This window comes from Manis javanica, chromosome 6, assembly GCF_040802235.1.
Source record: "Manis javanica isolate MJ-LG chromosome 6, MJ_LKY, whole genome shotgun sequence".
In the NCBI taxonomy this organism is placed as follows: Eukaryota; Metazoa; Chordata; class Mammalia; order Pholidota; family Manidae; genus Manis; species Manis javanica.
Window position 1 is genome coordinate 139803862 of NC_133161.1, and position 138406 is coordinate 139942267.

General features: G+C 48.2%; 6 protein-coding genes and 1 long non-coding RNA gene across 31 annotated transcripts; 5 read left to right on the forward strand and 2 right to left on the reverse strand.

The window, feature by feature from the left end:
* Positions 1-1008: 1008 nt before the first annotated feature.
* On the forward strand, positions 1009-13976 carry ROBO4 (roundabout guidance receptor 4). 6 transcript variants are annotated; one of them, XM_073239554.1, is made up of 18 exons: positions 1009-1156; positions 1489-1818; positions 2063-2220; positions 2392-2512; positions 2793-2911; positions 3006-3234; positions 3502-3614; positions 4296-4464; positions 4586-4771; positions 4907-4949; positions 6867-7003; positions 7121-7384; positions 10725-10832; positions 10989-11142; positions 11287-11532; positions 11680-12038; positions 12969-13220; positions 13325-13976. In XM_073239554.1, the coding sequence occupies exons 1-18, from the start codon at positions 1087-1089 to the stop codon at positions 13333-13335; spliced, it is 3069 nt and encodes a 1022-aa protein (XP_073095655.1). In that variant the 5' UTR covers positions 1009-1086; the 3' UTR covers positions 13336-13976. The 6 variants fall into 6 exon arrangements, with proteins under 6 accessions (XP_073095655.1, XP_073095657.1, XP_073095659.1 ...); XM_073239556.1 differs by having other exon boundaries at positions 13014-13220; XM_073239558.1 differs by having other exon boundaries at positions 11362-11532.
* A 1482-nt stretch (positions 13977-15458) lies between these two features.
* Positions 15459-30786, reverse strand: ROBO3 (roundabout guidance receptor 3). 3 transcript variants are annotated; one of them, XM_017679474.3, is made up of 28 exons: positions 30627-30786; positions 27553-27879; positions 27071-27228; positions 26494-26614; positions 26259-26397; positions 25836-25963; positions 25432-25556; positions 24044-24215; positions 23520-23728; positions 23222-23303; positions 22759-22924; positions 22383-22549; positions 21755-21876; positions 21384-21609; positions 21056-21177; positions 20645-20816; positions 20314-20499; positions 19483-19506; positions 19356-19398; positions 19012-19151; positions 18518-18712; positions 18228-18366; positions 17845-18057; positions 17314-17469; positions 17078-17184; positions 16713-16880; positions 16032-16207; positions 15459-15712 (listed from the first exon to the last, which is right to left on the reverse strand). In XM_017679474.3, the coding sequence occupies exons 1-28, from the start codon at positions 30784-30786 to the stop codon at positions 15701-15703; spliced, it is 4155 nt and encodes a 1384-aa protein (XP_017534963.3). In that variant the 3' UTR covers positions 15459-15700. The 3 variants fall into 3 exon arrangements, with proteins under 3 accessions (XP_017534963.3, XP_036856848.2, XP_036856850.2); XM_037000953.2 differs by lacking the exons at positions 19356-19398; positions 19483-19506; positions 20314-20499; ... (14 more) ...; positions 27553-27879; positions 30627-30786 and having other exon boundaries at positions 17078-17188; positions 17318-17469; positions 19012-19327; XM_037000955.2 differs by lacking the exons at positions 18518-18712; positions 19356-19398; positions 19483-19506; ... (15 more) ...; positions 27553-27879; positions 30627-30786 and having other exon boundaries at positions 17078-17188; positions 17318-17469; positions 19012-19328.
* An 8446-nt stretch (positions 30787-39232) lies between these two features.
* On the forward strand, positions 39233-56473 carry LOC140850225 (uncharacterized). Of its 2 annotated transcripts, none has more exons than XR_012132919.1 (4): positions 39233-39323; positions 43046-43190; positions 48749-48858; positions 56265-56473. It is a non-coding gene; the product is annotated as an uncharacterized lncRNA (long non-coding RNA). The 2 variants fall into 2 exon arrangements; XR_012132920.1 differs by having other exon boundaries at positions 56285-56473.
* Positions 56474-67544: 11071 nt separating this feature from the next.
* MSANTD2 (Myb/SANT DNA binding domain containing 2) lies at positions 67545-97107 on the forward strand. 12 transcript variants are annotated; one of them, XM_037000788.2, is made up of 5 exons: positions 68523-69350; positions 91202-91285; positions 91358-91457; positions 93010-93070; positions 95575-97107. In XM_037000788.2, the coding sequence occupies exons 1-5, from the start codon at positions 68592-68594 to the stop codon at positions 96425-96427; spliced, it is 1857 nt and encodes a 618-aa protein (XP_036856683.1). In that variant the 5' UTR covers positions 68523-68591; the 3' UTR covers positions 96428-97107. The 12 variants fall into 12 exon arrangements, 11 of the variants coding, with proteins under 11 accessions (XP_036856689.1, XP_036856687.1, XP_036856686.1 ...); XM_017679483.3 differs by lacking the exon at positions 91202-91285 and adding an exon at positions 87391-87480 and having other exon boundaries at positions 69281-69350; XM_037000790.2 differs by lacking the exon at positions 68523-69350 and adding an exon at positions 87459-88383.
* A 3894-nt stretch (positions 97108-101001) lies between these two features.
* On the forward strand, positions 101002-109253 carry ESAM (endothelial cell adhesion molecule). 3 transcript variants are annotated; one of them, XM_037000797.2, is made up of 8 exons: positions 101085-101219; positions 101388-101451; positions 104717-104904; positions 105930-106134; positions 106313-106468; positions 107667-107789; positions 108076-108202; positions 108428-109253. In XM_037000797.2, exons 3-8 carry the CDS (start codon positions 104797-104799, stop codon positions 108741-108743), a joined length of 1035 nt encoding a protein of 344 aa, XP_036856692.1. In that variant the 5' UTR covers positions 101085-101219; positions 101388-101451; positions 104717-104796; the 3' UTR covers positions 108744-109253. The 3 variants fall into 3 exon arrangements, with proteins under 3 accessions (XP_036856691.2, XP_036856692.1, XP_073095661.1); XM_037000796.2 differs by lacking the exon at positions 101388-101451 and having other exon boundaries at positions 101002-101219; XM_073239560.1 differs by lacking the exons at positions 101085-101219; positions 101388-101451 and adding an exon at positions 103660-103878.
* A 747-nt stretch (positions 109254-110000) lies between these two features.
* Positions 110001-114647, forward strand: VSIG2 (V-set and immunoglobulin domain containing 2). Of its 3 annotated transcripts, none has more exons than XM_017679494.3 (7): positions 110003-110176; positions 110631-110794; positions 111386-111593; positions 112403-112561; positions 113511-113630; positions 113752-113896; positions 114461-114647. In XM_017679494.3, exons 1-7 carry the CDS (start codon positions 110116-110118, stop codon positions 114591-114593), a joined length of 990 nt encoding a protein of 329 aa, XP_017534983.1. In that variant the 5' UTR covers positions 110003-110115; the 3' UTR covers positions 114594-114647. The 3 variants fall into 3 exon arrangements, with proteins under 3 accessions (XP_017534985.1, XP_017534983.1, XP_017534984.1); XM_017679495.3 differs by having other exon boundaries at positions 113511-113606; XM_017679496.3 differs by lacking the exon at positions 113511-113630 and having other exon boundaries at positions 110001-110176.
* A 265-nt stretch (positions 114648-114912) lies between these two features.
* Positions 114913-122073, reverse strand: NRGN (neurogranin). 2 transcript variants are annotated; one of them, XM_037000798.2, is made up of 4 exons: positions 121884-122069; positions 116412-116638; positions 116121-116138; positions 114913-115719 (listed from the first exon to the last, which is right to left on the reverse strand). In XM_037000798.2, the coding sequence occupies exons 1-2, from the start codon at positions 121896-121898 to the stop codon at positions 116417-116419; spliced, it is 237 nt and encodes a 78-aa protein (XP_036856693.1). In that variant the 5' UTR covers positions 121899-122069; the 3' UTR covers positions 114913-115719; positions 116121-116138; positions 116412-116416. The 2 variants fall into 2 exon arrangements, with proteins under 2 accessions (XP_036856693.1, XP_017534986.1); XM_017679497.3 differs by lacking the exon at positions 116121-116138 and having other exon boundaries at positions 121884-122073.
* Between the last annotated feature and the right edge of the window lie 16333 nt (positions 122074-138406).

Genomic DNA, 138406 nt, shown 5'->3' on the forward strand with positions numbered 1-138406 from the left:
GTAGCTCCAGGAAATGGCTGAGATTCCAGATTTGGAAGGAAGAGACCTGTAAACAGGAGCTGGGCTCGGAGCAGGAGAGCAGTCTGTCTCTCTCTCTAAGGGAGGGGGTGGAACTGACACTGCAGGCTCAGAAGCTGAAAGGCCTGTCTGCTGCAGACACCAGGTTCTAGGGCAGGAAAGAGTCTGAAAATCATTTACTCCAACCGTATTTCTAGGGCCTGAGAAATATCTCTGCCAAGGGTGCTTGAATACTTCCAGTGAAGGGTATGCATAAAAATAAACAGGTCACGACATCGGCTAACCCCCGCCGATCACTTTGAATGCAGTAGACACTCTACTGAGTGACTTTATGCTCTACCTCATCTCATTCTTACTTCAGCCCTCAAAGTAGGCAATATCAGTTTTATTCCCACTCTAGCCAAGGCAACTGACTTGCAGGGGTTAAGTGACTTGCCCAGAAATTATTTCATGTGTCCCTGAGCTGAATAGGAGCCCACGGTGGGCATCAGCCAGCTTATATCAGTGCCTCTGAATCCTTCCTGTCTTCTGTCCAGAGCCTCATCCATCCCTGGGGAAATGGACTAAGGAATGCTCCTGTCCACTGAGCCCCCGGGGCCCGCTTTCCTCTCTCCTCAGCTTCTCAGTCTGTGCCCTGGGATTCCACCTCTGGGTTTCCAGTGCATTCTACCAGGGAGTCACTTGGAAGCAGAGGGATAGGATTGGGATTCAGGATTTGAACAGAGGCTGAGGGTTCAAGCATCAAGGCTGAGGGTAGAGATACAGTTAGCATGAGGATCACCTTTAAGAAATCCCAGACTGGATCACAAGGTAAACCTTAGGGCTGGGGTGGGAGTCAGGGATTATGGCTTAAGGGTCAAGGTCAGAGAATTTCTCTCCTCAGGTCCCCTCCCAGTTCTCCAAGGCACTGAGGGCCAGGCAGGAAGCATCGGTTTCCTCAAAGCTGCTTCCCTCCTGGGGCAGAAAACAACCAACCCCCCCCCACCGCCCCGCCCCTCCTTCCCTCCCTGTGAGCTCAGAGCAGTGGGACAAAGTGCCTGGGACAAGGACAGAGGCCTGAGAGCAGCCATGGGCTCTGGAAGAGCGGGCCTCCTGGGGGCCTGGGGGCCCCTGCCCGTCCTGCTTCTGTTCATCTCCGGTGAGTGTGGCGCCGCCCTCTCCTAGCCCCTGCTCCCTGGTCCAGGGGAGAAGCCCCTCGCTCCTGGCTTCCCTTGTGAAGTAGGTAGCAGAGATGATGATAACGGTGATGGTGATGGTGGTGGTAGTGGTGGTGATGGTGTGTGTGTGTGAGACAAACAGATTGAAAGCTCTGCAGGCCCTCACTGGGATGCTGTGCGTGCTGGTCCTGTCCCCTCCCAGCCAGCTTGTTACTGGACATCGATCTTCAGACAAGAGAAGGCAAATGAGGTAGGCGGGGATATGGGGGCCTGTTGGTAGTCACACTGGGCTCCACCTCTCTTACTCTCCCAGGAGGCATGGCTCAGGACTCCCCACCCCGGATCCTAGTCCACCCCCAGGACCAGCTGTTCCAGGGCCCTGGCCCTGCCAGGATGAGCTGCCAGGCCTCAGGCCAGCCACCTCCCACCATCCGCTGGCTGCTGAATGGGCAGCCCCTCAGTATGGTGCCTCCAGACATCCACCACCTCCTCCCTGATGGAACCCTCCTGCTGCTGCGGCCCCCTGCCCAGGGACATGCCCACAATGACCAGGTCCTATCCACAGACCTGGGTGTCTACACGTGTGAGGCCAGCAACCGGCTGGGCACGGCAGTCAGCCGAGGTGCTCTGCTGTCTGTGGCTGGTGAGGCCTGGGAGGGGAGGACTGGGCGGGGGGCTCACCTGGGGTGTGATGGCCAAGGTGAGGGAGGCATGAGGGAAGGTCAGTGGAGAGGCCTGGGATGGGAGGTGCGGCTCTGAAGAGTGAGCAGAGGCAGTGAAAAGGCAGGTAAAGCAGAATGAGGTGTGGAAGGGGATGCTAAAGCAGGGCCCCCGGGAGAGGAGGGGTAGGTGTGCTCCCCACTGACACCCCCACATCTTCCCCACAGTCCTTTGGGAGGATTTCCAGATTCAGCCTCGGGACACAGTGGCCACCGTGGGCGAGCAGGTGATTCTGAAGTGCGGGCCCCCCAGGGGCCAGCCAGAGCCCACGGTCTCATGGTGGAAGGATGGGAAACCCCTGGTCCCTCAGCCAGGGCGGCACACGGTGAGTATAGCCCCCTTCCCCATATTTCAGCCTGTCCTGGGTACTGGGCATGACCTGAGGGACTGACCTGCCCTCCAGCCCCACATTCCCTGCAGAATTTGAGGAAGGGGAGGCAGCAAGGCCTCGAGCCTCCCCACATGGGAAGCTCCACAATCCACCTGGCCCTCACAGGTGTCCAGGGGCTCCCTGATGCTGGCAAGAGCAGAGAAGAGCGACGCAGGGACGTACCTGTGTGTGGCCACCAACAGTGCAGGACGACGAGAGAGCCGGGCAGCAAGGGTGTCTGTCCAGGGTAAAGGGAGGCGGCCAGCGAATTCAGGGCGAGGGCGGGGGCCACAGCCATGGGGCGTGGTCTGCTTTGTCTGCAGTTAATACGTGTGGGGCTCAACCTGCATCAGGGTCAGAGTGACGGGGATCCCATTTAGTGGGAGGCTCCCCCATCCTAGAGTCGAGGAGAGCTCTGGACCTGGGAAATCTGGGGGTTTTGCTTTCTCCAAGTCTGGGGGGTGTTCTATGCCTCAGTTCCATCTCTCTGGCCTGTGGGCCCCAGCTGAGCCTTATGCTCCCCACAGAGCCCCAGGACCACAAGGAGCTTCTGGCTGTGCACATTCAGCTGGAAAACGTGACCTTGCTGAACCCAGAAGCCACAAAGGGCACCGAGCCTGGACCTGTTGTATGGCTCAGCTGGAAGGTGAGGCCCAGGACGCAGGGGTGGCTCCAGAGCTCAAGAAAGGGCTGGTCACAGGCTCCCTGACCCCTTGGCCTTCCTCTGGACTCTTTGCCAGGTCAGTGGCCCTGCCGCACCCGCTCAGTCCTACACAGCCTTGTTCAGGACCCAGACTGCCCCAGGAGGGCAGGGAGCTCCGTGGGCAGAGGCCCTGCTGGCTGGCTGGCAGAGTGCAGAGCTTGGGGGCCTCCACTGGGGCCAAGACTACGAGTTCAAAGTGAGACCATCCTCTGGCCGGGCTCAAGGCCCTGACAGCAACGTGCTACTCCTGAGGCTGCCCGAACGAGGTCAGGGACAGGTGCCCCCAGGACCTGACAGTATACCCTCTGGCCCCTTCTTGTCTGGGGGTCCCTGGACTGTCCCACCCCAGTCTAGGGGGATGGTAGGTCCTACTCCTGGACTCCCTACTGTTCTGCGCAGGCAAACTTCCTGGGCGCTGCGGGAAGCTCTTATTTTCTCATTAGTGTGTCCCCACCTGTGTCCCCACCCCAGCCCTTTCCCTTAGAGGTTTCTCCTTGGCTCCCTTAGAGCACAGCCTCACTCCCTCCCTACAGTGCCCAGCGCCCCTCCCCAGGGAGTGACCCTAAAACCTGGCAATGGCAGCGTCCTTGTGAGCTGGGTTCCGCCACCTGCTGAAAACCACAATGGCATCATCCGCAGCTACCAGGTACCCCCACAAGCTGGCACACCGCTTTCCAGTAGCACCAGGGCACCCCTCTCCCCTGGTGTCCTGAATACCCTTGTTCCAGGCACTGAGAAACAGTATCTCTACAGAGGAACAGGGGAAACTTACTACTGCTGAGCAAGTGGCTGCCAAACACTGCCAAGCAATTCCCTGTGATGTCGTTTTGTCTCACAGTCTGCTCTGCATCATTAGCCCCGACTTACAGCCATAAAACAGGAGGCGAAGGTCACAGGTGTAGGAAAAAGAATGGGAATCAGACTAGGCTGTGTGTGACTCTCAGCTTCTAAGGTAGTGGCGTCCAAGTGTCATTCCTGGACTAACAGCCTCTATATCACCTGAGAACTTGTTAGAAATGCAGATTCCTGGGTTCTTCTCCAGGCTTTACAAATCAGAAACTCAGGGGCAGGCCCTGGACTTTTACAAACCCTCCAAGTGACCCTGAAGCCTGTGGTTGGAGATCCTCTCTCCTAACAGGGAGTTTAGCAGACTACTTTACCCCTCTCCTATCAGTCTAGAGAGAAGACTCTCTCACTTGTAGGGGAGACAGGACTGGGAAATGTGGGTGCATGTTGGGGGGGTGTCCTTAGGTGAATGGCAGAGCAGGCTGGCCTCATGCCCAGAGTCTGATCTGCTGGGCAAGTGCTCACCGCTGCTGTGCCTCAGGTCTGGAGCCTGGGCAACACCTCCTTGCCTCCGACCAACTGGACCGTGGCTGGTGAACAAACCCAGCTGGAGATCGCCACCCAAATGCCAGGTTCCTACTGCGTACAAGTGGCTGCCGTCACTAGTGCTGGGGCCGGGCAGCCCAGCAGCCCCGTCTGCCTCCTGTTAGGTGAGGGTAGTGCCCACTGGTCCCTACCCCATTCCCACCTTCCTTCCTCCCTCCTCCCTCCTCACACTTCCAGCAACTCCACCTCACCTGCCCCTCCCCCTGAGCTCAGATTCCCTTACAGAGCAGACCATGGAGCGAGCCACCCGAGAACCCAGTGACCGTGGTCCATGGACTGCTGAGCAGCTGAAGACTGCCTTGAGGCGGCCCGAAATCATTGCCAGCGGAGGTGTTATGTTCTGGCTGCTGCTGGTGGGCACCGCTGTGTGTATCCGCCGCCGGCGCCGAGCTGGGGTGCACCTAGGCCCAGGTAAGAGGATGAAGAGACCATGGGGTGCACTCCCACGTGGTCAGACCCTCCCTGGGTCCAGTCAGAAGGCTCCAGGCGTTTAGATGTCTGGCCAGGTGCTGGAGACTGCATTTAGCCTTCTTCCTGCCCTCCCAGGTCTGTACAGATACACCAGTGAGGACGCCATCCTAAAACACAGGTGAGACAGGAAAGGGGAGGGGCCGGCAGGTGGGGGCCGGGGCAGAGGGCCAAGGGACATGGACAGAGACTTGGAGGGAGTGCTGTGCTAGTCTCCCCTACTGCCGGGCCGTTCAGGATCCTAGTACCCGAATCTCTCCCGAACTTCCATTGAAAATTAATTTCTCTTTCATTAGTGTTCCTATCACACCACTTGATAAGTAATTAAATCAAGATTAAATTTACATGACCTTTCCCCAGGCTACACAGCTAGTAGCTGGCCTCCTAAACTCCTAGTCCAGTGCTCTTGTCACCAACCTCTCACTAACACTTCCTATATTTTCTTGCTGATTCGTTCTGCTAGGTGGGGAACAACTAGCATGGGAGGACTGGAATAATTTCTGATTTTCTCTGCACACACAGTGTCCTTTGCAATCTGAAAGTCCCAGAGACCTACTGAGCCATCCTTCCTTCACAACAATCCACCCCCAGTCCCAGCAGAGGGCGCTCTGCCCCTACATCACAGAGCGTTGCTCATTGTTCTCAATAACAGGGCTGGCTTGCTGGTACATCTGCTCCAAGTGGGTCTGGCTCCCAGAGCAAGCTGTGGTTATGAGACAAGATGCTAAGAAAGAAAACATCCTTTTTTCTCCTATAAGCTGAGTGTTACATTAAATTGCATCCCCTCTCTCTGCCTACCTTCTCCTGCTCTTAATCATATTAGATTTCCTCTGGGAGGCTTCACATTCCAGGTCTGCATCTTTCAGCTGAAGTTCCTCAAGCACTTACTATGTGCCAGACACATTCCGCCCTTGGGCTGCCGTCTTGCTGTTGGTTTCTGAGTCCAGAGCCAGGCTCCAAGCTGGCTGGTGCAGTGTTCCTGCATTCTGCCCTCTCTGGCTCTTCTCTTCCACCTGCCTCCTGGGCTTTGTCTGCTCTGCCCTGAACTTCTTCTGACTCCCTTGTCCTTCAGGGAGATTCCATTCTGATGGTTTTGTTCATTCATTCCTTTAGTCTCTGTGTGCCAGGAACTCTCAGTCTAGGGAGAGACAGCCGTGCTAGCACATGAATGTGATCCAGTGTTGGAAGTGTAGAAAGATGTACGAGATACATACAGCAGGTTGGGGTGGCTGGGGAAACATGGGAGAAAGAAGAGTCACACTTACCCTGCCAGTGAGAAGGGAAAGGCGATAGGAGCAGCACAAACTAGCCTGCTGTGCTCACACGAACAGGCCAGCCCTTAGGGCTGGCTGGGGCATAGGGTGTGAGATTGGGTCAGAGCAAAGGATAAGGTTAGAGAGCTGGAAGTCTCTCAGCCAGGAGAAACATTTGGGCTCTATTTTGGTAAATGGGGGGCCACTGAAGGTTTTAGGCAGAGAAGTGTTTTGGTCTGACCCTGTTCTTGAAAGATCAGTCAGGCAGCCAGCATGGCACTCGTTCAAAGGGAGCCAGTCTAGAGGAAGAGGAGCTAAGATCCACTTAGCAAACTCCTGCACTGAGAGGTCTCACACTTCAGCTCCTGGCATCAGCCCTGTATGAAGGGCCTTACTGTTGCCATTTTATGGATGAGAAACCTGGGGCTTAGAGAAGCGGCTAAACTCAGTTGCTCAGGGTTGCACAGATAGGCTGTGGTGGATGGGCATTTTCAAACTGGGCTTGTCTGGCTCCAGATCTGTGTTCTTTTAGTCTCAGCAAGTAGGTACCTCTCTTTAATGCCTCAGTTTGGGGCAACATGGACTTGCCCTGATCCCGTGATAGGAAAGGGGTGCTGAGTTTGGGATACAGGTCAGAGATCTTAAGGAGTCTGTGAAGGGCGGAAAAGTGGTGAGAAGGAAGGTGATACCATCACTGACTCAATCCCTTCTTGAATGTCTGAGCTGGAGGTCTTGGCCAAGTTATGTTCTCACATATCCCTGTTTCTCCCACCCCATTGCCCCAGGATGGATCACAGTGACTCCCCCTGGCTGGCAGACACCTGGCGCTGCGCCGCTGGCTCCCGCGACCTGAGCAGTAGCAGCAGCCTCAGCAGCCGGCTGGGAGCAGACCCCCGGGACCCCCTAGACTGTCGTCGCTCCTGTGAGCTTGCACCACTTAACTGTGGGGGCCTCGCGGTGGAGCAGGGATCCCAGGCTCAAGTCAGGGTTGTGGGGCGGGATGCACTCACCATAATTCTTCCTGTTGTTTTTACTGCAGTGATCTCCTGGGATCCCCGAAGCCCTGGTGTGCCCCTGCTTCCCGACACTAGCACCTTTTATGGCTCCCTCATTGCTGAGATGCCTTCCAGCCCCCCAGCCCGGCCAAGTCCCCGAGTCCCAGCTGTCAGGCGCCTCCCACCCCAGCTGGCCCAGCTCTCCAGCCCCTGGACCAGCTCAGACAGCCTCTGCAGCCACAGGGGACTCTCTTCCCCTCGCTTGTCTCTGGCCCCTGCAGAGGTTTGGAAAGCCAAAAAGAAGCAGGGTAAGGATGGGGAGGCTAAACACAGCCTGAAGTGGGTTGTAGGAGGGACCAGGAGTGGGATTGTGGTGGGCATGTGGTCTGCTGGCCTCGAAGCCAGGTGTGGGCTGCACCCCACCCACAGCTTCGACTCTCCTGTCCTGGTGGGCACAAGGCCTCTTTGCCTAATCACCAAAGCACTCAGGTTAGAGCACTGTCCTCAGCTTCTCTTTACACCGTGCTCTGTTTGGGCTTGGCCACACCAGTTCTGAGCCCTGTTGCTGGAGAAAACTCAGCTCAACAAACACTTAATTAGCACCACTGTATGCCAGACATGGGACACAAGAGATACCAGTTGCAAGGTATCCTCCAAGGGCTCAAAGTCTAATGAAAGTGCCTGACCAGCATATAAGTAATTCTAGACCCTGGCAGAATGTGACCAGCACCAGCATGAACCTCAAGCTCTCATGAGCTCATGCCCTTATGCACCGTGGAGGGGTCTGCCTGCTGACTCCCAGCTTGCTTCCCAGAGAAGAATGGATATTTCCTTTCTGTCCAGATTTCTTTCCTGACTTGTGGCTACCTGCTTTAGCTTTCCAGAGGGAAATAAGGATGGTTCTGTTTGTTTAGTCAACTACCATATGTTACGTGCTTTACTTGTATTTATTTCACTTCATCCTCAAAACATATTAGCTAGGTATTAGTTCTCTCATTCTACAGCTAGGGAAAGTGAAAATTCCACAAGCAATAAGCTGCAGAACACATGTTTGAAGCCCGAATGATCTGCTTCCAAAGGCTGTTCTCCGGGGGCTCTCTTGGGAAATTCTGTTCTCTCGCTGACCATTTTCTCCTGTCTCTGACCATTGACCCACACTCTATTCCTGCCTTCATGAGCCTTCTGCACTGATGAGCAAGACTTGCAAATGTATATAGCTACTTCTTTCTTTTTTTAATAGATATAATCCAACTCTTACTATGATAAAGATGGATTCACAGTAATTAAGAGGTGGCCCAATATCCAGAATATTCTAACTCTAAATATTACCATAGCTGGCATTCTTTCCAGCTTCATCTCAGATCTATTGCCTTGAAAAAATCCTTGGTAGTAATAAAATACCAGCTAAAATGAGGTTGAGTAACTCTTGTAGAAACCAGCCTTCCCGTGGTTGAATGTAACATACAGCCCCTCTTAGAACACATATACTAGCAGGGAAAGGTGAGCAGTCTTCTCCAGCCAGTTCTTATGAAAGGTTCCATTTCCTGACCACTCAGAGGTTTAGGTCCTCACTGCACCCCCATTTGTCCTCACCCCACTCCCACCCTACCACTGTCCCAGGACAGGTTGGCCACAGTGATTCCCCTGGCCTAGTGGACACTCCGTGGCCCACCTGTGGCTCTCAGGGCCTCAGCAGCAGCAAGACAATGCTATGATTTTGTTATATCCATGGAGTTGGCTCATCTGTAGTCAGTCCAAAAGACTGATGATTCTTTGTCTTCTAAAACTGGCAGGCTCTTTTGTGGCCCCTGCTCTCCTTGACCCATTTATTCCTTTTTCTTTTTCTTACTATTTGACTTTAGATATTTTTTTCCATGACTGATATTCTCATCAATGCCCTTGCCTGTATCTCATCCATTATATCAGGTTCTTAGTTCCATTCACTTGGCCGGATACATATGTTGACTGTCCTCATTTGTTAATAACTTCAAACAAACATTTATTGCCATTCAAGTATACCCAGTGAGATTCAGCCTAACCTTGACAACATTTTTAATGTATGGTTTTTTCACATAACATTGAAACTAAAACCCAAGTCACTCCAAGCAAGTGGGAGGAGGCTTTTTGTTACCAGAATCTTTGAGAGGAAATGAAATGGCCAGGGATAAACATGGCCTTTTCCCTCCCCTTTCCACACCAACCAACTAGCCAACCTGTGTCCCCATTCCTGAGCTTAGCCAGGAAGCCAGGCACCAGGAAGACAAAGCTGACAGCAGAGTTGGAGCACCTGAAGTTAGCCTCCAGGACTCCTTAGGTCATACAGTGGTTAAAGGAATTGAAAAAAAAAAACCCAACCCCACCAAAGTAGAAAAGGGAATTTCAATGGAGAAGCCTACCCATTGTGTGGGGTTTCATCCCAGTGACTCAGGAAGTCTGGCTACTGTGCATGGATTCCCAGGGCTTAAAGAGGGTCTTGGTGAATGCCGTAGCCTCCGTCTTGTCCCTTTTCTGAACCTGGTGGCCACCAGATCTTTGAGATCAGACTGTCTAGACAGCTCTGCCTTGGGGGTTCTGCTGGGTCTCTAGTTGGCCAATGAAAGAAGCCCTTTGCCACTGTGGCATTAATCTAAAACTTTTCTTCTTTTTTCTTTTCTCCTCTGATGTTCTCCTGGTACTTGGTCTTGGGTAAATCTCTCCCCTCTATTACCTTGCTCCACTCTGGCTTAAACTGAGATCTTTTTGGGCTTTGGCGCAACCAAGAAGCATGCTCACGGGTCATTGTGCATGGCTGGGTTTGTTCCTTCAGTCACCTCAGCATCTGTATTCAGAGTTCCTGCAGAGCCCTGACTCTTAAGTGGGCATGTGGGCCAGATGACAGCTGCCATCTGATTCTTCTCACTTTGTGTTTATACCTGCATCTCGGATATCATCCATCCACTCATTCATTCAACAAACATCATTGAATGTCTATGGGCAGGGAATTGCCCCTCTGGGTTGGACCAACACATCCTCCTATTCTAAAGTTCCTCTTCCTCTCACCTGACTCTCCATCACACCTGGCAGGTCTGGGGTTTCTTGTTTGTGTTTTACTCAGTCAGCTCTACTTCCAACCCCTCTCCCCCAGTGGAAGACACTCCAGTTTCTCAGGACAGGGGTATCCAGAACCATGTGAGATATTTGCAGTGTGAAAAATGGAAATGAACAGATTCTTTCCAAGAAAAGAAGAGGTACTTGTCTTCACAGAACCAAAATTCATGAAAAGAGTAGCAATGTGAGCCTATAGCAATGAGGAATAAAGGAAAAGTTTCTTAGAGAATTTATTAGGTACTAGAACTTTCCAGTTTGTTTTTATTGAACCGGCAAACATCATTTGAAGTGAAACTGAGGCTCAGAAAGGTTAGTGGATCCACCAGAGGTCACACAGTGACTATGTGGCTGAGCTGGGCTATAGTAGTCCTTTGACCCCAAGCCTAGGGCTCCTTCCACCCTATCACAGCTGCCTGGGTGAAGGGGTGGTTCTTCCCTCTTCTCTCTGGGTTCAGGGACCCTAAAGCTAAACTGAGTGACAAGGCTGAAGATAGGGCCAGTGGTTGGGGTCCCAAAGGCTCACCTAGCTTGTCCCCCAGCCACTGAGTCTTTCCTTTGCAGAGCTGCACCAGGCCAACAGCTCCCCACTGCTCCAGGCCAGCCCCCCAATGGAGCTCTGGGCCTGGGAATTGGGGAATCGAGGATCCAAGAACACTTCCCAAAGCCCAGGTGAGAGGAGGGCCCTGAGCACAGGTCTGGAGGGTAAGGGGGACAGGGGCCCACCTGCTGGCTTTTGTCCCTGAGGAGGCTGGGTGGGCAGGGTGTGGGGACTAGGAGGAGCTGGGGGCAAGTGGGCAGGCTGGCAGCTGACATTCTCACACACAGGCTGTTGTTTCCCAGGAGCTGGGCCCCGGGCTCTGGTTGCCTGGAGGGCCCTGGGACCGCAGCTCCTCGGCTCCTCCAATGAGCTGGTTATGCACCTTCTGCCTCCAGCAGCCACTGCTCCATGTGGAGCCCCCACTCCGAATCAACAAACCCAGTAAGGGGCATGGGGTCAGGAAGCAGAGCCGGGGCTGGGGGCTAGGGGTGAGAGGCTTGCTGAACTTGCATGGAACCGGGGAGGGGTGGACAGGGGCTTGAAGAACTGCACTGACTATCCTGTCATCACGGTCTTACCCCATAGGCCCTCGGTGGAGCCACAAGCTCCCCCCTCCCCTCCACTACCAGCAGCCCCTCTCTCCATCTGTGTCGCCTCCAGTCCCCCCAGCCCCTCCAGCCCCCAGGCCTCTTCCCTCTCTGGTCCCAGCCCAGCTTCCAGTCGCCTGTCCAGCTCCTCATTGTCATCCCTGGGGGAGGATCAAGACAGTGTGCTGACTCCCGAGGAGGTGGCTCTGTGCCTGGAGCTCAGCGAGGGGGAGGAGACCCCCAGGTGAGTAGCCTGAGGGATGCCCAAAGGACTGCAGACATGCGTGCTTGCTACAGGAGTGCCTCACCCCTCCCTGTTCCACCCTTCCTCAGCGGAATGCCTCTGCTCCTCTGCCTCCCCACCCACCTCAGCCATTCTGCCCCTTCCTAGGAACAGCGTCTCTCCTGTGCCAAGGGTCCCTTCTCCCCCCATCACCTATGGGTACATCAGCATCCCGACAGCCTCGGAGCTAGCGGACGTGGGCAGGGCTGGAGGATGTGTGGGGTCCGAGGTGAGGGGCTTGTTGTGCCCCCCTCGATCCTGCCCCACCCCCACCCCCAGCGAGGGCTCCTTGGCCAATGGCTGGGGCTCAGCCTCCGAGGACAACGCCCCCAGTGCCAGAGCCAGCCTCGTCAGCTCCTCTGACGGTTCCTTCCTCGCTGACGCCCACTTCGCCCGGGCCCTGGCAATGGCCGTGGACAGCTTTGGCTTGGGTCTGGAGCCCCGGGAGGCAGACTGCGTCTTCACAGGTACATGAGATCAGCCCGTCTTACTCCTCATGCCCACCCCTTGGAGTGGGCACAGCTCCTGTAAGAACCCTTTTTCCAAGAGGCGAGGCTTCCTAATCACTGTCTGCTGTCGTCCTTAAGGCAACTAGCTTTTATCGAATGATTACTATGTTCCAGCACTATGACAAGCGCTTGAGGTACAATCAGTATTAACAACTCTATGAGGAATATGCTTTATCTGTCTTTTCAAACGAGGAACCTGTAAGTCAAACATGTTGAATAACTTGCCCAAGGTCACCCATGGGAACAAGGATAAATTGTTCAAGTCTACAGCCCAGAGGCAGCCAATCATACGGCCCATTCCCTGCCTCCAGGACACACCTTGTACCCAGGCATGGGTCTCTCCCCAGCCTCTTCTATTTATTCCAACCCTGTGTCTTAGAGTCTCCTTGCTGTGGAAAGTTCTGTTCTCTCTCTTACCTCCCACTGTGCTTCCAAGCCCTTCCTCTTGCCCTGTAGCTGGCGTGAGGAGCTACCCAGATCAGCCCTTTCATGTCTAGCAGAAGAGGGCCATTATCTCCATGTCCGCAGAAAATAGCTCAGGGTTCCCCGTACCCTTTGTGTTCCCTTTCCATACACTCCATCAGATGCCCTAGACCCATCTTACAGACAAACCCTAACTCTTATCCTGAACAAGGTGCCCACACGGAGGGAGGAGAAGGACGCCTGGGGGTGGGGAGGTGAAGGGAGTGTGGATAGGGGCCAGCGCTGGGCTAGGAGGGAACAGTGCAGAGTATTCTCTCTACAGAAACCGGTGGATTGTCTTCCTTTCCCTGGGGCTTGGACTCCTAGGGATATGGCCACAGGGATTCAGGGCACGTTGGCTAGGCTCAAGGGTTGTGGGTATGCCTTAAGCAGCCTCTAAGCTTTCTGCCTCACCCTGATCCCTAGGGGTGCAGGCCAGCCCTCCGCAGATATCTCTACCCTCCCTGACAGATGCCTCCTCACCTCCCTCACCCCGGGATGACCTCTTCCTGACCCCCACCTTCTCCCTGCCTCTGTGGGAGTGGAGGTCAGGCTGGTTGGAGGACATGGAGAACAATCACACCCAGCGGCTGGGGAGGGGGCTGCCTCCCTGGCCCCCCGACTCTCAGATCTCTTCCCAGAGAAGTCAGCACAGCTGTCCTGGGCCCAAGGCTGGCAGTAAGTGTCTGGGGGTGTCCTGGGAAGGAGCCCAGAGGGAGCCTTGGGTCAGGCAGGAGAGATGAGGAGCAGGGGGTAACTCCACTCTCCTTCACCTTCTCCAGACTCCTCCTGAAGTGTGCCTGAGACTGCCAACCGGGACACTCGGAAGCCCCTCCCATCAGCCACCAGCCTGGAGTGTGGGTCTTGGCCCACACTGCTCTGAAGTGGAGGCCACCTTGCTGGCCTCCAGGGACCTCTCCCTCCGGGATTGTGAAAACAAATGAAAGCAAAAAACAAAAAAGAGCAAAGAAGACCCGGAGCACTCAGGGAGCAAGAGCCATCACCTGACTCCGAGCCTGGCTGTGTCCTCTGTCCCACCCACTCCCACCACCAGGTCCTCTTGGCCTAAAGTAGCCCTCTGCCCTGAGCTCCCTGCCCCCTGGATCACAGGAAGTGGGGGAGCCAGCGGGCTTCCTGGAGGACAAAAGCGGCTAGTGGGAGAGGGCGGTGGGCGAAGGGGCCTCACAGCGCCTCCTCTGAGGAGGGAACCGTTCCTACAGAGGCGGCTCAGCTCTCTCCACAGGCAGATCGCCAGGGAAAAGGACATAAAGAGGACAGCCAGGCCGTGAGGCCCCACCTCCAGGGCAAGGCTTCTAGACCCATCTAGGGAGGATGCTGAAGGCAGGGAGGTGTGAAAATGTGGGACAAAACACCCTCCCACCTGTTGTCTCTATGAGCTTAAGGAATGGATGCTATAAAACTGTGTTAACTCAAGTTCTGTGAGATCATTCCCCAGAGCCTGGTTCTGGGAAGGGCATGTGGAGATTAGGGGAGAATGACCCAAGTTAGGAAGGAATCAAGCCTGTATGGACACTCAGGGAGTGTTGCTTATTTCTGTTTTGTAGCTGAGGAGAGCATTATGTGGAATCTAGAATCTAGGAATCTAGGAAAGGGAGGGGTCTGGGATTTGGGGGTCCTACTGGTCTTAGCAACTTGTCCTGAGAAGACAACTCCTGATTTCAGTGGCCCCAGCCCCCTCCCTAAGGACCAGGACCAGGTGGTCTCTTAAAAGAGACAAAATAGCTAAATTCCACAAAACGTAGAACCACTCAGACAGAACAGCAGAACAGAGGACTGAGGCACAGGCCTGCCGGGGCCTGGGCCCCAGAAAGCGATGGGAGGCAGGAAGCCTGAGAATTTCTTACTTGGCAGGAATGACAAGGCAGAACCCGTAAGTTGGGGGCTGCTCCCAAACTGCCCAGGGCTGATGGGGAAGCAGGCCCTGAGAAGGGGTGACAGCCCCCCAAATCCACACAGCTTGACCTGGCAGCTCTGGGTTCAGAGGTTGAGTGAGGCAGGGCCTTGGGGCTCTGCTACCTGAACTGCCTGAATCAGGCCAGGCTGGGCTGGAGTGCTGTGATCTCGGGGTGAAGAATCAGTACTTGGACACACATCCGTTCCTCCCTATTTGCTTTTCCTTTTATGGATTTTGTTTTTCTTTTAGCTTCCTGGTAAAATTCCTTCTGAAAACATTCCAACCCTGTTTGCCAGACTAAAGGAGAAAAAGGGATTTGTACAGGCCTTAGGTCAAAGTGGTGGGTGAGGTCAGAGCCTGGGCTTGGGGGCAGCAGAGGTCCCCTGAGAGCTCAGGGCAGTTACTGAGCCTGGGGTGGAGCAAAGAGGAGGAAACCACCTCTGGAAAGAAGTGAGGGGCATGGGCTGTAGGTAAGGGAAGAAGGGCACTGTGGCATTTGTGGCCAGAAGCTTTAAAAATTGCATGCCAGCCAAACCAATCACACCTGGGCTGAAGCAGGCCACAAGGTAACCGGCTGCACACTCCCTCTGTGAGGGGTCAGGGGTCTGATAAAACCTCTTTTTCCTTCTTGGCTGGGGTGTCCCCCATCGGCTCCTTTCTTTGAGGTTTTAAAATTATTATTATTGCAAGGGGCATATTTCCTTAAAGGAGAGTAGATATTCTCCAGCAAGGGTGCCCAGGGAGGGCCAGGCTTGGTTCTCTGAGGGCAGAACAGGGCTGGGCATTTGGAAAGTCTGTCTCATTTTAACCGGAGAGGCAGTGGGCTCAGCCCCTTCAGAAGGCAGGACAGTCGGGGTCTCTCAGTTCCTGACCTCACCTCGTGCTTTTGATAGAAGTTCAAAAGGAGGTGGAAGCCACTCATGGGCACTTAAATACACCGCCTTGCAGCTCTCCTCTTCCTCCCACGTCCTGCACAGAACCAGACGAACAGGGCCCAGGGCTCTGGACAGACTGCTTTTATTGTCTCTTTGACAAATGGCTCTCAGGTGGAAAGAGATGGGAAGGGGAGAGCTGGCTCTGGACTTTCTGATCCAGTTCTGCAGGGAGCCCACGCATCACTGCCAGGAGGGAGAGAGCCCCCCGCTCCTCTTGCTCACCCTCATTTATGGGGACTGGGGCTCCTGCCCAGACTCCTGGCCCAGGACAAGCCCTTTGCTGGAACTCATGCTTGTTTCATCGAGGGTCATCTCGGTTCCTAGGGAGAGAAAGGCTAGTTTGCAAGGCCCCTGGCTCAGGGCAAACAGGCCACAGGAGCGGACAGGCCTCCTTCCTAGACAGCGCCCCTGACCCTACTCCCAGTAGTCCTATGGGGAGGCCAGGCTGCTGTCCTGTGTGTCGTCTTGTCTTTACCCTTTGTCTCTTGTTTGCCAGGATTCCTCGATTCTCCTTCACTTGCTGGGGCCCCTCCTCTAGACATGGCCCACGAAAGCCCTCCTCTACTTCTCTATTTTCAGTCACCTTGGCCCACCCTCCCTAGCCCCATAATCTCATGTTTTGTGATCCCTAGCCCCCACCTCTCGAAGTTTCTGTCCTGGCCTCTGGCTATGGCTCCGGCTCCGACTCCGTCCAGGGCCCCGGGAGCCCCGAGAGCTGCTGGAGCCCCTGGAGGAGTTGCTGCCAGCTGAGCAGGTGCTGGTGCCCTGGCCCCGGGAAAGGAGGCTGGGTCGGCTGTAAGGGAGCCAGGCCTCATCTGCAGTGGGAGAGAGAAGGGCAGGGGTGCCCAAGCAGGGCCAGAGCATCACTGCCCACCCACTGTGCCACTCTGACCACAGTCCTGGCTCTTGGGGAGAGAGCCGAGGGCAGGCACAGGGTTCAGGCCATCCTGGGGCCAAAAGGAAGCAGAATGCCCAGCACATGGCCTTGATGTGTATGACACCTGCTCAGAGACCCATAGGGAACTGCGGAGCAGGCGAGCCCGGGGGAAGGATGCGCAGAGCGGCCAGCCCCACCCTTCTCTCATTTGGGCTTCAGGTTCTGGGAAACTATATGACCGGGAACACCAGGGGCCTCTGCCCAGAGAGAACTAGAGAGACAAGTGTTGATCAAATACATGAACCCGTACATGTGGTGAGGGGTGAGCTAGGTTGCAAATTAGCCCCTCGATGGCACTGGCTGCGTTACACTATTAGGCTCCAGTCCTAAAGCCCAGCTCCTGGTGTAGCAGTGGCCCTCCAGCCTGCCCTGGTCTGCCTTACCGTCCAGGTGGTGGCCCCGCTGCACCGCCAGGGGCCCCGCTGGCCCCATTCTCCTCTCTCCACTGCGCTCCCTCTCCTGTTCCAAGGAGGACATGCTGCCTGCTGCTCTCAGCCCTGAAGCCCAGCTTGCCCCTTCCTCTGGTGGTGGCAAGGGCGGTGGGGGCAAGTCTGGGGAGAGATCTGCTTTCAGAAGAGTGTCCTGCTTCTCCTGACACCAATCTTCCCCCCATCCCCTTTCCTGGGCACCATGAGGCTGTGAATGAACAGCCCCAGATCTGGGTCCTGCTCCCTCCGCCAGCCCCCAGAGCTCACCCTTGGTTTCCCACCGGTCCCCCATATGGGTATCATCTCCCTGTTCCCCTTACCCCCAGGACTATGTTCCCGCCTGTAGGGAACAGCCTTGGGTTTCTTCCGGATGCAGGCACGGGACCCCTGAAGTGAAGGAGTCATCTCCCCCGGCACCTGCCGGGCTCTCTCTGCAGCATCGTGAGACGGAGAGAGGAGGAGGCAAGAGAGAGCATCAGGAGAGGGGCTTGAGGGTGAAGGCGAAACAAGACTGGGGGCTATGGGGAGGTGGGGGTGCACTGAGAGTTCTACAGACTCACCTGGGGTGTTGCTGGCTGCACTGAGGCCAGGGCTGGGGCTGAGGGGGTAGGAGGCTGTGGGGCCAGCACCTGGGCCAGGAGGCCTCCCTTCATGGCTGCTCAGAGTGGGCTGGGACACGCTGAGAGGGGAATGTGGCCCAAGGGGCACCCTCCTGCAAGATATGAGGCCTCAGCATTTGTTAACAAACGCGAAGTGCCAACTATGTGCCAGGCACCATACTAGACATTCAGCCCATCCCCCACAAGTCTCCCAAGCTAGTGAAGCATGAAGACAGGTGCCTTTGAAATGTCGCAGGAAGCTCACAGTCACTCCGATGGAAAAACAGCCCAAAGGGAGTGAGAGACCTTGTCAGTCTCCACATTCCTCCCCAGATCACCCTTCCACCCTGAGATCTCTGTGCCTCCATACCCCAGACTCATCCATGCATCCATCCATTTGTGCATCCATGCATCCACGCATCCAATCATCCACGCAATAGATACGGACTGAGGGGTTATAAAGTGCACAGCACTATATACCTCCCTACCTGGGCATCTGGTGGAGATGGGGGATGTCAGTGGGGGGCTGTGGAGGGTCAGGAGGTGAGGGGGTAAGAGTGGCTGTGGACTGATGTCCATAGGAAGATGTGGGAGAGGGGGTTTCCCCTTGGCGTGGAGGGACCAAGCACCCTCCGCTGGAGCTGGGCTCTGCCAGGTGGCTCCTCTCAGGCATCGGTGGGCACCATTCTTCTGGCTCTGAGCTGCAGTCAAAGAGGCAGGAGGGTAGGGTACTGCTTAGCTTCCATACCTTACCCCTGGCCTTCCTGTTGCTACATCCGCTCCCTTCCCAGCGTCACCCCCTTCTTCCCAGCAGAAGGCCCTGCGCTGCGGGTACCACAGGTACAGAGCATCTGCTGCAACCCATCCTTACCTGCCCTCCAGCTCCTCCTCAGGCCCATCTAGGCAGCTCAGTTCACAGGAAGGGGGAGGTGGTGGCAGGGTTTCTGGCCAGTTAAGAGAGGGCATCTGCACAGGTTTTCCCAGAAGCTTGATTTTGCCTCCCCTGGCTCCTGAGGGCAAGAAGATGGGGACACACCAACATAAGAGGCAGTGACGAGACATGTCAGAAGGACATGCTGGTGAGGTCCTGGAGGCGGGGGTGGAGGATGCCCTTTGGAGATACGCTGCTCAGGGCTAAAATGGGGGTGTTAGGAGTCATACCACCGTCCTCCTGGCTCCATTCTGGGGGAGCATACTGGCTCCAGGTGCCTGGCTCCCCTGAGGGGTTGGGGGGGAACCCCCCGTGGAAGGTCTGCAGCTCCTCCCCAGCTGAGTCAATGGTGCTGTAGAGAGGACCCTCCACAGGGGCGGCAGTGCCCCTGGCCGTCTGAGCCAGGTAGAGGGATATACCTGCTTCTGAGGAGGAGAAAGAGGGAGGCCAGGGGAGGAGGCCGGGGTAGAGATAGAAAATAGAGGACAAGATGAGAATGGAGGGAAAAAGGAGGTCCCTCCAGATCAGCTTCTCCCACCTGAGACCTGACTTCCCAAATCAGGGTAAAGGTAAGGCAGGAAAGAGGCTCCTGAAACTCACATCCTCCCCAAGAACTAACCAGCCCCAGGAAGGCTGGGACTCCTCAGCTCCCTTCGGTTTGCCCCCATAGGTTGAGAGGAAAGAAGGATGCTGGGGTGCCCCTGAGGGAATCAGAACTCCTCACCATTGTAGTATCTGTCGTCTGGGTCGGGGTTGCTGGGGCAGCAGCTTCCCCTGGGTTCTTGGGCTGAGGGGCTTCGAGATGGGTGGGGCCACGAGTCCGCCAGCCATGGATAGGGAACCGGGCCAAGGCCCACGGGTGGCCTGAGGGAGAGCATGTGAACACTGGGAGTGGAGAGCGGAGAGCCTGAAGAGGCCAGTGAAGGTAACGAGGTAAGGGCAACCAGGAGCTGCAGGACAGGAGCGGGGAGTGGGGGGTGGGAGGTGGGGGGCCATCGGCATGGGGAGGCAGGGGAGTGTTCTATCCGTGCGGGGGATCATCCTTGGGAGATGAGGTAAGAGAAGTACCTGGAACTGGCTCCAGAGAGGCCCTCTGAGTGTGGAAAGGACACTGGGAAAAAGGGGGTGGGGGAGACTGAATGAGAGAAGGGCCCATACTTGGGGTCTGAGCCCCACTGGAGCAGAGATGGCTTACCTGCAGGCGTGTACGCAAAGGAGGCTTCCGAAAAGGAACCCGTGGGAGAAAGAGGGGAAATGGAGAAAAGGGTCAGAAATATCCGGATCCTTCTCCACTTCTTGGCCCTGGGCCCAATTCCACCACTCAGGCTGCACCCTGGATCAATTTCATCAGAATTTCTAGGGGTGGGACTCAGGCATCAGTAGTTTTCTAAAGTTCCCCCAAGCGATTCTTAGGCGTAGCCAAGATTGGGAACCACGGATCTGAGAGACTTCAGAACCTCTCCAGACACACCCCTTGCCAGCCCTGGTAGGAGCAAAACTCAAGTCGTCCCATTTCAGCGGGCCGCACCTTTCCACCCAGAACCGCCTCACAGTTTAATGCCTGGGGTCCTGGCCACATCCGTCCTGCCGGGCCCCGCCCCCATGAAGTGAGTTTTCATGCACCAGACCCGGCACCTTCTTTACTGGCCGCAAAGCCAGATCTCTTCCGAGGCGCCTCAGAGACAAATCTTAACGGTCTCTCCTGATGCAGGTCCAGCCCCCTCTTGTCCCCGCCCCCCCGGCCCCGCCTTCCCTGGGCCCCGCCCCTTCCCCTCGTTACAGACAGGTGCTCCCTCCTCCGCGCGTACCCTGCATCTCTACACGGGGCTGTGCTCCTGGTCCGACCCCTTCCCCTGACCCCGCACCCACTCACCGAGTAGTTGAGCCCCTCCCACTCCGTCTCTCCGTCCGGCCCGCCCCCTCCCTGTGGGCCGGGATCTCCAAGCTCCGCCCACTCCAGAGACCTTTCGCACTCCCGCAGCCCGGGCGCGTCCGCAGCCCTGCTGCCCCCAGGCCAGGCTCTCACCCGTGTAGTGACTGAGCTCCTTGCGCTGCCTCCGGCGCCGGTAGAGGGCGGCGCAGAGCCCGAGGAGCAGCGCCCCGCAGGCGGCGCCGCTGCCCGCCAGGAAGGCCGGCTCCCGCAGCACCCTCGCCAGCCGCTCTGCCAGCCCCGGGCCCACCTCCGGCCCAGGCTCCAGTTCTGGCGGGGAGGCTGCAGGGGTCAGAGAGTTGAGGAGAGTAGGGGCCTGAAAACCCAGGGACGAGGAAGGAGCCATCCCTAACCCCGGAGGCCCAGCTACCCCAGGACCCCCCTTTAGTTCCCAGCCCGGCCCTCCCACCCCCACCTTCAGACTCACGTAGTTGCACCGACACCGGGGCACTGGTCACGCCCACGCCAGCGCTGGTGGCAGCCGCGACCTGGGTGCGGTAGAGAAGACCCGGCAGCAGCCCCCGGAGCACCGCGGAGCGTGCCCAGCCTGCTGCAGACAGGTTAAGGTGGAAGCGGCTCTCATTGCCCAGGCACCAGATCTAGGAGGCCGAGACCCGGCTTTAGAGAGTGTGAGAAAGGATTCTGGCCTCACGTGGAAACTTGAAGCTCTGAATGGTACAGGTGGCCTAGCCCCCATCATTCAGCCTATGGAGGACACGGAAACCTCTCTTCCCCCACAACCTCATCCCCAGCCCCACGGCCTCCCAGATCTTTGTCCCAAAGTCCTCCCTCTCTCCACTCCCCAGTGCTCCCAGGCAGTCCCTCTCAAACCCTGTACCTGGTATTCCTGGATGACCCCGTTTTGCTGGGAGGGGAGTGGAGGTTCCCAGGACACAGTGAGACTTCGGTTGCCTTCACCCCCCAAGGCCACTGCCACTCCCTGGGGAGGGCCACTGGGGGCTGGCCAGGGTGGAACACGGTGAGTGCACAGTCATGGCAAGCTGCCTCTCAGGGGCCCAACCTGCCCCCTCCCAGTTCTAAGGTGTCAGGCAGTTGAGAGGCATCCCTCCTCCCACCCACTTGCCTTGCTTCCCCTTGCAAACTTTCATCCTCCCCAACTCCCTTTTCCCTCTTATCCATCTATTACCTCCGTGCCCCCACCTTACCCTCCTCAGGAATGCTCCTGGTCACAAAGGGACTTTCAGCCCCCAGTCCCTCCTGGCCTTGGGCTTGCACCTTGATCTGAATTTGGGCCCCTGGGGGTAGGTCTCTTAGCACAGTACTTTGCTGGCTTGGGGACTGTAGGTCCAATACTGTCCAGCTTCCCCCATGAGGTCCTGCTACCCTCCAGGACACCCGGAAACCTAGCACCAGCTGGACGGGCCCATCTGCCTGTAGGAGATAGAACAGAGCACACCAGAGGGAGGGGCTCAGCCCTGCCTCCACCCGTCACTCACCTCCCACTCTCTGGTACCCATTACTGGAGGTCCCTGTGGCCCCCATCATCATCCCTGCCTCATCCTTATATCACACTCACAGTCCAGGACACCTGCAAGGTCCGGGGCCCAAGGACTATGGGCTCCTGCATGCGCACAGCCACTTCAGCCAGTCCCCGCTGGCCTCTCCACGGGTCCTCTGCTGGCCTGGATGGGCTGCTGTCTGCTGACCGAAGAGCGCACTCAGCAGGAGCCACAGCAACAGGGACTTAGGCCTGAGTGCGCTTGCGTCCTGCCTTTGCCCTGCCCGCACACTGTACCAAGCACTCCAGAGCAAAGCCCAGGGTCATCAGGGGGCTGGTCAGGGCAGTAGCTTCCAGAGGTATCTAGCTAATATGAGGCCTCCTCTCCTCCTTTCTGCATAACTACATGTGCACTCTTTTAAAAAACCCTGTTCCTCGTCTCTAATATGAAAATGACCCCTCCTAGGTCCCTTCTAGTCCTAAAAATCTACCTTATCAGTGGGCAAAAGGCTCAGACATGAGGAGCTACCAGGATTACCTCTTGTTCCCTCAATGAGAGGGAAACATGACCTCGTATTCCAGGCCAGGCCACCAGAATAGACATAGTACAGCAGAAAACAGCTGCTGTGTTGCCACGGTTTTGGGGAGGGGTGCTCTGCCGTGTTATATGTCATATCTGTGGGCCAGGGACTCTGATCTTACTCACCCTGAGTGCGGACGGGCTCAGAGACAGGGCTAGGCTCACTGAGGCCCCAGGCCCCCATGGCTCGCACCAGGAACAGGTAGATGGTATTGGGCTGCAGACCTCTGACGGTGTGTGTCTCCAGCTGCACGCCATCTGCCACTGTCCGCCACCTGTTGCCAGCCGCTTGGCTGCAACAGGAATGAGGTGACAGAATTGTCTGAGCCAGACACCCCCAAACTGCCTACTCCATCTCATCCATTCTCTATGGCCCCCTATACTTCCTCCTCACCCTGGAGAGGGAATTGGCAAGCCTCTCCCCACAAGAGCAGTGACCCTAAGGACACCAGGGCCCCCTCCTTTCAACTTTCCTGATTTGCATCTAAAACTTTCTCCATACCTGAACGCCTCTATCACGTAAGAGGTGACTGTGGCCCCAGCCTGCGGGTTGGGCTTCCATGTTAGGGTAATGCTGTTCTTGGTGATTTCAGTGACCACCGGCTGAGAGGGAGGCCCTGGAGGGGTGCTGGGTTCTGTAGGGGGGTCTGGTGATTCTCCCCAGTCTTCTGCAGTGAGGACACAACCTTTCAGTGGGAGGATGGGAAAGGATGGCTCCAGTGCAGCCCGCCTCCTTCCCAGAGGAGTGGTGGGACCACGACCGTGGTGAAAGTGGAGAGGGTCATAGTGAATGAACCCTCACTCACACCTGCCTCCCAAGGGCACCACTGCTGTCCTCCTTGTCCCCACTACCAGAGCCACAGCATTTGAAAAATAAAACCAGTGCTGGGATTTGGGGAGGTATTGACTACCTTTGAAGTAGGGCTGGAGAAAGGTGCTGGCAAAACAAGGGAACAAGAACTCACCCCGCCTCCTGAGCCAGCCACTCCATGTGGCCTCCCCTGCAGAGCTCTTGGCCACACAGCTGTAGAAACCCATGTCTGTCTCCTGTAGAAAAGGGTGGAGGGCTGGCAAACTGGGAGTTGAGCAAGGTAAGGTAAGGGGGTGAGGTGGGTATACAGGAGGTTGGGGAGAATGTACATTTCAGGTGAAGAGAGTGGAAGGGTGGAAACGGAGTTAGAGTCCCAGTAGGTACTTACTGGAGCTGGGCATGTGGACTGCGTGGCCATTCTCGGTTACTCGGACCCCAAGGGTGAGACTCACCTGCACGTTGGTGATGTACAGGGTACCGTTGGCCAGTTGGTGGAACTGAAACTCATCCCCTTGAAGCCACTGCTCATCCTTCTTCCACTGGACACTAGGTGGAGGGTTTCCAGTCACTCTGCATGGCAGCCACACAGAGGAGCCAAGTGCCAGCGTCTGATTGGCTGGTCCCTGGAGGATGATGGGAGGAAGCCCATCCAAGAAGGAGGCTGAGGGAGGAAGAACTCGGGCACCTCAGAGAGGATCCTGGGCTCAGGCATCCAGCCCCTTTGTCCTCATACTCTGCTCCTTCACTCCCCTTCCCCTAGAGATTGGCGGGGCTCCGGAGGGATCTCTATGCTCTGCCTGGGACCAGACATCTATTAGTGGCTTCTGCACGTGATTTCCATACTTCAAGGACATGATTCAAGAACACATCCCTCCCCTTGCAGACATATTGTATAGAATCCAAGAAAAACAGATCTCTTTAAGCCATTATGTCCTTCTAGGCTATGGGTCCAGCCTCTACCTCCATGGGCACGTACCTCCTTTTACCTCCAACAGGGCCTTAGCCAGGATGCTGCCGGCCACACTGACAGCCTGGCACACGTAGTAGCCAGCATCCCCACTCTGCACCTCAGTGATGTTGAGCTGGCCTCTGGGGGATACTGAGAAACGCCCTGTGAGCTGAAGTGACTGGCTGGGAAAAAGCAGGACCTAGGAACACAGCAAGGAACCAAGAAAGGTAGTGAATGAACCAGCAGCTGGCAGAGAGGCCTCCCCATTCCCATGAGCCCCAGAATTCAGAGATTTCTGTTCATACTCTGTCCCCAGCCAGTTATGTGACCTTGGGAAAACTAGATAAACCTATGCACAAAAATGAGGGAATGTTATTAGATGATTTTGGAGTGCATTTCCCACCTTTCTGATTTACCAGTTGGGAGACTCTGAGCAAGCTATTTAACCTTTCTGAGCCCCCATTTTCCCAAATTTGACTCTTAGGACATAGTTATGAAGATTAAATGAAGTAATCAGACAAAAACATTTAATACATTGCATGATAAATGTTAAATACTTTCCGCTTCTTTCTGGCTTTGACATTTTACATCAAATACATACAGGAAGAAAGGGAAGGAAGTTTGGGTCACAGGATAAATGGCACCATACTGAGCTCCTGACTGATACATACTCCCACCCTCTACTACCATCAGCATTTTCATTCATTTAGAAATCTAATTAAAATGCAGCAGTCCCAGTTACTAGACAAGATGTTGGGAAATTGTGGCTATGGATTTGCAATGAGGCAGTGAGTGTGGTTTCATTCCCCAGTGTGGTAGGGTTAATCAGACTTATTTTATTATACTGACCTTGCTTCCTAGTAGCAAAATTCCTACCTTTTCCTTCATGAAAGGTACTTATATTGAAACTTCAGTTTCTATTCATTCCAGTTGTGTATCCTGGGATTTTTTTTTTCGGCTAAAGTTGGGGAGGGGGTGACCGTGCGCTCCCCCTGGTGGAAGTACCTTATAAATAGAAGAGCAAATAATGCTCTACCCTGAGCAGCTTTGGAGACTATATTTGCTTTCCAGGGCAGTATGTTAAAGCCCAGGCCACAGGGGTCTGGAAGAGGAGGGATCTAATTGGATTTGCTATGTCTTTAGGACAACCTTGACTGTAATAGGAAGATTCTCCAAAGAATTACCGAACAGGACTGTTCCCTACCACCTAAACATACTACCATTTATTTTAAAAGTGTTCAATATGTTCTGGGCCTTTTATGTTTATTATTTTATTTAATCCTCCCAAATAATCTGCAAGATTTTCTGGGACCAAAGGCAAACCAGAGCCCCAGAGAGAAGTTTACAGAATGTAGAAGGGGGGAGGCTAAGACCCCAGGGCAGAAGCTGGTGGGGACCTGGAGCTGGCCACCTACTTGACTTCCCTCCTTCTGCCAGAAGATGGCAGGTGGGGGGTTTCCTTTGGTCTCGCATTGGAAAGTCACGCTCTCCCCAGGAGCGGCCTTCTGGTCCTGGGGCTGTGTCACCAGCTGGGGCGGGACTGGGAAGGGGAGGGGAGATAAAGGAACAGGGAGTCACGGATACTAAGAAGGGAGGCAGGCAACAGGAGAGAGAAGCCCAAGCTTGGCTGAAGATAGAGCAGATGCCCATCTCTCGCTCAAGCTTGTTTTGCTTTTTCCTCTTCTCTCTCCTTATAGAAGTCTCAGGTGACCCACCCATGTCTCCCGCTCTGTCCTTTCTCCCTCATTTTCCACTTTGACACATCCTGCATCTTGTGCCATCTCATCGCTGCTGCAGGGGATCCCCGCGGGGCCCTCACCGTGAACACTGAGGGAGCCAGATGCTTCCGCGCGGCCCACGCTGTTCTCCGCCACACAGGTGTAAGTCCCCTCGTCCTCAGCACTCACACTCCCGATCCATAGGCTGTGGTCACTCCGGATCTCATACCTGCTCCACTCCCCACCCCAGGCTGGGTTGGCCACAGCTATAGACCCTTACTCTCTTCCCCAGGAGAGAGATCAGGGTACATGAAGACGAGGCAGGCCTCAACAGGGACAGAAGCTGGTACGCACAGACCAGTCAATGGAGGTGGGGACTGGGTAGGGCAGGGGCCATAGGCTCTGGGGAACAGACTTCTCTGGGCCATTCAAGTGAAAGGGCGTCTGCCTTCTAATTTTCTAGGGCACAGTAAACTCTTGGGCTAGTTGGATCTCTTTACAGGCAGGAGGAAGGAGCATCTCACCTGCCTGTGGGCAGTTCTCCATCTTCCTTGCGCCAGCGTAGACGAGGTGGGGGATCGCCCTGCACCTCACATGGGAAATCCACTGGGGCGTCAGCCAAGACCACCTGATTCACTGGTCTACGCAGGAATGAAGGGCGCTCTAGGGCGTGGGAGTGAGTGAACTGTCAGGTGGTCTGCACAGCTACACAGTCCAGGGGCTGCGCACTCCCGAAACTCCCCAGCTCCACGTGCCTACCCAGCACCACAAGTTCAGCTGCCCCACTCTCCCGCTCTCCTGCCATGTTGGAGGCCACGCACACATACATCCCTGCATCACTTTTGAGTGTATGTGACATCATCAGCCTCCCTCCACGGATCTGCGGAGGAATAATAGTAACTTTGGTCGTTTATAGTCACGGAAACATATTTATTTATTTGATCCTCACAGCAAGCCAATGAAGAATCCCAGTGACTCACTTATCAAATAAGGAATCCTTAAATGATTTGCCCAAGGTGGGGCTGGGGCTATCTTTTGCCCACAGCCCAGGCCGCCTCCCACCAGCCTGAGGCATCATGTCTTGTACCAGCTCCAACCTACCCATCCCTGCCCATCTCTCACTCAATAGCTGACTCAGCCTCCGGTCAGCTAATGCCCTCATCTCAAAGTTCCTGCCTTATCATCTCCAACACATTATTCCCCTCCCCTCCAAGGTCCTTAGATTCAGGCCTTCCTCCTTTGAGAAGTGTCCCAGATCCCTAGCCTATGGCGCTGCCCCTCACGCTATCCCTGGCCTTGGCCCCCAGTCAGAGCCCACCACTGCACCAACCCTCACCGTGATCCTTCCCTCCTCTTCCTTGAGTCTTGCACTGTCCCTCTTCCAGGACACGGAAGGCTCCGGGTGGCCGCGAGGGGGCACGCATTCCATTACTGCTGGCTCCCCCACTGCCACCACCACGTTTCCAGGAGACTGTCGGAAATCATCTCGGAGGACTGGAGAGAGAGAAAGGGAGAATGACCAGGGGAATGAACAGGTGGGGGCGTGGGGGGGGGTGACAAAACTGGGTGAGAACACTAGGAAAGTGTTTTGGGAAGGGGTGTATCGCGGTGGATCCTTAACTCTTCTTCAGGTGTGAAAAATACCAAGCGCACTTCCTCCTCTGGCTAAGTCGTGGGCATTAGAACCAAAGGTAGCCATCCCAATTAGGGAAGATGCTGAATGAGCTGAGATTGTGCTTGGCTCAGGGTCAGATTAGCCGGTGCCCTTCCGCCTCCCCGCAGGCGCTGGAAGCACCCAGATGACAACGGGTCTCTCACCTGCCACTTCTAGCGAGGCGTTTCTACTAGCCGCTGCCCCGAGGTAGTTGCGCGCCACGCAAGTGTAGACACCCTCGTCGGGCCGCGCGCGGCGCCCGTGCACGATACGCGGGAAGAAGAGGGCGCCGCTGGGCAGCAGCAGGCGGTGCGCGCGCGGGTCCTCGTGCGCAGTGGACACGCGCGCTCCGTTCTTGTACCACTCGATGTGGGGCCGGGGCCGGCCCTCGGCGCGGCAGGGCAGCGTGGCCGGCTCGCCTCGGGAGACCAGCAGATCTGGTGGCTGCTCCACAATGCGCGGCATCGCGTCCTCCGGCTCGACCCTTGACCCTGAGGGTGTTGGGGTGGTGCACAGCATTCAGACCGGGAAGTGGTGGGGAGACTGAGGCTCCAGAGAGAAAACGAACCCCGCCTGCCCTTCCCAGGCCACCCCGAATCCCTGCTGTCTCTGTAGGGCCTAGTATCTCCTGGGCAGATGCCCCAGCGTTCTTCTACTGGAAAGGTGATGCCTACAGACAGGCAGATCAGCGGAGGAATCCGGGCACAGAGTTCTAGACCTCCTACAGATACCAGCCTCCTGTCCTGCCAAATTTAGGTGGAGAGTGACTGGGTTACTGCTTGCCAATAGACCGCGCCTCTCGCCACTGGATTTCAGTCCAGGGGTCTGAATGGACACAGAGCCTCCCTTAATCAGATAATTATGATTTGGGGGTCCTGGGAAGTCAAAGGAATGAGCGCGAATGGTGGTGGAAATGTGAGTAATTCTCCTTTTTTGTGAGGTGCAGGGTTTTCAACAGATTATTCTATAGGTTGGTCTAACTAAGAAAAGCTAAGAACCCCGGGAAGGGACTCCTCACTCTCCTTCGGATTTTTAAGCCTCATGGTCTGCGCCTGCCTCTCTCTTGATCTACACACTTCTACTGGCTTCATTTTCTGCAGTTGCTTGGAATCCAGAGTCCTGGGAGCCGGTTGTGCTCCAACACTTCCACCTTTACCAAAGGTGGATTCGTAATCCCTGGCGACCAGTAGGCGCCGCTGCCGCCTCGCGTAATCTAGTGTCCTTAAAGACCCAGAAACTACCCTGCGCTCGTGTTCTCCACCTCCCCCCATTTAGGTTTCAGTTCCCGCCCCTACTCTTTGAAGTTCAAATGGAGACGCCGTGGACGGGCTGACGCGTGCTGGGGCTGTCCTGGGGAGAGTTCATTCCGGTTAAGGACAGAAAGACCGGTTTCTCTCCCACTTAGGGAAGGGAGTAATTTTTCTCGATTTCCTTCCAGTTGGAAATCTCTGCTTGCTCCCCGCCCATCCCTTCTCGTCCATCCCATGCCAGTCCCAGTCCAGGCAGACCCCCATGGGGAGCCACACTGGCGTGGGTAAGAGCTCAGGGGTTGGAGCAACCAACTAGGGCTGCAGTCTCAGACCTGGACGCTTCCTAGCTCTGAGAACTTAGCTAATTATTGAACTTCTCTGAGTGTCAGTTTCTTTATCTGTAATGTGGGAGTAGTGATAGGGTTCTCATAAGACTATAATGTATGTAAAACATTTGGGAGAAGCCTTGAAAAATATGGCTATTCAGCAACTACTTAAGGGCTCTCCCCCTTCCAGCCCGCCTCACCGTATCTTGGTTCCTACAGTCTCTACGTGAATCAGATTCTACCAGGCCCCAATATTCCTTTTCCCCCTTCACATAACCTTAGGGTGTAATGGAAATAGGTTTGTGGTTGCCAAGCATTGTGTTGCTTTTGTAACCTTTGGGTTTCTATATATTCTCTCTGAGTTTGTTTCCTTAGTGGTAAAATGTGACCATTTAATTCCTTCCCTACATACCTCCTTAAATCTTGAGGCTGAAAATATGCAATGTGCGGAGAAAACACTCTGTAAGAGCGCGAGGGGAGCAGAGGCGTGTCTGGTTTTCTGTGAGAAGGGCTCTGGGCACAACCTTCTGGGAGTCTAGGACGCTCATGCGATTGGAGAAAACCCAGCTCATTCCTGCCTGCTCCCTCGGCACACACCACACCGTTCCAGTCGGCCCTTTCCCCCTAATTCCTGCAGACACAGCTGCAGGCGCCCTTTCCCTGGAATTTCTTCCCTGTCATTCCAGGTCTCAGGAGATGTTTCCCCAGCAGCTAATGAATAGCTAATGACCATGCTAATGAGGCTCTGGGGCTCCTCCCCCAGCACCTGGAGTACCCCGCACACAACCACATGTACACTGCCCAAGTCTGCTTTCTCGCCACCTTCCAGTCGCCAGCACGGTGCTTGCCTCCAGACTCCAGTCGAGGCTAAGGGTTGTGGGCTGGGGAGGAACCAGAGGGGAACCACGGCTAAGGCGTCCGGGAAAGCGGGAGTTCCCGACGCGGCCGGCAGAGAGCGCGATCGGGCCTCTCCCCAAGCTCCGGGCGATCAACTCTCGCCGCCTCCCCGCGGCGCCCGGGGAGAGCGCGCTGTCTCAGTCGTTTATTAATCACAGTAATTAGCGGTAACGACCTCGCCACCGGCACTGCCCTCCCGCCGCAGCTCTGCCGGGGTGGGCCGGCGCTGAGTTCCACCTCTGAGGGGCAAACTTCTAGGTTGCTCTGAAATAGTCGCCGCCTCTGTCGCCCTCTGTAGCAAAAAAGTCTAGTATTTGGCTTCCTCGTCTTCGTCCTAAGTGAGTTCTTGGAAAACTTAGGGTCCCGAAAGAAAACCTGCTACTACCTGGGTGGGTCACTGAGTGGCCAGGCCTGCTGCCGAGCGCACCCCCTCCTCTGTCCTGCTTGCTTGGGTCCTCAGCTCAGTTTGCCCGTCTCCAGCCCCGGCTTTCCTCACCTTTGGTGGCCGTGGGGTAGTCGACTGGGAAGGTGCAAAGTAATGCACTCAGCAGCCGTCTCTTCCCAAACCCTCGAACTTCCACCGATACCCCCATTTAGGTACTTGAAGCCCCAAATTCTCCCTTGGTGCCACTACCCGAGGAAGCGCTGGAAGGCGCCGTTGGGTCCCGGACCTTGGGGCAGAAGTACTTTGGCCTCCCCCTCCGCGCCGCCCTCCCACCTTACCCCCCATTCCCGTTCCGACGTCCCAATGGGGCAGTGTTTTACCGTTAAGGGAAGGGTCGCCGGGGAGCAGCAGGCTATGGTTGAGCGTCGCCATCGTGGAATTGAAGCCAAAGATCAGGTCGCTGGAGTTGGAGATGTCCCCGGCCAGGGAGTCCGCGAACAAGTTCATCTGCAGGAGCGTTTTGAGCAGGTAGCGCAGCATGGCGCGACCCGACGGGGACCGGGGCGGGGGGCTCGGGGCCCAGCCCCTGGGTCTGAGACCCGCGGGCCGGGAGCCGTAAGCCCCTCCACAGCCTCTGCGCGCTTCCCCAGCCACGGTGCCGCTGTCCTGCCGGCGCGCCTGGGAACGGTGCGTGCCTCCGCGTGTCCTCCGTCTTCCTCTCCACCCCCCAGTGCCGGGGTCCCCTGGGAGCTGGGCGGGCCGAAAGCAGGTGCCACGCCGATCACAGAGTAATTATGGGATTAATCCGCCCTCCACCCTCCCACCCCAACCCGGATGGCCACTAGCAGGGCCAGACTAGAGTCGCGGAGCGCCCGAGTTGGAGTCCCCGCCCCGCGCCCTGCCTCGGGTTCTGGACGAGGCAGGAGGGTTTCCCTTTCTCAAAGCGCCCGAGGTGAGGGGTGAGGCTGTGTCGGAATCCGCCCTTCTGCTGGACTTTAAAACAAGAATCCCTCCTCTCTTTTCCCAGACTTTAGGGAAACTGAGGCAAAACTCAAGAACGCTTCTCTAGCTCTGAAAGCCAGGGCTCCCATTTGCTTCAAGCCCTCGGGATTTAGCGGCGGAAGTGCGGGAGGCTGGGGTGGTGTGGAGCGGGAATTGGAGATGGGTAGAGAATAATTCCAAGGGGCGACTACCCCTTTGCCCCTAAGTCGCTTGGTTTGCAACGTAGGAGCCAGGGGATGAGGTGGCGAATTTTGACCAGGAGTCCTGTTCCAGGCGCCCTAATCTAGCAGTTCCTGCAGGAGATTCAGAACAGTGATAAAAAATCTAGGGAAGCCCAGACGTCTCGCATCTATTTGCATACCTCTCGCATCTATTTGCATGCTCTTGCATTACTCAGCTCTGACATGTTTTATTAAATTGTTTTACCTTTTTGAGGAGACTGAAAGGGAACCAGGGAGTCAGGACAAAGACAAAGAGAGCAATAGTTTTTCTGTAAAAGCAAATGCAAGAGAAGAGATGGGATTGATGCAAATCTGTTCAAACATGATAATGTTCGGCCTTGTAACAAAGGGGAAAAACATGACACTACACCTCCCCAACCCCCCACTCCCTCCACCAAGTCCAAGCTGCCTTTGACTTTGCAAGTCTTTTTACCTGAAAATCTCACAGTCCTCCACTCTTGCATAGACACACACAAGCACGCGCACACGCGCGCGCGCACGCACACTTTCCTAGGCTGGAGATGGCATGGGGCTGTCAAGGGAAGAGAGAGACCCAAGCTGACCTAACTAGGGTAGGGCTCCGCTGATAGCTAAGTGGCAGGGTTCTGGTTCAGCTTTCAGGCTGGGTATGATAAGACCACCTTCGTTGGGTGGCTGCTTCCAAGCCAGAAAGGGGAGGTGAACATGTCAAGATCCAGAGGGGGGTGGGTGGGTGCTACACAGTGGTAGACCCCACCTTAAGCAGAGTCAAGAGTTGGAGTATTTCAGCAGACAGTGCTCAAGCAAACCTGAGACTGCCACAGGAGGGGGTTGGGGCGTTTGTGCCCAAACTCCTCCTTCAATCCACAAGCCCTCCCTTGGAGCCTCAAACTAGTGGGGGTCTTCCTCACTCTGCTTGACTTTGCAAGGCCAGAAGCAAAGGTGCTTGGGGGTTGGGCACGGAGACAGCCCACTGGAGGCAGCGCCCTGGGAGCTGTTCTTTCAGCACCTCCTCTGCTGTGCAGGACTTGGGGTCTGGTGCCTCACAGATTATTTAAATGAGAGCAGACCTTGAGGATGGGGTAGGTTGGGGTAGGTGGGGGAAGGGCTATTTGCATACCTACAACTTGGGGTATGGGAAGAAGGGCTAGAGACGCATTCTTTCTAAAGCGCCAAGATACTAAGAGATGGGATCTGACATCTGTCCCTTGCTCCAGGGCCAGGTTGATTCAGGTAAGAGAAATGAGCAACCCAGAAATTGGTTCCAACCCAATATTTGCCATTTCGAAGACATCACTGCTCTGGAACTCAGTTTCCCCATCTGTTAAGGAGGAATTGAGCTATTCTGCTCTGAGGCTTCAGATTCCTGGTTCTGGGGCCCTCTGCTCCACCTCCTGCTGACCCTGGTCACCTGGCCTCCATCACACCAGAGGCTGAAGTAGGGCAGAAATCCTGGAGCCTGGCACCCAGCCCTGCTCTGGGGCGGGAGGGCTGCAGCAGACCAGAAACTGCATCCCTCCATGCAGTTCCTGCCCCCTCCTAATCCCCTGATTTGCTCCCAGTCGGCCTCTCAGCAAACACAGGGCCAGCCAGCGTCTAGGGGCTTGTCACCCTGTTAGCGGATTTGTTCCCAGAGACAGCGCAGTTAATTGGCCCTTTATGTGGGGATCAGGGCATATTTGCTCAGGGTTCCCTGAGCGGAGGCTGCAACTCAGCCCATGGGCAAGGCTGCTTCTTAATCCCTGTCATCCTGGGTTTTGAGGCTGGACAAATAGTGGGGCCACCCTCTGCCTTTCTGAGACTCTCCTACCCAAATCGCCTGCCCTTCTCTCCACCTCACCCCCTCCAGGTACTCCTTTTTTCCTCTCCCTGCTTGTCTTCTTGTTTCCCTCTGTTCTTTCCTCCTTCGTACATCTCTGTGTCTCTAGAATGCTACCCCTTTAAACCAACTCACATCTAATATCAAAAGAGGATGGAGTCCTCAGCTGGGGTGTTCTGCAGAATAAATGACCTCCCAACCATAGCCTATGTTCCCTTCCTCTAACCCTAGTATCCCTACGGCCCTGGGACTGGTAGAGGGTGGGGAGAGAAGCCTGAGCAAGGCTCACACCTCCCAGCTCATCTGCTGCCCTCTTTACTTAAGGGCACACAGGCAGCCCAGAAACTGGGCCTGAACTTTTTTTGCACCCAGCTTCTCTGGGCTGCACTACAAGCAGCTCTGGAGGGAGTTTGTCTCCTATTTGTCTCCTCACCACCTGTGTCTCTCCCTCACACATTATCAATACAACTCTGACTTCCCCCTCTTGCTTAGAGAGAATAGTAACTCGCTGCTTCTATCTGCATTTCCTAACCTCAAGACTTAAGTGCTTGTACAGCCCCCAAGACACTCTGAGTACGTGCACAGTCATCGGAGGACCCTCGTCTGGGGTCCATTCAGTTGATTTATGAGTCTGTACCTTAGGCTGCAGAAAGAATCAGGACCCCTCCCTGCTACTGCCTTCTTCCCATTGATAAAAATTTCCAGGGATTTATCAATAATACACTCTGTACTTTAGAAAGGGTAAGGAAGAGAAAAGAAGGTTTTGAAGGGGAGATTAACAGAAAGGAGAAAGTAGCAGGAGACAGGGAAGATGCAGAGAGTCGAATCTGTGGAGACAGAGGGTAAATGTGTTCTAATAGGGTTATGGTATCTGGTGGGAAGAAGTGTGTGTGTGTGTGTGTGTGTGTGTGTGCGCGCGCGCGCTGAGGAAAAGAATAGCTACCCCAGGCCAACTTCCAGCTTAGTGACAGCTCATGGGCTGGAGAATGTGGCTGGGAATTTCCAGTGACCAGGCCGGGGGCTGTATGGGAGGCTTCTTGGTGGTCAAATCCTGCATGCCAGCTGGTAGTGGATGAAGTTGCTGGCATGTAATTGTCCAGGAGGGCAGTCTGAGGAAACCCCCCTACCTTGCAATGATTACTGCCACTGGCTTTCCCCAGTGTGTGCATGCGTGCGCAAACACACACACACACACACACACACACACACACACACACACACACACACACACACACACACACACACCACCCCACCCAGCCCATTTACATCCCCCTTGAGCCAGCAGCCTCCCATCACTCTCTTTGCTTGGACCCTTCCCAGGGCTCTGACACACATCGAGCATATGTGTGTGTTTCAGCAGTGGGGGCGGGGGACAAGGAACTAACATCTGTCCCCCGCCCCCACGAGGTTATGCCTGTGAATGGCCCAGCAGGGCTGCTGACTTCAGAGCGATGATGCCAGGGGGCTGTGACCCAGCCAGCAGGGGCCAGAGGGCCAAACAGGAGGGGGGACCAGAGAGCAAAGAGCACACACCCGGCTGGAAAGCAGACAGCAGGAGTCTGCCCCCGGCAGGGGCCTGGGATTGTTGGCTCAACCCCGGTAGCTGCTGAGATAATAAGCCAGGGACCCCCGGCCCACGAGAACCCCTTTCCCCACAGGGTTCCAGCGGAGGATCCTGCAGGGAGACACTGCAACACACTTCACTAAGTCTGGAAATCTGGAGGCAGCTGGGCAGAAATATTCATACCCCAGTACAGATGCAACAATGGCCAGGGAGAACAAGAGCATCTTGGTTCCTTCTATGAAACTTGGTATAGACAAGCACTCCATAATACTGGTTTAATGAATACATCTGATTAAATAGGTAGTCTTCACAACTGCCCCCTCAGAGCCCACTAGCCTTCTCTGCCTGTCTGTTTCTCTCCCTCTCTCTCTCTCTCCTTCTATAGTATTTGCCTAGGGCTGACGTTAAAAGGTACAATAAAATAGGTGGCCTCAGCAGAAATTTATACTCCTAGAGTCCTGGAGTTTACAAGTCTGAAGACAAGGTGTCAGCCGGGCTGTGTTTTTTCTGAAGGCTCTAGGGAAGATCATTTCCTTGCCTCCAACTTCTGGTGGTTGTCTGCAATCCTTGTCATTCCTGGGTGTGTGTGTGTGTGTGTGTCCTATAAGGCAGTCACTGGATTAGGGCCCATCCCAATATAGTGTGACCTCTTCTTAACTAATTATATCTGCAAAGATCCTATTCCCAAATAAAGTCATATTTCAAAGTTCCAGATGGATATGAATTTTGAGGGATACTATTCAACCCTGTTTTCCTTCCCTCCTTTCCCCACTTCTATTATTCCTGATGCTCTCCTAGGGTCCCTGTTTTGTTAGTTTTATTATTATGGGCATAATATATGCTCATGCAAAAATATCCAAGCAGAACAAGAGAGTATAAGCTGAACAAAGTTCCCACCCTTCTTAAGCCCTTCGTCCTACAAACCCACTGGTCTAGGGTAGCTGCTGCTGATTTCTTGTGTATCCTTCCAGATTTTCAAAAATGATGTATACCTTTATCCTTTCTAAAACACAAATATGATCATACTGTTTGTTCTTTTTTGCAGCTTGCTTTTTTAACTTAACAATTTTTTTTGTTATTGATTTTTTTAGGACATCCTCTCAAGTAAGTATGTGTATCTCCATCTTTTTTTACTTTAATGACTGCCTACTATCCCATTGCATAGATTGAACATACATTTGCAATCGGTCCCCTATTTATGGAGATTTGGGTTGTTTCGGCACTTTTTAAGTCAATAATGCTACACACATACATCTTATACATAGATATTTGCACACATGCATATCTGTAGGATAATTCTTAGAAGTGAAATTACAGAGGCAAATAATAGCTGACAATAGTTGATGTTTATTGAGTGGTTCTATTCATTATTCATTGCAGATGTTCACCAGGTACCTACTGCAAACTAGATTGAGTTCTGGAGGTAGGGATACCAGTAGTGAGAAAGATAGACAAGGAACCCAATCTGAGCATTTTGCAAGCATTATCTCATGCACTTCTCATAAGGACCCTATGAAGTAGGTACTGTTATCTCAGTTTTTCAGATGAAAAAATTGGGCCTAACAAGGATAGTAAGTAAAGTAACTTTAACTAAACTGCCCAAAGTTTACACAGCAAGAAGCATGTGCATTTAAATTTTTCACTGGTATGGCCAAATTGCCCTCCAAATGTTGCTGCAATCCTGTCATTCCTGGATGTGCAAGTGAGAGTCCCACATCAGTGCAAGAAAGTACCAAGGAGGGTAAATATTAATGATCAAATATTATAAAAATTTTTACAATTCAATAACTGAAACATACATTTCATTATTTTAATACCATATTTAACTCTGAGTGAACTTGAGCATATTTCTCCTGTTTCTTGGCCATTTGCATGTTTTTCTGTGATTTGTCTTCTGGTATTCTTGCAGACAATTTGTTGTCTGTCGTATATATGTTGCAATCCCCCCAAATCAACTAGTTGTCATTCAAGTTTTCACTTTGAGATCTTGTGCCAGATTAAAAAAAAAAACTCAAATGTATCAATATGCTCCATGATATCTTTTGGGTTTGTGTCATGTTTAGAAAGGCCCTCTTCATGCCAGGATTACAAAGATAGAATCTTTGCTTTCTTTTAATAATTCTAGGGTTTAATATTTTATACTTAGATCTTTGATGCATCTATAATTTATTTTTGTATAAAAAGTAAGGTAAAGATAAAGATATTTTCCACTTAAACAGGTAAACAACTGTCTCTGTTTTTCTTTTGCTGATTCACAGGGTCATTTTCCTCATATGCTAAATTCCTATGTGAATTTGCTCTGCTTCTGGAATTTCTGCTTTGTTAGTTGTTCTGTATGTTAATTTCTATGACACAACTTAACTGTCCAACTATTATAGCTCCATAACATATTTTTTACTTTCTGAAAGCTTCTCTTCACTACCCTTAAGGTTCAGAATTTCTCTGGCTATTCTTGAATTCTTTTAGATGATCTTAATTATCATTGTATTAAGTTTTAGGAAAAATTATCTTGACATCTTTGTTCTTACATGGAACTCTTTTAAGAGATCTGACATTTTTATAACATTGATTCTTTCTTTTCAAGAATAAGGTATTTATTTATTCACATAAACAATTATTTATTGAATATCTTCTCTGTACCAGACACTTATGGAGCCTACATTTTAAATGTGACAGACAATAAACAAGATAAATACATCAAATATATAGTAAGTTAAATAGTGATAAGAATTATTTGGTGATGGTTGAGAAGCTAACATTTTAGATGGGATACCAAGAAGAGGCTTCACTGAGAAGATGATATTTGAGGAAAGATCTTAAGAAAGTAAGGGAATGAGCCATGGGACTATCTTAAGCAAGAATTATTCCAGGTAGAAGAAGCGGCAAATACAAAGGCCCTGAGACAGTGGCATGGCTAGTGAGTTGGAGGGAAAGAATGGAGACCTGTGTGGGTAGAGGACAGTGAGGGAGGGAGAGACGGCATGTGCAGAGAGGTCACGTAGGACCTTTTATGACATAATAAGGACTTTTGCATCTTTTTTCTTTTTAATGAGATGGGAGTTGCTGGAGAGTTTTGAGCAAAGGTATAACATAATCTGACTTACTTTTAAAGTAATTTGGATTTTATACTGAGAATAGACTCACAGTGGATCATGGGTAGAGAAAGGGAACCAGTTAGAAAGCTTTTTGCAATAACATAGGCAAGTGATGAAGGTGATTAGGACCTGGAAGATGCCAGTAATGATAAGCAACCAGATGCTGTATATATTTCGAAAATAGAAATGACAAGATTTTATTGAGATGGTGAAACTTAGATTCGATGGGTAATATTAGCAAATGAGTTTGGGGCATGTTAAGTTTAAGAAGTTTGTTAAAAAATCTCAGTGGTATCATCCTGTGAGTAGCTGGGTGAACTAGTCTTGACGTTCAGAGGAGCAGTCTAGGCTACAGATATAAATTTAAGAGTCATCATCCTATAAATGGTAAATAAACCACAGAACTAGAGGAGATCATCAAGGGAGATAGAAAAAAAAATGGACAGGTCCACGGACTGGGCCTTCGGGTGCTCTAACATTTAGACTTTAAGGAGTTGAGGTAGAAGCAAAAAGAAAACTAAGGGGCCAGAGAGATGAGAGGAAATCTGGGAGAGTTTGATATCTTGGAAACCAAGTAAAGAAAGGTAAAACCAAGCAGTGGAGGAGGGAGTGATCAATGCTAAAATGGAGTAGGTTCAATTTAAGTCGGATCTCAGTCTAGGATGTAGACTAAGATTAACCATTGGATTTAGTATGTCAGTGTCACTGTTGATGGGAGCAAAATCTGAATGAAGTGGATTCAACAGTAAACGGAAGGAAAAGAATTAAGTTTTGCGCAATGGCAACATCTGTAGGAAAATCACTGAAAAGATAGGGGTCAGAAATTTTTTAATAAAATGGGAGGAACAACCTCATGTTTATGTGCTGATAAAATTATCTGATAAAGAAAGGAGTCCATAATATAGAGAGGGGAGAGGGGAGCAGCAGAGGAGATAGTGGGGTTTAGTGCAAAGGGGACAAGTTCACTTAGGGCACAGATCAGTCATCTTATCCAGTAACAGGACAACAGCAAGTGTGTATGGACACAGATACGAGTAGGTGATAAGGCCATTGGGGGTTCTCTTCTGATAGCTTCTCTATTCCTCATGAAATAGGAAGGAAAGTTATCAGCTAAGAGTGAGGACTGGGGAGGAGGTGTTGGCAGTTTAAGGAGAGAGGAGGATGTGTAACATAGTCATGTAGGAGAGCAGGAGGATTGACAATGATGAAAATGCAATATAATTGCTAGGCAGCATTAGAGGCTTGCTCTACTTCAGTGATCATGAGTTAAAGTGAGACCACTGTGCATGGTTTTGTATTTTTCTCCAGGGATATTCAGCTGTATGAGTGCAGGGGCAGAAGAGGTGGAGAGCTGGATTTGCCCAACTTTGTGGAGACAAACAGGCTCAGAGGGTCAGGTAGGAAACTGAGAATATATACAAGAAACTGATTCTGATGACTGACCATGGGAATTGAAACTGAGTAAGAAGGGAAGTGGGGCCATGAGTTGATAAACTGAAGGAGTGTCAGTAAAAAGGAGCTGAGATCAATGGAAACAACTGAGGTCAATGGATTGTCCTGGTGGCAGTCTAAGGTTTCTTGGAACTGGAATGTCAAAAGAAGTGAATGGGAAGAAATAGGAAATGGTGACTGAAAATGAGAATGCTTGAAATTAAGATCAATGACTAGTTCAGTTATTGGTTGTGACAAGGTCTGTTAGTGTATGACCTCAGGAATTAATGGCTAAAGTAAAGCAGACAAGACTGTGGTAGGAGAGGTCAAGAAACTAAGCAGCAAAGATATTGGATGGATCATCTAAGTGGTTATGAAAATGATCAAGAATTAGAGGGAGAAATGTTGGTGAGAGATATTGAGCTGGGAGCTAAAATCTGTAAGGAATGAGATGGAATGACCCAGAAGTAGGTAATGGGTGGTACTGAGATGGTGGGTGGTAGTCTTTTGACACTAGACTCAAAGATGGGGCGTTTTTAAGGAGGAGGAAGGAGAATGGTTCAGATTCAGCAACGAGGAGCAAGGAGTTACAGGTTTATGGAAGATGACAGCTGCCTCATTTTTGTGTCCTCTAATAAATTTTTAAATGTCATGTAGATCATGAACACTTCCTGGTTGTTTATTCCAATATTATTATTGTTGTGTGAGAACTGTGAACAAGACCTTTCCATTGGAGGCTTTCTAACTTGTCCATATCCCCCTTGAGCCCTAAATCCCAAACTAGGCATGCCACACAAGCCAGTCTCTGAGAGGTGTTCCTCAGTTCCGCACCGCCTGCCTGTCTCCATTGCCACTGACTCAGCTTAGATTCTCACCGTCTTTCACTCTATTACAAACTAGCTCCCTGAATTCAGTTTCCCATTGGGAATCCACCCTCTACACTGCTGCTTCGCGGAGTTGGCCATGTTCAACCCCATTTAGTAAGCATCTACCAAGTACCAGACACTGAACTACATGCTTGTCTCTAATGTTCAAATCTGATCATGTCACTCACCTATTTAATATTTATAATGACTTCTGACTTCCTACAGGATAGACCCCCACACAAGAGGCACACAAGTGTCAATAATAATCTGATGTTGTCTGCCTTTCCGAGATCTTCTCTATTAACTCACCCCCACCTCATCCTCTCTGGTTGTGTATGTCCCACCTCGAAGCTACCTTTTTTCCCTAATGTGTGGTGCTCTCTCCACTTCCATGCCTTTGCTCGTGCCATTCCCCATTCCCTCTTCCTGAAATGTCCTCTTCCCTCCATTCTTCCTTTCATCCTGGCCATCCAGCTTCAGTCATTTGATTAGTGAAGCCTTTTCGGACTCTCCCAGACTGTAGGGTCCTTCCAAACCACCTGGGATATTCTCTGACTATATAACTTAGCATATGATGTTTTAATTATTTGCTTTCATGTCTATCTTCTCCATAAGCTCCAAGTTCCTCTGAGACAGCAGAAATGATATCTTCTTCATCTGCCCGCCTAACATGATGTGTAGCATATTGTCAGTGCTCATTTAATGTTAATGAAGATATGACATTATAATAACATTTATTGTGAACTTACTATTGTCTAGGCTGCACAAAGTGCTTTCCTCATTTAATTTTCTCTGCAAATAGGTACTGTTATTACCTTCATTTTACAGGTGAGGATACGTAGGCACAGAGTGGTCAAGTAACTTGTTTAAAGTTACTTGGCCAGTAAATGGAGGATCCAGGATTTAAACTCAGGTTGACCCTCCACGTGTATGCTTTGTGTATTTGTCTCTGAGGATAAGAGAAGATAGCACCCCTGTTACCTCCACTCATACAGTATTCCTCTATGTATAATGCTAGAAACAGAATGACTTCTATAATCACATTGTGGAGTATAATCCATTAAGACTTCCAGATCTTTTCCTACCTTTCTGGTGTTAGTTCCTAAATTCCTTAGTCCCTGGTACCTAACAGCATTAAGCCTGCTACTCATTGTATTTGCTCTTTTCTGCAATTCCTGGCACCTTTGTAGTTTCAGAAAGGGACTCTGTTCTTTATCACTCTCTGTCTCAATTTCTCTTTCTCAATTCCCTCTCTCTCTTTCTGTGCATGAGCTTCATATTCACAAAGGAAGAGCCCAATTAAGATCTTCAAATCTCCTGCATCCAGCAGAGGATGTCCTATTTTTCCAATTAAAGGAGAATATTCCCTTACCTTTAATGATTACATTCAGGAAGAAATGCTTTTGCATTAAATATATATTTGAAAAATTTCCACCTTACATCACTGAGTCTTTATTCTTTGTGGGGTTTTTTTTCTTTCTTTTTTTTTTTTGGTATCTTATGTGTGTGTTGATAAATTTATTTGTATTCACGTTGAATACTGGATCTATCTTCCAAGTATTTGCAAGGACCCCTCTGCCCTGGAGACCCTCTTTCTACTGCTTTATATTGACCTTTGGTTTTCAACACCATAAGGTGGTCTGTTTCACTGATATATCGTGGGGATCAATTCCTGGGCATAACAATAATCCCAAGATCTCCTTGGGCTCTGCAGAGAAGCACAGTCTGACCTGGAAATGAGCCTGACCTCATTCCCCATCTAAACAGTGAGTACAGATTCAACTAGATTTTAGGAGCACGCAAAGAAGTCACTATTCTGGCACGTAAGGGGAACTTATTCTTCCCTTCCTTCTTTTCTTTCATGTGCCCCTCTTTTTTTCCCCTCTCTTCTCTTCCATGGCTCTCTCCCCTTCCATCTTCCCTGCCCCCAACCTGCTGCCTGTTTATTTTTAAAGCCCTACCTCCTAGGTCCTGATTGCATAGCTCATAAATATTCAACATTTCCTAGAAGCAACCTCAGAATTATATTTCAACACTCAGTGTTGTTCCCTATCTAATCAGAAATGGTCAGGTCACTTGCCTCCACCCTCTGAGGCCTGCACTTACCAGCATGGGGCCTTATTTTTCCCCCATGGTCTAATCATAGAGACTGCCCACTGTGACGTTGGAGCCCCTTGTAGATTCCAACCTTGATAGGCCCTGAGGCTTCTATCTCTAAATGTGAGAATTTCCAAATATTCCATGATGGGAAGGTTTATCTATTCTGAAGCAATCATCTTAGCAGAGGAGAGGGAGAAAAAAAGGACCAGATCTGGAGTTAGAATCCGGGTTAAAAAAATGTGTAAGCACTGTGCCTGGCACATAGAAGACATTCAGTAAATATTTGAGGTGTAAATGAGTTCTATATGCATATGAAAGAAAAGGAAAGAAAACCAAACCAGAATATAAACATTGATAGATTAGGTATGAGGGAATATATATAATGTTTCCATCTTTGGAAATTTAAAAATATTTTGTTAGTGTCTAAAATTATCATTTTTAGGGTTAAGGGTTAAGTAGAGGAAGGAGGGCAGAGAGATTCTGGGTCTCGGATTCTCCTCAGGACAGAGAGCTCCTGCCTCAATGGGCACCCAGGAGCAACCTGAGCCTGGGCAGTGGCCAGTCTCTCCTTTGCCCCACTGCTTTGGAGAAAGGGTCAGCAAGGCCACAGCTCTTTGCACTGGGTGGAAGGAGGAAACAGAGATATGGGCATAGGAAGTATGGGCAGGCAATCAGAGAATGGTAGGTCCCTTTACAATATCCTCTCCAAACCTCTCTTCTAGGACATTTTAAACGTCTCATCCAGGCTTGGCTCAAATCCCTCCACAAACAGGGAGCTCAAAACCTGATGGGAAAGTCTAGTACAAGATAAGGCAGCTCCGAGAAAGAGAAAGGCTCCGGTCTGCAGATACCTGCTTCGTCTTCGAGGTTTGGTTCTAGTTCTGCCTCTAACGAAAGGATTGGTTGAGAAGTGGGATCAAGAAATAGATGGAGCCCAAGAGTGAAGGAAAAGAGAATCTCTCGGTTATACTGCAATATTTAGCTGGGACATGGGAGGCTGAGGGCCAAGCTCATCTTTTAATACTGCTTGAGCCATCTCTGCCCAAAACCCCCAAGGGGACTGAGATTGGCAGAGGTTGGTGGGCGGGTGGGCAGCAGTGATGGGCCAGTGTCCAAACAAGCAGCTTCAGAGCCCCCATTTAGGTCTTATTTTGGCACAGCTTAGGTTGGAGATGGGAGCGGGGAATATTCCATGGGGTTATTTCAAAAGGCCAGGGCTGCTGTCAGAGGAAGCTGAAGAAGTGAGTGTGTGTGTGTGTGTGTGTGTGTGTGTGTGTGTGTGTGTGTTTGAGGGGGAGGGTCTGTGTGGGGACAGGACCCATGTGTTTTGGGCTCTATTAACTAACTCCCTCCCATCCATCACAGCCTCCCCCCGGGCCGCCGCAGCCCTGGCAGCTGGGTCACCCCGGGGAGGCTGGGCTGGGGGGTCCCTGAAGGGAGCCAGGCTTCAGGCAGAGCAGCGGAGACACATGTGTGCCTGGCTGGGTTGGGGCTGGCGCCTCATTGAGAAGGGGGCTCTCCAAGCTGGGCTTCATTAGGGCAGTGGCACTAATAGGGGAGGGGGTGCAGGGGTCCGCGCTGACAGCCAATTACTTGCTCGTCTGCATTATGGATTAACCCATCTGGGCCTGGGAGATTGGCTCTGAAAGGGGCACAAAAGGGAGGGCGTGACCACAATCACACACTGAATTCTCCCGGTCTGAGCACAATTGTCCATCAACAAACGGGGCCTCAGGATGGGCAACTCCTCTGGGTACTCTCCATCCCACACCCCTCATCCCCAAGGAAGAGTCAGAGATCCACTGCTGCCTGGTTAAGAGGAAGAGTCCGGGGCAAAGAGAGCAAGGATGCCATTCCAGAGAGGGAGAGAATTTAGGGAGGAGGCTGGGTTTGAGGTCAAGCCAGAGAAGTCCAGAGCCAAGCAAAAGTTCAGCCAAGAGACATTTTCACTTTGGTCCTCTGCCTCAAGGCAGAACACGGCAACACACTCACCTCTGTGAAATACTGGACAGAAGGAGAGAGTGGAGGGCCTCAGGTGAGTCTAGGGGGAAGGAATGGAGGGGCCCTCCGAGTCAGGGCATCTCACATCTCACCTATCACCCCTTCTGGGGCTAACTGATTCCAGACATGAATAAGGGGCTCTCAGATGGGGTCTTGGAGGACCCCTGTCCTGCTCTGGCATCTCTGATGCTCTCCTAGTGGGAGTGCCCTGCACCCTCCCCCATGCATCCTCCTCCAGGAATCAGCCCATGGTGCAGGGTGATGGAGGGGAGAATGGGAGGGGGCGGCAGGCAGGGGGCCCTCTCCTCTGGCTAATCCCCTCATTACCATCTCATAATCAGAATCACGCTTTCAATGTAAATGGGGATGTTAAATATTGGTTTCTTTAGATGAAGCTCCTTTGGAGAAAATTACTGATGCTCTCTCTTTTGCCTGTGCAGGCCAGTTCCCACAGTGAAAGGAGTGGTGTGGAGAAGCATGCATGAGGGCTGGAGGCTCAGAGTGCAGTTGGTGGGCAAGGTGGGGGTGTCTGACAAGAGGGGTAGACTGATTTGTATTTAGCTGGCTCGGGTAGCTTCAATTTCCCTGATTCAGCATAATAACCTCATCCAGAGGAAATTGGCTCATTTCAAACCCATCAAGACTTTGTTGGAACTGATTGGCTTTTGGTTTCAAATCACCATGGACTGGAGATCAATATGGAGTTGTAGATCCTAAAGTCAGATTGGGGCAGGGGTGGGGATGGCAATCTTCACTGAGGAGCTCGGGCATCCTGCCCTGTTGCCCATTGCTAGAAACTCATGGCATGCCCTGGGCACAATGAAAAATTACAGTGGCTTTTCACATGCAAAACTTCCTTCTATAGTAGTCCTGTGAATAGGTATGGCAATTACCATTCCCAACTGGCAGATGAGGCTTAGAGTCATCAAGCAACTCACCAGGTTCACACAGCTGTTCAACTGTAGATTCAAACTGGAATATGTTTCTCTGGAACGCACATTTAGCCCCATCCCTTTGCACCATGCTTTATCCTTTAAAATTGAGACTACAACCCCTGACTCCTATGCATGAGGCCATTTGGTATGTCTAGCCATAGAATTGTGTGGACTGTGTGGTAGCTATGGGGGGGAGGGCTTGGGCAGAGGTCATTTTCTGCTCTGCTTTACCACTATGGTTAGGATGCAAGGCCACAGGATATTGGAGAGGCCATCACACCGCTTGTTCTCCTCCTCTGTTCAGGGGCTCCATTCCTCACTGCCTTGTCTGTACCCTGAGATCAAAATTGGAAATGAGGATGATGCATATAATTAATACTGGCTTCTTCTCACATTTGCTTTGCACTTTACAGCTTATAAAGTTCTTTTGGCATTTATATGATTAAATCCTCACAACCACCTTGTGAACTAGCACCATCACTTGATGCTTGAGAACGCAGGTTCCGGAATCACCCTGTAGATTCTCTTCCCAGCTGCACTGCTTAGCAGCTGGGTGACCCCAGGCAAGTTATGTCAGGTTCCCTGCCTCAATGTCCTTAACTAGGGATAAAGATGAAAATAATAGAGCCCACCTCCTGGAGGTGTTGGGAACAGTAAATGAGATCATACATGAGAGATGCTTAGAGCAGTTTCTGGTACATACTCAACTCCCCATCAACGTTAGTTTTAAACATTTTGAGATGGGTAAGTATAATCCCATTTTACAGATGCAAAAATTGAGGCGCCAAAAACTTAGCAAATTGTGTAAGGTTACTCGGTTGGTAAGGAGACAGCTGGTTCTTAATTCGGGCTGGGAATGAAATCTGCAGGTGGTCTGGGACTCCAGCCCAACGTTCCTCAAGGCGAAAGATGAGGGCGGTCTCCAGAGTCCTTTGTTGTGTTTTAGGTGGCAAGGGCAGGTTCTTTTTCTGCTTAGCCCGGCTGGGCACACGCGGAGGAAAAGGAACAGAGCTCTCGCTGCGGCCAGGGTGAGCGGGCGGCGACCCCTCCTTTCCCCAAGCCAGAGGCGGTGAGTGGAGCCTGGGCACCATGTGGCCTGCGCTAAGCCTCTGCTGAAAAGAGAGGGCGGGAGATGCCTTCGGAGGGCCCCCTCCAAGGCCTCCGGGGCCGCTTCCGCTGCTCAGCTCCCTCCGTTTCGCTTTCTCCTCATTAACTCCCCGGCCTCATTAATCAGCCGCGATGAAATGCGCCCCCGGGAACACTGCCCGCCGGCTCCGCCGTTTGGCGCTTTAATTATCCTCCCAGCGGGAGGAGCAGTGCACGAGCACGCGCGCGCGCGCGCACACACACACACTCACACACTCACTAACACACACACACACACACACACACACTCACACTGCACCAGTCCTCTGATGGGCAGGCCGAGGCAGCAGCGCCCAGAGCGTGACCCAGCCAGGGCAGCAGACACCGGGCTGAGTTCCCTGGATGCTACATCAGCCCCAGGCAGCGTTAACGTCTACTTGACATCCGTCGGATAACTATACTACCGAGTTGTCATTTGCATCAAGTCCCCTCCTTACAAAGGAAGGGCAAACTTCCTTCTGTCACAAAAGGTCCACAAACCTGTGCGCTGCGGTTCTAGGTGTTAGAGACACAGACCCAGCACCTGTCAAGCCTCAAGGAACTCCCACATCATCCCGGAGGGAGACAAGTGGGGGGAAAAAAACGACCCTAACTTGAAAAAACAAAAATCCACTATGAAAAGGTACTGTTTTAAGGGAAGCACATGGTGCTGTGGAAATGCAGAGCAGGACATTGAAATGCAGCCAAGGCATGCCACCAAAAGGCTTCCCTAAGAAAATCAAAGTGACTTAAACTGCCAAGTGGGAGATAGCTGGTGAAGGAGTAGGTACTTGAAGCAAATAGCAAATACAGAGGAGAAAATAGAGACAAAACTGTGTGCACAGCCCTGTGGGTAATTCAGTCTGGCTGGAGGATGGGGTCTTGCTAAGCAGACAGCATGAGATAAGGAGGCAGATGTGGTAAGACCCAGGTCATGAGGGGCCCTGGATGCCATGTAAAGAACCTAAAGGCAATGAGGAGTTACTGATGGATTTGAAAGCCAGAGAGTGACATGATTACACTTATATTTTGGAAATCCTCTTTTTGAGTGAGGAGGATGAATTGGAGGGGGACAGGACTCGAGGCAGGGAGACTAATTAGCAGGTTAGGTGACTGACTGGGTGTGGGAGGCAAGAGCAGTTTGGAATATTCCCAAGTTTCCTCTGCAAAGCGTGCTTTGGGAATTGGGAGAAAGGTTATTTTGAGGTGTTCCAAAGTCTTTGATTCTGCTCAGAGTGAAGGTAAAGCAGAATACAGCTAGTTCTCTCCTCTTGGGAGGTGGTCAGGAGGCTTCTCTTCTCGTCTGAGATGGGTATGTCACTTCACCAGTCTTCTCTTGCATAAGATGAAGCATGGATCAGATCTGGTGTACAAACCATCCCTGCAGTGCCCAGGGAGATAACAAAAGATCTGAGCAGACCAGGGCAAGATTAAATATCCACTATAGAGGTGCCCTTCAACTTCAGCCTGCTCTAGCTCAGGATTTGCCAGATCACCTATAGGGGAAGCCAGAGCTCAGTATTTTTAATATGGGATCTCCTACTTTAAAAATACCTATGCAGTCGAAACATACTTGGTGTGAAACACATCAAATATATTTGTATCCATGAGTTCATAATTCTGTCTTTAAAAAAAACTGCTCACCTTTAGAGAATGCTAAGTTATCAACTCATTAGTTCGAGAAATAATGAATAAAGGAAAAGAACCAAGCATTTATCCTACCTTTCCTATTCAGAATGTAGTTCAGGATAAACAAATAGTGGATAACAGGTTTTCTTTAGAGGAGTATTCCAGCTAGTAAATAGAGATGGAATCAGAATTAAAATGTCACAATTTGGCAATCTGTTATGAAATAATGGATCTGGGCAATGATCATTACTGGATGCTAATATAACCATAACAACAGCCACACCAACAAAACAGACAAGCAGGCATCACTCCCGAGACAAACAATATTGCCTATGAAGTATTCTTGCAAAAAAAAAATCAGCCATTAATTGATCAAGGCTCTATATCTAACAACCAATTTACAGGAAATACAGGAGCAGAAGAACATGTTAAATGACACCATGGGGATACATTCAACAAAATCCAGACTGTGAAAAATTTCCAGAACAAATGATCCAGTTTCTTCAACAAATAAATTACAAGGAAGACAAGAGATTAAGAAGGGAACATTAGGTTAAAAGAGACATTGTGCTGTATAGACTCATTTGGACCCTAATTTGAACAACAGTAGCAATGGAGAAAAATAATTGAGACATTGGGGAAGTTTGAACATTGATTATATATTTGATGATGTATTTTAGATGTGATAGCTGTGTTTATTGTTATTATGTTACTTAATGAGTCTTTATGTTTCAGGATTAATAGGACATTGAAATGTTTACAGAAGAGATATGATTGCTGAGACTTGCTTCAAACTCATGAAGGGAGAGATGGGGAATAGATGAAGGAAGACAGCGTTTGAATGGGTAAATGCTGAAGCTGGGGATTCATTCGGTCATTCTCATTTTATATATGCTTATTATCCACCGTATTCTATTATCTATAATAGAATGTTTAAAAGATACTTTAGGGTCCAAAGGTGTCTGTCACCTCGATTTGGTCCTCCCGCTGCCAGATTGTGGGCTCTGGATCTGGTGACCTCCAGCTTCCAGTCAACTTTAAATCGCCCACACATCCAACCATTAGTGGCGGGACCTTTAGATCTCGCTTTCCCAAACCTTTTCCTGGTCCCCTTGCAGGTCCTTCCCCAGAGGTGCCCATCAACCAGGGAACGTGATAGTGTGGCAGCGGGGGCATCGGAGCCCGAAACACCTTGGCGAATTCCCTCGGAAAACGGACACTACAGGATTAGGGTGCACGGAGCTGAGAGTTAGGAGCTGTTACAACCTAGCGCCCTTCCTTAAGTTCCCTGCCTGTGCCCCTCTACCCAGTTCTTTTAACTCAGTATTAAAGGTACCGTCAACATCTGGCCAGACCTCCCGCCTTGGCCCCAGCATTCCAAAATCAGACAAAGGCAGCCTCCGACCTAGCGGGGGCGTGGGGTGGGGGCGTGGGGTGGGGGGAATGAAAGGCGAGACCCTCTTCCGGAACCGATCGGGCTGGAGAAGAGGGTCGTCGGTTGTGGGAGCCTGGGCATTTGGGGCAGGGCCGGGGAGCGAGGGAAGGCCTCTCGTCCCCACGCACGTGCGGAGACGGGCAGAGCTGCTCAGGGCTGTCCCTGCCTATTGCTCCCCTGCTCCCTGCACCCCCAGCCCCGCGCCGCTCTGCCGTGAGCGACCCTTCCCCCGGCACGTGTCTGCGAGGCTCGCGGCTCCGGTAGAACCCACTCGGCGGGCGGGGAGAAGGCACCCCTCAGGGGGCGCACGCTGCGCGGGGCGGACAAGAGGTGGTCAGCCAGCCGCGGGCGGTGCCGAGGGCGCCCGCCCTGCCCTGCCCAGCCCGCAGGTCTCTCATTGTTCCTGGGCTCCTCCTCCAGCCCGGCCTGGGGAGCCCTGGTTGGCGCGGGCGCGGGGCTCCTGGAGAGCGTGCGCTTTGGCCTCGAACCGGACCCGCGTCCTCGTGCAGACCCCGCCCGCCCCCGGCGCGGGCTGAGGCCCAGGAGCTCCGCGCGCCGCGGTCGCCCGGCCCGCCCTCCCCCGCCTCTTTCATCCTCGGCTCCCCGGCCGGCCGGGGTAATGAGCTCCTGGCATTGTGTGCAGCCTGGGGTGAAGCCGGGTCTCCGCGGTGCGACGGAGGGTGACCGCGCGCGCGGCTGCGACCCCCGCCTCACACCTGCTCCCCGCCCCCAGCCCGGGGCCGGCGCGGGCGTGTCCTCTCCCTCCCCGCGGGAGGGGTCTCAGCTGGGGCTGCACTTGGTAAAGAGGCCGTGGAGAGGACGGCGGCGGCCCGAGGAGCAGCTATAAATTTGGAGCAGATGCGGCCTGACAGTCACCCTGCCCGGAGAGGTGGGGTGAGAGCTGTGCCCCCTCTCCCCCCACCCAGGCCCCATCCACTAGTCTGCAGCTGAGTTACACGAACTCCGGGCCAAGGTGACCTGGGACTTCGGACCTTCCCAGCCCGCCCGCTTCACACCGCCGCTTTCGCTCTTTGTTTGCCTACGTGTGGGGCGGAGGAACGGAGGGACACGGAGGTGCTTGACTAAGCTTACCACTTTCCCCCTGAAATGAGTGGTTTCTTCAGAAGAGGCTGATAAGTCTTTTTTCTGGCTCTCAGCTGGCGCTTTTAACAGAAGCTAGGGAAAAAACTGGAAGATAGCAGAAGTGTTCATTCCACACTATTAAGTGCCCATTTTGTACTAGAAATGCCAGATTGAGAGGTGCAGGCAGACGATGGAGGGAGGGTGAGAAAGGGTGGCAGGAAATATACTAAGGAATAATGCCTGCCATGCGTGGTATTATATGTATGGCAATACCGTACATTTAAACAGTATTTCCCTTCAGTAAGCAGCTTTCTCTCCATCAAACAGAGGAGAGAGCAGGGTGCAGAGTGCCCAGGGGCTTGGTGGTGTTAATATTCAATCCCAGCATCCCAAGCACTAGGGTGTATGGGCAGGAGTCAGGGGTTTGCTGTAGGAGGCTTTCCACCCACCACACTGCCAGGAGGTGAGATGGGCTTCCATGGATCTGGAAGGGAGTGGAGAGAGTTGGAGCTGAGCATGGATGGGGGTGGGCACAGTCCCGGACGTGTAGGGCTCCCCTTCTAGAGCAGCATCGATCTCAGGCTGAGTCCACATCTCCAGTATGAAGATCTTGGTGTCATAACCCCACCTATGGTGAATTGGGCGGTTGGTGTCCACGCATGGTGCCAGACTGAGTTGGCAAAAGCCTCTGCAATGGTCCTATCATCTCCTTTAGCAGGTGTTCCTCTGCTTCCTCTAACACTTGCTGGGCCAACTAGATTGTCTCATAGGAGCCATTGCTCCCTTCCCTTCTCTTCCTTCCACTCCCACCAGTCTTTCCGGGCCATTCCCACATGGTCTTCCAGACTAACGGTCCTCAGAATTTAGAATGCCTCAAAATTTACCTGGAGGGCTTGTTAAAATACTCCCAAATTTTTGATTCAGTCAGTCTGTGCTAAAGCTTTAGAATCTGCATTGCTAAAAGGTTCCTAGGTGATGACCTTGCCGAGGTCTGGCACCCCACTTTGAGTCCCCCCTCGCCCCCACCTGGTTAGAAAAGAAGAGTGAGGGCTGGTGAAAGAGGAAAGGACTGAAGTACATTCAGTGCTGGAGAAAGTTATTAGAAGTTCAAGCTCCCCTAGGGTACTGGGGTATCTCTACTCTCTGCCAGGCAGAGACGGGCTGCTAAATCCCCAGGGAACTGTGGGCATATTCCTGAATTAGCCTAGTGTGTGTTTCTTTTCTGGAGACTTAGCACTCCCCCTAATGGACTCTAACGATTCTACGCTCTCTCCGGCTTTCAAATGGAAGCAAGATGTACGGTACTTTATTTTCCTAACCTAACTTCGACACCCATTCCTCTTTTTGTCACTAAAGGTGCAGGGGTGTTATATTACACATTTCTGTTTGCAAGTTGATCAGCATGGAGTTTGGTCCTGGTGACTCAATGGATGATTGGATACAAATGAATGAATGAAAGCTTTCTTTCCTCTTTAGGAGCACTTTGACACCTCTCACTCCCCTCCTTCTCACCTTTGCTTCTCCCAGCTGTTCTAAAATACTTAAAAGGCGATTTAAGATGGTCGAGTTCCAGATATTTGCTGAAAAATTCTCCTCAAGGTGTCTTATCAGTAGCACCATTAAGAGCCTTTGGCAAGTGTCAAGAAAGCACGCCCCAGGTGGGAGGCTGAGGACAGATTTGCAAAAACGAAATTTAAGAAAAGGGTGGGGGTTATAGAGATCAGATGCGAAAAGAGAGCCGCATGTTATTCCTAACCACCAGGTGGCAGACCTTGCCTCATTAATGAGAATTAATCTTACTCATGAAGTCCGGCCCAAATTAATTTTTTCAAATCAAAGCCAGGACAAAAGGGCTGTTTTTCTACTGAGATGACTTGAGAGTTGAGGCAAAGGGAACAGTTGCTTGAAAATGCCTTTGTAATTGCTGCCAACGAACTTGAGCGATACCTTGAGCTTCACATTCAGTGAGAGAGCGCTCACCAAAATGTTCTGGTTTTTCCTTCTGAAAGGAAGTACACCCTCTTGCATGTAAGAAAATGGACTATTTAACTAAGAAAAATGCAGAGAATGTAACTTTAAGCCAGAGGTTTCTGGCGCCACACAGACACGTGGCAGACCTAAACCATTTTACAGGCACATTGCCTGGCTTCTTTCTACCAGCCCCTGTCTGGCAGGCACCCTCTGTTTCCTATCACCCAGGAGTTCTTCGTTTTGTTGCTCATACTGAACTTTCCTCAAATTAAAAATGAAAGCTTTATTCTAACTCTAGAATCCGCTCCAGGGCCTTCTTATAAATTTGAGTGTGCAGTCTAATGGACACATGGATGATCTCTGTTATACCCCAAATGATCATGACCTTCAGATGATACTCAACATTCAACAAAACTTAAGCTATAGAATAACTAGAGCAAGAGTTACACATGTATGTGTATCTAATACATGTTATATATTACATAGTATATATATTAATACATGCATATATAATCTTACAGGAGAACTCAATGAATGTTTTGGGAGAAGGGCAAGTGAAGATTTGGTTTATACACCTTTCCCATCCCAGGTGTAGGTACCACAGATAGGGAGACTATGGTGTCCACCACAATGTCAAGGCCAGAGCAGATCCTTACAGAGAAAACAGGAAATTGTATAGGCCAATAGAGGTTCTCTAACACAGGTGGTGTATTACCTTTTTAGCCTGCAGGGGTGGCTGTTTCCATCAGCTTTGAGCCTCCACCCTCGTTTGGGAATGGGCAGATCCCAGGTAAACTTGGACAGTCTCAGACTAAACTTCCAAGCCCAGAGTGCTTCCCTGGGCAATTCTCTGCTGCTGCTGCTGCAGCCCGTTTGTTCACCTTAAATGTTTAAAGATATCTGCGCTAAAGACAGAGACTATGAGAAAAAAAAATTGAAACAGTACATATTTGTGGGGGTTTTTTCTATATGGGTTGTTAACAGAGTCAGTCAAAACATATTTATGGAATGCCTCCAGGGTACACAGCATGGTACTTCACCCTTCATTGAAAATCCATTAAAACAATTACCAGGTCACGCTTGGAAACTTTTTTCACAAAGGAATTTGTTTTAGTTACTGGGTTAGCAGGAACTAATTTGAGATGCAAAACTAATAATTCCATTTGCAGTAGGAAGGCCTTATGTAAACCAGCACAGTGCAGATAATGTATGTGAATTTATTCGTATCTGTCTGAGTATATGGACTTAAAAGTTATAAACCTAATGGGATGGTATTCATAAAAGGGAAGAATAATTTTTAAAGTTAGTGAATCATCTTCTATTAATGCTCCAAAGTTAAATGTTTACCTGGAAGGTCGTGCCCTGGTTATAGGCCATTAATGACCATCAATAAGTGAAACTGTGTTCACATTATACCACTGCGGAATGTTATATCCTCTTGATTCTCATGCCAGGGAACTAGGCTTAAAAAAACACCACCACTTTTTATTGAGATATGGTTGATCAAGGCAAATAGCTAGTCTCACTCAACTCAACATTTGGTCTTTGACATTAATTTATAAACCTAAGGAGATTTCATGAGTTTATTTTTCCCCCTGCCAACTTTAATAACCTTTATATTAGCATATGCCTTTATACACAGTTGGTTCTGTCTTCTTTCAGTTACTCATTTAACAAGGAATTTTCATTACCCACATAAAGCACCAAAATAAAACTTTCCCCATATCTTGAAAAGAGCCATAGTTAAACTTCTAGTAGAGAGATGCATGTTGAGGGTGTGGTGGGGTGTTGTTAATAACCCCCTGTTGTAGTTGGACACCCATCATTTCTATTCTTGTCCCTTGTTTCTAGTCCCACATCCTCTCTGAAATCACCATCTAATCCTAAATTCTCTACTGTATTCCCCACCTTCGTAGAGCAGGAAGAGAGATAAAGAGTGGAGCTGGGCAGAGTGCCTTAATCTGCCTTAAAAGGACACACTTTCTAGCAAATGGTAGGACTGTGCTGCTGGACATAAGGAAAGTAGTATAGGCTTAGAACACAAGCTGGGGTCAGACAGTCCCGGGATCAAAGTTCAGATCCATCACTTACTGTGATATGATTTTGGACAAGCAACTTAACTTCTCTGAGCCAAGGCTAGCCTTCATATGTAAAGTGAGGCTTAAATAATATACTGCTTGGAAAATACTTAATATAGGGCCTACAGGAAAGCATCAGTGAATGGAAATTCTTAGTATCCAGCAGACCCAAAACTCTGTGACCTCTGCTGCCTTGGGAAGTTCCTGGCAGGCCTTTGCCTGTGATGGAGACACATGTGTGTCCTTGCAGTGCAGCAGGAAGCCCAGTGAACTGTCAGTAAATCAGGGCACTGCATCTTAGGAACTTTCTATTCTGGAAAAATGCTCTGTGTGAATAGGAGCCAAAGATGAGCAAGACCCTTTCTTCTAATTGTTAGTAGGCCAGCCAGGCTGAGTCCTTCCAGGGTAGACACTGAGAAAAGGCTTAGAGAGCAAGGGGTTTATTTGGGGAAGAGGATCACAAGTAGGAAAATCCAGATTTTTAAGAGAGGAAGGAGGCCAACAGAAGGTGAGTTGTGGGTACCGGAGATCTAATCCCATTAAGAAACTCTGGGAGAAGGTGTAGTACACACCGCGGAAGTATCCCATGTGAGGAGCAAGGCAGGTGGGATATTTATCAACTCTCCATCCACGACTGGTTAAGATCTGCTTCTGGGAACATTAACTGGTACAAGCAGGGCTTATGCCACAGAGTCTTAGAGGTCTATACTGCAGCTTTCCTAATAGAACTTGCAGGAGACTCTACATGGCATATACATCCCCAGCACATACTATTAGCACTGCAGAATCTACTAGTTAGATGGCCCGAGGGAGCCAGAACCTGCTGCAGAGTCTATTCTTGCTCTGGGCGCCCTCAAAACTTCCAGCCTTCACAGTCACCCAATACCTGGATTGCGGTAGTATTCCCAAATGTGATATATGCTGCCTCCGAAATCTGACAAAGCCTAGAAATACTGTTCTCTGAGTGGTAGGAGAGGCAAAGAATAAGCACATCTCATTCCTAGATGGATGTCTAGGCACGCTCCAGACAGCTGGCCCCCGGCCCCCTATTTCCTGCTAGAATGCAAGTGATCCAATTAAAATATTGCCACCAAAATAGAGGACCTCCTGGTATTATGTGTTAGATATACCAAGAATCTTTTGGGCAATGCCTTGAGGCGGCTATAGGAAAATATCCTGAAGATTCTCAGAAGTCCTAGTTGAGAGAATCCTTTAATCATGGCCTTAAAGCATTCAGAGGTCTTAACAAGGGTTCTCACAGCCATACCCTTGATATGAGCTTTGGCCTCAGATTCCTTTAACTTTGAGAAATTTTTCCCAGCAGGGAAAACGGGGGTGTTAAATTTTCCAAACTGGCAAATCATTGGGCTTCTAAATAACCTCTGGATTCTGCTGGTAGGCTTGACAGTTCTTTGCATTGCTTGGTTCTCTCCTCCTGTCTGTTATTGTACAGTTAAGAAGAAGCCAAATGGTACTCCCAGAATTCTATCCGGAGTTACGTTTTATCATATTTTTAAGTTTATTAGGTACATTTTCTATCTTGCAAGTTTCCACAGTCACCATTTTGCCAATTATTCCATGACCACATGACACAAGTTGTCCTATCTGCAGTCTCTAATAACTATTAGCTCACTGCACTTCCAGCCTCCAGCAACTGTTCACCCTTCCCTGTCTTTGTTAACAGCCCCTCTGGTGTTTTTCCAGCCTCTGACCACCAACTGGCCCAAGGGCAGAATTCCAAGAGCCTGAAAATGGAAGCTACAAGCCTCTGGAGGTTGACTGTGGAACAGCATCAATTCTGCTACATTTTGTTGGTCAAAGCAAACCACAGGGCCATTCCAGATTCAAGGAGTGGGGGATAGAGACTCACCTCTTAATGGAAAGAGTTGTAAACTACCGTGATAATGTTTCTTAGTCTGCAGCAGACTTCTTCTCACTAACACAGTGGATAAATCTTTGGAATAAACTCCTGAAAGTGAACTTGCTCTGTCAAAAGCAAATATGTATTTATGAAACATTGCCAAGTCTCCCTTCACAGAAGTTATGCCAGTTTTGAGTATCACCAGCAACCCATGCAAGTGTCTGATGAGACTTCCCCATATCTCATAACACAATGTATTACCCACATTTTTTTCTCTGCTGTCCTGACAGGTAAAAATGACATCTTCTTGTAATTATAATTTGTATTTTGTATATTATGAGTGAGACTGGACATATTTTATGTATCTAAAAGCTAATTGTATTTTCTTTTCTTGAAAATGGCTATTCATCTGTTTGCCATTTTCCATTCGGTTTGTAGGCTTTGCTTATCATCTTTCAATGTGCTCAAGAACTTGACACATATTAGTACTGGAATATTTGGATACCAGTGCTGGAACAGGTTCTCTTGAGTCTCTGAACTAAATGCTTCCTTATATACCCAGTTTTGGTCTTGCTGAGGGTAACAAGTTCTCTCCTCCCCAGGAAAGACGGTCAGTTTGGGGAGACTATGATAAAGTCTAAGGGAATATATGGTTCTTTAACTGGAGAAGCCCTGAGTGTCTAGACATAATCCTCCAAGCTCACTGCCCTAAAAGGGGAAAATCACACAGGTGCAAGAGAATCCTGAGTAATATGACTGGAGGGACCCAGTTGCCTTCAGTTTCCTGAAAGGGGTTAACAGAGAACTGATCAAAAAGGTAGCCCGTCTGTATGTGTGTTGTAACTGACCTCTGTAGTCTGGGAGTCCTGGCAGAGTGAGCTCTGTGTTGAAGTAGAGCTGTGTTTGAACTTGTGTTTGAGTCTAGTAACTTTGGACAGTGTCTTTCCCTTCACTTGAGTTTCTTCACCTGTAAAAGGAGACTGCTGTAATCTGCTTTGAAGAGCAAATGTGAAAGCAGTTTGCAAAGGTAACTTGTATACTTTGGTGTTATGATTTCACCTAGAGATACTAGATACCCTCCAGGATCTAATTCAGGATGTGGAAACTCAGTGGTTCTAAACCAGCATAGCCTGCAGGGCACCACTATTTCTCTCAACCTGAGATATTAGATATTCCTGCCTAACCTCCTCCAGTGCTACCATGAGGAGCTAAACTCGAGGCTAAGGGCACAGTCCTCCAGACTGCCAAGTGAGTCCAAGACTTCAGGCACCAGCTGCAAGTTCAGGGATTCCTCAGACCACCCTCACTTCAGACCAGCTGGCTACAAATTAGCAGACTCCTATGACCATCTTCAGGTTCAACAATTTGCTAGAATGACTCACAAAACTCAGGACTTGTGATTATAGTTCTACTATGATGAAAGGTTACAAATTAGAACCAGCCAAAGGAAGAGACACGTGTAGCAGGATCCTGAACCCCCAGGGTTCCAAAAGCAAACCTTTGTGTCCTCAGCAGGAAGTGCTGCCAGGAGGTTGAGGGATGTCTTTCTTCACCAAGGTCAGAGGCTGTACCCAGGCATGACATGCATACAGGCACACCTCATTGTATTGTGCTTAGTGTTACTGCACTTCACAGATATTGCATTTTTTTTAAACAAATTGAACGTTTGTGGCAATCCTGTGTTGAGCAAGTCTATCAGCACCATTTTTCCAACAGCATTTACTCACTTTGGGTCTCTGTGTCACACTTTGTAATTCTTGCAATATTTCAGACTTTTCCATTACTCTTCTATTTATTATGGTGGTTTGTGATCAATGATCTCTGATGTTACTATTGTGATTGTTTTGGGGCACCACAAACTTCACCTATATATGACAGTGAACCTAGTTAGTAAATGTGTGTGTTCTGACTGCTCCACCCAGCAGTTCCCCCATTTCTTTCCCTCTCCTCATTCCCTGAGACACAACAATATTGAAATTAGGCCAATTAGTAACCCTACAATGGCCTCTCAGTGTTCAAGTGTCCAAGTCTCTCACTTTAAAGTCAAAAGCTAGAAAAGACTAAGTTTACTGAGGAAAGCATATCAAAAGCTGAGATAGGCCAAAAGCTAGGCTCGTCCAGCAAACAGTTGGTCAAGCTGTGAATGCAAAGGGAAAGTTCTTGAAGGAAGATCAAAGTGCTATTCCAGTGGGCACACATATGATGAGAAAATGAAACAGCCTTATTGTTGATATGAAGGAAGTCTGAGTGGTCTGGACAGAAGATCAAACCAGCTGTAACATTCCCTTAAACAAAAGTCTAATCCGAGCAAGACTCTCTCTTCCATTGTGTGATGTCTGACAGAGGTGAGGAAGCTGCAGAAGAAAAAGTTTGAAGCTAGCAGAGGTTGATTCATGAGATTTAGGGGATGAGCCACCTGCATAATGTAGGTATGCCAGGTGAAGTGGCAAGTGCTGAAGTAGAAGCTGCAGCAAGTTACTCAGAAGATCCAGCCGAGATCCTTAATGAACGTGGCTATGCTAAACAACAGATTTCCATCTAGACAAAACAGCCTTCTATTGGAAGAAGATGAAAGTCCTTCTAGGACTTTCATAGCTAGAGAGAAGTCAATGCCTGGCTTTAAAGCTTCAAACAGGCTGACTTTTTTTGTTAAGAGCTAATGCAGTTGGTGACTTTAAGTTGAGGCCAATGCTCATTTACTATCGTGGAAGTCCTAGTGCCCTTCAGATTTATGCTAAGTCTTCTCTGCTTCTCTAAATAGAACAACAAGACCTGGAAGATAGCACATCTGTTTACAACATGGTTTTCTGAATATTTTAAGCCAATGTTGAGACCTACTGCTCAGAAAAAAACATTGCTTTCAAAACTGCTCATTGACAAATGTACCTGGTCAACCAAGAGCTCTACTGGGGATGGACAATGACATTAGTGTTTTCATGCTTGTTAATACAACATCCATTCTGCAGCCCATGGATCAAGGAGTCATCTCAACTTTCAAATCTTATTATGTAAGAAATATATTTTGTAAGGCTACGGAGCCATCAACAGTGACTGCTCTGACGGAGCTGGCAAAGTAAATTAAAACCATCTGGAAAGCAGTCACCATTCTAGATGTTATTAAGAATACTTGTGATTCATGGGAAGAGGTCAGAATATCAACAAGACCCTCCGCCAGCAAAAAGATTATGATTTGCTGAAAGCTTAGATGATGGTTAGCATTTTTTAGCATGAAGTAGTTTTTAATTAAGGTATGTACATTTTTTTTAGACATAATGTCGTTGCACATTTAATAGACTACAATATAATATAAACTTAACTTTTACAGCACTGGGAAACCAAAACTTTATTCGATCCACTTTATTGAGATAGTCGCTTGATTGCGGAGGTCTGGAACCAAACCCACATTAGCTCCAAGATCTGCATGTACTGGGGCCTCAAGCTCCCTCAGCTCACTCACAGGGCAGAGGTCCCACATGGTGACAGGCAGGGCAAAAAGACTAATGCTTACTACCCCCATCCAGAGCCCTACATAGGCAGGTCCCTGTGAGACACATGGACCACTATCCCTGCCCCCAGCTCTGCCATAGTGACTTTGCCCAGAGGGGAGAGATAAGCCACAAGAACACAGGGTGCCAAGACTTCCCCCAAGGGAACTGGCTTTATTTGGGACAGAGTGTGGGGAAGTTCAAGCTAAGGGCTTCCAAGCTGATGGAGGAAGCTAGGGAGAGCCAAGATTGAGCAATAGCAAGGGAGTATAGATGATGGTCAGAGAAGAGATAATAGTCAGTGACATATGGAGTTTTTCTGATCACTGATCATGAACCCCAGAGGACACAGGAGTTGGTAGGTAATGGAATCAGAGAAGAGAATTTAGAGTCGCATGGGCATTAAATTCCAAGCCATGTCTAAGGAGTCCTGGGTTTCTTGAGGTGAGTAACATAAACAAGTAAAAGGGAAGGACGTGATTAGTCCTGATGGCCCCAAGCCAGCAGTGGCAAGGCAGTCAGTGTTGGGCTGGGTCATGGTTTGGGGGGTGGGAGATCTTCCTTAGCAGCATGCAGATGGGAGGATATAGCAGCAGCTAACTTTTATTAAGTGTTTAGTATGTACCAGGTTCCATGCAAATTACACTTCATCATTATCTTATGCTTCGTACTTTCCTGTAAGGTAGGCATTATGTCCCCACTTGGGAACAAATTGTCACAGTACACCTTCAGTATTACAGTGTCCCACAGGGGCAGCAGCAGTGGGACAGAGGAAAGATGATTGCATCACTTCTTCCAACACTTCATTTTGAAATAACTTTTTTTTATTTTCTCAAATATCACAGAATTATTTCTCTCTGTGAGAAAACAAAAATAAACAAAAAAATGAAAACCATCATTAGGTAAGGCCAGTGTTAAAACATGATGCATAGTACTTCAACTCCTTTAAAAATTAGTAAATGTATGTAAACCTACTTTTCTGATTAGCAAACTTCTTTTTCTTGGAGCAGTTTTAGGTGTACAGAAAAACTGAGCAGAAAGCACCAAAAAGTCCACCCACCCACATACCTTCAAGTTTCTCCTATTAACATTTAGCTTTCCTGTGGTACCTTTGTTACAACTGATGAAGTAGTATTGACACATTATTATTGACTAAAGTCCATAGTTTACATTAGCTTTGGCTCTTTGAGTTGTAGAGTTGTATGGATTTTGACAGATGCATGCCATGTACCCATGTGCATATGTCACTATCTTACAAAATAGTTTCACTGCCCTAAAAATCCCCTGTGCTCCACCCATCTGTCCTTCCCCTACTTCCTGCCCAACCTCTGGCAACCACTGATCTGTTTTTACTGTCTCCATAGTTTTACCTTTTCCAAAACATCATATAGTTGGAATCATACAGTCTGTAGCCTTTCAGACTGGTTTCTCTCACTTAGCAATATGCATTCCTCTGAGTCTTTTCATGGCTTGATAGTTCATTTCCTTTATTCATTCTGTGGAGGTACCACAGTTTGTTTTTTCCATTCACCTATTGAAAGACTTCTTGGTTGCTTTCTGTTTTTGGCAATTATGAATAAAGCAATTAGAAACATTCACATACAGTTGTGTGGATGTAAACACCATTGCTGGATTGCACAGTAATTATATTTAGTTTTGTAAGTGGTTATATCATTTTGCATTCCCACCAACAGTGAATCATAGTTCCTGTTGCTCCACATCTTTGCTAGCTTTTGGCATTGTCAGTGTTTTGGATTTTAGCTATTTAATGGGTGTGTAGTGATATATTATTGTTGTTTCAATTTGCAGTTCCCCAGGGACATATGACATTAAACATCTTTCATATGCATATTTTCCATTATATATCTTCTGTAGTGTGGTGTCCAGATCTTTTGTCCATTTTTAAAATTGGGTTGTTTGTTTTCTCATTGTGGGAGTTTTAAGTGTTCATTGTGTAATTTAGATACAAGTCCTTTATCAGATATGTGCTTTGCAAATATTTTCTCCCATTATGTGCCTTGTCATTTTATTCTCTTAACAGGCCTATTATTCTTGATTAACAAAAAGTGTTGTGAATATTTCTCTAAGTTAATTCATTTACTACATTATTTTTCTTGTAAGAATAATATGGTGTGAAATGAACATAGCAATGTTCATTTAACCAGTCTCTTATTGATGGATATATAGATCCATTTTAGTTATTGGTATTGTATATAACACAGAGGTAAACGGTCTTAAAACTAAATCTTTGTGTACAATCTTATTTTATTAGTATGTATTTCTGAAAGTGCAATAGCTGGATGAAGGGATTTTTGTGTTTTTGAAGCTTTAGGTATAATTAAAATTATCCTACAAAAATTTTAAATTGTTCTACAAAAAAATTTCTCCCAGTTTACATTCTTATTTACGGTGTAAGAGAAAACACCCATTTTCACAATCTCTTGCCAAATAGGTATTATAAAATGCTTTAGAAATGGAAATAGCTTTCTTTTTCTTCCTAGTATAAAAATAACCATGCTTATGCTATCATTTAAAACTTTTTGCAAAGTGAAAGGTTAAAAATAGTATTTCATTACTTTAATTTGTATTTCTTTGGTAATGAAGTTAAACATTTTGTCAGGGAATATAATTACCTTCAGTTCCAGTTAAATGACTCTCATTTAATGGGTATGTAATAAATGTCTTATGATAATATTCACAAAATAACATTTGAATATTTATTCCAATTTATTCCAGCATTGTACTTTGCTGGGTATTCCATAAACATGTATAGAAGAATCCATCCCTAACCACTAAGAAATCACAATCCAAACTAGTTACGGCCAGTCAACAGACGTCGTTGAGTGACTACTGTTTGCCTGGAACTATGTCTTCATACAACTTTATTGAGGTGTAGCTAACACACAATGAACTGTACATATTTCAAGTTTATAATTTGATAATCTTGAGGATATGCATATGCCTGTGACACCATCACCGCAATCACCTTGTTCCCCATCTGTCAGAGGTCACTGTCCTCTTTGTCTTGAAAACCCTTGTTTCTTATATTTTGTGTGATTTTCTAGTTATCTAAAATATATCCAGTCCCTGTTATCCATCTGGGGTGATGGTGAAAGCCTGCCTATTGCTATTCTAAGAGTTGATCTATTAGAAAGACACAAAATGGACAAAAATCCTTGGCTTCAAACAGCTTACATTCTAGAGGGGGATGACAAACACATGAAAGAAAAATAAATATGCATAAATAAATGATTTCAGAAAATGTGTGTTGATAAAATGAGATGGTAATTTGATAGGCGGTAAAGGCTTCCCTGGGGGGATGAGTTTTGAGAAAGAAGCTGTCATTTGAAGAGCTAAGATAAGGGTGTTCTCAGATCCAGATAGATGATGACTCCAAAGGCTCCAAAACAGAAATAAGGTTGATTTGTTTGGCAGGACAGATATGAGGCCAGTGGGGCTGGAGGGTATTTGAGGTGGGAGATGAGGCTGGTGCAATCAGCTGGCTGAGCTTAGAGTACAAAAGACCTTGTAAATTGTTCCAGTTACCTATTGCTGCTTAACAAAATACTCTAAAAGTTAGGAACGTAGAACAACAACAACAACATTTGATTTGCCCATGAATTTGGGGGTGCCTCGGTCAGCCAGGCAGCTTTTGCTAAGGGTCTGTCATGTGGTTGCTGTCAGGCTGTGGCTAGACTGGGGTTGTCCCCAAGATTCTTCGTTCACATGTCTGGAGGCTGGGCTGGGTAGACAAACAACTGGAGGCGGGAACATTCTGGCTCTTTGATTTTCTCTCTATGTGGTCTCTGCACACAGACTGAAGAGTAGCCCGCTTTCTGACATGGCGCCTAAAGGTTTTTGGATCAAGTAAATCAAGAGAAACTGGCAGAAGCTTCAAGGTATTTCCAAACCTAACCTTGAAAGTCACTAAGTGTCACTTTTACTACATGTGGTTCACTGAGGTTGTCACAAAGATTCACCCAGGTCCAAGGGGAGGGAACACAGATTTGACTTCTTATTGGAAGTCAGATAATGTGTGGACCTGTTTAAAAATGATACCATTTTACAGGAGTGTTAAAAAAAAATGCCAACTCCCTAGGAATATATTCAACAAAAATGTGTAAGACCTATATGCAGAAAACTATGAAACTTTATTGCGAGAAACTAAAGATGAAATAAATGAAGGGATATATCATTTTCAAGGATTGTAAAACTCATTATTATAAAGATGTCAATTTTTCTTAAATTGGTCCATAGAGTAGATACAATATCAATCAAACTGCGCAGAGTTTTCTCTGTAGAACTTGACAAGCTAGTTCTAAGATGTATATGGAAATGTTTAGGATCAAGAATAGCAAGCCACTCTTGAAGAAGGAAAAAGAAAAACAGAGGAGGAGGTGGGACTTTTTCTAGTTGGCATAAGGCTCATTGTAAAGCCAGTATGACTCATTATTAAGGCAGTGTGAAATTGCCATAAGGGACTCAAGCAGAAAAATGGATAGACCAACCAACCAGTGTAATAGAAGGGTCCAGGAACAGACCCATGCACATATGGACACTTGATTTATGTCAAATATGGAGCTGTGAAAGAGGCAGGGAAAGGCTGGTCTCTTCAGTAAATGGAATTGGAATATTTGGGGATCTAAATAGGAAAGAAGGGAGGAAGGGAGGCATCTACCCTGCAGAACTACTTGCACATATGCACCGGGAGACATGTACAAGAACGTTTGTAGCAGCATTATTCATAATATCCTAAATTAGAGACAACCCAAGAATCCAACAGTAAGATGGATAAACAAAATGTGATATATTCATAAAGGAGGATTTTATAGCAACAGAATGAATAAACTGCAACCTCATCCAGAGTAGATGAATCTTAATGAAAAAATAATATTGAATGAAAGAAGCCAGACCCAGAATACATGTGATTTCATTTACAAAAATTTCAAAGCAAGGAAAACTTTAAGCAATGCACAAGAAAGTGATAAAATTATAAAGTAAGGCAAGTCAGGATAGTAGTATGTTTGTAAGGGAGATAGCAGTTAATGCTGGGAAGGGATTGTGGGGCAGGGCTTCTAGAGTGCTTGCCATATTCTATTTCATCACTGGATGGTGGTTAGTATTTGCTGTATAATAATTCATATCATAGTTGTACTGGTATGTTTTATGTATTCCTCTATATGCCTATGTCACAAGTTCACTTTGATTACTGTATAAGCAGGCAAGTGTGCAAATAGGAAGTACAGTTGTCCAGTCAGGATATAATGGACGTTTAAACTACGGTTGAGAAGTAATCACATTTAGGAAATATTTTAGAGGTAGAGGTAACAGGACTTGATGTGAAATGTGAAGGGAAAAAAAAGATAAAACACCAAACACATGAACAGTCATAAAACACAGTGAGAGGGTATGCAACAGAATTAACTAAGCTTTTGAAACAATGTGAAGTGCTAAGTTGTGTGAATGGACATTAGATGGAGGACTTCTATCCAGCTGGTTAGGGAAGGCTTCACAGAAAACCTAGTAAAACACACATTTGACAGAGATAGTGGAGGAAATGGATGAGAGAAGGATACAACTAAAGGGAGTACTTAAGTTTGCAGGTAGAAGATTAGTGTATATTGTTCTATATTCTGTACATTATTTTACTTTTGAGATGTTTCATGCATTGTTTTAAACAGGTTTTTATCTACTAATGACTATCATGTGGATTCACTGTAAAAGGTGTAGAACATTATTTCAAACACGGTAGCCATTCCATGAATTCTGATTGAACTATGAAGTCTTGAACAAGCACATCACACAATCTCTGGAATTCAGGATCAGCAATGGCAAGCCACCTTGGCAAACACATGATCCTGGTTGCTTATACAGCAGTGCCTCTATACTATATAATACGTATTCATAGTTTTTATTGGCTTAGTTTTAACTTTAGGATGTTACTGGAAACTTTATTTTTGATACAACTTTTTCTTACTCTGTAGACTGATGGGTGTGAGAATAAAGGGAGGGGAGTCTAGAAATGGAAGTTTTGTGGGAAGGGAGACTTCTCAGTCGACCCACTTTATCTAGGAAGGCTTCCTTCATGAGTCAGAGTTGATTTGAGAATTATCCAGAATTAACAATAGAAGGGAGTGGTTTTTTCAGGCTTGTGGGAAAATGAGGGCAGAATAAGCAGTGATTTTAAAACTCTTTGGAGTCTCTAATTTTGTGTATGATTTAGGTATTACTCTCTCTTTCATATACACTAAATAGCTTATGTCATTTAAAAAACTTAATGTTGGGCTGAATGAGAGTGAATCTTGCTTTGATAGTTGTTTGAGACTCGACTAGAGCTGTTAAGAGAATTGAAAATGAGAACATTGAAAACCAATGGCAGAGAGAAAGCAACAGAGGGAAGATTATATTTAGAGTGCAATAGACCCTTTATCCTTGGGGGGTCTGTTCCAAGGCCCCAAGTGGATGCCTGAAACTGGGGATAGTACAAAACTACATATACTGTGTTTTTTCCTACATGTATATACCTTTGACAAAGTTATAAATTAGGCAATGTGAGAGATTAACAATAATAACATATACTAGAACAATTATAACAATAAAAGTTATGTGAATGCAGTCTCTCCCTCTCAAAATATCTTACTGTACTGTTTCCCCCTTCCTGTGGTGATGGGAGGTGATAAAATGCCTGTGTGATGAGATGAAGTGAGGTGAATGATCCAGGTGTGACTTAGTGTTAGGCTACTCATTAATCTCCTGACCACATGTGAGGAGAATCCTGTGCTTCTGGAGGGGTTGACTCTAAGTAACTGAAACCACGGATATGGAGACTATTGTATAGACAGAGTGAGATAATGGCTATTGCTCCTATAATGTTTACTGTGAGTCAGGCACAATTCTAAACACTTTACCTGTATTAATTCATTTAATTCTCACAACAATACTGTGAGTCATCGTCGTTTTGTAGATGAAGAAATCAAAGCATTGAGAGGTTGGTTAAGGAAACTGGCTGAGGTTACAGACCTGCAATTTGAAGCCAGGCATTTAGACTCTAGAAGCCATACTCTTTAAACAAATTTTTGATTTAAGTATTGGTAATATACCATCTTATGTTGGTTTCAAATGTACATCACAGTGGTTCAACAATCCCTGTGATCAATTTACGGTGTGATTGCGAATTTGGAATCCGTACGCTTAACTAAGGTGCTAGACCGTCTTTCTTAGAAAAAGAGGAAGAGAGCATGTTACGGAACTTCATTATGTATCTTCATACTGGTAACTTATGGTGGCATTTTAATAGCCATACATGCACAGGTATCTCCTCTACTTATCCCTACTGCTTATTCCTTTGGCTTTTCAGAGACAACCGTTCTCTCAAGTGATTGAGTTAAAAAGAAACCTCAGAGCTGACGTCAGCTCTATTTTTTTTAAACCTAAATATTTGCTACTTTAAAAGTTGCATGGCTCCATGTAAGAACTTGTTCATTATGCTTCAGAAGATTGGAGACTGACGAAAATTAGGCTTGGGGTGGATTAATGATTGTGCATTGAGCATTGACTCCCCTATACAGAATTTTATTATTAACCATTTGATCAATAAATATGAGAAATGCCCTCTCAAAAAACAAACAACAAAAAAGTACAGACTTCCAATTGTAAAATAAATAAGTAACCGGGATGTAATGTATAACATAAGGAATATAGTCAAAATATTGTAACAACTTTGTATGGTGATAGCTGGTAGCTAGAATTATCATGTATATAAATGTTGAATCACTGTGTTGTACACCTGAAACTAATGTAATACTGTGTGTCAACTACCCTTCAATTAAAAAAAAAAAAGTTGCATGGCTTATTCATATGTAGAAAAAAAATCCGCCATGGCTTTTAAGTTAAAGATGCAAGATAATTCGATTTTTGGCTTTGAAGAATACGGAAACACTTTACAGCTCTGTATTGGATCTGGTGTGCCGATGTTGATTAAAGTGCAGTCCTTTAAGGAGTATTATAGTTCTGAGGTTTAATACGCTAATTGCAGAGGCCACAAGGCTGTCATAATTGACAGTCTTTTCAATCTCCTTACACTTCAAAGTATGAAACGGTGGGAAAACGACGCAACTTCCACGGTGGAAAACGACCTATCTTGCGTAAATTAGGGAGGATGGGCAGTGGTACCGGGACGTGCCTTTTCTGCTGGGCCCCGGAATTCGGAGATTTTTCAGCTATGGACAAAAGTACAGACTCGACAGAAAACGTTTAAATATTCTACAGTCACACGTACCCAGACAAACTGGAAGACAGGTCCTAACTGGAATCAGAGCTGCTCTTCTTCCAGTACTGCGCTCGGGCTGCTGGAAACGCCGCAGCGCACTAACGCTAACCGCGGCCCCCAACCGCCTTTTAAAGCCTTCCCAGACCCGCGCTGCCTCGGCCGCGGCGCCTCCCGGGATCTGCCCGCCTTGGCTCCCTCAGTCCCCGCCCTGGACGTCAGCCTCGGCACCCCGGGGTCGGGGAGAGGCCGAGCGGAGGGACAGCGGCGAGCGGGCGAGCGCCATGGTCGCGTCCTCCTTAACTCCGGGCCCCCTCGCGGGCCTCACCCCTCCTCCCGGGGACTGAGATTGGAGAGGAAGTGGGAAGGCTCCAATCTGTTCCTCACACCGGCGCCCTCATGCCCCCGCCCTTCTGTTCAGCGCGGGCCTTCGGCGCGCCGGCCCCCCGGCCCTCGGCCCGCGAGCGGGGCGGCCGGCGCGGGAGGGCTCGCGGAGACAGGCCGGGGCGAGCGGCCCACCTCCGGCCCGCAGCAGGGGCGCGAGGACGCCCGCCCCCCGGCGAGCCAGGCCCGAGGGCGACCCCGGAGACTCAGGCGGCCGGATGTGCGGGAACGTCATTTCCGGGCGGTGCAGCGGCGGCCGCTTGGAAGATGGCTGCGCCCTGTGGCTCGGAGCTGCCCGCCAACTCGCCGCTAAAAATCCCGAAGATGGAGGTCCTTTCCCCGGCTTCTCCTGGTGGCCTGAGCGACGGAAATCCATCGCTGTCCGACCCGTCCACGCCTCGGGATGCCTCCCCGCTCGGGCCGGGCAGTGCGGCGGGCTCGGGGGCAGCGGCGTCCGGGGGTCTCGGGCTGGGGCTGGGGGGCCGCAGCGCCGCCTCGTCCTCGGTCTCCTTCTCTGGTGGCGGCGGCGGCGGGGCTGCGGCAGCCGCCGCCGCCGCCTGCCGGGGCATGTCGTGGACGCCGGCCGAGACGAACGCGCTCATCGCAGTGTGGGGCAACGAGCGGCTGGTGGAGGCGCGGTACCAGCAGCTGGAGGGAGCCGGCACGGTGTTCGGCAGCAAGGCCCCCGGGCCGGCCATGTACGAGCGCGTGTCCCGGGCCCTGGCCGAGCTGGGCTACGAGCGGACCCCGTCCCAGTGCCGGGAGCGCATCAAGGTAACCGGCCGCCCGGCCTGGGGCCGCGAACCAGAGGCAGAGAGAAGGCGGGGAAGCGGGCCTCGGGGGCGGGGACCGGTGTGAGCGCAGGGCTCCCCTCCGGGGCCCGGTGGGCGAGTCGCATCTCCGCCTTTTTTCTTCTCTCCCTGGGAAGGGGGCTTTTTTCCAGACGGCCGCCAGCCCGTAGGTTTCCTGAGTTTGAAGTTGGGCGTGCCTGCCGCCGCCCCTCTTTTCTTGCCAATTGAGGATATTCCTGCGCCCTGAAGTTGGTAGTTTCTCATTGTGCGCTGTGCGGCAACCCCCGGGCCGCTGGCGCCTCTTGTCCCCACCGCCGCGGCCCCTTGCTTTGTTCCAAGCGGAGGGGCTCCCAGGCAGAGGCTTACCAGCCGGGGCGGCATTGAGGAAGGGTAGAAGAGCGGGGTCGGTGAGCCCCCAAGCTTAGGAATTTTCAAGTGAGTGGCAGTGGCAGGCCCTACAAAAAGCTCCTTCGGACGACTGGCCTTTGTGTCAGTCGCCTTGTTTCTAACTTGAGCTACGAAGGACAGTAAGACTTGAGATGCTTTGGAGAATTGGAAAGGCTTGATTATGGCCAGGTAGTGTATTGTTACCGTGGAGTTAGGAGCACAAAGTTAGCCTTTCCGAGTGTTGGACTGGAATTTGGAGTGTCGTTGCCTCCAGGGTGAGATTGGTTTGCGGCCCTGCTATGGATATTTCTGACTAAGCTCCTTCGTGAAAGCCAGTTTTCCTCTGCCTTAGTTATTGTGCCGAATGTGGTGACAAGTAAAGTTCTCAGCGTGCATCTGGCTTTCCTTGTGTGTCTGAATAAATAGAGCCTCAGTTTGGGCTAGAAATTTTATCAGCAGCCGGGTTATCATTTCGCTGTTTCTACGGACTTTTAGGCGTTCAAATTAGTATTTCTGGCAGACAGGGAGTTGTTCTTAGGTAAGCTAGTTCCCTCATCACAGTGTCTGCTGACAGATTCTGATAGGATCCTTTCTCCTAGTTTTCACTGAACTACTTCTTGGTCATGGTCATAGTATATGTGTACTTCTTTTCTGGTAGGTTTGGCATTGTTTTGGAGCTCCTTTTGGGGTAAAAGCCAGTAAGAACAATCATAATTAGACTAAAGGAGGCGATTGCCCCAAAGTTGGAAAGACCTTGGCTCAAGTGGTGTTCATCCTGGGGCATTGATACTTAGAGAATTTGGTCCAGAAACTAAGCTATTTCAAACCTATTAATTCTTGTTCAAGGAATTTGTCACCCATTTCTCAATTAAAAAATTAAACTGATTTGCCTGGTAACATGTGCCTTTGGGTCTTCTGCTCCTCTTTTTTTTAACAAGGGCGTCATTAAAGTCATAGCTTAGAGAGTGGATTAAAGTAGTAGCTAATAGCCACTGTTCTCTAAATCTCATCTGTTGTTCTATTCAAGATCATTAAGGTTAAATTATGGGGAGAGATTTTGTATTGTGCTCCTTATCATCTATCCATGAACTTTTTTGAGTTTAGAAACACATATTAGGCATTTGCAACTGCTTGAACTATTTTTACCCATAGACATTTCCCAATCAAAGGAAAAAAGTACTGTGCTATCAAAACCTCACAGAATATAAATATATCCGGAAAGTTACTTCTCAAAAGAACCAGGAAATATCTAGTTGGGTTGCACCTTTGCCCAGTTATGAGAAGCACAACTTTATATAAAGCATGGAAAGGAGATGAGCTTCTCTAAAGAATTTTAAAAAGGTAACCTGTCACAGACAAGATAAGACCAAATTGACCTCAAGCTCTTAGAATATTTTGGGAATATGTAGATGATGATGGTGGATTCTCTGATCCATAGTAGCAGTTGACAAGGAGGGCTGTACTTCTTAAGTGATTCCAACCAATCAGACTTCTTCATTTACAATGCTGGTTTTTTCCTGCCAGAATTATAAGCTCCTTAAGGACAAGTTCTGGTCTCTCTTACTCACATTTATTGAATTCACCAAATAAATAAATCCTAGGAGGAGAATTTTGGAAACTATGAAAATTGAGAGTGGTATTACTCAAAATTCAACCTCAGGATGTGGATTTTGAAACCCAGTTTGAAAAATACTACATTGAAAACTAAGCTCTGTCTCTCCAAGAGACTTAGTATGAATATAATCTTAGGCCTAGAAGCAAAAATGGTCACTGAAATCATAGCCTTCCTTAGTTATGAGGTGGATGTCTAAGTAATCCAGATTTTGCTTATGAGAATAAAAACACAACCTTAAAAAATGATCAGAAAATCCCAAACCCCATGAAAACAAATTTTTAGATCCCAGTTTCAGAAATGCCCATTTAGAATAAATAATTAAGAAATTTCTTTCCCTTTTGTGTTGATGAGAACTGCAAAAACAAATTCAGCAATCCTTTGGCTTTAGATTTCACAAAATAGAAACAAAGTAGTACAGTAAGATTTGGATCATGAGGAACTTCTTGTACTGACTAATGTTGCTCGCTTAAACTTGAACTCATGTCAGGCTCACAGAGAAGGAACACCATGTATGTTAGTTATATTTCTGGTCTGATGTATTTGAAATGTCTTATCAAAATTCAGTTGTAACAATTCAGTAAATTGTAAGTTTGAAAGGGAGGAAGAAATATACAGGAATGTCAGCTTTTCTATGAAACTCTCATAGTTTCAGCATGTTGATGTGGCAGCTTCATCTCATCACATGAAGGCACCAGAAAGTGTTGTCTTACCCAAGGTTCTGCACTGACCACCTTCCTGAATAACCTTAAAGCACATCACTTCCCTTCTCTGGACTGAGCCTCTGTCCTCTTTTCTATACAATGGAAGTATTAAAATGGCAAATAATGAAATTGAATTAATCATTCTTGGATTTTGCTACCAAAGCACTATTTTAAATACTATCCAAGTATTAAAAGCACATTGAAAGTATTTTAAGCACACAGGATTTTAACATAAAGTCAGATATAAACATTTGTTTATGGTTACAAAAGAGCTTCATTTTGAAGTCTGACCTGTCCTGTTGTTGATATTTGTTGAATCATTTGGATAAAATGGATGTGGTTAAGATCGCCTTGCTACATAGATTATTGTTTGGTTCTGCAGTCTTGTTGCCTTTTGTTTGTTTGCCAGCAGAAAATTTGTCCACTAACAATTCAATTCCAGCTTAATTTTGGAGTCAGATAAGTGAATAAGTGGTCTTTTGTCTGACCATTGCATGGGTTTTCTCCTTTTTTATAGGCCTTTTCTTCATATCTCCAATTCACCAAATACTTGACTGCTTACTGTGTACAGGGCTGTTTGCTAGGTTAGTTAGGATTAATAAAATAACTGTAATGTACAGTCTGATAGCTTACCGTGCAGTTGAAATCTGTATACACACATCAAAGAGTTAAAAAGCTGTAGAAGACTGCACAAGGGATGGTATGCAGGCAGTGTGTAATGAAGTGTCCTGACTAAAGCGGACACTAAGTGTGGTGACTTCAAAGGAGGGAGAGCTCTCAGCACAGACCATGCTGTAGTAGTTGAAAGATCTATTTAGACTTGGAATTCACGAAAGCATTCACTTCTAAGCCAGATGCTGTATTCACACTTTAGTCTGTTAATCTAATGCACTGCAAAACTCATTCTCAAGTCCCATATTTTTTGGGTGTTTTCCAAAAATTTGCCTCTTGAGAGTTGGCTTTACGTCTTTGAAACAGATGTGTACTTCTAGCTCTGCCTCAAGATGAAATGCAAGGTGATTGTATGACCTAGAAAACTTGTTTTTGCTGGATCAGTGCTGGTTGCTTATCAGACAAACTTAAAAGTGGTAGGGACTCTTCTGCCTAACAAACAAATGATAAAGTTTTTAGGGGTACTCCTTAGATTTATTCATTGCTAATTGTCATAATATTTTTTAACAAAATGTGATACTCTAGCAGACAAATCACAGTCTGGTATATTTATGTGGTCTTTCATTTTAGCTATCAAGCCTTGTTATTGTTTGTGAGAACCAACAGGGCAAAGGTAACTTGGAGCCAAAAGATAACTTTGTCCCTGTAAACCATTTTAATAGACTGCCTATCTCTGAGGATTTTTCTCTCGTGTTTGCAGACAAGACTTTTCTCTCTGCATTATTGTTGAAAGATATACAAGAAATATGGCATACCACTCAAATAGTTCCTAGGAAAAATTTAGATTTGTTTCATTCCATTTTTTAACATACTCAGTTTGTGTTGTTTCCATGCCACCGTCAACCAGAAGCTTGTGCATTCCAGTTTGTTTGTGGGCTTTGACTAACAGAGGTTTTATGTGTATCTTAAAAGAATAGACCATTTTAGACTATTGACCATATATATTTAGGTTTTTCGCTTTGACGGCAAGGGATCTAACAAGCACATGTTAAAACTGTCAATGAATAGGCTTCTGAGTTTATTTCCTGGCAGTTTTGGAAAATCTAGTGAAGAGTGGAGTGAAATATTCCGGATCCTTCATTAGGAGGACTTGTAAAAGGAAAAAAGAATTTAGAAAGCACCTATTAGAAAGCTGATCAATAGAACTTCCCGTGATGATGGAAATGTTCTGTGTCTACTGCAGTTCATTGTGATAGCTACCAGTCACATGTGGTTGTTGAGCTCGGAAGATGGCAGGTGTGCCTGAAGAACTGAATTTTTAGTTCTGTTTCATTTTAATTCATGTTGAGTTATAAATAGCCATGTGTGGTTAGTGGCTACCATACTGAACAATGTAGGTAAAAAGTTTTATTCCGAGTATTAAAGGCTTTATGTTATGAAAGGGTTCTTTTGGCTGGCTACACACTCAAACCTCTTCTAGGAGGAGCTCAAAGTTCCCTCTTTTTGTCCTGGTCGCTTTACCCCTGTGTAGGAGGAACCTTGGTAGAAGTCAAGAAAAGTGGTCCCCCATTCTAAGAGGAGGGGCTTTTAGTGCAAGGAATTAAGTATTACTTTGGGATTACGCTGTATTATACTGGGACAAAGTGTCATATTCTTGGTTCTCTAGGACAGTACGCCAGTAGAGCTTTCTGCGATGATATGTGTGCTCCATCAGCACTCTCCCAACAGCCAGTGCAGTAACCACTAGCCACAGGTGGTGGTAAGCACTTGAAATGTGGTTAGTGTGACTGAAATGGAATTTTAAGTTTTACTTAATTAATTTCCATGTAAATAGCCGTATGTGGCTACTGGCTTTTCTGTTGGCCAGAACAGCTTTGGAATAATGGTGTACAAACTCTTTGGCTTATGTACTCTACAAGAGTTTTGAAACGCATGTACTCGCAAACATTTTCAAGTTGACATTAAACAATCTTTATCATATGTTTGAAAGTTTACAAGAAGCAGCCAGGATATAGGAAATACCATATTTAATACAAGATAAGTAAGATGAAGAATGGCTGTAAAATTTACTCAATTAATGCATTCTGAATCTGAAAAATCCACCCAAAATTCTTATTAGTAGGTTGTATAAAATGTGTCTTGAAAATGTTGATGATCAGACAATATTCCACTTACTTTTAAGAGAAACAGTATCACTAATATATGTTGCTTTGGTTATTCTAAATTCAGGGGCCAAGCTTCTTGCCTAAAAAAGACATACAATTCTGGGAATGACAGGAATCTCTAAGGTTTTAAGGTGCCTTGATCAATCATTAAAGAGGGCAAATGGGTACCAAAATGGAAGACCACGGGTTTAAACCCTGGGTGCTTTTCTTGGCTTAATGTAGTGGTAATGGGCCCTTGAATTGCACTGCCCTTAGGAAGCGGGAAAGGTGTGGAGTGTAACTGTTGACTAAAGTCCAAACTTCTGGGTGAGGATTTGGGGATGTTGCACATTCCCTTTCTTTAAACTCGACCGAGTCACCACAGGGTTTCTTTAAGTACTAAGATCTGAAATAAGGACTTAATTATTTTTATTAGTTACCCACAGATATTTGAATACCTCCTGAAGTAGGCCCTAGAAATACAGCAGTGAACCATGTGCCATCAGGGTGTCCACCTTCTAGAGAAGGAATCAGACAACCACCAGTCACAGTATCGTGAGCAGGGTCCCTGTATTGTGTTGACATGACATTTAGCTCGCGGCACTACAGGCTCGCGTCGTAGGCTTTCTGTAGATGGAGCCTGAAGGTGAAGTGGGACTGAATTGGGTAGAAGGGAGCAGAGATAGACGAGTAGCTGGGGTAAAAGCCCGGAGGCGGCATAACCTAGAGTGGTGCAAACTGCAGACAGTAAAATATATTTTCTTCAAGAATCCAAACCTGGAAGCAGACAAATAGTTGTTCTAAAAAATTTATAAGTGATAAGCTGTTTAAAACGTCATGCCTTTTGAATGAAGAAAATTTGCTGTAGTGCATGGCATTTGGTGAAGGTATGACTTAGAATCTGCGAGTGACAGTTTGGTGGTGTCATAATTGAGAAAAAGGGTGGAGCAGATAGCTTTGGGATAACAGTATAGTGCACATACCAATTCTAGATAATTTATATGTTTCGATAAATATCTTTTTTATAGTGCAAATATCCATTGTATATCTCATTCCTTAACTTCCATACTGGAAAGAAAATTCGAATCAGTGCTTCTTTTTTGAACATACAACAAGAAGAAATATAATAAATATATTTTTACTGTGTGGCAGAGTAGTTATATATGTATAACTGAAATTTCACAGAATAATAATGGTTATAGCTAACACATAGCATTTACATTGCTCTGAATGCTTTACATGTATTATTTAATCCACATAATGACACTATAGTTAACTATGTGCAGTACACTCTGCTATGTTCTATTCAAACCTAGATTATCTAGCTGTAGAGCCTGTTGAGTAATGGAAGTGTATAGCATGGGAAAGCACCCAGCGCAGGGCTGCCCCTGGTGGCCCCCTTTCTCCAGCCCCTCCTCCCCCGACACCCTTGTCCTCTGCCCCCAGTCCTTTCCAGCACCACCTCCCCTTTTCTCCTCCGCCCCACTGGTAGCTCTCCTCTTTCCCCCACCTCAGTCACAGTCTCAGTTGTCTCCACATGTTCCCTCACCTAAAACCAGTACAAAGAAAACCTGGGAGGATGGGGGCAGCCGCTCCCACTGGTATTGGGCAGCAGGCTTACTCCTTGGGGTGTGGCAGCTCAGGGTCACGTTGGTCCCCACTCGGGGCACGCCCAGGAGACGGCAGGATGGAGGAGCTGGAGGAACTGGGGAAGGGGAGACAGGTTAAAATCTCCACCCAAGGGACCAGCAGACCCCCTCCCCTACTCCCTGACATACCCCTCTGCCCCTCCTCCAACCTTTCTACTCAGCCATTCGGGATGGAGACCTGCCGACCTCCCCTGGGGGTGGGGAGCTCCTGGAAAGTGTGTGCTGCTCACTCCATTCACCTCATCTCCCCAGGCCCCTCTCACTGCCCCTGCTTGTTCACCAGCAGAGTTTTTCATCCTCTGTACATTGACTGTTCATCTCCCGCTTTTGAGTGTTTAGAAAGGTGATAACAACTCACTAAAACTGATTTCCTAACTCACTAATAGGTCATACCCTGCAGTTAGATAAAAGAGGATCAGAAGATATTGAGGTGAGATCAAGTGTTTTTTTCAGTCACTGTGTTCTTTTAGTTTGAAGGAATCAAAACTCCAGAAACATCTTTAGTTTGGAACAGGTCATGTCCCAGATCCCAGTGAAACGTGCCGTGCTGTGTAGTTCTAGGTAGCCGGAGCCTAGAGTTTGAGGGACGAGGGTGAAAGGAGGTGGCAAGTGGTGAGAAGAGAAACGAGATGTAAACAAGATGTCAGATGATGCCCTGAGAAGTTTTGACTTTATCCTAATCATCGAAGAATGTTAAGCCAGGGAGTGACAATGGTAGTCAGGTTTTAGAACTCGCTATCATGTAGAAAATGGATTGGAAAAGTAAGGCTGGAGGCATGAAGATCAATTAGAGGCTTCTTGCAGTAAGCCAGACAAGAGGTGAAATAAAACAGGGGCAATGAAAATGGAGATAAGAGAACAGATTTCAAATATGTCAAAATCAGTGGACTGTTTAGAGAATCTGAAAATTTTCATTTATAGGATTTGTTCATTTATAGATCCTAACGTGTCACATAACTCACTGTTTCCTTCTCGACCAACTTACACAGAGGATTCTTTATTGTAATCCTCACACATCATCACAGAACTTCATAGCTTCAGTTTTTAGAGTCGGTTCTGGAACCCCATGAGATCCAACTAAAACACCAGTTTAGGACAGTCCTGTCTGTGGTATCTCTAGGATACACTCTGCTTTTAGATTCTGCTTTACTCCCCCATCTTCAGAAATGATCATCCTACCTTCTTTTTCTTCTCCTCATTTTTTTCTAACATTACCAGAGGGCAAGAACTAAAATTCAGATCTAATGTTTCAAATGTTAATTGTTATACAGGCACTCTGAAGTATGCTCATACCACTGGGTTGAGGGAGAATAGCAGTTTTCCCCCAATTTGGAAGGTTACAGCTTACATTTTAAATGTTTAAAAAAATGTTTTAAAAAGTAGGAGAAAAAACTTGAATTTCAGAAATGAAGACCCAGTAGCATAAGAGCTTTAGATTTTAAACAATTGATTGTTAAGATTGCTGTGATTATTAGATACTCTTTAATTTTATTTCTGTTTTGGGGTTCATGCAATGTGTTCTGCCTGCTGTTTACCATTGCAAAAACTTCATTTGGTGCTCAAAATGAATGCTTAATGAATCTGTGCCTGGTTTGCATATGTTACAAATTATCTGGAGTTTGTAATCTATGCGGAATCTTTTCCCCACCATTGTTCTGAATAGTTTAAAAATGTCTGCATATTGGAAAAAGGCATGTATTTTAATCTGTATAATTCTTATCTATTAGTAGTTGAGAGAATCCTTGAGAGCCTGTGGAAATACTATTTTTTTCCTGGCACTAGTCAAGTGAGTGTTACCTTATCATTTAGTGGGATATGTTGTTACTCCTTAGTAAAATACAAACTTGTGTTTATTCTCAGACATTTTAAGAATATCAGCCATTTTACTTTCATACATATGTTCTTGGCTGTACTTGTAAATTACATATTTTTGAGCTACCAAGTAATACCTTATCCAATATAAATTGATACAGTAGAATGGAAGTTATTTACTTAGATATGTTTTCTAGTTGCATTTTCTCAGACTATGTAAATACCAGTTTGTTGTAAGAGCCTAAACTCACAATAATGTTTCTCTACTATCTACTTTCAGATTATTTCATTTATCTGAATAAGTCAATTATGTTTGTAATTGATTTTAATAAAACCAGAATAAAGTTCATATCTATCCCAAACTGTTTTTATTATTATTATTATTTTAAATTTACAAATACTTTTCTCTAAATAGAAAGACCTGGTTTATGATTGAGAAAGAAGAGTATGATAGGTCAAAAATACTTCATCCTTGTATTTGATCTCTCAACTGCCATATACAACCTTAAGGAATTCCCATTCACTCGTTCATTCATTCAGTAAAAATCTGTTGAGCTACTTCCACATGCCAGGCACTGATGTAGGTGCTGGGAATGTATCATTGAACAGAACTGAAAAAATCCCCTGCCTTCAGTGAGCTTACATTCTGGTAGAAAAATATATAATACTTAAATTAGGTAATTCAAAACAACACAATCAGAAAGAAAACCCTCAAATATAATATTCCTTGATTTCAGCCTTATTATTGACTTAGAAAGTTTGAGCTCTACTTTTCATTTTGTGTAAGAAATAGAAATCCATTTGCCTGTGCTTTTTTAAAGACTAACTTACATGATTTCATGTTATACCTTTTTATCGTGATATGTCCAGTTGTCGCTGAGGTTTGCCTCCCAGGGGCAAAGTGCAACATTGTTAGTATTCATTCAGTCATTAGATATGACCATGGCTGTGCCGGGGTCCTGAAGTTTTGGTCTTCAGCCAAACCAGGTAATGTCCCCTCCTTTGTGTAAATAAGGAAACATGGGTAATAGTTGGAATTTGAGAGATTAGAGTTGTGCCAATTTTAGAGCAGTAGAAAGTAATGTTATTTGTATAAGTAATGAAAACATTACAAACTTGAGGGAAAATTAGAAAATTCTTCATTATATAGCATAACCACAAATCCATGGAATGTTATTTTTCAAGAAGGGATGGTGAATCTGATTTTAATTCCAGTAAGTTTCCATGTACCAAAAAAGGAATGAGAGGCCTATATACTTTTGTTCTGTTGAACTCCAAGAAAGTACATGGGTCATTCATACTTCTGATTTGATTCATGCTGAGTTTTTCTGTCTCCTGCTTGTAAGCAGGTTGCCTAATGGGTGAGGCCTAATACTCTGGATAGGTAGGTAGAGTTCCTTTTATCCTCCCCTTCGTTTATATGTCAGTGTGTTAGTCATCATATTCTTGCTAAGCTTATAAACCTTTGAAAATTGTTAAATGATCAGCTTTTATCTATAAAAGGGGAACAATGAGCAGAAAGTTGAAGAAGCTTACTGTGATGTAGTTAGCTGTTTCTGAAACTTGAATAATGTGTGGGCAAAAACATGTTTATATAACAATGTTACTTAATATGTAACACGCCTAAACCTAGGTATAAACTCCTTTTACCTACAAATCTCACGTTATCAAAAACAACTTTAAAAAATACTGTTAAGTACTAATAACAAAATCAAATAAAGCTAGCATTCTTTTAACACTGGATTATGTAGTTTAGCTGAAACTTATTTGCTTGTCCAAACAAGGTTCTGATACTGACTGCTACAGTAAGGTTCTTGTAAGCTTGTTATTCCTACCATGGACTTTGTGGTACAACTCTGCTGCTACTTTTTCTCTACTGGAACTAACCTCTATTCAAAAGGCACCTTAGTTTCCATAGAGTTGAGTATCATTTTTACAGTGATAACAATAATAATGGCTAACATTTACTGAGTACAAGCTATTAGGCAGACACTGTTTTAAATGTTGTACTTGTATTTTTTCATTTAATACAACAAATCTATGATGGAGGTACTGGTATTAGCCCTTTCTTACAGATGGAGAAAATGAGGCACAGAGATTAATTTGTCCACTGTCACAGAGCTAGCAGCTGGTGAAGCTAGACTAAACAGTCTGACTCCGTGCTCTTAACTAGTTGGTTATATTGCTGCCTTATGAATCATCAGCCCACCGTTATGGCGTTCTGACAGTTGAAGTACTATTTTGGCAACAGTGTGATCATAAACAGTCATAAATGCAAGACCGAAATCACATAGCAACACTCAGATGGACATTGTTATGTTCATACAAATTTCTTATCAAAAAAGTGGAAACAAAAAATTTTAAATGCTTGCAGATAATTCATGGTGTCCTAAGCTTATAAACACAACTGAGAAACATTACTTTGGAATTAATTCTGAACACAGAAAGAAACATTGGTTCTTCTCAAGCAAGAATTTAAAACGTGTTGGAAGAAAGCTTTTATTGTAGAAGACTCATTCAGTCATGCATGACTTTATGTAAATAATGGTATTTGTCAGACTACCGACTCCTAAAGGGAGCAAATTTTAATTATAGAAGGAGAAATCTTCACAAAGAATTTCTTTTTGACAGTTAAAGTGGGTAGGGATGTGGCCTCCTGAAGGAGGCCATGGAGTGGCCATTACCTCACCCCAGCCCTTGTTCACCTGAGGTGTAAATGGTATGGATACTGTTGCCCTTAGAGATGATGGGGATGAGGTGGACTGTTTTGTAAAATAAATGTATCCGAAACATACACATACAAAGAAAGCTGAAAATAAAAAAGAAATCAGCACAGAGAGTATAGCCATAACCCATGTAAGTATGGTTACTTCAGCTAAATATTAAAATGAGGTATGAACTTCCCTACAACTGGCAAGAAAGTAAATACAGTGACTTTATATACTTTCGGTATCTGCTGAAGGGAAGCATACCAGGCCCTTAGTTTTGAAACCTAAAATGAATTTGCATTGAAGACAGCAATAGTAACCTTGGAGAAGCTCTTAACCTTTCTCTTAAATAGGGACGTATCCTCACCCTAAGACAGGCACAGTTGCAGGAGGGCCATCAGGTGAGAAATTGGGTATCAACAGAGGTGAGGCTTAGAACCTCACGCCCCCTGTTTTGAGAGAAATCTTCTGCATCTGTGGATGTTTTGTTGCCTTGGATTAATACTTAGTCTATAGGCACAGACCTGATCATCTACATTTGCCCTCTTACAGCACTAAATTATGTTTTCTACCTTTATCTTGCATCTACCTACCACTTCAGCATTTTATTAAAAAATAATAATAATAATAAGGGAGAAATGTGGGATTCACATATAAATCAAGTACAAAAATCAAACGAATAATCATCTGACTTGATTGTTTATAGTTCATGATGCGTGATCAAAACTGAAAGTTTCTGTGATATGACTGCCCTTGCACTGTTCACCATGTAAGAACTTGTTCGTTATGCTTCAGAGGATTGGAGACTGTTGAGAATTAGGCTTGGGGTTGATTAATGATTGTGCATTGAGTCCCCTATACAGAATTTTATTGTTGTTAACAACCATTTGATCAATAAATATGAAAGATGCCCTTTCAAAAAAAAAAAAAAAGGGATGTATCCTGTATCTTCTGTATGCATAGGATACAGTGCCCAAGCCCCTCCTCTGGAAATGAGACACTGGTCACCCATCCCCCAACCCTCACCCCCAGCTGCCTGGAGTGCCCAGTGAGGATGGCTTCTGGTTGAATTCCTCCCAGGAATTTCCCTTTGCCCAAGGGCACTGTCTCCCCCAAGGTTAGTCTCCCTCTCAGGTGGCAGCCCGAATCCAGGGACTGTTCAGTGTAAAGGCATGGCCTTCCTGCCACAGCTCAGGACAACTCTGAAGGGTCACACGAGTGTCACGCCTCACTTGAGGATTAGCGGAGGCCTCTGCTGCACTGTGTCTAGTGTGGACTTCGGCAGCCCAGTTCTGCTCCTCCCCGTCTCCCAAGAGCCCTCCCCAGTAAAGCTCCTGTGCACAGTCTCTTCAGAGACTGTTTCCTGGGACCCTCCCTCTCTTTTAACATTTTTGTAAAGAGTAGGAATAATAGATGCAAACTGCTTAGCCCAAACCTCAGCACACAGTAGGCGCTGAGAAAGTGGTGGTTCTGGTCTACTTTTATCACATGGGATATTGAGCCCCATATGGAAAATGTTTGATTTTTGTAGAAGGTACATTTTTCATGTGGCCATTGCTTTTAGAAATCCTCATAAAGGTAAGAACAAATGTGAAAATGCTACCAAATGAGTTAAAAAAATTCTGATTGCCCGAATTTCTAACAACTTTCTAAAAAAGTTCAGGTTGCCCTAGGACAGATGCACAAACTTAAAGCATACTTTCAGGTTTCTCATAGAAAGGGTATGTATTGGGATACAAAAATGTGTTGTTTTCATGTATTTATTCTCTGTAGTTTATACCATGTAAATGCATAAAAACCCTACTTTTGGAAAGAATTCAATATTTACCTTTTTTTTTAAAAACAATTGACTGAATCTTGACTTAATGCTTATACCCAGGTATTTGAATGGCAGATTTCTAATAACCTTAATTTTTAGTTGATTTTATCTAGATGCCAGGATTATTTCCTTTTTTTCACATATTTAATGGAAAAAATCTGTATTATAGGTTATCGTTGCATTAAACATGGTAGTTTTTAGTAAGAAAATAACTGCAGAACTAAGAATCACATGGTTAACATGAAAGGAATGAAGTGGCCTACTATTAGGGTGTGGGGGAAACCTGCAGTCTCCCGTCCTTTTAAACACTGGTCTCATGAATAGAAGAAAAAAGCTTTGTTTGAGAAGCAATACAATGTTGTGATGATAAAGCTGTGTGAGGTTTTTTTCATTGTGTGTGTGTGTGTGTATGTGAGCCTGTGTGTTTTTTATTTATTAGACATGGTTGATAATGCAGCAATTACTGTGTAATGCAGGATGTTTATATGGGAGGTCTTTAAAAATGAAAGGTTCTCCCCTGCTTGCTATCCTAAAAATATTTTAGATAATTCTCTGAATGTGTGTTTTTAGTTATCACATACTAGTGAAAGTTGACATTTTTTAAACATCTGAAACCACGTTGAGGTGGTGCTCCAGGGAGAGAAATACTGAGAAAAAGCTTCAGCAAAGATGCTGATGTAGCAACTTCAGACGTGATGTAGGAGGTCAGATAAAATAACCTCTAATCCAAAACAGTTCTTTACCAAAGAACTCTTACCTCCCTCCTCCGCCCATTTCAGGTGGGGAGGAAGTTTTAGACAAATGGTGTTATCTGATGATCTTGGATAACTAATTACCTGTTCCTGTTTATGTCTGAAATAGTTAAGTAGTTCAGTAGGCCCTAATGTTTTTTACCTGTCTTGTTCTAAACGGAGAAGCACTTGAGGATTCCACGTCTAGAAGGATGCTTGCTTATATCCCAAGGAAGCTTTAAACATGACCACACATACTTGTGTGTGTGCCTGTGTAATTCTTAGTTATTATACATGGTCGATTATGGATCAGTTAGTATGTAACACTTTTAAATGTGTTGCTGCCCGTATAAGATAGTGTATGAGTATTTATGAATACCTTCTTTCAGTGAAGGGTTAAAAGCTTTACAGTCATATGAATATAGTTCCTTGAGCTATGTTAAGATGTTTGTTTTTGACAGTATTGTGCTCCTTGAGGGGTGTTTTCATCGTAATCGGAATGGACAAGACCCTCACCTGCTAGCATGGAAGAACCTAGAAAATTTAGGAGTTGATATACATTGAGAATCAAAATTTCTTGAATTATGTGTTCTATGCAAGAATCTCTCCCTCATGAAGACAGTACTGACCAGTTTTAGACACAAAAGTGAGTTGTTGATAGCCAGATTTGGAATGAAGTGCAAGCTGATAGAATTCAGTCCTGGACAGTTCCCCACAAAGGCTGAGGCTCCAGAGAGGTAAGATCTCTTGGTTTCTGATGGTCATCCTGTGTGACCCCGTCGAAATCCAGGAAAATTCAGTCTTTTTTCTTTTCTGTCTTTAACCAGAACTACTTTTATATTCTTGAATATTTTATTTAATTTGTAAGATGTAAGAAATAAAATTTGGACAGGCCTACAGAGCTCTGTTGGCAGGTGACTCCTCCCTGCAGAGAAAAATATGACATGAATGGTAGATATTTTAAATAAAAATAGCCTTGTCCTATGCACTTAGTCCTCCTTTGTGACAAAGAAATTAATTTGCTTTGCCAGTTATAGTTGTGTCTATACCCTTTTCTGCTCCTGCTTTTTTCAAAAGGTTTTAGGGGCCCTACCTACCTTAGATTTAGTGATTTTTATAAATATGATCCACCATTGTGGTTAAACAGTGAGTTTCCTGATTTTCTTTGCTAAGACAATTTGCTCTTCTTTTTAGTGATTTAATACTTTAAACTTAACCTTAGTTCATTTACGTAATAAATACATATTGGACCGTCCTTTTGTGATAGGCACTATTCTGGACTCAGGGAAATAGCCAAGTCGTAGTCTGTACCTCCAAGAGCTCACAGTGTAGTGGAATAGCTCTCTTAGGAAATACTAACATCGTGTGAGTGGCATTTGGTGATGTGTGTATCCCAATCCCTTTTGAAGGAGTACTTCCTTCTCTTGGGGCCTCTGCTCCTCATTTGTTAAGTGAGGAAGTTGGTCTAGATGATATCTAAAGTTCTTTTCCATTCAAAACATCCGTAATGTTTTGGAAGTTGGAAGCTGGCTTGCCCTTAGAGCCCCGGGCAACTCCACACACCACGTGGGTATATTATAGAAAGTTTTATGAAAGAGTTATTTGGCAAGAATAGTGACATGGATAGGTGTGGATAGTATCAAGTGTTTCAGGAAAGTCAAATGAGTTAAGGACAAATTTTGAGGGTCTTTCTTAGTAATTAAGAAGACATTTCTGACCATAATATGACCAGTTTCAGCAGAACAGCAGAGCAGACTTGCATCCCTTTGGGTCAGGTTAAATTAGTGCACATGCTGGCTGCCTGTTCTTTGAGACGTTTTCAGTCTTGAGGCAGCATTAAAGTGGAAGTGTTAAAGCTTGGCCACTGTGGCTTCTAAGGCAAGCAGCCAAGACTTACTGTCCTATACTTGTTTCTAACTGTGAATTTCCCTGTGTTAAGTTGTTCCCCTAGGTCATTTATCTAGCATCTGTATTGTTAAATCAATCAGATGAGTGAACAAATACTGTGATACAATTTAGAACAGATGATCAAAACCTAGGAATTTTTCATTTTGCTTAATTGTCACTTCAGAAAAAGATGTCTTCCCCAGCAGCAGAAAAAATAGCTATATTTTTGTGAAGAGTAAACTGATATCTTTGTATGCTTTTACTGGTAGAAATAATTTCTTTCAAGTAACAGGAATATGGCTGGTTTACCTCTTAAAGGAAATAGGAATGCTGCTTTATCTAGATGAGCAGGATACATGTACTTAAACTGTTCCAATCTTTAGAATCTCTTGTCAAACCTAAGACAAGAAGTAAGTCTACCTTTTTTAGGTTTTCTAATACCTGTTGTATTCTTTCATGGAAGAAACAACCACATGGGATAGAGCAGAATTTTTTAACCTGAGATTCTCCTATGAACTCTGTAGAGAGTCCAAGTTCCCCGTGAAATTGTATGGAACAGTTTCACCTGTGCATTTTTCTGGGGAGAGGATGCATGACCCAAAAAAGTTAAGAACTTTGGCTCTAGAGAGGAAAAGGAAAAAGAAATTTAAGAATAAAAAGACCTTTCACTTGTCAAAACTGCCACTGTAGCACTAAGAATTGGAGGAGTGTGAAACAAGTGCTGTATTTTTGGTTTGGCTTTGTCAGTTCGCCAGATTTTACTGTATAGAAAACCTAAGAAAATAGATAGTGAAAGTTCTGCTGGCCCCCAATGGATTTTGCCTTAGGTGACTTCCTAATCATTAGTTACAGTGCTGTGTCAAAAAAAATACATAGTAATGTATACTGTATTCTTAATATCCTTCTTACTGTGTGCAGAAATGGGTTTATTTACTTATATCTGCTATTTTAAGTTTGTTTTCTTTCCTACCTTTGTGCTCACAGTAAGAAAATAAAACTAAAGAAATTTTGAGTATTTCTTGAAGATACTGCAATAAACTCATGTTTTCCTCCAATTAAGAGCACCTAGCTGTAATTTACAGTAAAATAATAACTTTAGTTTAAAGGAAGAAGATAAATCTTTTTGCTTCAAAATACATATCTGCTTAGGCTGAGGCACTGTTTTGAACACCTCTATGAGCAATCAGTAACTGGAGATTTGCTCCCAGTGTAATTTCCCCTGTCTCTGGTGGAATATAATATGTGATTTTTAAGACTTTGCTTGCAAATAAGCGTTTTCTTTATTTACTTGTTTGAGTTAAAAGAATCTAAAATTTATCATATTTAGTTGGCAGAGGGTTACAATAAACCATGTATGTAATCCACTGCTAGTCTGGCCAGTTTGACAACTACATTTTAAAATCTGTTTCACTGCTTGTTTTTCTTACAACATTGTTTCCTGCTATTATAACTAAGCTGTCCTTCCTTGCAGTTTGACTATTTTTCATCTGACATCTTAGAACGATCCTGCCAGTGTTTCCTAATAAACAACACATTTCGAGTGGTTATGCCTTATTTCTGTTCCTCCTTGTGGTATATACCCTGTTCACCTGTAGTCAATTCTGTTGGAGCAGAGTGGTTTTGTCATGGTGATTGTTTTATGATTGTATGAAATGGGGGGCAGTTTTTGAGAAAATGTTTGAGCCAATGGCAGAACTGGCATATGTCACTAAAAGTTCTTTAGTTTGCTTTCTACTTTGTCATACCAGGGAAGACTTCAGTTCTTCCCACTTCCGGAAAGGAAAAGGGATTGGAGAACACTGAAGGAAAAGAAGCCTTATTTTTACCCCAAAAGTAGCTTATGTAATGTCAGGAATGGCTTTGATGAAACCACTGGCCTTACTTATAGACCTTATTTTCCAAGCCTTTCATTATATTATTTGCCCTTTTCTGAACTCTACAATTTCCCTCTCTTGTAGCTGGTTCGATGCCCCGAACTGAATGCTGAGCTCCAGCTGTGGCCTCACCGGTGCTGAATAGAGAGGAAGAGCCACCTTCATAGCTTACATGTGATTCCTCTGCTTATACAACCCAATACTGGATTTACTTACTTTGGCAAGATAGCTGCATTGTGCACTGTATTTAATGTTACGTGTACTGTAACCCTGGGTCTTTCTCTGCATTGCTGCCGTTAAACCCCCAATCCTGCCAATCTAAAACTCCTGCCTTTGTTTCCCTGCCCGCTGCCCCATAGACTCCCCTACATTCATCCACAATGAATGTCATCTTTATTCTTTCATTTCCTCTTACTCTAATCTTAAATTTTGGCAGAACTCTTTCTCTGTCTATAAAGTGTTGGTTGTCAGCCATCTTATTTTTCTTTCTGCTTTGGTAATGGGACATCTCTCAAGTCTCCTCTCCTTTCCTCCTGTAGTCATTAAATACTTGACACGGTGGACTTAAGAAAACATTCACCTGGCATTTCTTCCATATCAGATACCTGTGAACTCCTCTGATTTGACCACCTAGTTAAATGGTTGCCTACAATTTAGTTCTCTCCAGATTTTCTTGATGCCTCCTGACCCCTGTGTCTCTGACTTCATTCGAGGTACAGTATTCTCTCCCAGCATCTCCTCCAGGGAGACAGTAATACTGATTTACCACGGAAATTTCTCACAATGAGGAGAGTGGAGTCTTCTTAATTGTGCATAGAATAGTCTTTACTAATTTTAAGCAAATTCTTTGCCCCCTGAGATCTAAATTTTTTTTAAATGCTAGGGCTTAAGTTACTATACATTTCTAAGCTGAGGGAGGTGAGGGAAGAGGGAAGGGAAAAGGAAAGGTTTTTGTGTTGAATAGGCAATGATTCTCCAAGAAAGCCAAAGCGAGGTTCTTGCTGGGTTTGGTACGGCTGTGAAATGGGAAGGAAGGCCTCACTTTTCCTGGGCACTGGAGCAATATCTCAACCACAGGTGAGAGTAGGTTTCTAAGCTGGTTTATTTAGGACTGTCAACACATACAATTATCTAATTCTATGCCTTGGTTAATCATTTAGGATATAGAAAGTATAACCTTTTCTGATTTATTATGGGTGATAAAAATTGGAAGGTCTCCATGATCTTTTATCCATTTCTAAAAATCCCTCTAGTTTAACTAAATTCTAGTGTTACTTCGAGTGGCAGTCAAGCTGATGTTTGAGTTCTTACTATTTTTATTTTATGTCTTAGTTGATATGTCCTATTTAAACAGCCTCTCCTTGGATCTGTGGTCTTTACTGAACCCAGAAACTACCTCTTATGTGGATTTTTGTCCTGAGAGAGTTAAAATCAATTTGAAAATCTTTTAAATGTTATTTCAATACCTCAAATTCCTATCATATGGACTTAGAAGTTACCATTTTTCTTCAGACCCCTACGAGTTATTTTACAAATCGGCATATCACACTATTAAAGTGTATTATAAAAGTATACTACAAAATAAGAGGTGGCAAGATCTGTTAGCCTTTCTTGATGAAATATGAAATACATCATCTATTCTTCCTTCTCTAAAACCATTAGATATTGCTAGTTTCCTTACTCACAATTCCATTAAGTGAAATTATAAGCTCAATTTGGTGGTTTCAAGAAAGTAAATTTTTTTCTGTGGTTTCCCACCATGTATATTGTCAAAGCTAGGTGGCTTTGCTTATGCCTGTGTCACATCCTGAGAAGTATGGCACCTTTCTTCAAAGAAACGTTAGTTTTATTCCTTGACTTCTGAAATAACCCTCAGTGGCAGATCCAACTGGGCTCTTTTGTGCGCTGAGTGCTTTTCTCTAGGCAGTCAGTCAGCAGTGAGCAGTGGTGTGGTTTCCATCTCCATTTATGGCCTTGGGAAGCCAAAAGGGACATGGCCGGACTCTCCCTTTACGGTGCTTGGAGGAGTTGACAAGAGTGGTTGGGGTGTTCTTGCAGAAAGGAGACATTGTGAGATAAAAATAAATTGGCAGGAGATGTTTGCAATTCAAATTCCAATCCCTGCAGGGAGGGCAGAGGGCACTGGGAGAGCGGAGCCTGTGGGAAGTCAGAGGAGTTCTGCTGCGGGCCGTTGTCTCCTTCCATTGGAAGGGCTGCCCGAGTCCATTTCTGACTTGTTCTAGAAAGTTTTGTGTTAGGTGGTTGTGACTGTCCTTTACAGAGAGAAGAAGGACTACTTTTTAACGGTGTAGTATCAGAAATCTCAGTTCTTTATGGCATCATTTGAGGCACCAGAAGAGATCTCAAGAAAGGGGGAACGAGGCAGGTGCCCACGCAGGGGCAGGCTGGCTGGTTTTAGGACCAGATGCCAATCGCGGCTCTACTTGTGTCTGAGGAAGATCATTCATGTCTTGCTTTAATGATTCCTTGTGCTAATCTGGATTTCTGACCTCAGGGGACAGATCTGCAAAGTATTTGACAGAGTGTCTTCTTATAGTTTGTCAGCTATGATTTCATTATACTGACCTTTCATGGAGCATCTATGAAGATTACTAAGAGTTGTTTTAGTTTGGTGAGAATAGGTGATATATTGACTTATGGAAAGTAAGCTCACATTGAGGATAAAGGAGAAATGTATATTCTGGCTAATGGGTATAAATTAAGTCTGAGGTGAGCTGGTTTTGTGCTGTTGAGTTGGAAAGTATTTGAAGTCACCAGGGGGAAAGGGTCTTGTCTCTCAAGAAAATTCTCAGGGTGAAACCCAGTAAAGCAGAAGGGAGATTAGAAGGAACGAAGGGAGACAGAGATGGAGTAGAGACTGACTGTAACTAAAATTGGAAGCTTGGACTAAGTCCTCAATTTGTCTCTTGAAATACCACATAAAATAGCATACGATGTACTATTAAACTGAGGAAACTGGGCTAATCGTCAGAAATAATGCGCTAGAAGACCACGAAGAACATTGAAGTGTTGTGCAAGATAATAAATTACCCAGGTTTCATCTGTGGACTTGCATAATGGTATTTATTTGCTCTGTGCCACGAGGCAGAAGAAGAAAAACACCCCTCCACCTCACTCCCCCAAGAGAAGAAATGATTGGCCTCATCTGTTGCTTTGTTTAGCTGGCAGTCGGAGTTGGTAGGATAGACTAGTATCCTTGGCTGATCTTGAGATGTAAGGTATTAGGTATTGTTTCTTGACAATTGAGGTTTGAGACTGGGAGTCTGTAGTGTTACTGATGGATCTCTTTCAAATTTTAGCAACTTCCCCAAAGACAGAGTGAGTTAGTAAGGAATATGGGCTATGTAAGTAATATGTTTTATTAGCTAGTTTGTTTGAGCAATTGTTTTTACCCTGTATTCCTTCTTAATCAAGAGTAAGGATGGTTATCTTTACTTTGGGAAATTCTTCTTTCTGTCCTCCCTTCCCTCACTTTTTCCAAATTCTGGGCACAATAGCAGCTCCTTCTCTTCTGTGGCAGGTGTGCATCCTATTGGCTGGCTGGTATTTCTTGTTTTCTTTTTTTTTTTCTTATTCTTTTTAAATGGGGGTGGGGGTATAAAATATGTGTATGGGGTACATGCAATAATGTTGTAATGTTTTTTTGTTGTTTAATGAATAATTAATTGCAAAATAATTGTTTGAATTATAATGTTTGAGTAAATGCTAAATTAGTTTTTTTCTAATATAATAATGAATTTGAAATCTAGCATTCCTGTAACAATGTGTCTGTGTTTGTCTGTCTGTGTCTGTCTAATAGTCATTAATATCTGTGGTCCGTACCTGGAAGAGGAAGTACAGCTTTAAAGGAATAACAAAAGACTTTGTGTCTTAGACCCTTCGCAGGTGTTACAGTCGGGTGAAAGAACATGGTGTTGGGAAAAGAAAGAGCAGTTACACATTTGAACAGTTGGAACAGGTGTTTGGTCAGGGAGGATGGGATGCTCAGCCCTGCCAGCCTGTACTTATTAACAGTAGTGGCTTGTACCAGGAGCTGGAGTCAGATGGCAGCACTATGGAGGAGTATTCACAGGAGGACTGGGGAAACCACAGTCAGGATCTCCACGGCTATCCAACAGATCAGGAATTGGGTAAGAAAGACAGTACATATGATACGTATGTTGTGTGTATATGTATCTTTATATGCGTGCTGGTACTGAATATCTGCAGTATCCTCTGGCACTGTTCCCACAGTCAGCACAAGGCATACAGCAGTCTGGGGCATTCTGGGCATCCTTGGGTTAGCTTTACACTGCCAGCTAGTGCTTGGTGTTGCTCATTTGGTGATTTGAGTACCAGTAAAATTTCTAAACAGAATTTGCAAGGGATCTTGGTGACAGGTAGGCTCTCCTGCACTTCCAGTTCTAAGATGACTGCCAACAGTATTGTCTCTTGGCTCAGCTGCTATCGATGTAACTGTCTTTTCCTTCTTTTACCCCTTGTACTTCTCTTTCCTGTTCATGACTTGGAAAAGGTCCCTCCTCCCAGACTAAATCTCAACAAAAAATGAAGGGAGCCTCAGTTTATCTTGAAAAGAGTTGATACTTAAATTTTATCAGTGATCATATTCAAACTTCTTAAAGGATCCCGTCCCAGCAGGAGCTGGAATGATTTATGTACAGTCTTAGCATTAAAAATGGAAAATGAAACTCCTGGCCACCAAATCTAAACTTGTATGGCCTAATGAAGAGGGTCTATGTGGTTTTGCTTCTTTTTGCAATAAATGCTCCAATTTTGATACTCTTGACTTGGAAGTACTGATCTAATTTCTGCTGCCACCATTGTACATTGATAGCAAGTTGCGTGGTGAGTGCTCACGTGCAAATGAGTTCTCACTCCCCAGTGAGGTGTGCAGCACCCTCCAAGGAGGTCTAAGTAGGATTGGCACCGTGAATGTGCTTCCCTTGCTTAAGATGAAGGTCCATGGGTGCTGTTTTACAGAATCCCCGATGCAAGAGAAATGCTAACGCAAAAGAAAAAGGATTCAATGCTAATATTTCTTATGAATGGTGTTTTTTAAAAAAATCTCAAATATTGGAGGAGAAAGGGAGAGAAGAAAGAGGCTATAAAACCATAAGACTAACGCAATGTAAGAGAGAGACTTAAAGATTGGAAGAATAAAAAGGGCAGATGCCAACCAATCACTTCCTCTTAATTTCAGAAGAGTAATGAGGTCTAAATTACTGTGTTATCCCATAACTCTGGATTTGCTGTAGAGAGTTAAGTCCCCCAAACCTTTGGAAAAAAAAACATGCAGAGTATAATTGATCCTGATATTGGAGGAATAATTGGTCTGTAAAACCTGCATGGCAAATCTAGAGTAGAACAGAATTAGTTTCATTCTTGTTCCTTTAAAAATCATGTCTGCAGCGAAATTAAGCTTTAAGCTCCTGGCTGTAAATCCTCTGGTGACCTTGAAGATTTTTATACTTGAAGAGCTGGTTTCTGATCTTGCATATAAATGTATGCATCTCATTATATAAGAGTTATACTTATAAATCTGGCATTGGACAGTGTTTGACAATAGAATTACAGCCTCACATGGGAAAGTATGGAACAAACCATAAACATAGCTCTTTATCTGCATAGACATATACCACCACTTAGGAAAATATAATGTGTTTCAAAAACTCTGCTTTTCAGATGAAATACCTGTCACAAAGAGAACATTAAAAATCAAACAAGAGTCTTCTGAAGAAGCACAGTAAGTAGATGCTTCACCTTTTGCTATAAAGTGTATTTTCTAAGTTTAATGACCATTGGGAAGAGGTAGAAGGTCATTGCTGTAATTAAACGTGCTATGGAAGTTATAGCCACTGAGGAAGCTTGTGTCTAGTCATTCCTTCTCATCTTCTTAGCTTACATTTTCCAATGGTTAATCTGAAATACTGAGAATTTTGTATACCACAAGAAGAAATAAATACACTACCACGAAAATTAAGCATGTTTGTGGTGTTTGCCTGTGTGTGAATGTGGCTATCTGGATGTTTAATTAAGATACAAAGGTGAGTCATAGGGTACCAAGTTGATCTGGGGTTAATTGAAAATCCCAGAGGGACCCTTAAATTCCTCATTACAGTTTGGATATCAAAAAGCAAGCTCTTAGATGACATATTGGAAAAGAAAGCAGTTGCTGGAGGAAGGGCTGAGGAAGTTTAGCGCCAGGGTCCTTCGACTGCTGTTCTCCCTGGTCTCTTTCCTAAGAGGTTAGCAGTGTCTCTTTTGTGAGGACATCACCGTTCTCTGAGTCCAGGGATACTATTTGTGGTTCTTTCAAATAACTTTAAATAAACTGCTGATTAAATCCAATTAATGAAATGAATATATTAAAAGACGAATTTATGGGGAAAGTGAGGAACACTCCCCCCTTTTTTTTTCACTTGGTGACCTTGGAGCATTCCTAGAGCCCACTTGTCTTCTGTATTTCATTCCACATATGTGACCTTGCTGTTTGAGAGATGGTGGAGAAAAAGGAAAGGGGAGAGGCTCTGCAGAAATATCTAGCCTCTGCCACCTGTTCTCCAGGTTTCAGCCACAGAGAAATTTTAGAGAGGTTCTTAATAGGCAGTTTATTTTCTGCTGCAGGTTTCTTCACAGCTGTTCCTTATTGACTTAGGACGGTGACAGTACTGAACAAAATAACTGTATTTGAGCATTGGATTTTCCTCTAGACTTATTTCTCACATACCTACTGTATGTCAGGCACTGGGAGTCATCAGTGAGCAAGACAGACAAAAATCTCTGCCTTCCATCCCAACTCCTTAGCCTAGCCCTCCATGAGATCAGTATGACATTTCAAAAGAGGACAAGGAAAGATGTGGCTCTGAAAGATAGTTTTTCTTTAAAGCATGACCCATGAATGGTCCCGTGTCAGCCTCACAGGCAGCCCAGTGTAAGTATTAGTGAGGTGATCGAGTGCCTCAGTGTGCTCTGAGAAGAGGAACAATTAATTCCCCAGGAATGCAGTGGTTTCATCTAGATGGCCACTGTGATACTTGAGAAGCGCTCAGGACAAACTAAAGGGTGGAGGATAAATCCAGGGCAGTCTTTGGCTGCAAGAAGTAGCTGAACAGAGTATTTGCTCTTTGTCATCTCACAAAGGAAGTCAAGGAGAGTAAGAGGACAGACTGAGAATGACTATATGGAAGGTTCCCCGGTTTGTTCTAAAAGCTCTTCCCCTAGAAGATAGAGGAGACTTGAATAGGCCAGTCTCAGGGATCGGTCTCCTTCCAAGAAGCTGTTAGCAAACCAGCATGTCCACCCCCTTTTCTAGCCTATGTTTGATTGTAAGTGTGGTAGATGAGCTTTTTTGTAGCTTAATGTAGCTTGTAATTGATGTACAATGTAATGGTTTGTTGCTAAGTTAATATTTACCAAACTTCAATCTTCCAATATCATATTTTTTCCATTCCTGAGAAACAGACTTATAATTATGTATCTTAAATGTATATATGAATCATCACGAAGTGTCAGCTATAAAATAAAATGATTTCAGCAGCATGTGAAACAAGAATTTCCCTGCCTTTTATGTCTTACTCTGTTAATTATCCAAATCAGAATTGAACTCGTTTCTATACTTTTGCTTCCCTTTATAAAATATTTACTAGAATATTCTCCATTAATTTTCCTTCTTAAAACCTAAGCTTAAAATGGACCGTTTCCATTTAAATCCTCAGATCTTAATTCTGTCCTACACCGACAGTTAAATTTGGGAGTAGTAACACATTTCAGACAAATAGAAGAAAATGTCATTTTGTTCTTATATCATTAAAATCAATAGTTATAATTGGTTGTATATTTTCCTGCAGCAAGCATGTATGGGCCAAAATTATTGAACTTTCAGAATTTCCAGGTTAGGATTGTGTATCAATAGTTACTAAGCTTAATACAGCCAGATTATAGAAGTAATGGAAAGCAGTTTATCATCGATAACTAGAAATTTCCTAAGTGTTTCTCAGATTTCAATACTATGATAATCTGGACCTGCATTATCTAATATGGTAGCCACTAGTCCCATGTAGCTATTTAAATGTAATTTCAAATCATAATTAAATATTTAATGCCTTGCTCAGACTAGCCACATTTTAAGTGCTAATGGCTGCCACGTTGGACAGCACAGATGTAGAACATTTCCGTCACTGCCAAAAGTTCTGTTGGACGGTGGTGATCTAGACACCTGAGGAATTTGACTTTTATTTCTCTTTCTAGGAAGAGAGACATCATGCAGAATATTGTACAGATTTTGGAATCAGTACAGTTGAAATGGGAACTGTTTCAGAGCTGGACAGACTTTTCAAGACTTCATCTTTCTAATAAACTGGCCATTTTTGGAATTGGTTATAATACCCGTTGGAAAGAGGATATCCGCTACCATTATGCTGAGATCAGCTCCCAGGTGCCCCTTGGCAAGCGACTCCGGGAGTACTTCAACTCTGAGAAGCCTGAGGGACGGATCATTATGACCCGAGTGCAGAAAATGAACTGGAAAAATGTTTACTACAAATTTTTAGAGATCACGATTAGTGAAGCTAGGTGCCTGGAGCTGCACATGGAAATTGACTGGATACCCATTGCCCACTCCAAACCAACTGGTGGGAACGTTGTTCAGTATTTATTACCAGGAGGCATTCCCAAGAGCCCAGGCCTTTATGCCATTGGCTATGAAGAATGTATTGAGAGGCCCCCCTCACCCCACATGGAGCGACGGTCCCTGGACCCGGGAAAGGAGGGCCGGGTTGACTTGGAAAGCCTTTCGGCACAAGCCTCATTACAGGTGGAAATAGAACCCACCCGAATTACCTATTGCTACCTCGGGATTGCTGAGGTTAGGACTCTGCAGCAATGCTTGTTTTTACATTTCCAAGCAAATACCAAAACCTTCAGCAAAGATTGGGTTGGTATCAATGGGTTTTTGTCTCAGAACTGTATTGTAGATCCCGGAGTTTCCCCCAGATCCATCTACATCAAATTTGTAGAAGTTGAGAGGGATTTTCTTTCTGCTGGCTCTTTAGTTGAGTGCCTGGAAAAAGCCATTGGATACCCCTTAAAATTTAATAACTGAATGTCATCCTTCATAAGGATTTGGGCTCTTACCTCCCTTTTCTCTACTCATTTCCTATGACCCTGACGTCCCTCATCCAGATGCTGCCATCAGACTTTTCATGGAAACTGTCTCCACAGTTGGGCCAGTACAACTTGTAAGGAATCATAGTAGACTTTGGGCAGAAAAGCAGACCTCACCTGAAAACGCTCATTTTGAGCAAAAGCAAGTCATACAATGAGCTTGCTTGGTGGGTCAGCTGTTGCTTTTTTAAAAACAAAAAATTTTTAAATGAATTTTAGAGCCCTAATATACACAAATGTAGGTACATTCCATATTGGACAAAACTTATACTTTGAGTTTCATATGAAATTGAAAAATGGTATTTTTTTCACAATGTTTCATTTTTACACATCTCTATGTCTCTATATAAGTATTATTTACAACCCTGAATAAATAAGCAATAGATAATGGCAAGTTAAATCTTGAGTCACAGTAAATAAGACTGTTTTTCAATATCACCCTTAGCTACTATTGTATATAAGTTAGAGTTTCATTTTTTTCACCAACCAAGTGTTTTGCTATTCCCAATCAGTGTTGCCTGCAAAGAGCTTTGTTTCTGTGATGTACCAACTTTACGGTTGTGTTGCCATTTAAACTTTTTAAAAATATATATATTAAAGTAATTCCTGGCCTCTTGGCGTACTAGTTGAGCTTTCTGTATCAGAGTGTGGACGCCCTGGCGTGGGGACTGTGCTCTGAGTTTACTGCTAAGAATGACCAGAACAGACAGGGCAGGCGATCTTCACTTTCATTCCTGTACCCCACTGACCAGCATCATTACTTCTTGTGAGAATATCAAAGGTCATGGGACATTTCGTTTTGTATTTCTTTTTTAAAAACTTCTAGGATATTCCTTCTGACCCTAGTATATGACTTTGTAAGAGACTTTCATTCCTCATCTTTACACTCAGTAATCAGGAGTATTAAACTCAAGGGGTAGAAGTGGAGAATTATCATGCTGCCTGTAAAAAAGGAAAGAAGATCCAATGGAAACATCCAAAAATCTTTGAAAGTGATCCAGAAGATAGGAAATTGTAATTTGTCAATTCATTATAACTATCACATTTAGCTCTTTCAGAGATTTCTGTGGGTCAACTGGCGCTCCACTTAGAGGTTAGTACTCTTGGCTAAGAACTAACTTACAGTAGGGCTGTCGAGGATCACTTTGGTCTATGGTGGAGACTTGTTAGATTGGTTATTTATCTTTAATGATCCCCCACATCTCTCAGGTGTTCTATTTTAATTGCCTGCAAATCCAGGTAAGAGCTATAATTTTCCATTTTTCTGTACTATTGAAGATAAGATTGCATATTGATAAAAAAAAAAAAAGAAAAAATCTTCCCTGCAACCTGAATGATCTGATCCCAAGTCAGTGATTTTCTCATTCTGCTACCTCTTGGTTGGTTGATGCTTATTTATTTTTCTAATGGCTAATAGAGAGCTTATAATCAATGGGATGACTTTTATTGATGTCATTTGAGTCCAGGCTTAGGAAGTTGGCTGTTTTCTGATGTGAACAGCTAAAAGTGGATGCCCGCTAAGGGAGAGTATAGATATTCTTGGAATTTGAATGGAGCACCTCTTCTTCCTGAGCACAGTCTGTAAGTATGGGCCTTATGAAATTCTCATGAGTTTGCTCTTTGGAATTTGGAATTACGGTCCTGAAGGCTGAGGCTTCACTGATCATCTTGTAACAATAATCTCATAAAATTCAGTGCTAAGTGCTGCAGAAAAATCATGACCAGAAGTATTATATGGGTGTCCAAAACCTTTGCCACTGACCCACCCCAAAACTAACACTATGCTTCAGGCATTTTTTTCCTCTGTCCCGCTTCCCATTGCTATTAGTTACTTAGCTGGGGCAGAGCATTTGGGGACCATTTAGTGAGGATGTTTGGATCTACTTAAGATTACTGAGAATGGAACATTGCTAGACCACTGTTAGCACCCTGGGGAACATGACAAAGACTGGATCTGGTATGTGTTTTTCACCATTTGGCTTGGGATGGGTGAGGGCAGGGGTAAGAGGACCAAGCGGAGCATTGGGAAATGGAGGCTTGGAAAGAAAGCAGCTTGCTGACACTGAATATCCAGTCTCAGACCAGAACAATCTAGAGAAAAGGACAGCAGGGATGATAATATAAGCATTGTTAAAAGCAAAATGTAGACTATTGAGACCCTAATGAAGTCTTTTAACTGATTCAAGGGGGATGGAGACACTATACTCAAATCTAAGATTGGCATCAGAAAACACTAGAGATATGTATAATTGGAAGAAAGCTAGTGATTTGTCAGTGTCTTAACATATAAAACTATGAGCTTAGCTCTTGCATGCCACGTGTTTATGCAAGCAGTTTCCAGGTCACTTTCAGATCATCTGTGCCAACATTCTCATTTTATACAAGCAAAGGTAGAGAGCAATGTTCACCCCAAAATGCATCTTGGCAAAAACTTTCAATAAGTAATGGAGCTGCTCTGCTAACCTCTGCCAGTTATTGCTGCCTCAGGGTCAACAGAAAGAAGTGGTGGGCATAGGAGATAGTATGGAGAATTCTTTGATTGGGCTGAGGGCAGTGAAAGAGTCCTGAGGGGACCCTGTGTCACATGGAGGGATTTGCTGCCTACAAATCTTTGGTTGCAACTTTACTTCGGATGTTGCAAATTATTTGGGGTTCGAAATACTGACCTAAAAGTTAGCTACAGAAGGTGAATGTTGAGGCTCTACCTTGCGTAGTATTGATTGGGAGTGAGCACAGCCTCTGTAATTAGATGCTTTGGTGTTCTGGGACACAACGAAGAGACTTGGTACTTCTTGGGAAGAGGTACTGATTTGGGGTAACAACCCTGGTCTGGAAACACAGAAGGGATGTTTACAAGCAGTGGTTTGAAGTGTAGTCAAGAAAAAAAATTTGAGTGTGACAGAACAGAAAAACCAAACCAACATCCTTCCCCCCAGGACACAACTGCACACACACAGTCTATTTGACAACTCCAAGTTTGTAGGTCCTTGCATAAGGGTATGAGACTGGCAGTTACCTATTTTTGTTGCCTTTGCTACCAGTGAACTGACAAGTGTTAGATTCCAGGGGTTGCAGGAGCAGTCTAGTGTTTGCACAGGCATTTTTCAAACCATTTGCATGGCAGGTATTTGAAGAGTGGCCAGGCAAGTCACACTAGGAAGAAGCTGCTTGAGAGGGTGAGGCCGGGTAGAAAAGGATGTTGTGGTGCAGGCATAAGGACCACATTCAGTGTTAGAGCAGAGCTGTGCAGAGTAAATGAAATCCTGGAGGCCTGGCTGCTTTTCTTCCCAACCAACTGCCACCCAGAGCAGGTGGCGCCAGGAATTCGCTGTTACCCTTTCTGTCCTCTGTGACCTTTGCCCGGTGGTTGAGCTGTGCCCGGATGTTTGAAGCATCTTTAATTTTGGCTTTTGGACAGAGCAGCAGAACAGGTGCGTGCCCTTCCATAAGGGAGCTGCGGCCACCAGAGGGCGCAGAGGAGCCTTTTGACCGATTGGCTGGGGGAGGGACAGTTAGATGAAATTCACAGCGAACAGGACCTAGTCCGGGAATTAAAGGATCAGAGCGGGCCTGAGGAGGGATGGGAGGCAGCAAAGATGTGGGGATAAGGAAATGCAGGGACTTGGCCCAGTCTGCCTTCGCGCAGCCCCTTCCTCCCCAGTATAGGCCTAAGGCCTATAAGCCATTCTTTCCCGAGGCGAGGAGCTGGCAACCGCGCTCCTGGGTCCTCGGGTTCCTGCCCCGCTCCGGGGACTTACTCGCGCCAGTCCTTTCCTTCCTCGGGGTCTCCAAGCGCAAGAGCGGGTGGCCTCGGGCCTGGGTTTCAGGGCGTCTCCGAGAGCCTGCTCAGCCCCGTTCCGCCGCGCACAGGTGCAGATGGCCTCCAGCAGGCTCGGGTTCCGGGTCGCTGGCGGGCGCGGTGCGAACAACTCCCGCCCCGTTCCCGGGACCCAGCCGGTCCCCGACCCGGGGAAAGCGGTCGTTTCGCGCTCAGAACCGGGCACCGCGGCCGGCACCCTGGCCCTTTCTTGCCTTCCCGCCCCGACGCTGCTGAGCCCCAGTGGTCCCGGGAAATCTCGGCTCCTCCTCCAGGAAGGCGGCCAGCTCAGGCCGAGGACGGGGGCCCCACGCTCGGAGTCGGCTAGTCGGGCCACTGCCCCGGCCGTTTAGGTCAGAGGTACGGGTGGCTCCCGGACGTCGGATAATCCCCAGACCTCCTTGCCTTCCCGTCCTCCTTCCACTTCACACGGCGGAGGAGGAAGAGTACGGCCCGGTGACAGAGTTCAGGACCCTTCTCTTTTCCCCTAGCCCCCGGGGGGCCGGGAGGGCCCCGCGACTTACCCGACCCACCCTGCGCCCTGAGCGGGTGGAGGCCCCGCGCCACGACCGTCGGAGGGCGAGGAGCGACCCCCCGCGGCCGCTCGCCTGCGCGCCCCGCCCGGAGGACCGCGACCTCTCCGCCCCCTCGAATGCCCCGCCCTCCTGTCCCCGTCGGTCCCCACCCCACCGGCACACACACGGCACAGACTCTGGCTAGAGCCGCCGGTGGCGTCAGTGGCCCGGCTCCCGCGCCCGCTCCGGCTGTCGGGCGGCCTTAGCACCTGTCGGTCGGTGTCTCCCGGAGTGCGCGCCCCTGACGCCGTCGCGGCCCGGGAAGGCCATGGTTTCCCTGCCCGGGCCCCCTGCTACCAACTTGCTGCGGTTTTTGTTCCTGGGGCTAAGTGCCTTTGGTGAGTGAAACCCCGGACCAGGGGACGACTTGAGATGGGCGATGGGATGAACCCGCCCCTAAGGGAGGTGTTTGGGGTCACTGATGAGGAGCTGGCGGGATGGGACTCCCCCCTTTCACTCTTGCCCTTCCCTGCTACACACGCCCCCACCCCGTCCACTCACTCTAGGCATCACTGGCGGGTGCTGACCTCTGTCCCCTCAGGTGCCGGGACAGCTCCCACCTCGGGTGAGGTATGTGTGGTTGGACACAGGGTTAGGGCCTCTGCCCAGGTAGACCTCTGGGATGAGCTGTAGGAACCAGTCCTCACCCTCGCTCCCCACCACCACCCAGCAGGGCCGGATGAGCTGAGCTGCTGGATGAGACCTGGCTAAAGAGCTTAAGGACTTAACTCCAGCCGCTCTCAGGCCCCTGCACCCTACACACAAACTAATGTGCTGGAGCCCCGGGGGAATTCCCTGGGCCCGGGCTTGACACACGCATTTCACGTCAGTTCCCCAGTCCCATCCTTCCCCTTGCCCCGTCCTCCTCTTCCTGCCCTGGGAATCAAGGGAGGTGCCCCCAAAAGCACGACCGTGAGGTCATTTGGGACACAGGAAATGGGGGAGGGGTGCAGATGCCTAAAGGAACAGAATTGTGACCCCCCTGAGTTGTCACCACCCCCACTGGTTCCCAGAGCCAAAGGGACAAAGGAAATAGGAGGGCCTCAAAGAGCCTGAGAGCAAGGGCGCCTCCCCGGAGCAAGTGCTTCAGGCGTGTTGAGGGCTCCCAAGAGCACCCAGGAGCTGGGGTGGCCCAGTGGGGAGAAAGGGACCCAAGAAGGAACTAAACCTACTGTCAGAGGCTTCACCAGCTGCCTCCCAGGCTTCCTTGCCCTCCCTTTTCTGGGATCCCGAACAGCCATACAGGGTGGGTTTGTTGAGATTTAACTCCTCCCTTCTCTCCTGTTGGAAGTTGCCAGGGCAAGTAAAGCTTGGGAAGATGTGGACTGGAAGTCAGCCGCAGTGATGGGACTGAGGTGGGGCTCACCTAACTCTCACCCCTTCCCCCTTTAGGTTGTTCTGTGCTGCCAGGGTGTTTGGGCATGAAATACTAGGGTTCCCAAAGTGGGGCTCAAGAGCAGCCTGCCAGCCACGCCAAAGCCTAGAAAGGTTCCTGCCCCTCTAGGCTTGGCGGGCCTGCTCCTGGTGGGTAACTTCACAGGCCCCTTTCCCAGCTTCAAAGTCAGGCCCCTTTCCCTTCTGTGTTCTGCTCCCAACTTCCCACGTCCCCCTTCCTGCTGGGGGTCTCCAACTCCCTGGAGGAAAGCCCAGGTTTGCTGCTTGGCCATCTTCTGCACTCGCCTTCAGTTCCTCCTGTTCCTATCCTAACTCTGAGCCTCAGCGTTCCTACCGATGGCCCAGGCTCAGCGTCCCTACCTGGCTGCCCCGGGGGTAGCTGGCCTCTCTCCAGGCGCTCCGGAGCCGCCAACAGCCCTCGGCCGGCTCTGCCCACCCGACCCGGCTCTCCGCGGGCCCTTCTGCTCCGCACTGCGCCTCGGGTGGTTCAGCGCTGCTGCCCCTGGGGCGTGAGAAGCCCGCGGGGGGAGTTTCTCAGAGAAGGAGGGAGACTAAAAATAGTAGCCCGGGGAGCGGGCCCATTTTCCTTCTCCTTCGGCCCTTGCGTGCTTCCTCACTCTGGTCTCAGAGGGGGCCAGGAGGGCCCCTTTCTTGGGCTGCTCGTGTCTCCTTCACTTAGACCTTCCACTACCCCTTCCCCCTCCCTATGTCACCGTGAACCCCGAGGGCGGAAAGGGCCAGAGTTGAAAGGCTTCTGCTCCTGCGAATACCCAGGACGCAGGGCAGGAAAGCCTCCGGCCCTCCTAAGCGCCAAGTGCCTGACTGGGCGCGCAGGACAGGGAGCATCTGCCCAGACCCCCCAGTATGTCTCTTACTATTTTACCGCCCCCTCCCACCTTGTGCAAAGTGGAATCATAAATGCAGGGTCTGGGGGGTGGTCAGGACGCCTGGGGCCAAGGAAGCTCGCGCCTCTCCCGGCCCTGCCGGCAGGTTGGGTGGCAGGAACTGCTTCTGGCCGGGGGACTGAGCTGCAGGAAGGCGGAGACGATCCACCCGACCGCCTCCCGGAGTCCCCGGCCTCGGCCAGGCGGCCAGCGGGCCGGATCCCAGGGGGCGTCGGCTCCTCGAGGCCGAGGTTGTTTTCTCCCGTGGCGGCCCCGGTCTAGCGGCGTCATTGTCTTCTGGCTTATCACCGGGTACAAGTTTCCTGGCCGGCCCTCAGGGACCCGCCAGGAAATGGGAAGGGGGTGCCGCGAAGGCCAAGGAATAGGGGTGGGGGGTCTAGAAAGACACGCAGCCGGAAGGCGGTGGGGGAGGCGCGCATCCTGGCCGGATCCGCTCCTGGGCCCGCGGAGGCCTTCAGCCCGGCTCCGGGAGGGCGGGAAGCCGGGCCTGCCTGCGGCCTCTGCCCGGACGCTGGCCGCCTGGTCACCACGCGGAGCCGGCGCCTCGGGCCCCGGTGCAGAGTGCTGGGGCCCAGGAGGAGCTAGCCTCGGCCCGGGGAGGCCAGCACCCTCCTGCAGCCTGGCCTGTGCAAGCCCGAGTTATTTCCTCCGAGGGTTTAGGGGTTGGCTGTTCCGGTGCCTCTCGGGAGGGCGAAAAGTGAGTGTTCCTGGACGCCGCGATGCCCGCACTCATTTAATAGGCCCCTACTGGAAACCAACACCTCAGGCCACGTCCTGCCTGCCGAACACAAGCTTTGTACCTGATTGTCAGGGCCTTTAATGCGTGTCCCAGCTCTGCCCTGATTCTCGGCGACCTCGGAGGACGCTCCCTCATCCCCTGGACCCCCAAACAGCACCCTTTCGGGTTCTTAACTCCCTGCGTTCCCTGCTTGCTCACGTGTCGGGCCTGAGCAGCAGGCGGGGAGCAGTGCAGTCGCGGGGCGAGGTCGGGCGCCCACTTCCATCGCTCTAGCTGGGAACAGCTCAGAAGAGCCGCCCACGGAGTTAATCAACAACCCCGCGGCCTCCCCACACCCTCCGCGCATCTGGCTGAGAGACGCAGAAGCAGGAGAGCGGCGATCGTGGGCAGCGCCCCGACTCCTTGGCCCCCGCGGGGGGAGCTGGAGGAGCACCCGCGCTCCGTAGAGTGTAGATTACAAGTGTTAAATCTGCCCTTCCCCTCGAACGTCTTCCCCTCCTCGCTGGCATCTGCCTTCTCTTCCTGGTACTCCGAAATCGGCTCCTCTGGATACCTTTTTGTGTTTTTTTAAGTGCATAGAAATGTGTCCCTATCCCTGTTACAAACCCACGGGCTGCGGCTGGAGAACAGGCTCTGATGACACTGAAAGCAGGACGCTAGGTCAGCGGGCCCTGGGCCATCTTCGAGGCCTGCGGCGGCGGCGGCGGCGGGACCCCGCCGGGTTTGTCTTCTGCGCTGCCGCGCGGAGCCAGGAGCCCAGCTCGCCGCGCTCATGCCTTCTCGCTCTCGTCCCCAGCGACCCCCTCGCGGGCCCAGCTGGAGGTGCACGTGCCCGCCGGCCTCCACCGGTTGCAGGCGGTAGAAGGAGCCGAAGTGATGCTCCCGGCGTGGTACACCCTGCGAGGGGAGGTGTCCTCGGCCCAGCCCCGGGAGGTGCCCACCGTGATGTGGTTCTTGGAGCAGAAAGGGAAGGATCTGAACCAGGTGAGGGAAGAAGAAATCTTCTCTGCCAGAGGCTGGCTGCTGGGCAGCCAGTGGGAGGGGTGGTCAGCGACTGGGGGACCGGGAGGGAGATTCAGGGAAAAGCAAGGTCCTCCTCATCTGCTCAAGTTTTGTTTTGATCTTGGAGGCTTCCCGAAAATAGTCTCTTTTTCCAGCTTTTCCTAGCAATCCAATACACAAAACACTTCAAAGTGGAGAGACATTTTATTTTGCTGTTGGGGTCGGGGGAGGAGCGAACATTGAGGGCTGAGGAAAGGTGAGGGCCTGTATCGCACAACTTTTCAAAGCTGAGCATCTTCCTGTTCATAGTCTCTGTGCTTTGGTGGCCTTCAGGCCACCTTTGTTCCCAAGTGATTATCTGTCCTGATGTCCCTTTGTACTCCCCTTGAGAAGCAAGGGGCAGTCTTTCCCCACAATCTCCTACCTACTCTCCTTCCTTACATCACATTTATACTCAGAGGCAGATGTACCCAGAAGCCAGTGAAACTTCATTTTCAGAACTCCTTACTTGCACACACTCTTCCAAGGGCCTGGAAAGGGTGTTCAAGCGGTCATGGCAAGTAGCAGATATGTGTGAAAGGGATTTAGATTGCAGGGTAGATCCAGGTGAATTTATATGTGTGTGTGTGGGGGGGTGTCTTCAGGTAAAAGAAGATAAAAGATATTTTTAAAAAATCTTGGCTCTATCCCTGCACTCTATCTACATTTCCTTCACACATACTCCCTATTTACATTACCCCTTGCCCTATACCACCTTCCTAAATACCCTAAGTGGGAGACGAAGAGACATTGTACAGGGGAACAAGAGCTGTTCTGGTGAAGATGACCCAGGAGTGGTGAGAACAGGCTAGGGAGATGGGGTGAATGGGAACCAAATACAGGTTAGAGGGGATGGGTACAGGTGGGGGGCACTTGACGATGGCTAGTTTGGGGTAGGGGATTAGCTGAGCCTGTGGGCACAGTGCATGCATGTAATAATAACAGGGAGATGTTATGTCCCCCACCAGGTGCTGGCATACATCGGTGGGGTCACGACGTCAAGCAAACCTGGAGTGTCCTTTGTCCACTCCATGCCCTCCCGGAATGTGTCAATGAGGCTGCAGGGCCTCCAGGAGAAAGACTCTGGCTCCTACGTCTGTTCTGTGAATGTACAAGACAGTCAAGGCATAAGTAGGGGCCATAGTAGCAAAACTTTAGAACTCAATGTTCAGGGTAAGTGAGAGGCACACACTTTCCAGGAGCTCCCCACCCCCAGGGGAGGTCGGCAGGTCTCCATCCCGAATGGCTGAGTAGAAAGGTCGGAGGAGGGGCAGAGGGGTGTGTCTGGGAGTAGGGGAGGGGGTCTGCTGGTCTCTTGGGTGGAGATTTTAACCTGTCTCCCCTTCCTCAGTTCCTCCAGCTCCTCCATCCTGCCGTCTCCTGGGCGTTCCCCGAGTGGGGACCAACGTGACCCTGAGCTGCCACACCCCAAGGAGTAAGCCTGCTGCCCAATACCAGTGGGAGCGGCTGCCCCCATCCTCCCAGGTTTTCTTTGCACCGGTTTTAGGTGAGGGAACATGTGGAGACAACTGAGACTGTGACTGAGGTGGGGGAAAGAGGAGAGCTACCAGTGGGGCGGAGGAGAAAAGGGGAGGTGGTGCTGGAAAGGACTGGGGGCAGAGGACAAGGGTGTCGGGGGAGGAGGGGCTGGAGAAAGGGGGCCACCAGGGGTAGCCCTGTGCTGGGTGCTTCTTGCCACAGACTTCTGTTACATAAGAGGACAAATGGCCTAGTGGTTCTGGAGGTGGATTACCTGTGGTCAGATCCCAGCTCCGCCACTCACTAGCTGTGTGACTGCACTGCCATTGCCCCGTTTGTAAAATGGGGGTATCAATAGCCTTGACTTGAACACACCACCGATAAAAGACATTTTGGGGCAGTTGGAACATTTTTAATACGTAGTCCTGGATGTTTTTAGAGAATTATTATTTATCAGGTGTGGCAATGATGCTGTAGTATGTGAGACAATGTCCTTATTTTTTGGAGATATATGCTGAAGTGCTTTTTTTTTCTCTCTCTCAGAAAAAGAGAGAAGTGAAATAAGTATACCAAATGTTAGCAATTGTTGAATCTAGGTGGTGGGTAATGTATTTTCATTTTGTCCCTTTTTCTACTTACCATTTGACCATTTTTAATAATAAAAGTTTTAATTGTTTCAAATAGGGCTTACCTCTTAGGTTTGTTGTGAAATTTTCATAGGTAGTACATGTAAAGAACTTAGCCTTTGGTGTTGAGTAAGCAGCCAATAAGCTTTGTTATAATGCTTATTTCCTAGAACTCTTTTAATACCTTCAAATAGGTCATATTACTCCCATTTTACAGATGAAGAAATTGTGCCCCAGGGATAGCAAGTAACTTGTTTGGAGTCACATGGCCTATTCAGAAATCCAGGTTTTCTAACTCCTAGCCTAACGTTCTTTCTCTCTCCCCACATGGCCATTCAGAAATAAAAGCAAAAATGGTATTTTGGCTTTTCTGGGCATCATCGCCTCCTTAGCCTCCTTTCAGGCATCAGTCAGGAACGCTGGATGGTGGGGGCTGTGAGTTAGCAGTTCTGCTTAGCATGCTGGCTGCCACACCTTTCCCTCCATCAGGGAACAGAGTTGGGTGTCATAGAGTCAAAAAGGACATTCCAGACGAGGGGCAGGACTTTTTCAATGGGAAGGAGGGGCCCCAGACTGATGGCTCTCTACTTGTGTCCACAGATGCCCTCCGTGGGTCTTTACGCCTCACAAACCTTTCCACTTCCATGTCTGGAGTCTATGTCTGCAATGCCCGCAATGAGGTGGGCAGTGCCCACTGCAATGTGACCCTGGAAGTGAGCACAGGTCAGTGCGGGGTAAGTGCCGTGAAGGAGAAATTGGCCATCGGTGGGGGTGGGGGTGCAGGAGAGTGGATGAGGCCTTTCGTTTTTTAACAGGACAAGGAGCTCATCCTGGTCCAATGTCTGTACAAATGTTTGGTCAGTGACTGACCGTTTTCTGCTTGACAGCTACCCCTCTTCTTAACAGGGAAAAAGAGAAAACAAAACATGTCTGGTAGCAGTGGGGAAGGAGGTTTGGAGAGGGGTGGGGAGCAGCTGGGTGTCTCCTTTTGACAGCAGGGCTTTTCTAGGGTCCGGGGCTTCAGTAGTGGCTGGAGCAGTTGTGGGCACGCTGGTTGGACTGGGGCTGCTGGCTGGGCTGGTCCTCTTGTACCATCACCGAGGCAAGGCCCTAGAGGAGCCGGCCAACGATATCAAGTAAGTGTCCCTGGTCTTTGCAGAAATGGGGTTCTCCCAGCTCCCCTTGCTGAGGCTGGGAATTCAGGCAGCCCTCATCTAATGGGAGGCTGGGCAGCAGCTGAAGCCTCATTCCTCTGGGCAGATTTTAGAGAAGAGGACAGTTAAATAGAGGGGAGGAAAGAATAAGGCATGCTCTCTTCCCCTTTCCAGCTTCTGACCTCTTATTACTTCTTTGATGATTAGGGAGGATGCCATGGCTCCCCGGACTCTGCCCTGGCCCAAGGGCTCAGACACAATCTCCAAGAATGGGACCCTTTCCTCTGTCACCTCAGCACGAGCCCTCCGTCCGCCCCGAGGCCCTCCCAGGCCTGGTGCACTGACCCCCACACCCAGCCTTTCCAGCCAGGTCCTGCCCTCCCCAAGGCTACCCAGGACAGATGCAGCCCACCCTCAGCCAATGTCCCTCAGCCCTGGTGGGGTCTCCTCCTCTGCTCTGAGCCGTATGGGTGCAGTTCCTGTGATGGTGCCGGCCCAGAGTCAGGCTGGGTCTCTGGTGTGACGGCCCAGCCACTCATTAGCTAGGCCACCTGGGTTTGCTCCTGCCTCTAGGGGCCACTCCTAGCACAGAGGTCTGAGTCTTGGGAGAGCGGCCATCTTCCAGCCCTCCAGTCTTCTGTCTTTGCCTTTATTATGGGAAAACTAAGTCTTGGTTAAGAACCAAACTCCCAGGAGGTAGAAGGAGAAGAGGAAGTAGATGGCAGATGCAGAAGAGCCTCTGCGCCCTCCCCGTTCCTGCAGGGCAACGCGACTGAGATTGTCTCAACCTCCCAGGGCCCTGCTGGAGACCGCCAGAGTCCTCCAGGCCCCTGGATCTGTGCTCCACCCCTACCTGCCATCACCCTTCACTCCCACGCCAGCTCCCTGCATTAATAGAGCCTGCCCTGCTGGTGTGCTTGAATTTTGTTGGGGCAGGGGGTAGGGAAGATATTTTTAAAACTAACTTGAAATGTGTGTTTTTGTGTTTTTGTTTTACAAATTTTAATAAAGATGTAATGTGGTTGTATGGAAAGTGAGAGTCAAGTCACCTTTTTAAACTTAGGATTCCCAGGAGAGGCTGAGCTTCAGTATGGCTTTGCAAAGAGGACCCCTACTCAGGCCTCCAGCTTCGTCTTCCAAGGGCAGGGGAGAAGATCCTGACTTGAGCTCCCCTCTCCCAGGCCCCTGAATCCTTAACAAACACATCTTGCCCGTCCACCAGGATCCCCTCTTGTCCAGAGGGAGAGCTCAGGATGGGCTGTGGTGCAGGCCTGTGCCCCAGTTCTGTCTGCCCTTTCCTGCCAAGGCTGGGGGCTCCTCCAAGGCTCAGTTGCTCTGTCCGTACAATGGAGTGGCTCTGGGAGGGGGAGGGGTTGTAGTTTCCATGGAGACCCCTACCTCAGCAAGTGGTGATCAGAAGTGCCAAAGAAGGCATCTCGGAGGAAAAAAGAAGAGGGGCCCTCAGAAGGAGCAAGACTCCCTGACGGGGTCAGGAGGGTCTTCAGCCTGGGGCTCAGGCTCCCAGGGTTGGGCCTGGGATGAGGTCATCTGCCAGCTCTCAGGTCCTCAGAAAGCCTCCCTCTTCCCCAGGTCACTCTTTCCCTCCAGAGTTCCAGCTCTGATCCCTTTCCCCTGGGGGCTGCCCCAAGCCCAGCCCCGTCCCCAGGGCCTGAGAGCTTCAGAGTTGGGGGGAAAAAGGACAGAAGAAGGGAGGGGTCCAGTATCAGGCCTGCCGGAGGGAGGAGCCTTTCCCTACCTGAGGGCGCCGGCCTCTCCCCTTGTTTGCTCTGAGATAGCCAGTCTCGCTCCTGCCCAGCGCGAGGAGGAGGCTGCCTGTGGGCACTGTCTTCCCTCCCCCAGACCCAGACACCCAGACAGCCCGGCAGGACCTGGCCATGGCTGGGCTTCTGGGGACCTCCCTCTGCGGGGCCCTTCTGGGCCTCCTGTGCATGAGTGGTGAGGAGGGGGCCGGGCGGGACGCGGTGAGAGCTGGGGCACCGAGGCCTGGCCTCCGGGCCCTGGGGCTGGGGGTAGGCCGGGGAGGAGGCGTCGGAGGCCTGGGCTGGGAGGGTGCATTGGGCCTCCGGGGAGGGTTTAACCCCCACCGGACTGTTGTTTTCCTTTCCTTGGCAAACACACCCTCATACCTGCCCAGTCTCCGTCCTTTTACCCACAAAAACCCGGCCGGGATGGGCTCCTCCCTCCCGGAAACCTCAGGTTTCAAGAAGGCAAGGATTGAGGGGTGGGAGTTGAGCTCTGGGTAAGGGCAGAAGCCCCCAGACTCCTCGTGGAGGCGCAGGGTGGGCCGGACCCCTGGCCACCAGAATTTGGGCCCGGCCTCCACTCCGCCCAAGCCGCTGGCCGGCGTCGCCGGAGTGCTTCTCCCACGGCCTCCCTCTGCGCCCCGCAGCCCCTGCGCTAGCCGTGGAGGTGAAGGTGCCCGCTGAACCCCTGAGCGCGCCGGTGGGCAGGACCGCCGAGCTCACCTGCACTTACAGCACGTCGGTGGGAGACAACTTCGCCCTTGAGTGGAGCTTTGTGCCTCCTGGGAAGCCCATCTCTGCATCCCATCCCGTGAGCTGGGAGCACCTGCGCCAGTGGGGGGCTCTCCGGTCTCTTGAGGGGGTTGGCTGGGAGAGGCAGGCGCAAGGGCCTGCCAGGGTGAGGGTGCTGAGTCAGAGAGGGTTCCTTGGTTGGTCACTGTGCGTGGATGCAGACATATGTGGACTCCTAGATCTTAGGACCACAGTGTGGGCTACCCTTTAACCCATAGAAAGCTCTGCGTAACCAATTCCCTCTCCCACTGTTCCTATATGCAACTTACCTATGTTAATGCAGGCCCAGTTTCAGTTAATAAACCTGCTGAGGCTGAGTTGTGATTGATAGTAGGATAAATGCTGCTCCTTTCTGGAATAGTTGCATTATTCATTTCTGTTTTTTGCAAATTGGGAGCCATGCTTAGCTGAAAGCAATGAATCTAGTCATTCAGAAACTGGGAAGGGATGGTATTTGGGGACAGATAGACCTTCATGGTTCTGGCTACACAGTATCAGCTTCCCTGGCTGATGGGAGGGAGGGACCTCTTATACCCATTTTTGAGAGAAGACTGTAGAGTTGATGCCAGGCAGGAAAAGGCACATATGTGTATCTTCTGCTTCTCCCCAGATACTGTACTTCACCAGTGGCCATCTGTATCCAACTGGTTCCAAGGCAAACAGGGCCAGCCTGCTTCAGAATCCCCCCACAGGAGGGGTGGCCACCCTGAAATTGACTGATGTCCACCCCTCAGATACTGGAACCTACCTCTGCCAAGTTAACAACCCCCCAGATTTCTACAGCAATGGGTTGGGGCTAATCAACCTTACTGTGCTGGGTAAGGCAGGCTGGGGAGCCACCGGCTACTCACATACCCTGAATGATCGTACTGATCCTGCTAAACCCACACTCCACCCTCATCCTGATTTCCAGCTCAAGCACACAACTGCACTGGAGACCCTAGGGAAAATATTTCCTTCCGAAAGCCGGCTAATCTAGATGGCCATATACCTTCTCCACCCTCCACAACGAATGCCTCCTTCCTCAGCCCCTGGTAACAAAGGGTTCAAGAGAGAGGAAGACCTTCCCACATATAGGTATCTGAGTCATGTCCACAACAGCTTCCATCTTTGGGGGAACCTCCTGTTTGTAGCTCAGATTCTGTCCCTCCTTAGGTCAATGGCGGAGCAGGCCAATGGCCATTAAAAGAACAAGGGTCCCTGTCACTAATACCAACTCTATGTTCAGAGCTTTGATCTCACTTCAAACTTGAGCCTGCTCAGGGATGCGCAAACAGAAGAGGCTGGGGATGTTTTGATGGTAAAGAAGAGTTAGGAGGTGCTGTATGACAGCTGCATTAAAGTATCTGAAGGGCTGTCCTATGGAGGATTTTTCATTTCTCTTTGTGGGTCTGGAGGGCAGGAATTGGGACCAATGGGTTGGTGTTATATTAACACAAATTTTACTCAACATGAGGAAGAATTCTCTAACAATCAGAATTTCCAATAATGGAAATCATTTTCTGGGAATGCAGTGGTGTGTGAACAGAAGTGGACCACTATTTGGTAGGAGTATTGAAGCAGGAAATCTAGCACTTAACAGGGTGAGGTTGGGAGATGACTAAGGTACTTTCTGTGATTTTTGCAGTGCCTCCCAGCAGCCCCTTGTGCAGTCAGAGTGGTCAAACATCTGTGGGAAGCTCTGCTGCACTGAGATGCAGCTCTTCCGAGGGAGCCCCCAGGCCAGTGTACCACTGGGTCCGCCTTGGATCTTCCCCTACACCTTCTCCCGGCAGCATGGTGCAAGGTAAGGGCCCATCAAGGAAGAGGGGATGCTGGACCTGGGCAAATCTGGTCTCTAGACTTCACACACCTACTGGACCAGTTCCATGCCTGGGGCGGCATGAGGCAAACCACGGAACCTTTTCCCTGCTTCTTCCTGGGCTTTCTCTATTGTGCCACCTGTCTGTCCTCTTGCAGTCTGTGGCTGCATGGTCCTAGGAGCATTTCTGAAGCTAAATGTACTCCTGATGCCCTGGAAGGGAGTGGGAGTCAGGGGGCATTCTCTGATTCCTACTTACCTATTTGGGGGGGATTTCTTTTTGGTTTCTTAAGGGTCATGAATCATTTCCAAACTTCTTAGAGAGGAAGCAATGACTGGCTTGAATCATTTAGCCAGTTCCTTTAGGGGAACTGTATAACTGGCCAAGAGCTTCCTCATGCTGGCTCCAGTGCCCTGTCTCTCCTAGCCCCAGCTCCAGCCCCGGCCAATTCCTTTATCAGTGCAAAGAGCCCCCCAGATCACCCCTGGTGTGTGCTCTGTCTTCTAAAGGGAAGGTAAGCAGCTTAGAAAAGCATTTGGGTCAGCTAAGAGCCATGCCAGAAGATACAGTTTCTAGCAATCAAGACTCCCTCGCCCCTCAAACCAGGAACCTGACATCAGCCAGTAAGCACCCCATCCCAGTTCTACTGGCAGTTTCTGGACCCTTCCTGTGTGTGCAGCCACCCACTCCCACACCAAACAGGCGGCTATGCAGGGTGGGAAGAGCACAGAAGTTCCAATGGCTTTGGCACTTCCTCTCTGGGTCACCTCAGACAATTGCTTTCATTCTCTGGGGCATTTTCCCCACTAATAAAATGAGGCTTGTCCCTTCCTGGCAGGATTGTTATGAGGAGGAAATGAAATGTGCTCTTGTCATGGTAGGTGCCCACTGTGGGTTGAACGGGAGGTGGAACACTTCCTCTTTACCCTCTAGATGATGTATCTGGCCAGCTCATTCTCACCAATCTCTCCCTGACGTCCTCGGGCACCTACCGCTGTGTGGCCACCAATCAGATGGGCAGTGCATCCTGTGAGCTGACCCTCTCTGTGATGGGTAGGGGATGCCAGGCAGAGGCCAAGTGGGCAGGCCTGGGTTGGGGGGGGGAGGCTGCGTGAAGCTATCCGAGAAGGGGCCAAGGCAGGTCTGCAGCTCTGAGGATCCTGTGTCTCCTTAGACCCTTCCAAAGGTCGAGTGGCCGGGGCTGTGATCGGGGTGCTCCTGGGTGTGCTGTTCCTGTCAGTCGCTGCTTTCTGCCTGTTAAGATTCCAGAGAGAGAGAAGGAAGAGGCCCAAGGAGACGTATGGGGGTAGTGAGCTTCGGTGAGCCGGGGCTGGGGGTAGTGCAGAAAGGGAGCAAAGGGCTTGGGTTAAGAACAGGTGACTTCAGCCCTCCAACTCTGTCACCTTTAGGGGTGGTTCAGGGGGAAGGGGTGCTTCTCAGCCCTGGGCCTTGGTGGTGGGGGTGACAGTGTAGCCAGTTTATGTGAGCATGTGAGTATGATGTACAGGTGGAGGGGCTGGTTCACAAGCTGCCCTCACCCTCCTCCTGTAGAGTTTTTACTTTTTAGTTTTTAAGACCTTTTAACAGCCATCAACAGGATATGGATGCCAAGAATTATATTTGTCCTGAGCACTCAGCTGAGTTTAGTTTCTTCAGTGGGAGGCAGTAAGGAAAGGAGAGGCAAAAGCGACCTCCGTTATCCACTTTAGCTGTCAGTCGTGGGATCCAGAATAGGGATCAAAGCAGTATTTCTCAAGGTGTGGTCCTCCGATTACCTGGGCAGAAATCACCAGAAGCTGGTTAAACATCAGATGCAGTTGGAGGATGTGGGTCCTTTGAGGGATGCTTCCAGCCTTCACTAAGAATTTGCCTCTCGCTATCAGGGAGGATGCAATCGCTCCTGGGATGTCTGAGCAAACTTCTGTGAGGGCTGATTCTAGCAACGGGCTCCTGGAGAGGCCCCACTCTGCCAGCAGTGTGACGACCACCAAGTCCAAGCTCCCTATGGTTGTCTGATTTCTCTCCCGAACCCTGAGGGGTACTATCGAAAATTAAAGCCTTTGGGTACCATATTGTCTCCCTCTTCCTTCTGCCGGTAGAGCAAATCCCTGTAGCGGTTGGAAGAGTATCACCAGTAAGGGAAAGGATGGGCTTGAAGTCCCAGTGGTGGTGCTGTAGGCGGTAGTTTGTAGGTGGGCTCCAAGGGGGTAGGTTTTAACCTAGGTTCCCCACTCCTTTTCCCCCCTGCCCCCCCTATTTCTGGTTTGGTCAGATTTGTTCATGCTTTGAGTGGTGACCTTGTGCACCCCAAATACTTCCCCTCAGGCACCCTCAGAACACTTGGACATTCCTCTTTATTGTTCACATTCCAACCCAGCACAGTCACATGCACACACGGAGATAAAAACCTTCCGGCCTCAGCCCCAGGAGCCCGGAGGGGGCGGGGCCAGCAGGAGCAGGGGCGGGGCCGCGGCCGACTCCTCCCACCCAGCCTCTCCGGCTCTCAGCGTTTGTTAAACAAGGGGGAGCTGGAGAGGCTGTTCTCAGGGTGCGGTGGGGAGCGGGGAGGGCAGATCACAGGCAGGCGTGGGGTCAGGGTGTGAAACACGGACTTCTCTTCTGATCAGAGCGAGAGGTATCCGACACTATAAAAACCCTCTTCGCCTCTCTCCTTGCCCCAAATCCAAAATTCTGGGGCTAGGCTGGGCGGGAACAGTACAGAGACGCAGGTCGCCCCCTATAGCTGCGCACAGAACGGAAAGACTTTTTTTGGCGTGTACCTGGGCGACGCTTAGGGCGCCCTCCACAGTGCGCGCATGGAGGCGCACGGAGGCTGCGGAGGCAGAGCGGCATGCTGGGTGCGGGAGCGGTGGGCGAGAAGCAAACGAAGGAGGGCTCGGGAGCGCGGGGTTTGGGGCTCAGTCGATAGGAAGGGCGAATGGGGACCATACTAGCTTGGAGAACTAACTAAAAGGGCACGGACTTAACAACTCCTCGAAGGAGCCTGCCTGGGAGAAGGAGTCTCTGGGGACGTAGGGAGGGCTCCTGGAGCTGGCAGGTTGGTGAGAAGGAGATGATCACAAACACGGCAGGGAAGTCTTGTCACTGCGAAGGGGACACAGCATCCATCTCTCCTTGGGAACTGAAGAGAGAGGAGGTCTGAACACCTACCCTCTCCCGGTACCTCCAACTCCCTTCCCGAACTAGGACATCACCGCGAGAAGCGCCCCGCGACTCCAGGCACCCAGAACGCGCCGCTCCGAGTCACTGGGACGAAATGGGCCCGCGGCCAGTGTGTGCGCCGCAGTGTTTTGATAGCCCCTGGCCGCGATGTGCAGCCAAATGGAGGTGACTGCGTGTCTGTGTCGGTCCAGGTGTGTCCCCATCGAAGCCCCAGGCGTCTTGATGTGTCAGAAAGCCCTCATGCACGGTACATTTTCCCCGCCTGGGAGGGGTGCGGGAGGGCAGAGGGAAGGGTTGGGGATTTGGTCCTTTTCTCCCACTCCGGGCTCCTACCCCGCCGCTCCAGAGTTTATTCGGTACCTTTGAAAATGCTCAGTTCTTCGGTCCAGGGCGGGGCGGAAGGGATGGTGCAGAGAGAGACAGGTGAGCTCTCCGAGCCGCAGCGCCCTCAGCCTATCGCCCCCACCCCACCCCGCCCCAGGCCCCGCATTTCTGGTCCCCGCTCCCTCTGTTCCCCTCTCCACCCATCCCCCGGGCACCCCGCCTTCGTCGTCCGCGCTCCTGGGGAGGAGGAGCGGAGGCCACTTCCCGCGGCCCCAGGTCTGGGAAAGGGGGCCCTGCCGCCCTCCTGCCGCGCCCCGCCCGCCTCACCTGGCCTAGTCTCCGCTGGGGCCGCCGCCCGAGCCTCCCCGGACGCCCCCAGCTCCGCCGGGTCCCCCCGGACCCGGGCCCTTCCGGCCGCGCTCTCCACTCTTTATCTTCTTCCGCGCCATGTGGCCTCGGAAACTCGCCTGGATTTTGGCAGCGGCCGCATTGGCGCCAGGATCGTCCAGCGGGATGTCGAGAATGTCGTCGTCCGGCTTGGAGCAGGCGCTCTCCTGGGGGCAGGGGGTACATGTGGGGGGGCTGGGTCGAGACCCCGCAAGGGTGGGGTAGGAGTGGAGCTTTGGGGGATTGAGCCCAGGGCGACGCGCAAGTGGGACGTGCAGAGAGGGGAGTCGCGGGCGGACTAAGGCAGGGCCGCGCCGGTGTGTGCGTGTCCCTTCTGGGCAGCAGCGGGCAAGAAGGCAGGTTTGGGCTCAGGTGGACACAGGTGTGTTCTCAACTGAGGAAAGAAGTGCACGGTGGGATGGGATACACGACAGCCAGGCAGCCTGGAGGGAGCGAAGGGCCCATCACCGTTCGCCGAGGTGGGGGCGCTGCAGAGCTAAGTGGAGGGTGGAGGGATTTAGAGGAGCGAAGTAAACAGCAGCAGGGGCTCCTGGATGTGGCTACCTCTCCTTGTCCTCAGAGGGTGCCTCCCTCTCAGAAGAACCCCTTCTGAGGCCGAGATTTCCTGGGAGAGGGTGTGGAAGAATAAGGACAGTCCTTTCCCTTTGTGAAATCAAAATCACACCAGAGCCCAAAGCTGGAATTAGGGTAAAGCTGGGGCGAGTCCTCAGTAAAGCAGCCTTCCTCCACCTAGTGCCAGAGGCTCAGAGACCTTTTCCGCACTGACTCTCCATTTACCACTGCTCTCCAGGATGTACTTACACAGAAGAGAGGAGATGGTCTGGAAGAAGCTACAGAGAAAAGGCTTCATTCCAAAAAAAAGGACAAAGGACAGATAAGCAGAAGCAAGAAGCCCTTTCCATGATGTGCTCATGAGGAAGAAAGGAGTTAGGACAATACTACCATTTAGCACTTCCCTTGTTCCAGGCACAGTAACATAGTATTGTACAGATATTATTTCATTTAATCCTGCTAACAAAACTATGACATACTTTTCATTGTTATCTTAGTTTACCCCTAATGATTAGACTGAAACTGATGATTAGACTGAAAACCTGCCTGCGGTCATACAGATCAGTAAATATAAGATTCAAACCTTTGTTAAATCAGGGTCTAGAGTATATTTTTAACCCCTACTCTGTAGAATTAGGACAAGCAAAAGCAGTCAAGAAAATGAACCAACTCTACCACCCGCTAACCACATGGTCTTTACAAATGATCTGATCTTTTCTTTTCTCAGCTCCTTCATCTGAAATCAAGATTATAATGTCTACCTCTCTGGGTTGTAGGGTAGAATAAAGAACATGACAGGCACAATCCAGCTGCTCAGTATATGGTACCTATTATTATGATTCTTTTAAATAGTGATAAATTGATGTGAAATAGTTTTTGTAGGCCAAGCATGGTCATATACAAACAATTTTATGTTTCAACCCAATAATAATCAGACCCATTGCCCAGGTTTCTGTTTCTCCCACAGCTTGTCCTAGCCAAGAAGAGAAACGGTTAGGAAATTGATGGCATTGATTTTATCCCCTGAGTCCCTTGTTGCCTAATGTTACTTCCTGTGTTGCGGTGGGTCAGGATGCATCTCCTTGCTATGGAGCGAGAAGGACATTCCTCCTTTGATAGGACCCTCTGGCTTCTAGGAATTTTCCCTATTTTTTTTGGCCTGAGGACATTTACGGTTTTCACCGGCTTTTGCTTCTTTGGCATGAGATGACCCATGTAGTAATTGAGTTCTATTCATTTCTCCTTCCTGACATCACCCACCCAGTTCACACAAGTGGGATGGGCACAAGCAGGGCTTCAGTATTTACCTCCACAACCAGGTTCTACCCCAGGAGCACAGGTTTAAATCCCAGATGCAGAAGCCCAGGTTTACAAATGGCTTCCTCTCATCATACTTCCCAGGGCTGTCTTCATTTCTTGAGCTTCAGAGTTCTTCAATTTGTGCTCAAGATGCCCACACTTGATTTAAGAGCAGTTACAAAGAGGCCAGTGTGGTTGTGGAGGGGCCCGACACAGTCTTTTTAGTCTTTCTGAGGCCTAGTGCTCTTTCCCCAGCATCTTATTGCCCACCTAAATCAGAAACAACTCTTGGGTTCCTTGATTCTCAGGGTTCAAGCCTTTTTGGGGGTGGTCTCAGGGTACCGTGAAGCTTCTCCTCAAAAGAGGACATTGATTTGGAAAAACAGAACAACTATTCCTGACTCACCTCTCCCCTGCTGGCAGCTGTGGAGGTTGAGTGGAGGACAGGCTATCTTCCCTCAACCAAGCTAAGACCCACCTGCTGGCCTATCCATCCCAGCTGGATCCAGAATGTAAATCTGGGACAACAGGCAAAGCTACACCCAACATGCTGTTCCTCCCTGGAACCAGCTCCCTCTCCCTCCAGCTGAATTCTCACAGCAGAACTGCAACGTGGCCTGTCTGCAGGCAGTGCTAGAGGGAGAGTGAACGGAATCTGGGAAGCCTGGGCTGGTGCCTTCCAAAGCCAAGATCTCACGGTGCACGTCTAGGGGCTCTCAGTGAACTGGGGGGCTCCCGGGGGAGGTGGAAAGTGCACTGGGGGGCAAAACAGGAGCCATGGCTTCTGGTCTCACATGGGCCCATCACTTCACCTCTGAGGGTCTCAGTGTCTTCAGCCATCAACTAGAACTTGGCCTAGATGAATAAAATCTTATTCAGCTCCCAAATCCTAAAAGATTTAATTATCCCTGCCTACTGCTTGTTAGATGCCTGTGCTAAGTGCTTTGCACATATTACCTCATTTAATCCCCATTTTAGAGGTAAAGAAATAGCCTCCGAAACATTTGTAACTTACCCAAGGTCATAGAGCTGACAAAAAGTGATGAGATTCAGAAGCTTTTGCTCTAACCGCTGCCTCAGGGCAGGTAATTATTTCTATGAGTTCAGCTGTACCAAGTCCACGAGACAAAGCAAAAAAAAAAAGGAGTAGGACCCAAAAATATGTTTCTTTGCCTTTTCATATTCATTACTGAATATGATGTGACTGTATACTAACAACTGGTACATCTGCAGCTCTGTTGTCTTAAAAAAAATCTGTTTTCTTCTTCTTATTTCTGTTTGAGCTTCTAGCAAGGGGCAAGAAGGAAATAAGTTTGGACTAGGTGTTTCCCAAACACCATGTTAGGCAGTCAGCAAGGGCAGCCCCAGAATGAAATATGAAGAGAGACCTGCCCCTAGCCCCCAGGTGTGCTCTGTTCACTCTATACAGGCCAGCTCCTTTCTAGTACTGAGCCCACCCTCCATGGAATGGGGAGGGAGTAGGAAGATGCCTAGCCCCAACCCTCGAACTGTCACCCCTTCTCCTCCTTCTGGTCCCCTGCACAGGTGACAATGGTGCAGTCCCTTGCTCAGCCCCTTAGCCCTGCAGAGCCAGGACAGGTTCTGAAAGGGGAAGGCTTCTGTGCACAGAATGCTTAGGAAGAGGTGCCCCAGGGCCCCATGCACTGGCATGATTGTGTATATGTCTTCTCCGTACTGTTTGGGGGCAGCTTCTCCTTTTGCAGAGGACACTCTTCCCAACCATGCCTATCAATCCCTCACTGTGGCTTCCTGGGCACTCAGAGCATGTCCAGGACAGACCAGGGCATGGACCAACATCCTACCCTCATTACTCTTGCAGGTGCTAGTGGAGACTAGTCACACTCCTTCCCTGGCTTCGTGGATTCTTTGCTCTCTAGCCTCTTCCCAGAGACTGTGCCTCCTGCCTTCCCCTCCCCATCATTCTTACTGTCTCAGCAATATCCACCCCTCATATACGGAACCCACCATCTATTTCCTTTCCTTTAGAAAACACTGCTGGGGGTGAAGAGATCTTCCTCAGTGGAGCACAGGAACCTCAGTTAAGAGCCCATTCCTCCCATCACAACCCCAAATTTCTTCCTGGAGAATAACAGACAGAGGGAAAAGACTGGAAGGCAATGTTATCAGGGCTTTCTCCAGGGGCAGAATTGTAGATGATTGACATGCTTCTTTTTTATACTTCATTTTTACATTTTCTGTTATGAGCATATTATCTTTACAATGAGGGGAAAAAAACAGTGACTAGAAGAGGTTAAAAGTACAGCTATCCCAATCAGACAAGGCCATGTTCAAATCCTGTCCCCACACTAAGAAGCTGTGCCTCCTTGGGCAAATGAGTTACTCTTTCTAAACCTCAGTTTGCACATCTGTAAAATGGGGAAAATAATTACCTCACACAGTTGTTGTGATGATTACCTATAAAGTGTTAGGTACATGATAAACAATACCAAATTGACAACCGTAATTGATATTAATGAGAGTTAAAATCATAACAACCACAAGGTTTTGCCCCTAAATTCTTTCTGCCTTTTGATATCCAGGCATAGTCTCACCTCTTACAAACTGGGCTATCTGTTCCTTCTCAACCGCACTTTAGTTTTCTTTTGTAAGCCATAGGGTGAAGGGTGGGGGGCTGGCAAAGTCATGACCTCCTGTATCATTAGCTGGACTGACTGACTGAGGATACAAGGGCTCTCAGGTCTTTCTCCTTATGTAGAGGCTAAAAATAAGTAAATAATTAAAAACAAACAAATAAATAAACAAATAAATGTTACATGTGTATGGCCACTGCACTCCTCTAGCGTGCCAGGAGCCAGGCCGGGAGATTTCATACAACCTACTTTGTTGTTAACAGCAACCTACTTCGGCGTTAGGCCCTCCGCGCATCCAGGTCTCCCTCCGTGTAGGTGCTGACAAATCGCAGACACTTCCTTCCCCTGCCAGCAGGGCTCCCTCGCGGTCACTTTCCCAGCCCCCTCCCGGGCTGGAAGGCGCTGGGGGCCGGACCGTCCCTCCTCGGAACCACACTAGGCTCTGCCGTCCATCGTCACTACTAAGCTAACCCATATGAACTGGCCATCCCACCCTGTGCTGCACACGGCTCGAGGGTCGTTAGGATCATTCTGTCCGCCCACCGACGGTGGGGTGGAGGCAGAAAGCCAGGGGAAACTGAGTCGCCGCAGCTTTTCGTTGGCGATGGTTTCCAGCATCTCTGGGGAAAGTTTCCCTTCTCGTCCAACCTGCAGCTTCCCTGCTGCAGAGCCCTGAGCTCCCAGTCCAACCTAGACCGTCTGGCGATGGGCGCCCAGACGCCCCCGCGAGTTAGGGAGCATTTTTCCTAGGGCTTCCAAGTTAGGCAGGTGCTTTCCACCACCCACCACCCGCGTCTCAACAGGAGCCTTATTGTTCCTAGGTCTTATGCGCCCACTTGCGCCCCGCACTAGCCCTCCAGGGGGGTCTTGGGAGCCCCTTTGCCTCGAGCCCAAGCTGGATGGGCGTCCCCCAGGCTCTCGAACTTACGGTGCAGCAGTCCATGCTGGTGTCAGGGGTCCTCGGCAGGGGCGGAGGCTGGCGCAGGGCGGGGGTGGGGTCTGTGCGGTGCTGGGTGGGGACTCCGCCGTGGGGTGCCCGCCGACCCGCGCCACCAGCAACGGAGCGCTCGGGTCCCGTCTCCCGCGCTCCGCGTTGCTCGCAAATGTAACCTGAGCCCTGCGGCCGGAGAGCCAATCAGGAGAAGCCTTCGGCGGAGTGGGCGGGGAGATCGGAGGGAGGACCACTCCCTCTCCCGGCTCTCCCGCCTCTCTCCCCCTCCAGCCCCAACCCCTTCGCCTACACACTTCCATCCAGTCCTCCTACACTCCCCAGCCTCCCAAACGCAACCCCCTAGCTTGCTGAGGCGGCAGACTGCCAGGCAGATGTCTGCGGGCGCAGGTAGAAGGAGGCCCCGACATCCTGGGCACAAATACACTCACATCTGGGCGCAACACCCCTCCCACTCATATGTAGAAAACCAAGACTTACCCACCTCCCTACACCTCCACAGCATAGCTGGAGTCCCAAATGTGGCTCTCTAGCTTCCCTCCCCGTCAGTCCACAAAGGCCCCCTCAGACGTGCGGATAGAAAATCCCATCATCATTCTGCTATGGGATGGAGAAAGCTGTCAGTACACAACCGGGTGGTGGGCGCACATACACTCAAAAGCTCACAAGCCCCCCATGTCTACATGCCGTACTCCCCTGGCCCACTGGAATGTGCACATCTTTAACACACAGACACTTAAATAGCTGCGTAAATAGCTACAGAGAGCTTGTACACACACACACTGTGCACATAGATGCAGATACTCTGTTATGCGCACTCGCACACACGCACATGCATACACAAATACGTGCACACAGGCGATCACCCTATCTGAGATGTCTGCATTACATATCTATTATCTGTCTGGCCGTATATCTGTATACCTAGCACCAAACAGACAAAATCATATATGCACAACATCCATTCTATATGTATTTATATATGGATAGGGACTTGGGAGTAACACCCTTACCAGACTCTCCCTAACCTCTTGATACACTGCTTCAGAAAAAGGCGAACACTGACCACTCTCACCCTTACCCCCAAGAAGAAGAAAAATACCTAAGCCCCAGTATTAGGAAATGTCAGAAGTCATCTGCTCTTTGTGTCCATGATGGAGGAAGGATGTGGGCTTTGTGAGAGGTTGGGAAGGGAAGATACGGGAGGGGCATCTTGCAGGAGCAGCTTGCCACTCTAGTGGCGGCCAGTCTCCCCCACTTCTCAGGGCACTACAACTGGCAATGTGGCATATTATGTGGCTAGGGTGGGCCAGCTCTGAGAAACAAGAAAGTCTTTCTCAGCTAAAGTGCCAGAAGAGGAAGGGAAGAAAGGCCCATTGACTGAAGCAGAGCAAGACAAAGAGGGCAAACGGCCTGTGCCTCTGGCTGGGACAGGGGCTCCTGAAATGGCACCACAGTGAGTCCACGGCCACCGGCTGGTCGCAGCATGACTGCTACATGCTTCCCTCCTGCCTGAACTTTCGGGCCACGGGTCTGGCATGCCAAAGGGAAAGTGAGTAGGACGGAAATTCTAGTAGCCACTCAGGATGGGAACAGGGTTAGCCAGCTGGGCCCCCAGGTTGAACAGGATGCTGGCTGGGATTCCAGGGCTTGGGGTGTAGGGGTGTCTCTCCTGGCATGTTTGGGACCCACCCACCCTTGCAACTGAAAATCTGTTCCCCAATCTGTCTCTGGCACATCCTCCATCCCTCCACCTCCACCACATGGCAGGGTGTCCTGGGAACTCAGGCCCTTGCCTAAATGATAGGCACATCTGGGGCCTCGGGTTGTGCCAGTTCCTTGGGACTTCAACTTCAGAATCCAAAGGAGAGAGGAAGGAGGAAATTGGGGGCTGAGTGGATATCAGGCCTGGACTCTGTGCTTTTCTCTTCCCAAATTAGAGCTGAGGAATTCGGGATTTAGCGAGTTTGCAGTAAAGTCTCCCAAGTTGCTAGGCAACATCCCTCTGCAGGCTGCACTGCCTCTGGGCCTTTCTTCCTGCTGGTCAGAGCTGAAGGGGGGTGTCTTTACAACGCACCACCCCGCCCCAAACTCCCACCCCCACAGCACAGCCCTTTCCTCCTCCTAAAAGACACCTTTGTGTGGGGTGAGGTTTCTGCACACTGGCGGGCCCATGGGAGAACGGATCAGCAACTGTCTCTTCCATCCACAAAACAACCATTTCAGCAACAGCCCACTTGAGGCGCCCACGCAGAACTGGCCACAGTGCTTGCCCTGGGGGATGGGCTGGCTCTGAGGTGAGGGAAAGGTAGACAGAGAGGAAGGCAGGCACCAGAATGAGCAGACAGACACTCACAGGCGCAGAAGCAGCAACACGCATGGCATCATTTAAATGGCACATACGCATAGACCCAGAGGCACAGACACCGTCCACACAACCGCAGAGACACATGTTATGGGCTCACTGCTGCGCACTGACATCCTAAGGCATACACAGAGGCGGACCCCTTCACCACCACACACCAAGGGCACAGATTTCCCCTGCTGAGGGGTTTCTCTTTTGTACCAAGTGGCCAAGGTCAGTCAACAAGATGGGCTGGGTGGAACTCTGAGCCTCTGATTCTTGCATGAGCCAGTGAATTCACAGGAGCAGTGCGGAATGCCTGGCTGTGGCTGCTTTGAGCAGCAGGCTGCCTCACTCTGCGAGGCTCTGGACCTTGGCAGAGCAGGGCCAGATGACACTCCCGAGGAAAGACTGACTGGCCAAGGGCCTGTGTGCCAAGGTCATCCTTGAAGTATTACCTAGTAACCAGCTTGACTGGGGCCCTGTGGTTGTCTTCCTTGGTTCTTTGAATTTCAGAAAACTCTCCTTTATCTTTGCAGGCCCCCAGAGCTGTTGAAGAAGACCTGTGGGACCAAGGAACTGAACGCCAGGTTGGAGAGGGAGCCGGGGCTGCAAGTGGGGTGGGCTGCATGCAGCAGGACATTGGAGGAAGAGGGGTACAATGGAAGCCAGGGTCAGCAGAGGAGGAGGAGGTTAGACAAAATAGAGGACGAGAGATGGATTCATGGGAAGCCTCTGGGGTCCAATATGGAAAGATCCTTTGTGGGGCAGACGGAGAGGGATTTGGAGAGAGCTGGTCTTCGTAAGCAGAGAGCAAAGCCGCGGTACATGGCAAGCTATTTGCCAGTACTTGTGGCTTCCCCTGCTTGGAGTGGGTACCTTCTGAACATAACATCCCAGCTCAAGCCCACAGAGGGACTCCACAGTAAGACGGGGGTGGGGAGTAGGAGGTCTGTGCCTTTTGGTGGAGCTGCTCTGGGGGCCTCTCAGGTCAGGAGTTTACCCATTTGAGTGGAGCGAGTGGGGGTAGCAGGAAATTTAGTTTTCTCTGCAAATATTTCAGCTTTTGCTGTAGTAGTATTTTTAGCAACTTGGTTGGCAGAGGAGGAGCCCGAGTACATTTTTAAAGGGGCCTCTGCCAGACTGGAGGCCTCTTCCCACCCTCACCCCACATGTCATGCAAGAGAGGGGGAGATAGCACATGTCTCAAGGGGTGCATCCAAATTTAAAAACCAGGCTTACTGGACATTAGGCGGCCATTAAGTCATCTCCACCTATAGTTGTTATCAACACCGTCAGCATCACTACCAGCAACATTATCAAGAAAAGTAAATATTTCTTGAACTTCTGCTATGTGCGAGGTGCTGCTAGGGACACAGTATCAACGGCTTAATAGACTATATCTGGTAAGACAGGAGAAGGAACCAACACCTCTGACTACTAGGGGCCCTGTGTCATGCTAGCCACCTTACCTACATGATTTTATTTAATTCTTACAACAGCCCTGGAGTCAGGCATCATATTTCCTATTTACAGGTGAAGAAGTGAAGGTTTCTGGAAGAAATTACCTAAGGTTACACCATTATTAAGTGGCAGAGTCCAGATTAAAATTTATGGAAGAATAATAACCTTATCCTAAATCTGAATAGTGCTTTAGAAAGTGCTTCCACAGCCATGCTTTAATTTGGTACTCTTCAGAATCGTGTGAGGACATATTAGTACTTTTAACCACTTTTTCTGAGGAGGAAAGAAGGCCTAAGAGGTTAAGGGTCTGCGACTTGTCAGGTGGTAGACTTCTAGTGAATTGCACAACTAAGCTCAGACACACACAGTTGTAACCTTGCACTTTGTGTGTTTTTACCTCCTACCTGCTCTGTATGACCCCTAGCACTTGCACTGGGCTAGATGGAATCGGTCCCAGTGGTTTACAAATCAGATCTGGTCTCTTCCCTCTTGAATCTTATAGTCTGATGATAAAGGTACATACACACGTGTCTGTGTGTATATGTATATATACTTATGTATACATAAATATTGATGTATGTGTATATATATATATGCATGAAATATATTTATATCTCCTAAGTAATAAATGACAGATGCCAATGAATGATGCAGACAGTAAGTGTTCTGGGAATTGAGATGTGGGAGAAATGATTGAGAAGTTGGATGATCAAGGAGGGCTTCCTGGAGGAAGAATCGGACCCAGAAACGTGAAAGGGGCTGGGAATGGGCAGAAGGAAATTTCTGGCAGAGGCAAAAGTTGTGCACCATGCCTTGCATTTAGTGTCACTGTTAGCTTATGCTACCTCCATCCGGAATGGCCCTGAGGACAGCAATCCCAATCTCCTTCCCCTCACACAGGGTTTTATGTCTAAAGCTCAGCACCCAGACTTCACTCTATGGTGATGTTTTGGAGCCTCTAGGGCCTCCAGGAATAACAAATGTGGGCTCATCCTGCCTCCACAGCCTGCTGTTCCTTGGAGCTCTGACACACACCTGACCTTGCTCCCATTAACGGGCCAGGTGTCTGCTTCTTCTGTCTCCATCCCCTTTTTTTTTGGGGGTCTCAGTGTAGTTCAAAGTCCCAGATGTGGTCTGCAGGTCATTCCTCTATTGCCTAAATATCTGCTTAGTTTATACTGACCACTCCACTTCCTTTTCCTCAGTGTGTTTTCTTACTTTTCCTTATGAATAAAAACTAGTGATAGCTGAGCAATGTGTGTACCTGCTGGACCTGCACATCCTGCTTGTAAACATTGGACCAAAAATGGTCACTTTTATAGCAAGGCAATGACCATTTTGATAATAGTTTAATAATAAACCCTAGCACAAACGTAATAACCACCACAATTTTGTTCTGGACAAATACCTATTTGAATTGGCTTTTATAATTACAAAAATTATATATAAGAGGTATAATTCTTCCCTTATTCCTTAGTCCATAAAGAGCCTTCCTCTTTTTGTGGTTCAGCTGGACAATCAGATCAGAGAAATTCTTGGTCCTACCAGTAGTGCATGTCAAGTTAGGGGCAGGCTATCCTCTCTGTCACTGTCTACTTCAGGGCAGAGCGGGGGATCTCATCCACAAGATGGAGACCTCCTTAAATCATGCAGAAGGAGAATCTTGGGGAGTACAGGCATGGGTCGGGTCCCAGCTTTCAGCTTCCCTGCACTGACACCCCCTTTCTGGGAGCTTGGGGTCATGGTTTGATCTGGATCCACTGGCCATGCCTGTCATTCACTTGGCATCTAGCAATTACTGCCTTATATTAATGCTTTGCTTTTTTTTTTTTTTTTACTGTTTATGTTATTTTAGAAACATTTAAAGACATGCAAAAGTAAGTAAAATAGTACATAATGAATTCCTCTGCACCGGTCACCCACATTCATTAAGTCTCAGCTCATCACCAAACTCAAAATGTATATGCTTTATGATTCCTCCCATGATGATTTCATTCATATTTACGTATGTGTCCCTGAAATATAAGGATTCTTTAATACTTATTTTTAAAGCATACATTCATTAGACTGGAAGCTCCGTAAAGAAAGAGATCAGAGAGGTTTTCTTTACTACTGTAGCCTTAGCACAATGCCTGGGACATAGTGGATACTCAATAAATATTTTTTGAATGTTTGAATGAATAAGGGGGATGAATGAATAATACTAAATTGTCAAGAGGAAGCAAAGGGCAAAGAAAAGTGCATATTTCTGTGCTGAGGCACGACCTACTGTGCAGTGGGCCATGGTTCTGTTAGAGGTCCTGGTGTAGTTTCAGCAAGAACTTAGTGGATGAGCCATATTAGGGAGGCAGCTCCTCATCTCTCTGAGATTCAGTCTCAGGGCTTCTATTCTGAGGGGTGAGACACATAGACGTGTGTCTTCGGATGTTCTTGTTGAGGTGGCCCCCAGCATGGGAGCAGCGTGGGAGCTTGACCTGGAAGCTGGAAATCTGAGGCGGGACCCGGGCCTGGTTTATCTAGTTTGATGCTTCTGTCTATTTCTATCTTATTTCCTTCCTTTAGCTAAAGTAAGCATTTCAACTTCGGCTTAGCTATGCAAGGGGACACTGAAAGAAGGGTTATATGCTCAGTCTTAGACCAGAGGGGCCCAGGTGGGACAGCCAACTTGGCGACAGCAGCCATCAATGAGGTGACTTTAGAGGAAGCTGGCTCTAGTGGATCAGAGTCAGGCATTATGGTCCTGCTGCTCTGTTCCATTTGGAGATTCTCTTTGATAACCTTGGAGGGTTTTATTTTCATTTAAAAAAGTTGGAAGTCTCTTTCCCTGAGTGGTCTTGATATGGTTGATCCTAATTCCCTTGAGCAAGTTTCTGTGTTAATGACTTCTGCCTACCAAGCCAAACCAGTGGCCTGTTGGGTGGATGAAGATTAGCCTGCCACTGCCATTATATGGACTCAGGACAGATCAGCCATCTGGATGGAGATGGTTTTACCAGCAATCGTCTTCCACTGAATTTCCAAATGAGCTTCTGTGAGGACAGTAAATGTTAGTATGGGAAGGTTTCTTTCCCTTAGATGTCGTTGACAGAACTGTCCTGGTGGACTGTGATCCAGTTTGGCCAAGACGTAGGTGAATGGATATTAGAACTCAGCCCCTGTAGGGTCTGGGTAGCAGGCCATCTGCAAGAGAACACTTCCTCAAGGGCACCACCCCACGTGAAGGACATGTCTCCTACCCCTGGGGTTGGATCATGACCCAGGAATTTGGTCCTTTGGTCAAATGTCTTTCCCTAGGTAACAATGGGAATAGTTCTGCCCAGATTAACCGGGTTATAGCCTTGGGAAGTGATGTTTATTCTGTTTGACTTTCATCCCCTTTCTGGTCAGAGTGAAGTCCTGGAAAGTAAAGGATTGTTAACGACAAGCTATTGTTATTGTGTGGTTTGGGTGGGATGTTTAAGATTAATGAGGTAAACCCTGATAGTTATTTGGATTGATAGACTTGTGTTTTTTGCTTTGCCTACTGTGGGACTGTGTGTTGGAGAGGAGTGAGCGTGGGGAGCTGTTTTTGGATTGGGTTGTTTGTGGAAATGCTCTTGCTGTTCAGAGCAAAGGCATGCTGGGTAAAACCACTGTGTTCTTTTGACCCCGCAGCCGTAAGGGATTTACATAGTCTTTCTACAGGTGCTCCATGTTCACATGCACTGAGAAGACAGAGACAAAGATCTGTACAGGAGACACAATCTTATGTAGTAGATGTTCCTCAGAAGTGAAAGAATATAAAGCTTGGCCCTTAAAGGAGAGGGAGCTCTTTCTGTTCTATGGGGCACAGGATGGTGGAGCTAAGCTGTGTTATGATTTGCTAAATATCTATCAGATGATAACAACAAGAATGTCCCACATTTGGCTACGTTAGGATGTGCAGATCTTAATAAAACCATCATGGCAGACATTATTGCTTATCTAGCCAATATCCATGCATTCCCCCTTCTGGCTTGCTAACAGAGCTACAATTTTGCTGGAGCGGGCACGGGTCTGGGCCTGACGAAGTGTCACAGTCAGTCTAAGCCTGTTTCTACTTACTCTGCTTTTATGACAGCTAGGGCTGGTCGTTAAGACCCAGATATGGCCAATGAAATGCGAGCAGATTTCTGCTGAGAAATCTTCTGGGAATGCTTTTGCTTTCCAGATAGGAGGAGGCAGATGCCGTTGGTGCCCCTATCCCCCGTCTTTCTGCCTTGAATACAGACCTGAAATCTACAACTGCATCAGCTACCTTTGGCCATGTTGTCAAATGCTAAAATCATTAGGGAAAATCTATATATTTAAGCTGTTATCATTCAGGCTTTCCTTAAGATTTCCACAAATGAGTCCCTAATATGCCCTAATAATACACGAGATATTTGAGCACATCAGATCAGTGTACCTATCATTTTGACATGATGGGGACTGTGTGAGCAAGTTATTTCCAGGGATTGTTTGATGACAGACCCTGAAAGTTCTAAATTGGAACAGCTAGTAATTCACGCAATCCCGTGATTCATGAGTTTATGCAATCCCATGCAGCTTGACTTCCTAATTGGTTGTCCTAGATTGGCTCTGCTTAATTGAAGGAACCATTGTAGGATTCTAAGCAACCACTTACAGTTCCTGTCGTCACGCTCAAAACCATTGTGCCCTGGTCTCTCTCAGCATTTCTATCACATCAACCTCTCCCAGTGGTCCCATGTCTGGTGTGTGGGCTTGGTATAATTAGAAACACTGCTGATTAAAGAAAATTCCTTTAAGACAGAGACGAGAACCCAAAGTTACCTGAGGACGGTATGAGTATTTTATCTCCAGCCAGGTGGCTGATCTGTATTGCTTTTAAAAAGTGATGGGTAGTTGGCCCTCAGTTCCTTACAAATGGCAGCAGCAGGCCTGTCTTCATCCACCCAGCAGCCCACTGGTTGGCTTGTTAGGAGAAGTCATTTATGTAGAAACTTACTGAAGGGAATTCAGATCAACCAACCATATCAGATCACCCAACGAAGCAACTTCCTATCTCTTTTAATAGAAATAAAACTCTCAAAGGTTAACACTGGGAAGAGATGCAAGACAGAGCAGATATTTATCCTCCTGTCTGTGTGGCCTTTAGAGTTTTCAGGGCCTGACATTTCTGCAGACAATACGGTGGTCCACATGCATTTGCCAGTCTGGTTGTGCTGATATTCTGAGGGGTTAATTAGATATCTTTAGGACAATATTCTCTACCAGTTGTTTGGCTAAAGTAGGCTTGTCCCCTTTAAAATGGGCATCACTTTTAACTCCTACATGGGAAGGCTTGTCCCTGTAAGCAGAAACCTCTGGGGCACTGGTAGGGAACTCATTATTATTATAATAAACCAATACCTATATACAAGAACTTTTGAATTTTCCTTAAAGATTTTGTAAGTCTGGAAGGTCTCAAGCCATTTTCCTGGGAGCACTTCCTGTGCCAAATATTTATTACAAGCATTTATTATGTGCTGTCAGCTTTATACTAAGGGCCTCGCATGCTGTATTGATCAAGACCCTTAGCATAAACATCAGTTCTCTGCAAGGGCAGAGGTAAAGCTTCACCAATACAGTCTTGTCAAGACTCTTCTCCCCTTTTTTTATCTCGTCTCTGCTTCCTTCTACATAATACTGCCATTCTCATAATCTTGGAACTGTGGCCGCAGGCAGCTCTGGACTGGGGAACAAAGAGGAAATGTCACTCAGCTATCCAAACTTCATTAATGATAATTAAAAATTTCCCAGGAGAGGTCTCGGATAAACCAGACTTGGGCAGCATGCCCATCCCTACACCAACCCCTGCGGCTAGGAGGATGAGCCTATGGCACAACCATGCGGTCAGCCGGATTTTATGGTTGGCAGTGCTCTCCAGAACCATTTGGTTAGAGCGGGGGAAAGGGCAGTTCCACCAAAGAGAGGCGGTTGTTCCAGGCTGTGCTGACGGATATAATACACGTTCATCTCAGCGCATCATGCCATGAAGTGCTCACATAGTCTGGTGAAGCAAATGCTATTGCCCGTGTTTTACAGGCAAGAAACCTGAGGGGGAACAGACAGGCTAAGTAGCTTGAACAAGGCCACACGGCTGGTGGGCAGCAGAGCTTCCAATCAAATCTGTTTAACTCCAAAGCTACTCCATTATCTGCCTACCTCTCCAGCCTAGATGGGTTTCTCCTCAACTGATGTATGTTAGAGTCGTGCTGCCTTAAGACAAATTTTGCACATTAGGCAACCACCTTCTACCTCCCTGATTCCCTCCAGGATCTTGGTACTGAGGGCTCTTCGAAGACCTCTGCTTCGTTCTGGAGTTATGAGCTTCAACAAAAGCAAGGATTTACAGGGCCATGCAACTGGGTTGGCGCGGCTGGTCCGGGGGCTTAGAACGGTGCTGGCAGGCCTCTTTCCCTCCCCATCTTTCAGCAGTGCTTCCTCATTCTCTGTGTGTGATTGACACTCAGACTGGTGAGAAGGCTGCAGACAGGCCCAAAATCATGAAAGAAAAATAGATAATCTCTATGTACCCATATGCCAAATTTTGTAAAGTCCTTCCTGGGGAGCTGGCAGTCAGAAATGCGCCCGTGCCACACCTAAAAAGGTGGACTCGAAATCAGGAGTTTCAGTCCGTCCCTCCCCCTCCTGTGCACTCCCCCCGCACACTGTGTGTACTTTACTAGCAGTTACCACCCTGCCGAGTAATTGTTTCCATTCTCTCTTCCTCACTAGGCTGGAGTCTATCATTTTGACATTTCACCATCTGGCGTGGTGCCTGACACATAGTAGGAATTCAATAAACATGTATGGAATGAATGAATACAATGTAACGCTGTGGTTTGCAATGCTATGCTTAAGAAAAGCACTCTCCAGAAGTCTGGCATGCACACATTCATAAAAGCCACCACTTAGATGACATTGCATAATCTACCAAGTAAATGATAACTACTTTGCTGAACAATTTTATATATGCATCTCATTTAAACCTAAACAGGATGAAAATGAATGTACTACTTCTTATAAGCTTTGCATTTAGCTGGGTATAGAGGAAGGGGGGAGGGAGTTTACGGAAGCAGAGGATACTATAGGTAAGGAGAGTTTGGTTTTGTGGAGAGGCAAGATCACTAAGACCACTAGAAAACCCTTCCCAAGACAGAGCACAGTAAGTTCTTCCATTCAGATTTGTATGCTGGTGTCGCATGGCAAAGGTCCAGCATCTGCTCAGGTTCCAAGGAGGAACTTGGGGATATATGCACAGCAGGGTCATAAGAGTGAGGAGGAGATGAGCTAAAATACACGACCCGTGTGGAACGGTTAAAGGAACTGGAATGACTCAGGGTGGAGAAGAGAAGGCCGATAGGAAACTGAATCATTTTCTTCAAGACAAAGAAGGGCTCTCTGACTGGGGGATGGTGACCAGCTGTCCTCCTCTGCCTCTGTATGCAGAGCAAGGGGAGCCGGGCTTAGACCGAAGACAGGGCTAAGATTAGAGAGAAGGAAGAACTTGGCAGTGAGGGATGTTGTATAACTTACTTTTCGAGACACTCGGGGACTGAGGAGACTCCCACTCTCCTGGTCCCGGCCCAGTGGACATGTATTTGGGGATGGTCTGGGAGGCTGGCTGGGGGCGGAGGAGGGGGTCCTGCAGGCCCTTGGAACATGGCCTGATCTTTCTCCGTGTCCTCAATTTCCCGTTGGAAGTTGGGTTCCCAAATTTTGGAGCTGGCAAGGCAGCACCTCCCCCCCGCCACCACGCACTGCACCAGTGTTCCGGGCTGGGTAATAATGCCTGTCATTTCCTTTCCCGGGGGAGTGGGGCTGCAACCGCCCTGACAGCCCCGAGGGATTGAAGGCAACTAAAAATAGGGCATTAAATATAATCTGTTGAGGGGCACATTTGCATTGCTTCTCTTTCCCCCTTGCCTGTCTCCTCAGCTCTCCAGACAGGCCAGGCCTGGGTCTAGCTCTGGGCGCTGAGAAGCAGGATCTAGGCTCCATCTGCTCTCCTGTTGCAGAAGGGTTGTCTACACAAGAGATCAGAGGGAATAAATCCACAAAGTTCAACTGAGGGTCCTCCAGGCTGTCCCCGGCTACTCCTCACTTTGGACTGGGCCCTCAGCCCTTCAGGGCCTGAAGGGATGGCGGGAGAACCTGGAAGTGGGGAGAGACGGTGCTGAAAGGAGAGCCGGCTTGGGCTTTGTTCTCCCATCAGCCACTTCCGTCTGCTACGCAGTCTCTCGGAGGTTAAAAATTAATTAAGAGCAGAATGACAGCGAGAGAGCTGAGCAGTGTCACTTTCTGTCCTGGTTTAAAGTGACTTTGGAGTGGGACTGGCAGTCCAGGGAGGGAAGCTGAGGATGGAGAAGGAGAGGAGGTGAGGATAGATGGGCAGCCCTGCCTCAGAACCACTAAGCGGATGAGGCAAGAGTGGTATTGGCGCTGGAAGTCGGAGGGAAGTAGAGGGAGGGGTCACCAGGCTGCAGACGACATGGTCACGGTACAATCTTAGGCCTTCCCCGCTTGAATAATGATCTAAGACTTGGGGCAGAGTGGACTCTCCCCACATCTCTAAGGGGTACTTGACCTGGGGTCCATGCATTGATTTCAGGGATCATCAAACCCTGAAAATTGTTTGCAAAACCATGTGTGTGTGTGTGCACATAAACAGCTTTTTGGGGAGAGTTGTGAATTTCCATCAGAGCTAGTGTGATGTCACATGGTGGACTCCTCAGCATGTGGTACCATCTTTGAGGCCATCTCATGGTTCAAGGTGGATATGAAAGCCTTGGCCGAACACCCGTCTCCTAGGAAGAGGAGAAAGGTGGAGTGGGGGAGGGGGGCAAAATAATCTCCACTGCAGGTTTCTGTCCTCCTATTAATGAAGGTGTTCCAGAAAGCCACTGCCATCTTACTCTCCACACCCACCTGTGAGAGAGGCTGGGAAGTAATGGTCTTTCAGAGGACCTCATTGTGTCTCCATATAAAATCTGTGCTTCTGTTAATAAGCAAATAGGAGAGACAGCAGACAACTAGTAATTTCTGCTGCAGTCTTGGTCTTATTGAAGGTCAAGAAGTTCACATTTGCAGGAGGAGATGTTCCATCTGTCTGGAGTTTTATGCCCACTGCACAGACAAAGCTGACTGAAGAGAGGCCAGGCATCCAACTGCCTACTTTGTTTCTGAGTCCCGTCAGCTGCTCTGGAGTTCACAGTTGGTCTTCAGAGGTGGCCCCTCCCTAGTGAATTTTAGCCTCTCACAATGGGGGCTATTTGAAAGGAGTCTAAATAAATGGGTGTCTGCTCCTTTGAGGAAAGCGGTGTCAGAGGAGGCTTTATGGTGTGTGTCTAGGAGTGGCTTTGTGGTCTCTTATGATTATCTTCTTCCTGGCAGAACTTGCTCCCCCACAGCCTGGAATAGGTGGCTGAGGAAGGGAAGATATTTTGACTTCCTAAGGAAAGACACAAATGGGGATGCATCTTGGAGTGGGTGTCAGAGAGGTGAACTGGGCCAGTGTGAGATTCTGCTTATTAAGGACCCGGATGCTGTACTCAGTTTGATCCATTTCTCTTAGGTCTCTGTGACTTTGCAGAAGCCTGTTCATCTGATTGGAGTGCTTAGCCCACAGTGGACTGTTCATCTGTCTTCAAGTGTCAGATCCAGGGAACTGGTCCTAATTTCTCTTGCTCATATTCTGCCTACCACCACTCCTGCCCCAAGGAACTGCAGTCCTGAATATATCTTCATTACAACATTCACCATTGTTTAAAATGGTTTCCCTGGAGGAGAAAGACAAATACCATATGATCTCACTTATTTGTGGAATATAAAAACAAAGCAAAACAGAAGGAACAAAACAGCAGTAGACTCATAGACACTGAGAAGTGACCAGTGGTTACCAAGGGGGAAGGGCTGGGGCAGGTGTGGGGGAGGGTGAAGGGGCTAAAAAGGCACAATAATTCACAATCACAATGTAAGTTCATCATGGGGACAGTAGTATAGCATAGAGAATTGATAGAGAGTACTGCACTAGAGGGGGTGAGGATTTAATACTATGGGTAATTGTTGAACCATTGTGTTGTATATTTGAAACCAACATAAGATTGCATATCAATGATACTTCAGTTGAAAAGAAATGGTTTCCTTGTCTTGTCTTCCTCCACTGGTCTAAGAGCTCCTTAATGATAGAGCATGTTTTTTGATTATGTGTGTATACAGCTCTTGGTAGGGCTCAATGCATGTTTGATAGAAATAAACAAATTTTAGAAAGAGTTGATGGGCATCTACTGTGAGCAAAATATTCTAGAGGCAAGAGGGGACTAAAAAGTAAAAAGTGCCTAGACACTGGCTTCTAGGAGTTCACAGTCTAGTGGGGGAGACAGACAGTATCTTACCCTCCTGAAGCAAAGGCAATGGAGATAAGCTTCAGGTATTGTTAGCACTGGGAGGGAGAGATGAACTTAGCACTGCAGGATCTGGGGAGGTAACATTCGTCTGTACAAGGCCTTGGAGGAAAAACCAAGCCCCCACCTTTAGGGCAGAGCCTGGGAGAGAAGCTGGGGGGAGGAAGGAGGGCTATGAGGAGATCGGGTGTTCTGGCAGGGTTGGAGAAGCCCTATGGGAATCCACAAGTGTCTCTATTTCCTTGTTTGTTTTAATAAGGGGAAACTGGTGCTCTGTGTTAGGTTGAGCATAAGCCTTACCTTTATCTGGAAGAAGGCTGTGTTTTGTTCCCATATGGAAAAAAGGTGCTTATGAAGGGGTTGGGCGTGGGAGGCAGTGCAATTCAGGGAAGAGGAGTCAAAAGGGCCTTCGGGGCTGGGGCTTGGGGCAGGTGCTGCCTGGGCTGTTCTGCATGTTTTGGAGGCCTTTGGGAAGGAGGTCCCGTACTAGGTCTTCCCCTCACCCTTCCCTTTTCTGTCTTTCTTAAAATACCCTGTGTTCCTGCAGCAGTGCGGCTGCAAATCTAAAATAAAAACAGCAGGAAATGCAAATGGTCAGGTTCTCCTAGCAACAGGCGCCAACCCACGCAGGGCATGTGGAGCAGAGGAAAACTGTCCCGAGGCTGAGATGTGGTGGCTGGGCGGCAAACAAGCCTCTCCTTACAGCTTTGCCTCTCTGACTTCAGGGAGGGACTGGTTCATGGGCAGACTGCTGTGCAGAAGAAAGGCTCCACAAAGGGCCTGGAGTAAAAGGCTGAGGGCTGGGGAGAGGGTGCAAGGGCAGGGGACACAGCAGCCCTCAGCTAAGCTATCTCCTGATGGCAGTGGTTGGGATGATGCCTCTCAGAACCTGACACTAGGGATCTAACAAGGTGCATGTTTGGGAAAGTCCTGAATCTGTGTGTCTGTGTCTACTTGTCCGTTTGATTCCACCCTCTGAGCCTTGCTATTCCTAAGGTTATGAAATAAAGGACGTACAGGTTTCCCTCGATATCTAAAAGTATAGTGAAACCTTTCCTAAGCCAAAATGGCAGGATGCAAAGAAGCAATTGCCATCAATTTGTATGGAAATCTTTTTTGAACATTCCCAGACCCCAAAAATAACCTCCTTTAGGCTTTTCTGATACCTTAGCACACATCTTGCTAACGGATGCACAAAATAAATCGAGATAAACTGCAGATGCTCACAGACACAGTTCTTCAAAGCTATGGCAACTTGAGGCTGAGATGCCGAGTGTGGTTCCTGGGGAAGGAGCCTGGAGGGGCCATCCTCACACTGCCTCCATAGCGGCTCAGCTTGCCACAAAACAAATGCTAAAGCTATTTTTGATTTTCACCTTTGTAAAAGTGAAAATCCTTTTCAGATTTCTTTCGGTTAGCGAAAACAGGTACTAACGTAGGTCTTTTGTATGAGCAAAGTGGCACAATTTGAACTTATGAAAAGTGGGTATTAGGAGAGGGTACTGGTATAGGACGGCTCAGATTCCTAGGTAAGGGGATGAAAAGCAGGAAACTGCAGACTCTTGGAGACATCTGGTTTGATCCCCTTCTATTACAAATGAAGAAACGGAGGTCCAGAGTTGTTAGTGACTTTTGAGGACACAAATCTCCTTAGTGGCAGAGGTGGAACTAGAAAAATGGATATCCAGGCCAAGACTCATTCCATTTTAAGCTGGAGCTGCTGTTGGCCGCCTCTACATGTTACAGCTAGACAGTTAGAAGCCATGATAACCTTACTGGGCCCCTGGAGAAAACCAGTGGTTTTTAGGTACATTAAGTAGGTCTAAAGACATTTGAAAGACCAATGGGTGCCCCAATCTCTATGGAACGCCATAAACAAGTGAGCATCTGAAGTGGAGAAAGGCACTGACTGGGGGTTTGAAACAAAAGGATGTCACTCGGAGTGTCACACGGCTCCTGGGGAAGAAGTGCATCTCCCTGTCAAGGCTGCATGGGAGGAATCTGGAGAAGGTGGAGGTGACTTGCTCAAGGGGACAGATCCCAGTGTGTAGAAGTGAGAACAGAACCCTGAAATCCTGTCTTCATGGCCCGCAGAGAAGTCCATGTGCCCTAGACAGTGTGGTTTCCTGTTATATAAGCAACTCTTTTATTACTCACACTCTGGCTTCCTCCTGCAAGTCTCCTACAGCATCTCCCCAGAAAACACAGTGGAAGAAAAGGGTTCTTAGTTCCAGCAGATCTCAGTGACCTAAGTACCTGCTCAGTCA

Coding starts and splice junctions, on each gene's coding strand:
- ROBO4 (XM_073239554.1), top strand. CDS start 1,087: ATGGGCTCTGGAAGAGCGGGCCTCCTGGGGGCCTGGGGGCCCCTGCCC. Junction 4,465..4,585: donor CCCCGTCTGCCTCCTGTTAG/GTGAGGGTAGTG, acceptor ATTCCCTTACAG/AGCAGACCATGGAGCGAGCC. Junction 12,039..12,968: donor GGCAGACTGCGTCTTCACAG/GTACATGAGATC, acceptor CCTGATCCCTAG/GGGTGCAGGCCAGCCCTCCG.
- ROBO3 (XM_017679474.3), bottom strand. CDS start 30,786: ATGCTGCGCTACCTGCTCAAAACGCTCCTGCAGATGAACTTGTTCGCG. Junction 18,367..18,517: donor ATGGAGCCAGGAGGACGGTG/GTATGACTCCTA, acceptor TCTTGCCCTCAG/GAGCCAGGGGAGGCAAAATC. Junction 16,881..17,077: donor GCGGGAACATAGTCCTGGGG/GTAAGGGGAACA, acceptor ATCTCTCCCCAG/ACTTGCCCCCACCGCCCTTG.
- MSANTD2 (XM_037000787.2), top strand. CDS start 68,592: ATGCCCCCGCCCTTCTGTTCAGCGCGGGCCTTCGGCGCGCCGGCCCCC. Junction 91,458..93,009: donor TCCAACAGATCAGGAATTGG/GTAAGAAAGACA, acceptor TCTGCTTTTCAG/ATGAAATACCTGTCACAAAG. Junction 93,071..95,574: donor GAGTCTTCTGAAGAAGCACA/GTAAGTAGATGC, acceptor TTCTCTTTCTAG/GAAGAGAGACATCATGCAGA.
- ESAM (XM_037000796.2), top strand. CDS start 101,150: ATGGTTTCCCTGCCCGGGCCCCCTGCTACCAACTTGCTGCGGTTTTTG. Junction 106,469..107,666: donor TTTCTTTGCACCGGTTTTAG/GTGAGGGAACAT, acceptor TTGTGTCCACAG/ATGCCCTCCGTGGGTCTTTA. Junction 108,203..108,427: donor GAGCCGGCCAACGATATCAA/GTAAGTGTCCCT, acceptor TTTGATGATTAG/GGAGGATGCCATGGCTCCCC.
- VSIG2 (XM_017679494.3), top strand. CDS start 110,116: ATGGCTGGGCTTCTGGGGACCTCCCTCTGCGGGGCCCTTCTGGGCCTC. Junction 113,631..113,751: donor GCTGACCCTCTCTGTGATGG/GTAGGGGATGCC, acceptor GTGTCTCCTTAG/ACCCTTCCAAAGGTCGAGTG. Junction 113,897..114,460: donor TATGGGGGTAGTGAGCTTCG/GTGAGCCGGGGC, acceptor TCTCGCTATCAG/GGAGGATGCAATCGCTCCTG.